This window comes from Rattus rattus, chromosome 16 (assembly GCF_011064425.1).
Source record: "Rattus rattus isolate New Zealand chromosome 16, Rrattus_CSIRO_v1, whole genome shotgun sequence".
Taxonomy (NCBI): Eukaryota; Metazoa; Chordata; class Mammalia; order Rodentia; family Muridae; genus Rattus; species Rattus rattus.
The window spans coordinates 26,229,725-26,373,362 of NC_046169.1; the positions used below are offsets into that span (position 1 = coordinate 26,229,725).

At 47.4% G+C, this 143,638-nt stretch overlaps 3 protein-coding genes across 3 annotated transcripts in view; 1 reads left to right on the plus strand and 2 right to left on the minus strand.

The window, feature by feature from the left end:
• Window positions 1–4,226: 4,226 nt before the first annotated feature.
• Glt1d1 (glycosyltransferase 1 domain containing 1) lies at window positions 4,227–76,878 on the minus strand. Its single transcript, XM_032886359.1, has 12 exons — window positions 76,622–76,878; window positions 64,411–64,559; window positions 58,546–58,651; window positions 55,618–55,669; window positions 47,733–47,769; window positions 45,895–45,951; window positions 35,101–35,196; window positions 34,303–34,352; window positions 23,747–23,790; window positions 22,809–22,929; window positions 19,535–19,633; window positions 4,227–6,098 (listed from the first exon to the last, which is right to left on the minus strand). Exons 1-12 carry the CDS (start codon window positions 76,687–76,689, stop codon window positions 5,937–5,939), a joined length of 1,041 nt encoding a protein of 346 aa, XP_032742250.1. The 5' UTR covers window positions 76,690–76,878; the 3' UTR covers window positions 4,227–5,936.
• Window positions 76,879–90,154: 13,276 nt separating this feature from the next.
• Slc15a4 (solute carrier family 15 member 4) lies at window positions 90,155–109,936 on the plus strand. The gene is made up of 8 exons (XM_032886358.1): window positions 90,155–90,783; window positions 98,402–98,691; window positions 101,644–101,812; window positions 102,177–102,254; window positions 102,515–102,683; window positions 104,402–104,557; window positions 105,740–105,898; window positions 108,810–109,936. Exons 1-8 carry the CDS (start codon window positions 90,235–90,237, stop codon window positions 108,956–108,958), a joined length of 1,719 nt encoding a protein of 572 aa, XP_032742249.1. The 5' UTR covers window positions 90,155–90,234; the 3' UTR covers window positions 108,959–109,936.
• Window positions 109,937–143,155: 33,219 nt separating this feature from the next.
• Window positions 143,156–143,638, minus strand: part of Tmem132c (transmembrane protein 132C) — a 107,188-nt gene continuing 106,705 nt past the window's right edge. The window contains exon 8 of the mRNA XM_032886493.1: window positions 143,156–143,638. This exon is cut by the window's right edge and continues 1,083 nt beyond it. Coding sequence (XP_032742384.1) covers window positions 143,534–143,638 — 105 coding nt within the window. The 3' untranslated portion in view covers window positions 143,156–143,533.

The following is a 143,638-nucleotide window of genomic DNA, read 5'->3' on the forward strand; positions in this document are numbered from 1 at the left end:
AAGAGGAAACTTTGACCTCTGAAGCTGCTTACACCTGGTGCAGAGGTACCCAGGCTGGCCTTTGCAGCAAGTCATCTATGCTCCTGAGTAGCTCTTCACCCACACTCCTCTTAGAAATCCCAACAAACTCACTGATTCACCAAGTTGGAATTTGTACATTAGTCAGGCATCAGTTCCCTATCTGGGGTGAGTACTTTGTTTTCTAGGAAAAGTCACATAACAGTGGTCACACCTGGCTCCTTACCTAGGTACCCAGATCTAAATTTAGGGCCTTATGCTCACTTAGCAAGTGTTCTTACATACTGAGCCATTTGTTTGGTTTTGGTTTTCATTTTTTTTTTTTCTGGTGTCAAACACAATGTCCTCAGAGTCTTCTTCCATACCCCTGTTAAGTGGGTCCCTCTGGTGAGTGTTTAGAATGTTTAAAACATTTTAAATACTCCCATAGGGGCTGGAGAGATGGCTCTGCAGTTAAGAGTACTTATTGCAGGGATTGGGGATTTAGCTCAGTGGTAGAGCGCTTGCCTAGGAAGCGCAAGGCCCTGGGTTCTGTCCCCAGCTCCGGAAAAAAAAAAGAACAAAAAAAAAAAGAGTACTTATTGCTCTTGCAGAGGACTGGGGTTCAGTTCCCAGTAGCTATATCAGACAGCTCAAGGACTCTAATGTCCTCTACTGGTCTCTGCAGGCTTCTGAACACACATTGACCTATGCAGGTTCACATATAGGCACACAAATAAAAAGAAATCTAAATAAATGAAACGGTGTGTTGTTTGCATTATAAGGCAGAATCGAAGATGTTAGGAATCAGGAAGGGCTAGACTTGAAAACATGGAGGTGGGGTGGGGGTTTACTGCAGTTGGCTGAAAGCCATCCACGTTGATTTGTGCGGTGGACAATGTTGGCATTTTGTCTGTGCTCCGCCCTACAGTTACCTAACAGCCAGGTGTGTCTGACTCACTATAAAAAGGGCTGCTTGCCCCCTCCTCACTCTGTTGCTCTCTTCTCTTCTCTTGCTCTTGCTCCATTACCCTCTTCCCCCTCTCTCTCTACATGCTCATGGCCTTTACTCCTCCTCCTCCTCTTCTTCCTCCTCCTCCCCCTTTCCCCCTCTGCCTTTCTGACTCTCCTACCTCAACTTCCCTCCCATGCCCTAAATAAACCGTATTCTATCCAGAGGCACCCCCTTCTCCCACACTATACCACACTTCCACCAAACATATCCCTGGCCTTTCTTCTCTTTCCTTTTATAAAACACAACAGACAACCCAGCTGATGGCACTTTCTGGAGAGGCTGTGAAACCTTAGTGTTGGAGTCATGGCCAATGCAGCGGATCCCTGGCAGTGTGCCTCTGAGGATAATGGTCTGGCTTACCTTTCCCACGCCAGCTCTCTGATCAGCCAAAGTGTGAACAAGGGAGGCCAAAGCCCCTACTGCCACAGATAGAACCACCCAGTTTCCCTGGTGGACTGAATGCCTTGGCAACATGAGCCGAAGGAAACTTGACCTCCCTTTGGTTCCTTCTATGAGGGATTCTATCATGGTGACTAGAGAGAGAATGGGTATGAGGGGCTGTGAGGACCTAATAAGGCTAGCAAGAGGCGGGCCATTAAGGGAACTGGGTATGCCCAAGCAGAAGCACTCTGGAGCACATCCTGTGGTCAGGTCGCATGGTTATTTCTTGTTTACCTGTTTGTACAAAGTATTTTTTGATTCTGTTTTCATGGTTTTAACTACAGACACATAAACCGAGTTTGTTCCATATAAGAGACTTAGCCTCTCATCAATTTGGAGACTCGCCCTGCAGTGCCAATTGCAGCCCAGCTTTTCTCAGAATGGCCTCACTTTCTATAAGACACTGGTCTCTGGGCCAGCAACAACACTCAACAGGTAAAAGTGCTTCTTCTCATGCAAGCCTGCCGACATGAGTTCAATCCCCAGAACCAACTCCCAAAAGTCATCCTCTGACCTCCATACACACAGAGTGGCATGTCAGCCCACACTCAACACAACCACACATCACACACAACGACAATAAATAAAGTTAAGTCTTTAAAAGATCCTGGCCCTTTGCTGGACACAGTAGTATATGCAAGTGGATCTCTGAGTTCAAGGCCTGCCTGGTCTACATAGCAAGTTCCAGCCTAGCCAGGACCATATAGTAAGCCCCCCCCCCCAATCTAAAAACAGATCCTGTGTCCTGTTGAGACAGTGTGGGCTGGCAGTGGTCATCTCGGCTGTTCTGTGGATCTTTAAAGATCTTTAAGCTCTGGGTTTCTGCAGTACCCACCATGAGAAGCCAGTTAAGAACATAAAGTGTATGAAGTCAGGCAGGGTTGGGGGCTATTGTTTTGAGTGGCTGTCACTGGATAGAGTGCTTTCCCAGTATTTTAGTCCCTCTTGGGGACTCGAAAGCAGTAGTTCTCAACCAGTAGGTCTTGACCTCCTTTGGGGGTTGAATGATCCTTTCATAGGGTTAGCATACCGGATAGCCTGCATATCAGATGTTTACATTACGATTTTTAACAGTAGCAAAATTGCAGGTACGAAGTAGCAATGAAAAGAATTTTATGGTCGGAGGTCACCAGGACAAGAACTGTATGTATTAAAGGGTCACAGCAGTAGGAAGGTTGAGGACCACTGCTCTAAAGGGGTGCAAGAATGGGACTGGCGATTTAATGACAGAGTGGAAGAGTGGAGGACGGGAGGTGTTGCCAAGGTGTTCACTGGAAATGTGCCCCCACAGTTTGAATATTTTGCGGAATGGGATGGGGGTGCTTTTTGAGAAAGACTCATATATCCCATGCTGGCACTGAACCTTACACTGTAGCCAAGTTTGACCTTGAATCCCTGACCCCAACCCCCTTCCCACCTACCCTCCCACTTCCTCCAAGTGCTGGAATTACGGTTGTGATCCACTTGTTGGAATCCCAGTTCTCAGTGGTGATGGGAGGTGGGGCCAAAGGAGAAGCACTTTGGGCCATCCCTTAAGATGATGCCAGACCTAGGAAAAGGGGGTCCTCTCAGAAGTGGGTTTCTTACAAAAGCTTTAGTTTAACTCCCCTCATATATTGTTTTCTGTGTCTCCAGCTCAGTTCTACTTTTCCATCACGAGCCCATTCATTTCTGTGCCTCATGCATTAACTGACCTGCTGTGCTCGGATAGGGAGCTGTGGATAAATGAGAGGGAGGCAAATCCAGTCACAAGGAGCCTTTCCAGGGAGGTCATGTAGCAACCCCAAGCATTTCTGTTAAAGGTAAGATACTTCCCTATGTATCTTACCTCCCTCCTGGGCCCACGTGGAGAAAGTGTCCCCCATACAGAGAGGCCTTCAGCAGTCTACCCTATAGGCTCACTTGAAAGGACAGCTGTAGTGTGCCGCTCTGAGGAGGTGTAATCTTTAACAGATTGGTCTTTGGGTCATTATCTGCACTTGAGGTGGCTTCCGGGATGACTGCCTCCTCTTTCACTTTTAGTTCCCAGACGTGAAGGGAGCGGTTTTACTCTGCCAAACAGTCCTGTAGAAATGCTTCTTTGCACGGGCTCAGAGCAATGGAGCCTGATAGCTTATTTCTCCGCCGCCGGTGAAATGAGCCAATTCAAGCTACATTAGGTTATATTAAAGGCAGGTTTATTGGGAAGCTGCTCTCCCTGGTGGGCTAGTTCACTGGCCCCAAGAATCAAGGCCAGGGAAGATGCAATGGGAAAAGGAGTGGGGGGTGGGGCAGGGAAGGAGAGAGAAAGAGAGAAGGGGGTGGGCGTGAGGAGAGAGGAGAGACTAAGTTGCCTGGTATAAGGAGGAGTCTCTGAGGGGAAGGGCAGCACCCCATTCCCTCACCGTGGGCTGGAAAGTTCAGGGTTGGGGGCGGGGTGTGCCAGGTAGGGACTGAGGGATGCTGGGAGAACCTGGAGGCCAGGTCTGCTTTGATATGTAAAATATGCACCTCAGTCCCTTGCCCTGGGGTTGGATACCAAACAGAGCCAATCAGTATAGACTAGAACTTCCAAACTGTCGAGTCTGCTGAAACTGCTGCTCTTTATCTGTTCCTCAAGTGTCTAGTATGGAAAAGGAAAGGTGTCACACTTCAATATAAATTCCTGTTGAACCCCACTGATCAGACATTCAAGTACTGTATTTATTTTCTTAAGGGACCATGTTGGGGGAGTGGCTTCTCCTCACAAGAGGTTATTCTGGGATAAATAAACAGCTTTAAAAATATATATATATATGGCAGATGGTAACGTGCTTTATTAGTTAAGAACCCCTGCTTCCCCAAAGTGCATTTGCAGATGTAGCTTAGTGATGCTGGCAGAGTAGTTAGGCAGTGATGTCATCCCCAGGCAAAGGAGGGGCAAGCATTTCAGAGCATCCCGCTCTTGTAAACAAATGTGACTCCTGACCTTTGAATCCTCTACACACCTCTCCGGAGGTGGGTTTGAACTCTGGGCTCAGAAGAGCTGCTCTGGAGATTCAGGCCTCCTTACTCAACCTCCCCTCCCACCTACTTCCCCTTCTTGTGCCCAGAGAGGTAAGACCCCAGCTCAGTTCGGGCTAAGGAAATGGACACATTTCTCAGTGCGCCCCCAAATGCTTGAAGCTCACGCAATGCGGATTGCTGCGGCCTCCGCTGGAGCCTTCATGAAAGTGACGGTGCTGGATGTGAGGTACAGACTAGAAAGCCGAGAATTGCATCTTATAGAATCGAGCTCTGATTTCATCCCTGAAGTTCTGGTTTACAAAGTTTGCCTCCTTCCAGCCTGCTTCTCTTAAAAGGAGATGCTTGCTATTGCTAAGAAAAGCAAAAGGCCCAGATGTGCCTCTGAGTTGGAGCAAATATGATCTGGATTCGGACTCCTCCTCCGTTTCCTCCAGAGCCTGATACTTTCTATGCACGTGTAGCTCTTGGCTGCATTCTTCTTCCCTCCTCCTTCAAGCTGCTTGCTTTAGCACAGGTGGCTATTCCGCCTCCTGCCCACAGTAGCACAGCCTTGTTGAAATTCAACGAAGGGGCCACTGGAGGTACGGAGCGCTGTTGTAGGGAGATCTCATCCCCTAAAGCTGACCTCCCATACCCCAGTGACCTCCTGTCACAGTCTTGGGTACCACCGTTGCCTGGAGTCTTCAGTCAAAACTCATCCTCAATTCCCTAGCAGTCAGAGGGAAAAACGCCTACACTGAATTCAAGGTTCCAGCCTCCATTGTGGGGGCCATCCAATCATCGTCCAGGCTCCTTGTGATGTCATACTGGTGGGCAGGGCCTATTTTGGAAAGCTTGCGAGGTTCTTCTGTGCACCAGTGAAAAGCAAGGCAACGGGATACAACCTAGCTACAGCCTGTCCAGAGCTTGTTAGCGTGCCAGCCACAGCTTGTCTCCCCTCCCCTCACCCCTGCCGCCGCTCTCGTGCCCATCAGGATCCCGCGATGGCCTGCAGATCAAGATCCTATCAAAACTGCTGCCGGTTCCACTCCATTGACAATCCTGGCCTTTTTGTTTCTTCTTTGTGAAGGCAGGGGAAGGGTCTGCTCTGCGGTTGCTTATAAATAAGCCTCCACAAGGTGTAAAAGCAGTTCTTGGAACACTCCTCCTAAGGCCCCTGAGATACACCTCCATCTCCTGCACTGAGCTGCAAACACTTCTGGGACTGAGCCATAAGAACTTTCAGCAGTGAGCCTACAAGTCCACTGAGGACTGATCTGTAAGCACCTCTGGGACTGAGCCACAAGCACTCTCAGAAGTGAGCTATAAGTCCGTCCAGAACTGAGCTGTAAGCACAGCAGAACTGTCTGCCACACAGGAGGAGAGTTGGGGGTGGATGTGTTCCTGCAGACTCTAGGGTCCCAGTGGTCCAGGACTGGGTCCCATTTCGTGGCGTCTACCCAGAGCTGAGCACCTGACAGTTTCTGGGACAGATGTGGCGAGCACAGACTTCCATCACTTAATCCTCCGAGCACGCCTCCAGCTTCCCAATGAGGCGCTGGTAGGTGTCTCTTTCCACCTGCCAGGAGTGATGTGTCCTCACGTATTCCCTTCCGTTGGTCACGATTTCCTTCTCCAGTGCGGGATCGCTAACCAGTCTCTTTGCCAACTGAATGAACTCCTGAAAAACAGGAAGTGGATGAGAAACACATGAGTGATGGGTGGCAGGGGGAACCCTGGAGAAACACACTTTTGGGGGGCGGGGATCAGAGTAATGCAAGCATTGGGATGAAGAAACACTGTATATGTCAGTCAGGTGGCAAGATGGCTCAGTGGGTAAAAGTGCTTGCCACCGTGCTTAACGATCTGAGTTGGATCCCCAGGACCCACATGGCGGAAAGTTGGGTCCTACAAGTTGTCATTTGACCTCCATGTGTGGTACGTTCACATACACACACACACCAGGGCACGACATGTCCACAACCATGTATTCACACTATTTTTGTCACAGCTTTGCAGTGACCTGTACTTACAACGTGCACAAACACCCATCCCCTCAGATCTGTGCCCATAGCCACCTGCTGAGAACGTCCACCGGAAACCCCGGAGCTGTCGATCATGCCCCTCCCCAGTCTTCCCTAGTCCAACGAGAGTCATCTCTTGGCCTCTCTCTGCAGTGGGCGGTGGTTCCGCAGAGACTGGCACATTGGTCAGAGTGAAGATATAAGTGATTCAGCCTTCTGTGGGATGTGTTCACCACACCCTCCGGGCTCAGGGAACACCATGTGGGCTGTTAAGATGGGAATAGCTGGAGGAAGGGGTACAGGGCTGTGGAAGGGTGCAGCTGTGGTCCACCTGCAGAAGACTGGGCCCAGTGATATCCTGCCATGGATTAAGGAGCCAATCACTGCCCCCCTAGTCCGGCAGTCCGGTCCCTGACAGATCACCCCTTCCTGACAATCTAACTGGCTCATGGTTGATAGGGGATAGAGTGTCCCGATTAGATAGATCTGTATCGATCAACATCACATCTTTTTGGGTGAGACCCTCAGTTGAGAAAATGCCTCCATAGCTCGAGGGCAAGTTTATCAAGCATCTTATAATAGTAATGATAATATTACTATTAAGAACAAAAACTTGATGTGAGAAGGCCCAGCCCATTGTTGGGTGGTCCACCCCTGGGCAGGTAGTCCTGAATGTTATAAGAAAGCAGACTGAGCGAGCCGTGGAGATCAAACCTGGAAGCAGCTTATATCCGTGGTCTCCGGTCTCCGCTTCAGTTCTCATCCCCAAGTTCCCGCCCTGTTTGAGTTCCTGGCTTCCCTGACAATAAACTGTTGTTTGGTTGGGAGTCCCTGGCTTGTCCTGCTCCCAGACTTGGTCCAGCAAGCTTCATCCCTCCCTCTTGATCCAACCCTGCCCACTTGAGAACCTGGGAGTGGAAAGGGCCACAAAAAGCTGCATTCCTGACAGCTGTCCCAACCCCCCTCACATAAAGTCACCAGCTATCAACATCCCCCATCCCCGACAGACAGGAGTTCAGCATGTGGCAGACATCATTTTCCCTCCCCAGCGACACCCCTCCAATCCCAATCCCAACATCCCCCTCCTCCACGCTCACCCCCTGGGACTGGTGAACTCACCCAGGAGCCGATTCCCAAATACCCACCCCCCTTTTTGCTTTTAATTTGGCTGAATTAGCTTCTTCAGGGGAGCAAAAAAGCCTATCAACTGTGATCAGGATTTAGAAGCCAAATGAATCCTTCCTTTCTTCCCCAAGTTGGTTTTGGTTCTGATGTTACTATTTTTTTTTTTTTTTTTTTTTTGGTTTTTTTTTTTGGTGCTGGGGACCGAACCCAGGGCCTTGGGCTTCCTAGGCAAGCGCTCTACCACTGAGCTAAATCCCCAACCCCACTATTATTTTTTTTAATCAGGGCAATGAAAGTTGAAGTAAGAAAGATACTTTCTTTCAGTAGTGTAGCCACCTGTAACCAAGTCACAGGGAGAAGAAGCAGATGGAGGAGCGGGTGGGGGAGGGGCGGGAGAGCAAGAGAAAACCGATTCAATGGGAAGAGAATGAACAGGAGAGACTAGAGAGGGTAAGAGGGGAAGCAGGATGGTCCAAATACATTAAATATGTATAAAATGCCATAACAAAACACGTTATTATAAATAATATACTGTAAGAGGAGGTTCTGTCACTAACCTCATTTCCCCAATTGGCTCTTGATTTGTCAGTAAAGAAGGCCAGGGGCCAATTGCTAGGTGGAGGGAGTTTATAGGTGGGACTTCCAGGTCCTAGCGGAGAAGCAGCGACCAGGGGGCGGGGATGGGGGAGGGGCAGCAAGGCCTGCGACCTCCGCTATGGGCAGGTGGCCAAAGATGTTAGGCAGGGACTGAGTGGAACAAGCCACTAAGAATAGGTCAGGAAGAGAAACAGAGATAAATTGGTAAGGGCACACCTTTTAGGACAGGAGTTATCTGAGCCCAGCAATTGTGCCAGGGAAGGCAAGCTACAAAGTTACAAGTTGTGTGTGTGTGTGTGTGTGTGTGTGTGTCTTTTATCGGCGGATTCAAGGGTCTTGGGTTAGGGCTGGAAGTGGCTGATTTAGTGGAGCTAAGCTTTGAAAAACTACATGCAACAATATATGAATTATTATATTTAATATTATACATTTGATGTAGAATATTTAATATTACATGTAACATAAATATAACATTAACATTATACTTGATATTAATAATCACTTTCTTTGCAGTGACCCAGCAGTTACGATTTCTTCCATCTTTTATCGCCACAGGTAGAGACCCTCAGCTCACACACTGGGTCCAGATAAGCTCTTTACACCACAGGCAATGAATGCCTGGTGCAGAAGGAAGCTTTGGGACTCGGGGTCAATTCTGTGTTCCAGTTCTGCACCACTTCTCTCTGCTGCGTGGTTTCCATAATGCTAGTTACCACCTCTGAGTTCACACTGACCACCTGTTGTAAGGGTCCATGATTCACTGAAGAATGATACCCCTGACTCGAATAGTATGTAAACACAAAGAGTGTTTTATTCTGCAGAAGTCCAGCGTGCTGGGGTCTCCCATTACTAAGATAGAAACAACTTTGCAGTACCGATTTAAAACACATTAGGGGGATTCTGGGGTCCAGAACCGTTACCAGGATGTGGGGCCTGGAAACTGTTGCCAAGGAATCCGGGATTAGGTGAGCTTTATGTTACTCTATCTCTACGCATTCCAGAACAATTAGGTGGGGTGGGGGGAGGGGAGAGAACTGTTGCTGAGGAAGTCTGGAAACTGTTGCTGACCCCATTGTCCTTGCCTTGTATCAGGTGGTGGGGCAGCTTCTGAGGCCTGGACTTGCCTGAAATTACCCAGTTCTTGGAAACAGAGATTTAGGCCTAGTCTCCTTAACTGCCAATTTGAAGCCTGTCATGGAGTCAGCCTAGCCCTCTCACTGTGAATGAGCAAAGGCCGCTGCCCCCTCAGGTCATATGCACCGGGCAGGAGAAGGTCCTGGGTTTTGTTTTCTTGCCTCTGCTTCTGTAGCTTCCCTTCAGACCACGTGCGTGTTATTAATTGGTGCGTCGGGAGCCTCCTGCTGACCAGTACTTAATTTCAAAGCCTCTCATAATTAGAAAAATTAAGATGTATTCTGACATCAAAGCTTGTTTAGGGAGAGAGGAGAGCATTCATTTTTCATTAAGCTTGCAAGGAATGCTGAGCCAGGAGGCCTGGGTTTAAGTTCACACACTCTCCCCTTCCTCAGGGAGACAATGAGGCTTGCAGATGGGGACTCAACTGTCAGCCAGAACAGTGGTGGCAGCTACTACAGAATCTCATGCTGACAGGGCTGGGGCAATGGCTTCCGTCAGGGAAAGGCTTGCCTTGCAAACCTGAGGCCCTGAATTCCATCCCCTAGCACCCACTGGAAAGAGCTTCCATGTGGCTGCATACATGTGTAGTCTCTTGGCACCAGGGAGGCAGAGACAGGGGGATTTCTGGGACTAAATGGCTAGCCAGCCTAGCTTCCTTGTGAATTCCAAGCCCATGAGAGACTCTGTCATAACAAAACAAACAAGGGGAAGAGCGGCTAATGTCCTCTGTCCTCTACAGGGCACCCCACCCCCCACATGTGTACCTGTGTCCACAACATCTGAAAACATATACACGTGCACACGCACTCACACACAGACTCTGACTCTCGTGCACGAACTCATACACAATTACCATTATAACCTTACTCCGTCAGGTTGAGTAAATGCCAACCAGGAAACAGCACCTGAGATTAACACAACCCACAGCACTTTCCCATCAAGAGAGAACAGCCACATATCCTCAAAATTATTGTTAATTAAATGCTGAATGCCTTTTATAGCTGGCAGTATAAATAGCAACATTTATGTGGGCGGGATTTTATTTTTATGTATTATGTACACATTTTCTAGTAAACCGCTGTTCTTTTCACCGTAAAAACGTAACATATTTATTCCCACCACGTGGCAGAACAGCATTCATATTAAAATTGTTCGACGAGGGGTTGGGGATTTAGCTCAGCGGTAGAGCGCTTGCCTAGCATGCACAAGGCCCTGGGTTCGGTCCCCAGCTCCGAAAAAAAAAAAAAAAAAAAATTGTTCGACGAGCTAAGCACTCGAGAATATTACTTTACGATGCTGTCCGTATCTGTGATTTATCTGATGTGGAAGACTGGGCTAAAGCCAGGGTCCTTGCTTACTATCACCGCAGGACTCAGGATAATTTTAGAACAAAATCCTGAGTGATGGTGGATAGGCTCTGATAAAGCACCCAACTTATTTATTTATTCATTTATTTATTTTCTTAGCTGTGAAATCTTGAAGAAGAGGATTTGAAGCAAGAAAGATCCGAGTTAGATATCAGATGTACCTTATGGCTGGCTTAATGAATGACCACTGGGAAAGAGGGGAAAGGAAAGAAGAGAAATAGCCTGACACCCCCCACATACACATGAAAGAAAGGAAGGAAGGAAGGAAGGATGGAAGGAAGGAAGGAAGAAGGGGGAAGAGAAAGGGGGAAGAGGGAAGAGGGAAAGGGAAGGAAGAAATTCCGTGGTTCTGCAGTGACTATCTACTGAGTCTGGATACTGTCCCCGTGAGTGGCTAAGACACTTGCCACCCACTTGTTCCTGGTCAAGGACTGTCTATAAAGTCAACAGCCACCCGTTCCTCGTCCTCTTATACAAGGGTCTTTGCTATGTAGCTCCTGTTAGAGTCGAGGCTCACTCCCCAGACCCCAAAACTGCAGGTAGACACATGGTCTTGCTTTCCTCAGTGTGGTATGTCAGGTGGGGTGTTGTTTTGATTTGTAGGCAAAGCTTTGAAGAAGGAAACTTCAGTAAATTTTAGAAGTAAAGTCTAAGGTTTCTTTGGGCTCTTCTCTCTACAAGTCACCTTGAAAAATGACACGAAAACTTACTTGGGGCAGCCTCACTGAGGATGAGACTCCAAGAACAGAATTGTAAGGCCACTGTAAGAGGAAGGCCATCCTGGACGACCTAGCCCCAGCTTGGCTATAACACAACCATTGTTGGGCTGGCCCCAGCTAAGCCAGCAGAAGTGCCCACATGGGAATCCGCCATGAATACCCAGGACTGAAGACTAGAACTTACTTCTTCCTCTTTGATGAAAGAACCAGCTTTTAATGTAATGTGGTCTGAGGAAAAGATTTCAATGAATGACCCTGTTTGTCCATATTGACTGTTGGTATTCTAAGCTCCACCCCCACAGCTACCTGGCAACAGCCAGATATGCTCCGCCCCACAGTTGCCTGGCAACAGCCAGTTGTGCCTGACTATAAAGGGAGCTGCTTGCTCCCTCCTCTCCCTCTTCTCTCTTACTCCTCTCTTCCCCTTATTCTTCTCTGCTCTTGTGCCCTCTTTGTCCCTGTTCCTTCTCTCCCCATCTCACCTCCCCCCTCTTTTCCCCCCATGTGCCCATGTCTGGCCTTTCCTCTTTCCTACTCTTCTTCTCTCATTAAACCTTTCCGCATGGAACCATGTTGGCTTGGTGTACATTGTCCAGGTGCGGGCAGAGATTTTCTACCCCAACACTGACTATGGTGTTGTGGGGCGAGCCCAACATAGTCCCTTGACTGAAGAACAGAGAAAACCCAAGACTTACTCCCAGCCAACAACTGGCAGAGGTCAGGAGCCATGACAAAGATTAGGGGTTATGGCAGGGGTCAGAAGCTATGATGTCTGCGATTGGCCCATACTCCCTGGCTTCACATGAGTCCAGACTATTCGTGTAACATCAGAATGCATGTCTGTAACCTACCACAGGCCACTACACCAGACAGACCAAAGAACTAGAGAGTAAAGGTTTCAGGGAGATGTCTGTGGAATGCACACACTAAATGGGGGGCAGAGGTTGATTTACGGTCAGCCAGCCTGGAACAATCACAGGCCACACAGAGCTGTCACTACAGAGCATGCCAGAGTGCTGACTTCTGCAGTCAAGTGGCCTTGAGGGAGGGGCTTTCTCTAGGACGAGTGATTCCCCCCTTGAAAGCCACTGACAGAGATCAGTAAAAGGCAGAGAAGGTACACACAGGAAGGCAATGAGAATAAAAACCATGCACGGAAACACGGGTCTTCAGAGAGCTCAGAAGTCAATAAGCATGGATACGTATAAGTCAGCCTTACGAAAGCCACATGCCTCCCATCCCACAGTGAGTAGCCAGTGGGGAAGGGGCGTACTCAGTAAGTCCCTCAGAAACACAAAGGCACAGCCAACTAACAAAATGAAGGTGCAGACCAAAGCTACCTCCTGGGCTGCAGGTGTGCAGAGCCTTGCTCAGACAACTGCAAAAAGTTGTTTGTCTTTTTTTAAAGTGATACAAACGACCATTGTTTTCAGACAAGTAAGGAACTGTTCCCAGAGTTCACTCTCTTTCTTTGTCATCCTCTATTTTGTTGGAGACTATAGCCTTTCTTTCTTAAAAAAAAGAAAAAAGTAACATTTAAAATGTATTCTTTGAAAGTCTTCTATCTGTATACAAAGTAACAATCCTATATATTCCCCACCCTCCAGCCCTCAACACATCTTCCCAGCTTCATCTCCTTCTGAAAGAAAGAAAGGAAAAAAGGAAGGAAGGAAGAGAGGGAGGGAGGAAGGAAGGAAGGAAGTAGGAAGGAAGAGAGGGAGGGAGGGAGGGAGGGAGGAAGGAAGGAAGGAAGGAAGGAAGGAAGAAAGAAAGAAAGAAAGAAAGAAAGAAAGAAAGAAAGAAAGAAAAAAAGAAAGAAAGAACTCACTGAAATTATTAGCAAATGAGTTAGGGTCATCCCCTGGGTTATGACCAACCCTACCGATAGCCACACACTCCTAAGAGTGCATTACTCTCCCCCACCCCCACAACCATCAACTGCCGATAGATTCTCAGCCAGAGTTGCAGCCCTTGGAGCCCCTGCCCCTCTTGATCTTGTGTGGGTCTTTAGGTCACCAAGTGTGGTGGCTTGAATGAGAAATGTCCCCGGCATTGTCTTAGACCTTGGAACACACGGTCCCCAGTTGGTGGCGCTGTTTGGGGGAGGTTTAGGTGGTACAGCCTTGCTGGAGAAAGCAGACTTCTGGGAGGCGGCTTTGAGATGAAAAGGACTCTACAGCCACTTTTAATTTGCCTTCTGCTTTGTGACTGCAGCCAAGGATGTAAGCTCTCAGCTTCCTGCTTCTGCCCTGTGTGCCGGCGCTATCTATACCATTATGGACACTAAGCCTTTAGAACTGTGAGCACGTCGATAAGTAAGTAAATAATTGGTCGCGGTGTTTTAGCACAGCAACGGGAACGCAACTAAGATGTATATATCTGTTGCAAGCTCCTGGGCAAAGACCATGTCCTGCCCAGCAGACAGCGTTCCACAGCGCCGCTCCTCATCTTCCGGCCCTGTATCCGGAAGCTTGGGACTGAGGAGGAGGCCGCTTGGCTCATTCCCAGATGATTAAAAGAAGACATGAAGACCACAGCTCAGCTGCTATGGCGGGAACCCAGCTGTTAACCTGGGCCAAGGAGAGAGCTCTCCGGCAGAGGAGCTAGCCTGGGAATGGCGCTCTGCCCAGAGACCAGCCCCTGTGGGCCACAACCCGCGAGTCTGGAAAAAGGAGGACATGGTGGGTGCTATGCAGGGGCCCCAGCACGACCTAGCACATATATCACTCCTTATCCAAGATGGGAAGCACGGAGGGTTCTCAGTCGTGTGACTAATCTCCATTACTTCAAACGGGTTCCTTTGCTTGGGACCAAGAAAGGCATGGAGTAGCTGCTGAGATAAATAGCCCTAGGAGGACCAGGGGCTGCCTTGCAGAGACAGACACGGTAGGTACTGAGCTCAGCTCTGTCATCAAGACAGTACCTATAGTAAGTGGGGACAGCCGGAAACACAAAGAGAGGCACCAGGCAGGTAACCGAGCCTGCTTGCAGCTCCCACCTTCTCCCCCAGCATTACCCTTCCAGGGACAGCCCAAGGGCATCCTCTAAGGGACACCTGAGACACCGGATGACTTCAAGGGTGCTGACCAGCCAGCACCTTCTTTACAGTGAACTCCCACGGAGCAGCACTGTTCCCCTCTGATTCAGCCCAGGGCAAGGATGCCATTAGATCTGCTACACACCTGGGTACCAAAGCTGTCCATACACCTTTGTGCTTGCAGAGGGATCCTACAGTGGGATTGGTTGAGCCCTCATAGGGTACAGGTAGATGTAAATGCAAGGTCCTGAAAGGATTAGGGAAGGAAGGAAAAAGAACCCTTCCCTTTCTGTCCCTCTGGGCCACAGTTGGCCCCTTCCCTGGGTCGCAGGCCCATCCCTAACCCATCTTTGTTTCTGCAACAATGAAGAGGCAAGTTTTCAAGTCAGCAGGCGACTGTGCAGAAGATACCGGGGACACCATGGAGGTCACTAAAGACACCATGCACCTTCTCCCCCTTGGGTTTTGGGAGAATTCTTGGCAAGCAGGATTCTCCTGATGTGGCCCTCAATGCCTTGGTATTCTGGCCTGTACCAAGCCCAGGAGATGCTGAGGTCCAGGCTGGAGCTCACCCCAGGTGCAGCGTCCATGTTTCCTGAGGCATGAGCCCCATCTGGTGGCCCTTTCTATCCAGCCACATTCATCAAGCCCAGGTTCCATGGGTCACTAGGGGCTTCGCCTCTGCCAGGCTGTGCCATCTGTCTCCAGCAAAGGGCGGCTGTGGGCCTCAGACAGGAAAGGTCCCTTCTCCTGATGAACCAGGATGAATAAAGGCTGAGAGAATTCACGTTGGGGTGGGGTGTTAGGTGAGAAAGTACCAGAAATCCTCCCAAAAGGAGAGCAGAGGGAGGGAAGAAAGGAAGGAGAGTAGGAGGGAGGGGGAAGGGAGAGGGGACAGAGTCACAGAGACAGGAGGTGAGTGCAGCTATCAATATCTGTGTGTGTGGGGGAGGGGCATATTTGCATAAGTGAATGCCTACATGCATGATAGCTTGTGTGCATGTATGCATACATGTGTGGGTGCATGTATGTACATGTACATGTATGTGTGCATGTATACATGTGTGTGCCTATGCATGTGCATAGCCATTTCTGCAACTCTCACTTGGGCTGGACCTTGCAGGTCCTCGGACCAAGGAGCACAGACCCACTCTCTCAATCCTCTCATGGTAATGTGACAACCAGGACCCATGGGGCTAACTCTGCATGGTGCCTGTACACCGCACAGACAGACTGGGCCGGATTCTTCTGAGGAACCCAGCCGAGGTCCAGGAGCTCTCTGTCCAGCCCTACAGTCCTGGCCTACTCTCCTGGGGCCTGTGGACATCCAAATGCACAAGGACAGGGAACTGGATGCTTGGTGATTGTTAAACTAACTTGTGGGATTATTTTGACACTTTTTTTTTTTAAAAAAACATAAAGAAGTCAGAGAAGTTGTAGAAGTTGGTTCTCTCCTCCCACCGTTTAGGTCCCAGGAGATAATATTCAAATCTTCAGGCTCAGCCCTAAGTGCCTTTACCATTGAGCGATCTTCTTGCTGGCTCTAAATTTAAATGTGAAATCTCTTTAGATTCTCTAGATTTAAAATCTTCTTCAAAGCAATTGGCATGGCATCTGCTACTTCCAAAAGGAAGAGCCTTACCTCCATCTTCTGGATGAAGGAGCAGCGGACAACAGAGAGTGCCTACAAGCCACTGTGGATTTCAAATGGGAACAAGACCACCACCACCTTCCAGGTGGGACGTAAGTCTGAGTATGGCATTTCCCAGAGTATCTTGCTTTCTCCAGACACAATCAAAGCCATCCCTGACCAAAGAAAAAGATGTCTTTAAGGAAGCCCTAAGCCTTGAGAAGGGGATGCAGCTCAGTAAATAGATGGCCTGATTGGACTAAGTCTGATCCTCAGTACCGCGTTCACTCAGTGTGTCAGTGGCCATCAGTAATCACAGCATTCGGAAGATGGGGGTGGGGTGGGCAGGAGGATGAGGCATTCAAGGTCATGCTTGGCTATATAGTGAGTTTGAAGACAGTCTGGACTACATAGACATTGTGCAGACAGACAGACAGGTCTTTTTAAAAACATAAGCTGAGGATCTCACACACTTGGGGGTGGGGGAGTGGGCAGAGGCAGGAGGATCTCTGAGTTTGAGGCCAGCCTGGTCTACAGAGTTCCAAGGTAGCCAGGGCTACACAAGAAAACCCTATCTCAGAGAGAGAAGAAGAAGAAGAAGAAGAAGAAGAAGAAGAAGAAGAAGAAGAAGAAGAAGAAGAAGAAGAAGAAGAAGAAGAAGAAGAAGAAGAAGAATATGTCATATTGTCATTTTTGCTAAGGATAGGAGCTCGAATACAGCATGTCCTTCATAAACATTAGCGACCTCTACCATTAGCATCCCCCTGTTTATTTCTCTACAGTTGTTTAAAGAACAAAAAGAAAACCTTCTGGCAGAGCAGCTTGAGCCGCCCTTGAAGAACCCAACCCGGGCAGCATATGAATTCTCGGTTTCTATTAAATGTCATATAGATCTTAATTTCGAAGCTATAAAACTAAGCTATAAAAACACCTAGGAAAGTCACTGGACTCCTTCCCCTTTCTTAAATGGAGAAATAACCAGATTGTTGAGGTAATGAGAAATCAATGCCGAGCTGGTTCGGGAAGCTTTGTTTAAATAGAAATTTCCCAGAAGCGAAGTGTACAAAACCCGAGATTATTCTGTCCCTACAGTGAAATATGTTTAGTCATCAACTCTCTACATAAAAAAAAAATAATAGACATAGGCATAGATATGGGATATAAAATATAGAGATAATATTGGATAGATATACCTCTCCACTAGATATAGAGAGATATTACATATCAGACAGATGGAGACATGTATATAGATATATAGATATAGACTTGGAGAGAGAGGGAGAGGGAGAGGTAACTGGAGATGATTCTGCTGACTCTCCTTTTAAGACCCCCCAAATAAACGCCCCATGCTTCTTAGTTTTTGTCACCTGCGAAGAGGCAACCCTCAACAAAGGAACTGTCGCCATCTGATTGTCCTGTGGGCATCTCTGTAAACATTTTTCTTGGTTGTTGATTGATGTGGAGGGCACAGCCCACTCTGGGTGGTGCCACTCCTAGGCAAAGGAGTTCTGGGTTGTATAAGAAAGCAGGCTGAGCAAGCCAGCAAGCATTGCTCCTGCCCTGAATTCCCTCAGTGATGAACTATGACCCGGATGTGTAAGCCTCATAAAACCTTTTCCTCCCCAAGTTGCTTTTGGTCATGGCGTTTACCACAGTAATAGAAAATGAATACAGCCCTTTCCTTCCAGATTATTTTCTATGTTCTTGTCATGGGGGTGAATGGCTTTCACCATTCATTGTCAAAGAACAAACACTAGAGAACCACGGAATGCAGAGGCCCAAGTCCTGAAAGTGGGCGGGCACCAAATCTCCATTTCTCAGTAGCAGACTTCACTTTAAAGGGTTGAGCCCTCGAAAGGGGACCTGAGGAGAAGGTTGGAGACAGACAAGTGGCAACCAATAAGCAAATAAAGGTTGAGCAATCCGTACCACTCGGCTGTCACCAAGGAAGAACTTGAACTCCTCATCCTCCCGAGTGCCAGATTTATAGTCACACGGTTTCATCTCCAGCTTCAGGCAACGCCGGTGCCTGAATCCAGAGCTTCATGCATGCCAGGCTGGCACTCTGCCAACCTAGCCTCCTCCCAGCATCTAAAATGGTCCTCTTTCTGATGGCCAACACGGCCATGTTCTTCAGTCTCCACACCCAGGCATGTTGCAGGACCCACAGGTTTCCCTCATCATCGTCCTCCTCCTCCCTTACATGGTCCTGGGACGAATTCAATTTTTATAGTCTGCAAACCAAGACCCCCCTTTCTTTGCTGACCATCCACCGAGCTCCCAGACTCTGCCCAAGGTTCCTGGCCATGCACCCCCAGCCCCTTGTACAGGTCCTACCCTCCCAATCTCTCTGAACACTTCGGTCTTTTATCTCCAGCCCTACATGGGAAAACCAGGTTTCTTTATGTTCTCAATTAAGGAATAACAGCGAACGCAAAATGAGTAACTATATTTAGCCCGACTTCAAAGAGCATTTATGCTTACACATTATTTATGTGCTATGCATCGCATATGCATATTTTAACCCCCAAAGCTGGTGGTCTGACAGGACAGTTCTTCTTAATAAATGAAGTGCTGGTTCTCATACATATTTGAATGTGTATTTGAAATCGCTCTTGCTTTCCCTGCATCCAAATCTAAGCGCCGTGGTTGATTAAAACAATGCCAGCCCGGAGTTCCTTAAAGCTTGCATTATTTGTTTTTAGAGCAACGCCTCCCAGCATACACTGGGTACGTGCGACATCCGTGTCTCGCGCGCTGTTTCGGAGTGCGAAGAATCGCAACTCTGCCCCCACAGAACCAGGAAGGGCTGCTGTTCTAAACATCCTTCGGTAAAGCCAATGTGAAGATGGTGGGTCGACACGCATCTTCGAGTAAGTTCTAAGTTCTGTAGTGTGGGGGCAGGGGGTGGGGGAGAGTTGAGGCTGTCTCTCAGGGGCTCGGACTCACCTGAGAGGACCTGAACATGAGAGAGGCAGGGAGCTATGCCTCCAATCCCCAGAATACACCATGTCACAAGGCATCAGGTGGCTAAAGGACCCTTCTCTTCTGCTCCAACCTGCCCCCAGACAACTACTTAGGAGAATACTAATCGGCAAAGTCCTTGTGTGTTTTTTGTTTGTTTGTTTCCGTGGGGTTAGTTATGCTTTGTTTTGTTCTAGACAAGGTCTCAAGTAGCTCAGGCTAGTCTCGAACTAGCTATATGGCAGAAGTTGATCTTAAACTTTGATCCTCCTGAATGCTCTGTGACAGGTGTACACCACCATGCACGCCAAGTAAATTTTTATCCAGCTGAGCTAAAATCCTCAGGTCAGAAGTTTCCTGAAAATTCTAGATGCTGCATGTCCCTTCAGGGTGAGAACAGAATCCACAGAGCATGCTGGACAGCTCTACTTCCACCAGGAACCCCAAATTCACGAACGTTCTTAAACAGACAGAACTCACGCCAATGAGGCAAACACGGGGAAAGGACTCTCTTTACCTGAGGGTTTGAAAACAGCAGTCCTGTGACTCCGTGCTCTACCACAGCCGAGTTCCCAGGGATGTTCCTGGCTAGCACCGGAACTTCTAAATCCATTGCCTGTGAAGACGGGAGGAGTGAGGGTGAGAGTAAAACCAGGCGAGGGGGCCGGAAGACAGCTTAGGTGATAAAGTGCTTGCTCTGCAAACATCAGGAAGGACCTGAGTACAGTCTCCTGGGACTCAAATTAAAAGCAAAAACATAACCAGACATGGTGATACATACCTGTCATCTCAATACTGGGGATGTGGTGGGGGACACCAAGTCAGGGGGATCCCTGGGACTTACTGGCTAGCCAGTCTAGCCTTCTTGTCAGGCTCCAGGTTATGAAAGACCCTATCTCAAAAACTAAGGTGGACAGGGCCCAAGAGATGGCTCAGGGGTCTTGTAGAGAATTAGGGTTTGGTTTCCAGCAACCAAGCAGAATGACAGTTCACAATCACCTGTGACTCTAGATCCGGGGCGCCAGCGCCCTCTCCAGGTCACCATAGACACCGCCACACACATGCACATACCCTGACACATGTGCACATTCCCCCATATAGACACACACAAAAGCGTTCATACTTTAAAATAAAAATAAATCTCTTTTTAAAAAATGGCAAATCCGGAGCACAGACAAGCTCTGAGAACATGAACACATTGAGAAGTTGGTCCTGATAACGCTGTAGCTGGCAAAGTCTCGCGCTAGACAGTGTTTGGAAATAGACGCGCTTGCGTTCAGAGCAAATTCACAGAGCAAGCGGGGAAAGACGGAGGAGGGGCTGAGCCTGGCGCTGGGGGACAGACACATGAAATGTCAGGACACGAGACACATAGCTTCCCTTTACCAAAACAGACTCACCTGGCCTCCCTAGTCTAAATCAACCTCCTCTTATGGGGCGGACAGAACCTCTCTCTCATGCTCCTTAATATCCCCGTGGCCTGCCCCCCACCCTTATTAGAGCTGCCTGGGGTTTATAGAAACAGTCTGATGGGGGGGGTGGAGGTTGGGAGGAGGCAGTGAAATAAAGTTTCTCTGTGCTTTAGCTGTCCTGGAACTCTCTCTGTAGACCAGGGTGGCCTCGAACTCAGAGCTCCACCTGCCCCTGCCTCCACAGTGCTGGGGTTAAAGCTGTGTGCCACATTTCACCTGCCTGAACAGTCTTTATCTTCCGTGGCACAAAGAACACAGCTGCTGGAACCCGCACCCCATAAAACAAAAGAATAGCCAGGCTTTACAGATGCATAGGTTACCTGCGGGTGTGGCTTGTAAAGCTTGCAGCCTGAGGGCCCTGGGTCAGACTGCCCTATCTCTATTCTCAGAGGAGGATTGGCTGCGACTTTGTGGCATAGGTGACCCCTGAGTGATCACTGCTAGTATGGAGGAACGACTTGACCTGAAGGTGTTCGTACAGACTCACAGGAACTGAGCAGAGAGGTTTGGGTGAGTTCGGTCGGTTCTATGCAAAGACCACCCAGCCCCTTGCAAAATTCCTCATGTCCATCCGGCAGCTTCCACATCCCAAACAAATGCCCTTAGCAAGTCTTTCCAGTTCTGACACTTGAAAAACAGCTTTGGCTTTGCCAAAGAATAAGCAATGGTCCTGCCCCATGTCCCCACACAAAATCAATCTATCTCGCCATCCCCACACACACACACACACACACACACACACACACACACACACACACACACACACACACACACATGCATACACACACTTTGGCACCCAAACAGCACAAGTGTTTTAAAACTCTCTTACAGGGTCCTTCAGGGTTCTCCGATCACTGGAGCTAGCGTGACTGGCTATGGTCATGCAATTCTCCTTCTTGCTTTTAGCTTTATTTAGATCATAGCCCTTCTTCCACCCAGGTCCCAAAACCTAACCCAGAGGTTTTGTCTGCGTGTTGACTACACTGGGAAAGTGAAGGCAGCCCTTTAGACCCTTTGTGTGTGGAGAGGTATGTGCGGATGTGTAGAAGACAGGGGATAACTTGGAGTGGCCATCCTCAAACTGTCCACCTTGTTTTTTGAGACTAGGTCTCTCACTGGCCTCGGGCTCCCAGACCCGGGGGATCAGCCGTGTCCCCTCTCGGCCTTCCCCATCCCTGAGATTACACTCATAAAGCAATCATGCCTGGATGTTCCTGAGGGTCCTGGGCATTGGACTCAGCACAGCAAGCAGTGAACTGACTGAGCCATCTCTCCATCACCCTCCTTTACGGCAATTCCATTGGGTGGGGATGGGGGGGCGTGGTTCAAATCCACCGTATGCTTGAATGGGAGAGGCCCGTCAGATCTTTAGCAATAAGCACCCGGTTGCTGTGCGTCCAGCTGACACTTGCTCCTGACACGTTTTCGGTGAGAAGTGTGTATCTTAGCCAATGGGCTTTTGTACTTGCCTGCTCAAGAAAAGCGGATTCAGAAAGGCCAAAAGTTCACTTCCTGGACCAGCGATGGGCCTGTGTTCTGTGATTAACAGGCTGGCCATCTGACAGGATTCTGAAAAGGCGCGCTTACCACTCCTCCTAAAATCAACTTCATTCAGAGCCGGCTCCCAAAGGTTATTTTGCCTTCTCAAAGGCAGGCCACATGGACACTTCAAGAATTGCTAACAGCTGCCTTTCCTCTGAGGCAAGCCGAGTTCCGCAGCAGTTACTCCACAGAAAAAGCTGGGTGTGCTGCTCAGAAAACCACTCAGCAGACTTCAGGCCCTTGACCTTTTCTTAAGAAATAGGAGTGGGGGAAGGAAATGTGTGTTTACACATAGAAGAACAACTGGGCACCTTCTCTACACTGGTTTGAAAGTTAGTCGCTGGGGAGCAACGAACTTCCCCAGTAGTTGGGACTGAACACCCAACCGAGGCTGACAGTTATCACAGAGTAGAGCTGGCTTCTTTGAGGGACACGAAGATGACACAAGGCCATGTCATGCATTTTCAGAGCGATTGATGAAAATTCACACTCGCAACAGGGTATCTAGATGTCCTCTTCTGGTATCCACTGACAACTGCACTCACTTATATGTACTCCCACACAGACACATGTGCACACGCGCAACTTAAAATTTTGAAATAATTCTTTTTTAAAAAAAAATGGGGGTTGGGGATTTAGCTCAGTGGTAGAGCGCTTGCCTAGCAAGCGCAAGGCCCTGGGTTCGGTCCCCAGCTCCGGGAAAAAAAGAAAAGAAAAAAAATGGAGAAGAGCAAGAGAAATCTGGTACCACATCCTGGGCATTCGAGCTGCAGTTACCTCCAAGATGGCGGCTGACATACCCTCGGAGACTGAACTGTTGACCAGCGCAAAGCAGCTCTTCACCACTGCATGCAGATCCTCCTGGCACATCTCTCGGATCAGTCGCACCCCTGACGCCCTGAAAAGAGCAGAGGTAGCAAGCACGGCTGCTTCAGCCCTCCTCATAGTCTCCCACGATTTTATGTGACCAATTAAGACCTAACTTGTATATCGACTGAAACTGGGACCCTTGGAGACTATAGCAGTCTGCACCTTCATCAGCCAGACACGAGTAAGTCCCTTCGTTCTTCCAAATCCTTGTTAAGATTTATTTAGGTGTATCCGTGTTTGGCTAAACAGGCGTATGTGTACTGTATGACTGCATTGCACGAGGCATGCAGATCCCCTGGAACTGGAATTACAGGTGACTGAGAGCCATCCTGTGGGTGCTGGGAATTGAACCCGGGCCCTCCACAAGAGCAGTCAATGCTCTTAACCAACTGAGCCATCTCTCCAGTCCCCAAACCTTCGTTATTTCAAACAATTACATTTTTTCCCAGTGTCATCAGCTAAAAAAATAATCGTCTTCAAGTGATCATCACTAAGTCAGGTATGGAGGCAAGCCCCTAGGGACTGTCACATAAGAGGCTTCCAGTTCCACTCCAGCCTGGGATATGCGGCAAGACCCTTACCTAGAAACAAAGTGCTTTGCTCTGGCCTTTCCCCCAGATGACTAGGGAGGTAAGAGTGTCTTACACTTCGAGCGCTGCCATTTATTCACCTCTATCTTGGAGCCCAAAGCATGACCTTGCAAGGTCACAGAGAACATTCTAGGAGGCTGCACTTGCAACCTGCTTAGAGCAGCATCTGGGATCGGTAAGCTGGGACTCCTGAACTGCTCGCTGTGCCATGCAGGATTCCTAGTGTGCAAGATACCGCCTGCCCGTTACTCTTACCTCTTCACCCGGTCTTTTACTTCCCTTGTAAATACTGGATCCACCTGGAAAAAAGAGGGACAAGAAACACTTAAAATGTCTGACCCTCGGGCTGGCACATGGCTCAGCTTGCTACAAAAGTGTGAGAGGACCTAGACTCGACCCCAGAAACTCAATGGTTGAAGAAGCAAACTGACTCCCAAATGCATTGTCCTCTGCCTTCATATATGCACCATGGCTTGTACACACAAACACACACCACACCACACACTCACATGCACACACAATTTTAAAAAAAAAAAATCCGACTCTCCAGCTGGAATGGGTTGGGAGTGGGGTGGGGTAGAGCAACTGTTATGCACAAAGCCCTAGGTTCAGTCCCCCAACACTGCATAAACCAGATGTGATAATGCAAGCCTCAACATTTGGACGGAGACAAAAGAATCATGAGTTCAAGGTCATCTTCTGCTGTGTGGCAAGCTCCAGGTCAGCCTGGGATATTTGAAAGACTTTGTCTGGGGCTGGGGTAAACCTGACCTAAATCTAAGATCTCAAAATGGGAATCAATACGAGGATCAGAGCCCACCCAGTAGTTCGGAAAGGAAGAATAGATGAGAAACAGAGGAACAGCCTAAGTCCAGCCCTTATACAAGGAAGATAAGAGAAGGGGGTGTGGTCTGTGTATGCCACGCCTTGTGGGCGTTGAGCCCAGGCAAACCCCAGGGCTTCAAAGAACAGTGGAGAGTGCCTACAGACAGGACAAGTTAACTGTCCAATCCTTCAGGGAAAGACTTGCTTTCTTTAACGATGCCGATGGAATCTGTCATAAAAAGCAATCAAAGGAGTGAGTGGGAAGCCTTTTCGTCACAGCAGCCCGTGGAACTGAAGCTGGTTTTTAGGAGCCTTCTCAGAAGCACAGTTTTAAAACGAAGGGCATGCCCTTCAGCTGATGAATAATGAAACGTGTTTATCCATGTGAGTATTATTCAGACACAAAGAGAAAGGACTACATTATGGAGTAACATAGGCGGATCCAGAAAACATTCTGCTAGGCTAGGCTTGACGATGCACACCTGTGATACGGCACTGGGGGTGGAGGTAAGTGGATCGGAAGTTCAAGGTCATGCTTGGCTACATACAGAGTTCAAGGTCAGTTCCCTTCCTTGAGGCGGAAGATTCCTTCATCAATCTCCTTTGAACTCACCACAAACACTTCCCCGAGATGAGGGAAGAGGCTATCCAACAGGCTACCTCTGACTGACTAAAACTCTGTCAGATTGGTCCCTGGGTGTCTCTCCAGCCTGACTACTATTATCAGTCGTGAATACGATTTTCAAACAATTGGAAAACGCTTTCTTCAACACAAAACTCTAGCGTTAGCAAGATAAATATGGCTCAGTGGGTAAAGAGGCTTGCTGTCAAGCTTGACCCAAGTTGCAGCTCCAGGACTCACATGCACTGTGGCACACTTGCCTCCTCCAAAATAAATAAGTAAGTAATTGTAATTAAAATCAGGGGCCAGGAATGATGGGTGGCATTCACCTTTAATCCCAATACCTTGGGGGGGGGTGATAGGCAGGTGGATCTCTTGTAAGATTGAGGCCAGCCTGGTCTACGTAGCGAGTCATCTGGAGATGCACAATGAGATCGTGATTCAAGAAAAAAAGAAAGAAAAGAAAACTTGTTTTAGGAGGAATGGAGAGAGGGCTCAATGCCATCTGCATGCACACACACACAAATAAAAATATAAATACATCTTTAAAATGTAATTTTTTTTTAAAGCCTAGACCTTGCTTCAAGACACAGCAAGGGTGTGAACCAAGCTCAGGAATTCCGGAGGCTAGCCGCCCCTCCTGACTGTGGCTCCAGTCAGGCTGCAAAGAAAGTAGAATCAATTCCTGTTCTCATTTACGCGTTGCCAATAGCCATCATGAATTACAAGCTCGCTGGCTAGCTGAAAGCAAGTGCGGAACCGCTAGCTTTGTAATGCCAGGTGATATAAGGCTTTGTCTAGAAACTCTGTTTCTCTTTCTTCTGACAGGAAGCCTCTGTGCTGGGCCTTGAATCCTTCAGACTGCTTGGATGCCTGCTCAAGGACTGATGGTGTTGGGCTTGCTGGCATCCCTGGGACCACTATGTGGCTGGAAATTTGTGGGGCTATGTTATATCAAACATGAATGCATAAGAATTTGTAATTCTCCCTAGAAAGATCTATGCAAAGAGGAGCTCATAGCTGTGAACAACGAAATGCTACTGTTGTAACTGTTTTTAATTAATACTCAGTAGCCACCTAAGCCAGAAGAACCTGTGCTAAGCCTTTCAAAGCCTTTAACTTAGTACTAGCAACAATGTCCTTACTAAACACTTCTATACAGGAAGACTCAAAGAGGTTGTACAACTTCACCAGAGTCCCAGTGTTCTAGTCTGGGCAGGCTGGAAGGCAAGCTCTCTTGGTTCTTAGTTTCATCAGATAACTCCTAGAAAGCTCAAGGGACAGAGGTTGAAGAGATGGCCCAGTTGGTAAAGTGTTTGCCTTGTAAGCATAAAGACCGGAGTTCAATCCCCAGAGCCCACATTTTAAAAATCTAGGTATCAGAGCTGCAGAGATGGCTCAGGGGTTTAATAGAACTTGATGCTCTTGCAGAGGACCAGGTTCCCAACATCTATGCTGGGCAACTCAAAACCATCATTTGTAACTGCAGCTGCATGGGATCTGACACCATCTTCTGGCCTCCAGGAGCACCTACACTCAAGTGGGGTGTGTGTGTGTGTGTGTGTGTGTGTGTGTGTGTGTGTGTGTAAGTATAAACATGAATATATATATATATATATATATATATTCAGGCACACACACATACATGTAAAATAAATAATTTAAACAAGGTATTACAGTGCATGCTCATATTTCCAGCTTGAAGGAAAGGAGTTGAACCTTCCTGGAGTTAGCAGCCCTGGAACAATGACAGACCCCATCTCAAATCAACGAGGACAAAAACAGTAGATGGTCCTCCACAGGAAACCTCACCCATATGCAGTGAGCACATGTGCACAAAACGCATACACAGACACGCATGTCCATATGCATGCAGACTATAAAAGCCCTTCCTGCCACCCTTCCTCGCTCTTCTCCCTCTGGCCATCCTGTGTCCCAGTCTCTAGGAGTGATCATCCTCCAGGATGCAGCTGGTGTCCTACTTTTCAGTCTCCCAGACTGTCCTGGCCAGAAGCAGCACCCCCCCACCCAACTCTCCTGCCTGCTACCTGCCACACCATCTATGAGAGATAACTCTGCTTTTCTTTCCACTGTGCCGTGGTCTCCTTCCCTGCCTCCCATGCAGTGACTAGAACAGTCCTGTGCATGACAACTCTCTTTTTACTTCCCACCCTGAGGCCTCGTGCTCAAAATATTAAGCAACCAGGTCCCAGCACAACCCTAGCATATTACAATGTTAAAGTCAGCCCTCCAGTGGAAGCTCCATTCTGGGCTGGCAAGATGGCTCAGTGGGCAAAGGTGCTTGCCACCAAGCACAATGACTTAAGTTTGTTCCTGGGGATACACCTCCCACCCCAACCTGGGATGCTGTAGGAAAGAACCATTTCCTGCAAGTTGTCCTTTGATCTCTAGACACATGCATCATGTCTTGTGCGAGCACACACACACACACACACACACACACACAGATTTTCAAAATGGAAAGCCTTTCACTCTACATGTTAATTTTCACCTTAAAATTTTCCATGGGTTTGTTTCTGCCAGCCCATCCTCTTTTTGTCTTTATTAGCATGCACTGGCTCTCAAGATGAACTATCTGGGGAAAGATAATTTGTCAAGGATCCAAGTCGAGTTCCGAGACGGCTGGAATACAAAGCCAGAATGTAGTAGCTAAGGAATGAAGAGCGAGTCTTAAGATGAAGCTACAGTTGACGCTGGCTTTCTCTGGTTTTCCTTTCCACATCAGTTCATTTCAAATCTCTTAGTGAAGCCGAGTGGAACAAAACACAAGATAAAGAGGAAAGGAGGAGTGGATGTTTTTATTTAATGAAATTTTTAAGGGTGGGGGGGAAAGCTTTGAAAACAACAAGAGAAAAATTCTCATTTCCTCCTTCCAAGCTTGTTTATTTCCTAACAAAAGATATTGTTTCAACTCGAGGGCTTAGGGGAAATAATCTTTACTATAAGAAGGTGCTGGGGAAGTCATTAGGCTGTCATGCCCAAAGCAAACGTTCCCCTTCCCCGCCTCCAGCACGCCTCATCAAAGTGCTGGGAAAGATACTGTACGAGAAGCCCTGTGAGCGGGAACAAGTGCTTCTCTCAAACAGAGGAACTGAGAGATCAAAGGAGCAGTGATAATAACAACAATAATAAAAAAAAAAAACCAAGCTGAATTCAGAGCATCCTGTAGCTAGATAGAACAGGATCTGGGCAGTCAAGAGCAGAAGGGAACATTGGCTTTAATGGCCCCTATGCTTTCAGTATTCCCAGGACACTCCCCCAAGGACAGGAAGTGCTCGCTTTCACTAATAGCAAACCAGGAAGCTGGTACTCCTGTCTTAATCATTCCTACTTTGCGGATGGGGAAGCTGAGGCATGTGGTTACGTCAAGAGCAGTCAGGTAACTATCACCAAAGTCAATGAAGGGTATACTACCCTTCAGACAAGTCTCACGATCCAGCTTTTCTCACAACACAGAGGCAGGTCTGGCCCAGAGAGGGGGCAGAGTTAACCGACAGGTAATGGTAGTGAGACCTCAGCAGGCACCAGGCACCCATGTACTGCACATCCATAACTCAGGTCAAAGACTCATATATATATATATATATATATATATATATATATATATATATAAAATAAACCTTAAAAACAAAATGTGTGTATACATAGCCACTTAGGGATTTTGTTCTATTTTGTGACTATTGCTGTTCAGCCTCCCCATCTCATCCTGCTCCTCCTTTCTCCCTACTGAACAGGGTCAGGTGAGTGGCCTCACAGGACAGTCCTTTCCCTATTTAGAGGACACCCTAACACCGTCTTCCTGAACCTGGAACAACAGCAGGTCATAGAGGCAAAGTGACAGGGACTCTTTTTTATCTCAGGCACCCTGTCTTGAGTGACAGTTGTCCCAATGAGCTGTCTCGTGCTCATTTCCAGGCACTTCAATGTTCCCAGTAATTCCTCGTTGAGCTCTTAAGATGTCCTCTCACACAGGCTTTGGGCTAGGAACCTTTTTGTTTGTTTGTTCTGATGTTCTCTCACTGGCATGTCAGTGACTCTACGCAGTGTCTTCACCAGAGACTAACACTACTAACACTCCTTCCAGTAGTCCTACAGGTACCTGAGGAGAGGTTGAGAGTCTCTCAGAAACTCTAGCAGAAGGACCATTCCTTCCTGTGAGGTTTTAAAATGGCAGGTCTCTGGTGTCTGGTTTTCTGGGACAGAAAAGTCAGCAGCGATTCATTCTGGCAACGCTGACACCTTCTAGAAGGTGGGGTCAGCACTCGGAAACTTCCTACCGGAAGGAGTCAGAGGTAGTCGCTGCTGAACACCGCAGTGACTCCGCAGTAACCGGCAGGCTGGACTCTGCTTCACACGGTCTTGATCTAGCCAAGTTGATACAATTTTGCAACAAGCCATAGGACATGACCCGGAAGAGCTAAGTAAGCTTGCGGAGCATCCCACTTGAGTACTCTTTGAGCCTCGAGCTCTGCAGAAAGTAAGAAATGGACTAGAAGAAAAGTACAGTCATATTAGGATCTAGACAGGAAGATTCAGGAGGGTGGGGGTAGGCATTGATGCGCTGTATGCTTTGGCCATTAAAATAAGAATTTTAATGTGTCCTGACACATGGGCCTGGGAGCCCTTGATACCACGGAAAACACTCAAAGTCAAGTATAAAGTGTCTTAAAGCTCCTCCTGTTCCAGACTCAGGACAACGATAAACTGAGCACAGGGGGCACAAGCGTTACAGATGTGTAGAGGTTTGGGAATGGCAAAGAATGAGTTTGGGGGCTGGAGAGATAACTCAGTGGTTAAGAGCACTGACTACTCTTCCAGAGGTCCTGAGTTCAATTCCCAGCAACCGCATAGTGGCTCACAACTATCTGTATGTAATGAGATCTGATGCTCTCTTCTGGTGTGTCTGAAGACAGCTACGGTATGCTTATATAGAATAAATGAATAAATCTTTAAAAAAATATGCTTTTTATTGAGAGGTCAGAAAAGCGTATCTGAGGACCCTGACCCAAGCCAGTAACATCATCACTGCAGAATCTCATCTCAAGTGAAGCAACCAACCAGGCAGGCCTCGGGAGGAAGAGCCACTGACCTGCCTCCATCAGACTGACATCTGGACACGTCTGTGTGGCATTTTCCTGATTGTTGATTCACGTGGGGGAGGCCTTGCCCACTGTGGGCGGCGTCATCCCTAGGTGGGCAGTCCTGGGTTGTATAAGAAAACAAACTGAGCAAACCCGGAAGTGGGAAACTGCGGTCCTCCATGGCTGCTGGTCCTACTTCAGTTTCTGCAGCGTTAGAGTTCCTGCCCTGGCTCCCCTTCATGATGGACTGTGTGAACTGTAAGTCAAATGATCCCTTTCCCCCTCTAAATTGATTTTGGTTATGGTGTTCATCTCAGCAACAGAAAACAAACAAGGGCTGGAATCAGAGAGCTGCATCTTACTGGCCTTTTTTTTTTTTTCCTTTGGTGGGAGGATTGTAGAAGGATTTGGGAGCTTTGGGCTGAAGGAGCCATTGAGTACTGAGGATTTGCTGGGCTGCCATTGTGGGAGGTTGGAGGATAAGGCTGAGAAGAGCATAGATGATGGAGACCCGGCTTCCAGGTACCTGAGGAGAGGTTGAGAGTCTCTCAGAAACTCTAGCAGAAGGACCATTCCTTCCTGTGAGGTTTTAAAATGGCAGGTCTCTGGTGTCTGGTTTTCTGGGACAGAAAAGTCAGCAGCGATTCATTCTGGCAACGCTGACACCTTCTAGAAGGTGGGGTCGGCACTCGGAAACTGTGATCCCGGAGGCCGCGGCTGCAGCTTGAGCTGGCAGTCAAACTGAGTAAGGTGTGGAGAGCTTCCCCTATGGTCCTGGTTTGAGGGTGTAGGGGACTTATGAGGACAACCTGTGGCAGGGCTGGAGTCCCTTCGGAGAGTCAGGAGGCCATTGGTGGAGGTATAGCCTCAGCTATTGAGGCTTTAGGCTTGAAGGGTCATGGAGAGAATCTGAGGTTTGATACCATAAGGCAGGGTCAGAATCCCCAAAACAGCGTTCCTCATCCTGTGGGTTGAGACCACTAGGGGGTGGGAGGCGTCAAATGACTCTTTCATAGGGGTCCCTTATAACCATTGGAAAATACAGATTTTACATTATGGTTCGTAACAGTAGCAAAATTAGTTATGAAGTAGCAATGAAGAGAATGTTATGGCTGGGGGTCACCATGGCAGGAGGAACTGTATTAACCCGTCACAGCATTAGGAAGGATGAGAACCACAGTCCTAAAACAGAGACCAGGAAGAAAGGATTGGTGAAGCCGCAGTGGTGACCTCAGGACTGAGGGATCTATGGAGAGAGAGGGGGGTGGAAGGAAGAGGAGGGGAATGGAGGTGGGGGGAGCTTGGCAATGAGAGAGACCACCAGTAAGGGTGAATGAAGCCTTAGATGCAGGAGAGACCCCAGAATATGGAAGATGCCAGACAACAGACTGACCACGTAGGGACAGTGGCAGGTATGGAGGGGTGTGGCTCACCCGAGTATGCAGGTCAGGCTGTATGGCTGCCCTGACAGAACCTAGAGCTGGGACTGCCTGAACACGTTAGAGCCTGTTTCCATGAGGGTCCTGGGTGCTGGACAATGAATGAACTGGAGCTGGAGTTTGATTTCGCTCTGCTCTGATACTAACTGTGCCCTGGTTCCTCCCGCCTAAAATGACAAGTGTGTAACTTGTTTGGAATTTAGCAGGAAGCCACAGCTAAGAGGCTTAGATATTTTAAAGAGACTTTGAACTTTTAAAGTGTTGGAAATTTTTTTTAAAGACTGTGTTTAAGACATTTTTCTAATGTCTGTCATATTATGCATTATATCATGGGATTAATACAAGATCTCGTGACACTGTGGCCTCTGACATGATTGCACAGGTTTTGTATGTGTGTATAATGTATATTTTAAATCCGTTCTATATGTCTGGCTGCACACGTATTGTGGGGCAACGTTTGGGAATTGGTTCTTTCCTTCCATTATGTGGATCCCTGGGATTGAACTCGGGCCATCAGGCTTGACAGCAAGCACCTTTACCCACTGAGCCCTTTTACCAGCCCCTCCCCTCTTGGTTGTCTTTATTAGCAGCAGCTTGCCCTCATTCAAGGAGGTAAACATGATTATTTCCGAAGTCTGGGAGAATGCCGAGAACAGCTGTGCATGCTGGGAAGGCCCATAGGGAACTAAAACAAGACAAATAGATGAGACTCTGAGAAACTAAAAAGCAGTCACTAGACTGTGGGACGTGTTTCCGAAGGAGCGAGTGAACACTACAAGGCCAGCCGCTCGATGAATGGGATGATGGGGAATCTGGTTGCTTCCGATTAAAGCATTTCCTCCTGGGTAGAGGCTTGGGGGAGACACAAGAAAGCCACTAGACTCACTGGGCCTCCTGAGGTTGCAGAAGCAGGGAAGCACTTGCTAGGGGAAGAGGGGACTCTTCAATGGAGCTGCCTGCAAGTTGGGCAGGAGGCCCCAGGGGTGTATCATCACCCAGGCTTGGGGGTGGGGAGGTGGATGACGTATCTGGCTACCTTTGAGACCTCCATGCTATCGTCACCAATAATCTCATTGGTTCACCAAGATGGACTCATATACATTAGTTTCCTTGGTCTCCGTCAGGATGTCTGTTAGCAAACACTCCCAGCTTGCCTGTTACCATCTGGCCAAACAAACCAAAGTGAGGGTGGGGCGGTGGCTCATACTGCACAGGTGAGAATTCCATTCAGCACCACAGATGATGCATCTGTCTCTGCTTACCCGGGCCCTCCTTCGATGTGCTATCATATCACTTGGGTGACCTACAAACTTAGCAGGGAGTTGCAGAGGTAAGAGGTCAGGACCAGGGCATTAGCAGGCTGGGTGTCCCCTGAGGTGTGCTTCCTGGTTCATAGGTGGTGGCTTCTTGCTGTGTCCATTCACAAGGAAAAAGGGAAGGTAGCTCCCTGGGGCTTTTATTTGGACTCTGATCACATTGATGAGGGCTCCCTTCATCCCCTGGATCCAGTCCCCTCCCAGAGGCCTCATCTCGTCTCATTGCAAGAAAGGGTTTTAGCAGAGGAGTTTAGAGGGTACAGACACAGAGCGAAAATCCTGGAACAGAAGCCACATGAAGCCTGCAGCTAGAAGCACAGAGGACACTTTGTTTTCCAAACCACTTGGGGCAAAGGAAATCATTATTTTTGGACCATTCATAGAGTGTGACTTATGTCCCGACTTAGATAAACTTTTGTCTTTTACATTTTAAAATGAGTTCCTCTTTACACGACCCACTGGTTTTCCCATAAGAATTATCTAGTTATCCTTTGCAGTAGTAAATTAGTTTGAATTAATTGTAATCTTTACAGTAAATCAACCATGTAAGAGATCAGCAGATATAATCTTTAACTGTGGCCTGAACTCATTCTCCATTCCCCTCCCCCTCCCACTCCCCTCACCCCTATCTGCCAACATACATGTGAGCACATGTCACCCACATGGTTTTGGGAACTGAATCCAAGGCCCTGCACATATGAGTTTGGGAAGTGCTGCACCACTGAGATATAACCCAGACAGTTTTCATTTGTTAAACATATTTTACATGCATACACGTTTTGCACGCATGTTTGCATGTGCACCACACGTACACATTGCCTAAAGAACCTGAGGGCATTGGACGACCCCTTGGAACTGGAGTTATAAGTGGTTGCAAGCTGCCATTTGGGTGCAGGGAACCAAACCCAGGTAGCTAGTGCTTTTTAACAGCTGGGCCATCTCTCCGACCCCTTACTTTTTTTCAGACTTTTCATTTTCTAAAAAAGGCAAATTATCCGCCAAAGGAAAGAGCTTAGCAATAGCGGTGCTTACCACCATGCCTGACACCCGAGTTTAATCCCTGGGACCCACCCAACAGAAAGAGTCCTGAAGGTTGTTCTCTGACTTCCATGTGTGTATGATACATGAACACATACACACGCACACCCTGCCGTGTGCACATAGCACAAAAGAGCAAACTTACTTTTAGTTTCTTAAAGAGAAAGAGAATATACTCCAGGTTTAGAACATGCTTTATATGTCAACAGTAGAGATGCTAGAGAGATGGCTCTGCGGTTAGAGTGCAGATTGCTCTTGCAAAGAACCTGAGCTCCATTCTGAGCACCCACATTTGGCACCTGACAACCACTTGTGAATCCAGGTGTAGGAGATCAGTGCCCTCTGCTGATCCAAGTAGAAACTGCATATGCGCGCAGGCATTCTCTCATATTCATTCCCCCCCCCTCTCTCTCTAGCAAAGTCAAGATAAAACAGCCATCAGATAGGCATTTGCGGCCCATGAACTCACCTCAGGACCTACAATCACCATGTAAACATTGGGTGTTTCTTGATGCCATTCTTGGGAAGGAAAAGAAAAGAAGAAGAAAAAAAAATACTTAGAATGGAGCGAGCGTGGCTTCAAGCCACAGCTGGGAAAACAGTTCAGCTTAACTACAAATTACTCCACGGTGAGTTTTGTCCTCTTGGCTCATTTAGCATTCATTCACGCTAGCCAGGATGCGTTTCATTTATTTAGAGCGCCTCTATGTGGCATTGTACGCTTTTACTTAAAGCATTGTTTCTTGTTGGACTGAAGCGATGGCTCAGTGGTTAAAAACACTTGCTGCTCTTGCAGAGGATCAGAATTTAGGTCCCCCCAACCACATGACCGCTCACATTTGCCCTCAACTTTAATTCTGAGGGATCTGATGCCCTCTTCTGGTATCCACAGGTACTGCATACACATATAACACTGGCAAGATTTTTTTTTTCAAAATTAATTTAGACTCATAATTATTTCCAATTTGTCTGACATTCTTCACACCTGAAGCTGCTAGTCTACACAGAGATATTAAACCCATAAGTTACCAAACCGTTACTGGCTGTTTCCAAAGCGATCACCTCGGAACAGTCTGCTTATAAGCAGTGAACAAAGTGGGGGAAAGTTCCCATTGGGCAAGACGGCTCAAGCTATAACTCCTGCACTTGGGGAGCTGAAGCAGGAGAATTGAGAGTTGGAGGCCAGCTGGGAGCACCCAGTAGGAAGAGAAAGCCAAGGCACTTCTCTACTTGCAAATCCACACACCAGGGAGGGCCTAACACATACCTGAGAAGGCATCCACCAGGTACAAAGGATCCTTCACTGGTCTGAGTCCACATATGACAAGGAATATGTGCAGGTCGTCAGCGCTTTGGTCGATCTCTGTAAGAGATAAGAGCGTGGGTCACTTCCGTAGGCACGGAGGATACAGCGAAGTTACCTGGCAACAGTGACGACACTGAGGCAAGCAGACCAGAGGTCAGCAGCTCACACTGGCCTTCCTGTGCCTAGCATGTTCTCTAAATGCTTTGCTGTGCACATTGGCTTCTCCAAGCCTAGGTAAACCTGAGCTTTACTCATGCTATGAAATGCAAGGTCTCTGCCATAGAGAGGGAAGGATGGGGGTGGGACTGACCCATCCAGTACTGATAGGAATCAGCGGGCCTGGGAAGGACTTGGACAGTTTCAGTTGATGCAACTAGAAAAGAGGCTTATGCATGACTCGGGAATTCACAGATGCACGGTAGGTATGAGCATATGTCCCCGGGAATAGGAAATGCACACATACGTCTCTCCGTCCTGTTGTTTTTTTTTCTACACTTGCCAGTTGGATTTGTCAGCTTTACCTCAAAAAACTGTAACAGTTCTAAAAGTAGGCATGTATGTTTAGCGAGTGGTTTTTCTTCCCCCCCTCTCATTTGTTTATATTTTGTTTCTTGTGGGTAGTACACAAGATAGTGTCTCATAATAGCCCAGGCTGGCTTCAAACTCGCCTCGTAGCTGAGGAGAGGGCCTTGAATTTCTGATCCTCCTGACTCTACCTCCCAAGTCTAGGACTCTAGGCGGATAGCACCCTGCCCAGTTCATGCAGTGCCGGGATCGAACCCAGGGCTTCCTGCAAGCTAGACAAGCACTCCTCCAACTGAGCTATCCGTATAGCTTTTAGAAAGACAGAGAGGGAAAATGGCTGGGGCCATGGCTCAGTAGTTGAGAGCACTGGCCGTCCTGGCAGAGGACCCAGGTTTAATTCTAAGCACCCATATAGTAGCCCCCAACCATCTGTAACTCCAGTTTCTGGGATGTGATGCCCTCTTCAGGCTTCTGTGGATACACACAGACTAAACACTCATACACATGTTGTAGTAGTAGTAGTAGTAGTAGTAATAGTAGTAATAGTAGTAGTAGTAGTAATTAATAATAATAATTATAATAATTAGCAACAACAACAATAATAATAATACAGAGAAGGCTTAGAAATGCCATATCTATAAAGCAGGACAGCAGTAGGCACCAGTCTTGGTGACTCTTCTCATGACAAGTGAAGCTGATTGTTTTACTCCTGGCTTCTAAGAGATAGTGGGAACTTTCCTGACCAACCAAATGCAAGGAAAGTGGCTATCTATGACCTTTAAGCGTTGGTTGTGAAAGGCCTTGATACTCCTTGGTCATCCAGCCACACAACCTTCTTGGGAAAAGTCTTGGTAAAGAGACTCATCCTGGCAAAGTGAGGTCCCAGCCCTGAGGTGGGCCTCCAGCACATGTGAGCATTTCGGGAACAGCATCGGGCAGGCCTGGAACAGGCAGAGGGTGCCCAGCTGAGCCACGAAACCACAATAGCTCATACCCACAAAAATCATGAGAAGCAGCCACAGTGGTCTGAGGCCAGGACGTCTTGAGGTGTTTTATGGCAACCGGTAGATAATTGATTTAATGGCAATTGTTAATAGACTCAGCACAAAGGCTAGTCTAAAGTACCAGCATTTACAGCCTGTGTAATTGGCCATAAAACCATGCACATGCAAGGCCGTCTTTTCCAGGATGTGCAGTGTGCGTGTGTGTGTGTGTGTGTGTGTGTGTGTGTGTGTATGTGTGTATGTGTGTGTGTGTGTACACACATAAACCATTTTCTGAGCTTACCTAAGTCTTGAAACTTTAAGTGGCATATGGCATGTGTCAGACATGCACATGAGGGACATTGTGATGGTTTGCATACACTCTCAGCCCAGAATGGCAATATTAGAAGATGTGGCCCTGTTGGAGGAGGTGTGTCACTGTGGGCGTGGGCTTTAAGGCCCTCCTCCTAGCTGCCTGGAAGTCAGTATTTTGCTAGCAGCCTTCAGATGAAGATGTAGAACTCTCAGCTCCTCCTGCACCATGCCTGCCTGGATGCTGCCATGCTCATGCCTTGATGATACTGGACTGAACCTCTGAACCTGTGAGCCAGCCCCAATTAAATGCTCTCCTTTTTAAGAGTTGCCTTGGTCATGGTGTCTGTTTACAGCAGTAAAACCCTGACTGAGACATGATCTGCGCAGATAATAGAGTAACCAGAGTGACTCTGGACAGAATCACACTGACAGCAAAGAGTGACGGTCTTGTCCTAGGAAAGCCTTAAGCACAATCATAGGAGCTGGGGGTTGTACCTCGGTGAACATCTTGGTTTGATCCCCAGCACTACCCACACACTCAACTTGCGAACATGTACACACACACACACACACACACGTACGTGTGTGTACATGAGGCATGTACTTTCAATCTTAGTAAATAGTAGGCTAAAGCAGAAGGAGATAGCATCAAGGTTGGGGCCAGCTGGGCTACACAGTGAGTTCAAGACCAGCATGTACTATACAACAAAAGCCTATCTCAGAAGGAAGGAAGGAAGGAGAGGAGGAGAGGAGAGGTGAAGCGAGAAGAAAGGAAGGGAAAGGGAGGGGAAAAGAGAAAAGAAAAGAAAATTCCAGGGGGAATCTGATCAAGCTACTTATATGTTGGGGCAGGAGAGAGGGCATGGTGGTTAAGAGTGCTTACTGCTTTTGCACAGGACCTAAGTTTAGTTACACGCACCCATGATGTGGCAGCTCTCAAGGGTCTGCAACTCTAGCCCCAGATGATCCGATGCCCCCTGCTGCCCTTTTTGAGCGTTGCACCCAAAAATATCCACATACATAATTTAAAATAAAATAAAATAAAACATCATATACGTGCGTGAAACTGTTATAATGGGTAATGTCACATATATGTATTTTTCATGTATAATGAATATAAAGTTACTACGGTGTCTGAATTAACTTCTGACAGTATCACTAAGCTGTGTTGAGGGTTCTATATGCCCTCCCCAGTCCTTTGAATCTTGTGAGCTAACCCCAGCAGACAAACCTTAGTGAGTATGTATTTGACTAAAGTCTGAGCCGGAAGCTACAGATGTGGTCTCAAGGTCAGAGAATTGGAATTCAGGCACCGGAATCCAAGGTCAGGAGTCAAGCGATTGTCATTAATAAATGATAAAGCTCTTCTCCTTAATAAAATCTAAGGGGAGGCAGGGTCGGAAAGAGAAGGCAGCCTAAGCCTTCGTTCCCGGAGAAGAGCGGCTAATGTTTATCTGATCCTCAGACTGTAGGTCTGCTGGGGACGGCCATCAAAATTACCTTCCCTGACTCGTGTATTAATTTCAAAGGAAATACAATTCTGTACACAGGGGAAAACAGGGAGGAGGCCCCTTAGCTGAAGCAGGAGGCCACAGTCCCCCACACAGGACCCGTGTGTTCATATGTATGACCCACACGCTGTCTACATACATCCCACACTGCCCCATAAATGTATGTACAACAACATGTTTAGGTACAAGAGTCTGTGTACTCAAGATTTACTGTCAGCAGCAGGACAATCTAACCAGGTCCAGAGCGAAACACAGCTCTGATCTACTCACACCTTAGATGTAGGGAGCTCAGGAGCTTTTTTTTTTTTTAAAGATTTTATTTATTCATTTTATATATGATGAGTACACTGTCACTGTCTTCAGACACACCAGAAGAGAGCATCAGATCTCGTTACAGATGGTTGTGAGCCACCATGTGGTTGCTGGGATTTGAACTCAGGACCTCTGGAAGAGCAGTCAGTGCTCTTAACCGCTGAGCCATCTCCAGCCCAAGGGGTCACCTGCTTTCAACAACTACTTGAACATCTGTTTGGCCCAGTTTTAGGGTTGTGCACCTGTTGCCAGGTGGGAGGTACTGGGAGAATCTAACCTTGTACCTCCTGGGACCCGGAGGGTTCGGAAAGATGGAGACTGGTCCCTGAACCTCAGCTGCCTCTAACTCACAGGAAGATAGGCCCCGTATGGCAGCCGAGAAGCCAGGACGGCTGGGTGTCACACACAGTGGTTACACAATGAAAAACCTACTCCAGGGGCTGGAGAGACTCCAGCGGTTAATAAGGGCTGCTTCTGCAGAGGACATGGGATCAGTTCCGCCATCCACATAGCAAACCACTACCACGGGAAACTCCCAGTTCTGGGGATCTGATGTCTTCTCCTGGCCTCTCTGTGAGCACCAGGCATAGATATGTGACCATACTCACACACAAAAAAAACATACACAAGTAAATAAAAAATAATAAGCTTAAATTCTCTCTGTGTTTGTCTCTCTCTCTCTCTCTCTCTCGCTCTCTCTCGCTCTCTCTCTGAATTTCAGGTGTCTGGTGATAGAATACCTCACCCTTGAAACAGGATTTCTACAGGTTATAGACAACCTTGCTGCTCAGTCATGCTGGGAGAGCCTGTCTCGCTTTGAGGGGGCAACTCTGGAAGGCAGGGGCTGCAGAAAGGAAATCCGAGCTACACAGTGCAATTCTTTCTGTCTTTTATCCCCTGAGGGAAAGAGTTTGTCCCCTCACTGTGTGCAGCAACAGCACAAGGGCATTTATCGGGAGGTTAGAATCCTGTCTCCTCCTATCTCCTGTCTCTTTAAGCTGCCTCAGATAGCTACAAAATGGAACAATTCGCAGAGGTCTTGTCTAGCTTGGAGGAAGGCCCTAGATTCACTCTCCAGCGAGGCCTAAACCAGGGATGATGATGCATGCCCACAATGCTAGCAGCTCAGGGTGGAGGCAGGGGATTTACACGTTCAAGGTCATCCTCAGTTACACAGCAAATGCAGCAGGGCTGTCCTGGGCTACATGAGACCCTCTCTGAAAAATAAGTTATTTAAATGAAAATCAATAAAAAAAATGCATGCTTCAAACTGACCACGTGCAAGGTGCCCTGATATTTCCTATCCAACTTTTTAAAGTGCACTCCCCTGACACTGCCCCCACCAACTCTCTAAATTGATTTTGATCCTTCTGACCCAGAAGACCCTAGAGGGAAAGACGGAGTTAATCCTATCTCCGTTGTGCCGTTCAAATCTTCCTGCTGGGCTGGAGATTAAATGCAATGAGAATTCAGGAAACTAAATTAGAGAAAATGACAGACAGGGGCATCCCATGCCTCATCGTCTTCTAGAGAAAAAAAAGAAGAAAGAAAATTCAGAGAAGAACGTGGCGCGTCCTGCCCGTAGATAGAAGGCTTATTTTCAGACAGCTGAACTCTCAGAAACCCTAGCCAGAGAACCAAGGGCTTGAGTCCAGCAGCAGAGTAGGGATTGGACCCTGACTAGTTCAGGGGTTCTCAATCAGTGGGTCGAGACCCCTTTGACAACCCTCGATTTCCAAACATATTTATAATACCATTCATGACGATAAAATAATTAGTTATGAAGTAATGACGAAAATACTTTATAGTTGGTCACCACAGCATAAGGTCTGTTTTAAATAGTTGCAGGAGTGGGAAGATCGAGACCCACTAGTGTGTGCGTGACCTGGTTGGTACCCTCCGGCCCTTGGTGGCTTATGGGAAAGTGTTGTTGTTTGTTCTTTGTTCTTCAAAGGTTAACCACGAGAGATGGGGCCCGCCAAGACTTGAAACACACAAAACCTTTATATTTACAGTAAGTTTTCATTAGCACAAGAGCTGGACAGATATCTACCCTCTATGCTTTTAGAATCTACTTCCCTATCGATAACCCCGAGTTATTACTATGTTTCACCTGCGCTGCTCTTAACTCCAATTGGTCAGTCCTCGGGGCTATGTTTTCTTGACTCCTTAACCTGTGGTGGCTTCTTCTTCCTTCTCCTGCCTTCTTCTTGTCCTCCCTCTCCAACCCCAAGTCTGGGAAACCTAAACCCCACCTATCTCTTTTACCCAGCCATTGGCTGTTGACATTTTTATTTACCAATCAGAAATAACTTGGGGGCAGGGTCACTGGTTTACAGGCAGAGTCCAGGTCTTGGGGGGGCCCACACTCAGCATTACAATACACAGTAAATGACAAAATCTCAGCATAGGTATGCACGCATTTAATATAGATCAGTGTATTTGTAATTGTGTGTGTGTGTGTGTGTGTGTGTGTGTGTGTGTGTGTTGGCATCCAGTGCCAGCAAGAAACTAAATGGGGCTGTCTGATCACACGTGAGGACGGGCGGGGGAATTGCTCACTACCCGGTGCTGTGGCTTCCTGCCCTGTCCTCAGTACCAGCATTTGACATAACCCTTGCTGGCCTGCATTAGACTTGAATTTTTGATAACCCTTTCCCCATGTTTCTGGAATACTGACGTCATAGATGTGGCCATCATACCCTTCCCTGGCACCTCTCCTACCCCTCAACTATAGGAAAAGAAGAGGCTTGAAAAACTTGAGCTGAGGGTATTATGCTGACCAGAGTCTAGATTTTAGAAAAAGTATCTAACTTGTGTCTGAATAAAACTGGGTAGCCAGCTGGACAGTGGTGGTATGCATTTAATCCCAGCACTCGGGAGGAAGAGGCAAGTGCATCTCTGAGTGAGTTCGAGGCCAGCCTGGTCTACAGAGTAAGTTCTAGGACAGCCAGGGCTAGGACAGAGAAACCTAGTCTTGGGGACTTAAAAAAAAAGGAATGAAGATCCAGTAGCACCCTCACCTCATAGTAAAACCAAATGGGTTTTCTTAAGAATAAACAAGGAAGGGGAGTGGGTTGGGATGTTAGGGTGTCCACCACATAGAAACCCCACATAGTGGGGTTAAGAGAGCTGAGAGAAGATGGGAGGAAAATGAGGCATGATGGCACATGTCTGTAATCCCAGCACTTGGGAAGGATCAGCCTCTACTGCATAGCAAGTTAAAGAACAAACTGGACTACCTGTGACCTTGTTTCAAGGGAGAGGAATGGGGAGTGGGAAGAGAAAGATAGGCAGAGACAAGTGTAGCAATTTGTAGAGAGCGTGAGAGAGAGAAAAGGAGGAGGGATAAATAAGCAATATAAATAAAGTAAAATGGTTAGTTTAATTGTCAACTTGGCACATTGCAGTCTACCTTGAGAAGCATCTCAGCAAGGGATGGTAAAGGCTGGCCTGTGCAAATACCTATGGGGAACTGTGTTGATGACATTAACCCAAGTAGGAAGACCCAGCCCACTGTGGGCAGCACCATTCCCTGCGCTTAGTCCTAGATTGTAGGAAGAGGAGAAAGTAAACAGAATGTAAGTGCATGCGTTCTCCACTCTGCTTTTGACTGTGGTATGACCAGCTGCTTCATGTTCTTGTCACGGCGCCCCACCTCATTGATGGGTATAACCTGGACCTGTGAGCTGCAATGAGTCCTTTCTCGCCTAAGCTGCTTTTTTGTTCAGGGTGTTAGATCACAGCAACAGGAAATGAAGGGAGTGGAAAACGGAAAAATTGAAGAGGGTAAACTTCATGGATCTAAGCCTTCCTCTTTCTGGGGTTCTGGGTTTGGGGGCCCATGAGTTCCTTTGCTTTAGATATGTGGGTTGTAAGCGATGGTATGCCATAACAACACTGGCCATAGAAGAGACTAGGAACCTCACTGACCATGTGAGGGGCTTGGTAGACACTCGTATCCTCACTAGAGGAACGAGCATGTGGAGGACTGGAGAGATGGTTAAGTGGTTAAAAGCACCAACTGCTTTTCTAGAGGTCCTGAGTTCAAATCCCAGCACATGGTGGCTCGCAACCATCTGGAATGGAATCTGATGCCCTCTTCTGGCATGTCTGAAGACAGCTATAGTGTACTCATATAAATAAAGTAAATACATCCTTACTATGTAACCACTGGTACTCACTTGCTCTGTTAGAATATGGAATCTTGATGGCACAGAGCTGGTTTGCTGCTTTAAATGGATACAACAGTCATTTGTGAGCCAGGGCGGGGAGATGCATGACTGAGCAGCATCAGAAACTCTGCGACATCCTGGGTGAGGCAGGGCACTGTAAAAATACTATCAGGAGATGGAGAGATGGCCCAATGGTTAGGAACATAGCTGTTCTTCCTAAGACCCATCTTCAACTCCCAGCACCCACAAGGTGGCTCAAAAAAACCTATAACTCCAGTTCCAGGAGATCTGATGCTCTCTGCCCTGACTCCTATGTGATCTGTATGCATAAGGTTCCCAGACATGTATGCAAGCGAAACATTCATACACGTAAAAATAAAAATAAATATATCTTCTTTTAAAATAGCATCAGGGGTTTAAGGTGACTTGTTGGAGAACCCTGTTATTAAGGTCGTGGTCCACCTCTCCAAACTCAACGTAAAATGGACGACTTCCTTGCTCAGCGTAACTTCTCTTTCTCTGCCTAACCTTATTTGGAGGGTGTCTCTGAGCAGAGATGCCTGACCATATATGAAGAATGAGTTATGTGTGTGCATACCTCAGCACACACGTCCTGCTCTAGCTTCCCGCCCATATGATAATTAGGTGCTGTGTTATGACCAATCAACCTGTCTTAGTTAGGGTTTTACTGCTGTGAAGAGACACCATGACCAAGGCAACTCTTAGAAGGACAACATTTAGTTGGGGCTGGCTTACAGGTTCAGAGGTTCAGTCCATTAGCATCAAGGTGAGAACATGGCAGCATCCAGACAGGCCTGGTGCAGGTAGAACTGAGAGTTCTAAAGGCTGCTAGCAGAATAGTGGCTTCCAGGCAGCTAGGATGAGGGTCTGAAACCCCATCCCCACAGTGACACACCTACTTCAACAGGGCCACACCTTCTAATAGTGCCACTCCCTGGGCCAAGCATATACAAACCATCATACAATCCTTTCTGTCTGTACCCCTAAGAGCCCTTATATACCCTACCCCTGGAACAATAAAATGGAATGGCCTCACTGAAGCTGTCTCCAGAAGTCCTTCGGTCATACTCACAGCCAACTGAACCCTCTACTCTACTTCTGCTTCTTCATGGGTGGGTGGCCAGTGACCCCAAGGAGAAAGGAGACCTACTGTGACTCACCAATATAGATTGTCACATGAAGTCCTGCTCTACCTACCTACCTACCCACCTTCCAATCTCAAGTGACTATAAGAACTGTAAGATTATAAGGGGACATTTGTTCACCAAGAACGTTATCAGATCCTAATCAGTGGTTCTCACCCTGTGGACCAAGACCCCCTTGCAGGTCGCAGATATCCCACATATCACATATTACATTATGTTTCACGAGGGTAGCAAAATTAGTTACGAGGTAGCAGTGAAATCATTTGATGGGTGAAGGTCACCACAGCACAAGGAATGGAGTTAAAGAGTCTCAGTGTTAGGAAAGCTGAGAGCCACTGTTCTGTATCTTCTGTTCTCATCACCTGAGGGTCAAAGAAGTATCTAGTTACAATCTTGGGTCCCCAAAACTCCAGAAGCCTAGGTGAGCCAGAGAAGAGGTGATAGGCCATCGCCCAAGATCCAAACCCAATAGGGATAATCAACCGTATAACTGTTAAACTCTCAGAAAAATCCTGGCGATTCCTCTTGCTTTACCGTCTTCCTCCTGTAATCGGCTACCCTAGCTGCAGCCAAGGTCTCCCCGCACCCACGGATACTGAACAGACTGGATTTCTAACTGTCCACGGTGATACGCAACAGTAGCCAAGTCAGCCCCATAGGGAAAAATGCCTTTGGTGGAGTATTTTAAATCTCTTGGCTGTCCTGTTACTCACTCGACTACAAGCCCAAACATCAGTCCTGAGCTGAGGGGTTTGATGAAAGGCCAGTCGGCTTTCAGGAATTATGAGTCTCAGGTATGCCTCCGTCATGCCCTGTAATATATTGAAACTGAAATAACCTTAAGGCAGGCAATTTAAAGGGCCCCCACCCCGGTCCTGAAGAATTGTACCCACATGCTGACATGAAGAAGCAGTGGGGTCTCAGGGGTTCATTTGTAAAGCCGAGAACAGCCACGTTGCTGCCACTGGGGATTGATGAATGTGCTACTGAAATTTTTTTTTCTGCGAAAATGCTGGGATTTTTCTTTTCAACTGAAACTGAGGCTGACACACAGTGTGTGGTGGAGATTTCCCGGTAAGGCTTTTAGAGTGAAAACGAATTTGGGGTGCCCTCACAGCAGCTGGGGAGGGGGAGCTGATTTCCGATTTTGAGTCTTGGAAGTTTATAGCGAAGCCCATATAGCTTTGGGGTGTCGAAGCACCCCACAATTTGGACCTGTAAAAACTACTAAATACAGGGCTTGGGAGATAGCTTAGTCAGTAAGGAGAGGGACCTGAGTTCTATCCCCAGAACCCACTGGAAAATTAAAAAAAAAAAAAACCCATATACACCATATACTGTTGGTCTTGTGTATGGACAGCCTATATTTAAAAGACTTTTCAAGTTAAAACCTTTGTCCAACCAACATCATTGAGCTCATTTTACGAAATGGTTACGTTTCTCTGAATTCCACCACAGACTGGAAACAGCCCCTCCCCTGCACCACCTATAGATTGTGTGCTGACGCCAACTTGCGAGAGACAACAATCCCACAAGATGCATGGAGCTCCAATTAAGTGTACAGTCTCACACAAACCCACCCTTTGGAATGCCTCCTAAGAAAACATCTAGGCAAATGCATGAAAAGTGGAGGTCATACCACTCCGTTATTGCAGATTGGAACATTGTAGAAAGAGAAGAACCGGATCCAGCAGGATGCTTTGAAACATCTGACCAAAGATGGCGACCTATTCTCCCACAAAGGCTCAGGAAGGGAGCCATGCCTTACCTGATTGCTGGAGGAAGGTGTTCCAGTTAAAGTCAGCATTTGGTATTGTTGCAATTCCTGGTGGACCGAGTAGGAAAGGGAAAAAAAGGAAGTTTTAGCCCTCACAAATCCATTCAACTTCTTAGGCACTGCAGTGGAGTTTCCTAGGCCCCTGGGCTCAGAGGTTGAATGCACCCTTGATTCCAGGGAAGTAACATCCCAATCAACCACCATCCCAACAGACCACCTTGGTTGGTACAGACCTTGAGCTCTTTAAAGAGACTCTGAAAGTCTTCTAAAACATTGGCATTTGATTTCTACCACTCTCTGCCATTTCCTCAGATAGATTTTTTTTTTAAAGTTAAACTTATTTTTATTAAAAAAAAAAATTCATCCCCGAGTGATGGCTGCCTCAAGTTCTAAGGAAAGCCGGGTATGTACAGAAAAGGGCTCTGAAGAAAGAGAGGAAGAAAGAGGAGGGTTGAACTCATAAGTTACATCATCTACCCACTTCTAACGTTGCTTCAAGGTCATCAACACTTGCCCAAAAAGTGCTGCTTGGGCATCTTCTGCATAGGACCTATAGCCCTATAAGACCTGTGAGGTAGGTGCTTCCTCCATTGCAGACAGTGTCCAGACAAAGAGGTCAAGCCAGTTCACCAGGAGCCCAGTTTCTTTGGACCAGGAACAAAACAAAGGAGCACCAGGCTCTGCCTACATGGACTCCACAACACTTTACCAGCCCTTTGAGCATATCCATTTTGCAATGGAGACTCCTATGACTAGTGTTTGAAAAGTAAGGTAGGGTCTCATGTAACCCAGGCTGGTCTTGAACTTACTCACTTTTGACCTTTACCTGCCAAGTGCTGGGGTCTCAGAGGCCCAGTGGAACCCTAGTGACATGATGAAGTCAAGAAGGGTCTGTGGGGCTGACACATTTCAGTGTTTCCTACCTCAGCCACTACACCTGAAATCAGTCCCAGGTCCTTCTTTGGATCCCTCTGTCCATTCTCTGTCACTGTCTTGAGGACAGTGGTTTATAAGGGTCAGTGGAGCCAGATAAGAGAGCTGTGTGTCACTGTCACTAAGTACTGTTGGGAGGGGAAGAAAATAGTATGGGGTAGAAGAGTCCACAGCCCCCAAATCAAGGCAAAGATTTGCCTTAGTTGTTATACAAGCTTAGTCCTGTAAATCCAGCTAAGGCTGGAGATAGCATGGCCAGGAGTTCAAGGCCAACCTGGGTTAGAGAGTCTATAGAAAGAAAAACCAAATAAAACACACAGGGAGGGACAGTGGAATCTATTGTCACTGGTAGAATATATGGTCATCTGCAGTTTACTGTTTTATAATTTTTTCCCAGCTCTCTTTTAGTCTAATGTTAGAAAGCAATAGAAATGTATCCTCTCTACTTATTCTAAGTACCACTCAGAAGCTGTATTATCTCAGCAGCCAACCTTCTCTTAAAATGTAGAATATCCAGGGGGCCAGCAAAATGGCTCAGTAGGTGAAGGTGCTTGCCACCAAGCCTAACTTCAATCTTTGGGATTCGTATGGTGAAAAGAGAGAGCCAGTCAGGCGGTGGTAACTCCCAGCTTAATCCTAACCCTCAGGATGGAGGCAGGCAAATCTCTTGAGTTCAAGGTCAGCCTGGTCTATGGAGTGAGTTCCAAGAGAAAACCAAGTCCTGAAAGCTGTCTTCTAACTTTCATGTGTGTCCAATGGTGTGTACATGAACACAAATGAGTAAAGCAAATGCAATACGTTGTATAGGTATTATATATACTTTAAATTATATATACTATATGTTCTATATTAAAATATACTAAATATATACTATATGTATATTTAAAAGTTCTTACCTTGACTCTGGACAAAGATCTTTCCAGTTGCATGTGGCTTTTGAAAGGGGAAGAAAAGGGGAAGTTAATTTGATGGTCTGACCATTCTATACTCTCAGAAACCAAGATAATTAAATTACCCTTTTATAAACATCTCTAAGTCACCCACAAATGGCGTGTTAGGAGCATAGAGTTACTTCATTCCTAAAGGGTTTTGCCGTTAACAGAGTCTCTAAAAAGAACAAGGAAAGAGATCTGGCTTAATGCAGGGGAGTTCCCAAAGCCCAGAAGTGTACCTGTTGCTGAAGGAGAGGTGGATGGACAAGTGCCATTTAGGGGTACTTTGTCACCAGTGGAAAGGGTATTGCCCATCCCTTGGGACAAAGGAAGAAGGAAAGAAGAGAGGACAAAGAGAGAATGGGGAGAGAGGAGGAAAGGGGGAGAAGGAGGTGGAGAAAAAGGAGGAAGGGGGAGATCCAAAAGGCACAAGTGGCTGCCAGTGGGAAGGACAGATTGACCACAAGACAAAGCAGTGCCCTCAATGTTCCCGGAATCCCAGCAGAGGCAGCTGTCTCCTCTTCTGCCTCCTCCCTCCTTCTCTCCTTCCTCCTCTCTCTGTCCTCTCCTTCACTCTTATCCTTCCTCCTCTTCCTTCTCCCTTTGTACCAAGATCCCAATTTCTTATTCTTTGTGGTGTTTTCTAGTGAGAGCGCACAAGTGCCCCTAGATGGCAAAAAGCCCATTTCTCCAGATTCCAGAGACAAGGGTCTAGTGCTCACTAAATGTCACAGAGCTGGAGAGGGGCAGAGAAGACTCTCAAATGCTGATGGTTGTGGTAAAAAGAGAGACCTCTGGACATGAACAGTGGAGACCATCACTGAGTATATTTTTATCTTGTGACCTAAATATTCTAATGAAGGCAGGAAGTGACACCTGAAGCCAGAGGCAATCATTCTGTTATGTGTATACATACTCTACATACACTTATATGTGGGGCACAGCACGACCACTAACAAAGCAAGACATTGTAAGGGACACACATACTGGTCCTCAAACTTATCTGTCAGGTTGGGGAACAAGCTGTGGTGACAAAGCCTAGGCAGGCAGACACTCCGTGGGAGGACAGGGAACCAGCCAAGGGTATGGGAAGAGCAGCTTCCACTCCAGAACAGAGCTGTTCACTTCCATTTGGGTTTTGCCTCAGCATCGCCATTTTAATTGAACCCTTTTAACCGCTGGCCCACCAAAGCTTTCACTGTCCTACTCAAGGTTCCATTCAGCTAATACAGGTGTCCCCAAGGGGATCCCTTGTCCTCAAAAGCCCTTAATAAGAAGGTATTTCAAAAATCACTTCTCAGCTAGGCACAGTAGTGTGTGTCTATAGTTTCATCACTTTGGAGAGTAAAGCAGGAGGATTGCCTTGAGTTTGAGGCCAGCATGAGATACATCAAGAGCCTACCTCAAAACAAAACAAAATCTCCTGTTTGGATAATAGAGACTGTCTACAAAACCAAATGTAAAATGAGGAGTGGAGAGAGACAAGCTATCCCGTAGCATCCTAGACCTCACCAGCACATAAATAAGAGAAAAATAAGTTTAAATACGTGCTAGGTGAACCCTCAACATGGGTTGTGGTCTTCAGGGACTCAGTACTTCAGAGCAAGAACTCTCTCCGGACCTTCCAGTACATACCCCTTGTACCTACAATGTCATGTCTCCATAGAACTTGTGCCATTGCCCTGAGTCTAGCTTTTGCCAGGGTTCCAGACCTCTCATCTTCAGGTTCGAAGCCTCTCATGCTAGATTCCATACTCAGGACCATATACCTACCCATCTCAACCTTTCTGTTTGTTTGTTTAAAAGGGAGCTTCCGGGCTGGACAGATGACTCAGCGGTTAAGAACACTGACTGCTCTCCCAGAAGTCCTGAGTTCAAATCCCAGCAACCACATGGTGGCTCACAACCATCTGTAATGAGACCTGATGCCCTCTTCTGGTGTGTCTGAAGACAGCTATAGTGTAATATATAACAAATAAATAAATAAATCTTTAAAAGGGGGCCTCTGGTAGCTGGGGCTGGCCTCAAGCTAGGTAGCTGAGGATGACCTTGAGTATTGGATTCTCCACTTCTGCGTACTTGCATTACAGAGGCAGAGCACCAAGGTTTTGTGGGGCTGGAGGATGGAACTGAAGGTTTCCCATGTGCTAAGGGGACCATGATCTACTGAACTATAGCCAAACCCAGTTATAAATGCCTTCCGCTCACAGCCATGTATGTTTTCAAAGTGACACCCCGCCTTATTTTACTATGTTATTTTTCTCTCCTTGCTTGATAAGAGATTTATAGGAAAAAGAACAGGAGGGTAAAGGAGGTCCTTTAGAAGCGCCAATCTGTGTGTAATCTGCATGGATACAAAGTATTGTGTAATCTTCATTGTTACAATGTGTGAGCCTCGCGTGTAGGGGTGGTGATTTCCTCTAAGCAATTTGTAACCATTATATATGTTTTTTGAAGAAAGCTACAATCGGAAGTCATTTTTGTAATTTCAAATCAAAGTCATTATTTTTTTGCTGCCCCCGCTGAGCCTTAGACTCTGCATCTATTACAAGAACTCTTAATGTACTTTCCGCTTGCAGAAAGTTTAATATCAGAAGGTTAGCCTTTTATATTAACCCGAGAGTGAGAGGTCTTTGTGTAACTGTGGTCTGATCTTTCTTTTCTTTCGTCTTTTCCCTTATCTTGTGGTGCTCCCGGGTCAGAGACAACTGCTGTACTATTGAGCCACACCCCGGCCCTCCATCCAAGGGCTGTACGTCTCCAAAGCCTCCAAGCTAGGCCCTAGCCCCTCCCTGGTTGGTTTTAGGCAGGTGCTTTACAGTTGAGCCCATTCCTAACCTTATTGTGCCCTCTCCTACCCCATTTTATAAAATGGGCCTCTTACAAAGCCGTGCTTATTCCAGAACATGTACTTACAGGATGCTGGCTTTTCCCATTAAATAATTAGTCAAATTAAGTAATAAGTTCTCACGAGCATTAAAATGGAGTCTTAATACTCTCCCCCTTCCTCTTAAAATATCACACACACACACACACACACACACACACACACACACACACACACACACCAAAAAAATCAAAAAAACAAAAAACAAGCTTCAGTTCTCAGTCTTTTAGGTTTTCATTAGAGCCCAGAGAAATAGCCACGAGAGATGAATGAACAGAGAAATTCACAAGTCTCCAGGCACGGCCATTTCTTCCCGTGACAGAGTTCAGTTGCCAGCTTAATTAATTTTACGTAGAAAAGGGAACTGAAAGGGACATCTTGACTTTTTCTACTCATAGTAGAAAGTATATTTATTATGAGAATAGTAGCAAGGCCACTCTGGGATTAGCATTGTCACCACACCCAACTTAATTACCTTTCTAAATGAAGCTGGAGGGGGAAAAATGCAAGTTTTAAGTTTTGAACTGGATTCTTTCCTTAAAAACACATTGACACACATGATATCTATCTATCTATCTATCTATCTATCTATCTATCTATCTACCTACCTACCTACCTATCTATCTATCTATCTATCTATCTATCTATCTATCTATCTATCTATCTATCTATCTATCTATCTATCTACAGTCTCTCCTTTTTATAAATGTCTCTGGGAGTGGGGGGGCCCACAGGAAGGGTATGCATGCAGTACCTACAGTGACCACTAGAGGGCATAGGATCTCCTGGGACTAGATGATTATAAGTTGCCCTACGGATACTGGGAATTGAACTTGAGTCCTCTGAAAGAGCAGTTAGTGCTCTTAACCACTGAGCCATCTCTGCCGCTTTCATATTCTCTCTTTAGAAGTCACAAAGTGTCAGGCACAGTGGTGACTTCAAAACGTTTACTCCCAAGCACTCAGGAGGCAAAGACGACAGGCCCACCTCTTAGGGTTCAAGTTCAGCCTGGTGGACATAGTAAGTTCCGGAGGAGGAAGAGGAGGAAAGAAAGCCCAAGAGAAGTAGAAGCACCTACCTGTAATCTTCTTTCTAAACTAGGATTACTGATATCTGATCACCCTTTGGAATACTTAGGGAAGATTACTACCAAACTACAGCCTGAGTCAAGCCTGCTGCCAAAACAAAGCACAGAAAATAAAAAAACCAAAGCTGGCTTTTCCTCCAACAAGATTAAGACTGCGTTGCTCAAAGCACATCATCTGCCATTCACGGTACACGAATCGAAGTCTCTCCTCAAAAAATCTACCTAAAAGAATTCCACAAACACAGCTCAGCAAGCCGCCTTTATATTATTTATACATATTTGTATTAGAAAAGAAATCGAATCGCATAAAGGCATTGGGCTGAACCTTATTGGGAAATCCACCCACCACCCTGTACAAAAATGCATATTAAAAACAGCTTCACTTTCAAATTTAATAACTGTCCCCCAGCCTTTAAACTATGAAAATGAGTTAGTCTCATCTTTTATTAGGTTTAATGTCAGCATCTCCTATATGCTCATCTGGCAGGGACCAAGCCATCTTAGCTACTTCACGAGTCGTGTTTTTCTTTCTTATGTTTACTATTTTTAAAAAATATTTTTAATTATATGCACATGTGTCAGTAGCTGTCTAAGTGCACATGAGTGCAGGTACCCACAGAGGCCAGAAGAGGGCGACAGAGGTCCGATATCTGGACTTAACAGGCAGTTGCGAGCTACTTGCTGCTGTTGCTAGGGCCTGAGCTCAGGTCCTCTGTGAGAGAACTATCCGCTCTTAATTTCTGAGCCATCTTTGCAGCCCTCATTTTTTAAATAGTAATATAAAAAAAAAAAGCCAGTTGTTTTAGATTGATTTATTTTATGTGCATTTATGTTTTGCTTGTACATATACGTATGTACATCCCCTGTACACTTGAGGGCTGCAGATGTCATAAGAGGGGCACTAAACCCTCCCAAAACCGGAGTTAAAGATGGCTGCTGAGCTGCTGCGTGGGTGCTGGGAACAGGAACTGGGTTCTCTGGAAGTGGAACCAGTGCTTTGACGGATGAGCTGTCTCCCCGTCCCTCGGTGTTGGTTTGTTTCAAGTGCCTAGTGGCTCTTCCTGGAAGAGGACTGTCTGAGCACAGATCTGGCTGACCAAGGGTAGTGTGAGAACCTGAGCTGCTACCCTGCCTACCTCACTCTCAGATGATTGCCCTCCCCCCACCCCGGCTCCCCACCCTCCCAACCCTCACCCCTCACCCCCTACCCCACGGCACTGAAGCTTTTTGCTTCAGAATTGGAGTTCATTGCTGATAGTCAATACGTTGTTTCAGGCGCTATTCAAACAACTTATTGGTTTGGGGTTTTGTTTATCATATGCCTTTATTTGTTTGGGGGATGGGTGTGTACACACATACTATGATACAGCCATGTATATTTGTTTTGGGGTGTGTTTGTGTGTGCACATACTGCGGGCCATGTGCATTTATTTGTTTGGAGTGTGTGCATATATTATGGGCCATGTGTATGTGTTTGGGGTGAGAGAGAATGGAGGTATTCAATTCTCTCCTTGCCCTATGTGGGACTTAGGGATTGAACTCAGGTTATTAATCTTAGACAGACATCAACAACCCACTGAGCGATGCATCTTACCAGCCTCCACTGGGGTTAAGTAAAAGCGTAATAAACAGCTGAACAGGCAATATGTCTGCCACTTTCCACCAGAAAAAAAAATGGTGTTATAAAAGGGAGGGGCAGCCAGGCGGTCATAACATATGCCTTTAATCCCAACATTTGAGAGGCAGAGGCAGGTGGATCTCTGTGTTCAAGCTCCAGGACAGCCAGAACTGCACAGAGAAGAAAGCTGTCTGGAAAAAGCGGTGTGGGAAAGGGGGGGGGGTTGACTTTACTTACAAGATTTAAAAACTATGTTATTAAAAGGGAGAGGCCTTGTTTTGCACACTTGTGACCCAAGTACTTGGGACGCAGAAGCAGAACAATCAGGATTTTAGGCCTTACTCCATAACAGGAGTCTGTTTCAAAAACTATTGCTAATATGGCTTGTTGAAAGCCGAGGACAGAACTCGGAGGTAAGCATTTGTCGGTTCTGCTCAACAGCACAAAGGAGGCGCAGGTTTACGTGTATTCCAAGCTGGGTAGACGGCGCATGCCTGTAATCCCAGCATTTGGGAGGGAGAGGCACAAGGAGAGCTGCAAGGTCAAGGCCAGCCAAAGCAATGCAGAGAAAACTAGTTCCAGGCCAACCCGGGTTGGGGGTTTAGCTCAGTGTTAAAGTGCTTGCCTATTGGCTAGAGAGATGGCTCAGAGGTTAAGAGCACTGGCTGCTCTTCCAGAGGTCCTGAGTTCAATTCCTAGCAACCACATGGTGGCTCACAACCATCTGTCATGGGGATCTGGTGCCCTCTTCTGGTGTGTCTGAAGACAGCAACAATGTATTCACATAAATAAATATAGAAAGAAAGAAACAAACAAACAAATCATTTTTTTTAAAGGGCTTGCTTATCAAGCATAAGGGGTGGAAGGTCAATCCCCCGGTCCAGTGTAGTAGGAAGGGAGGAGTAGGAGGGTGGGTGACAAAAATTATAAGATGATAAAGACATTAACTACAAAAAGAGAGAAGGAAAGGGAAAAAAAGTGACTTAGGGACTAGAGAGATGGCTCAGTTGTTTAGGAGCCCTGGCCTCTGCTCCAGTGGATCTTGGTTTAGTTCCCAACACCCACAGAGTGGCTTCCAACCATCTGTAACTCCAGTCCCAGAGGATGTAAAACCCTCTTCTCTCCGCCACTAGCACCAGGCACATATGTGGCGCACAGACATACACACAGGCAAAACACCTACACACATCAAATAAATTGCTTTTAAAATGTGACCTGGTCAATGTGCCATTCACATTTCATTCCAGGATACCCTAGAGATATCCCTGGTATTTTATTCAAGAAGCACAGAAGTGCTTTCCACCTGTATAAATGTAACATTCCTACATATAACATTTCAAAGTTGTATTAAGAGACTAGAGAGGTGACTTAGTGGCACTTTCTGCCCTTTCAGAGGACCCAGTTCAACTCCCAGCAACCACATGGTAGCTCACAGCCATCTGTAATTCCAGGTCCAGTGGATCTGACACCCTCAGACATACATGCAGGCAAAACACAATGCACTTCAAACAAAAATAAACCGTGGAGAAAAAGATCTCAGCATGGAGTGGGAGCCACATGAAAGGGTGTGTGGTCAGCCAACTGGATTCAAGGGACTTAAAAAGCAAAAGAAAATACAGAGTTGCGTGCGTAGGGAAGCAAGGTAGAGCTGGAAAGAAGAGGAATTGGGAGGGATGAACACGGTCAATTTACATTGTATGGGGCTGAGCCGGGTATGGTGATGCACACCTTTAATCCCAGCGCTCGGGAGGCAGAGGCGGGCAGATCTCTGTGAGTTCGAGGCCAGCCTGGTCTACAAAGTGAGTTCTAGGACAGCCAGAGCTTGTTACTCAGAGAAACCCTGTCTCAAAACACCAAAACCAGAAAAACATTGTATGGGGCTGGAGAGATGACTCACTGGCTAAGAACACAGACAGTTCTCGCAGAGGACCTGGGTTCGATTCCCAGCACCAAGCCGGCTCGCAGCTGTCTCTAACTCCAGCTCCAGGAAGCTTAAGCACCTGACAAGCGTGTGGTATTACACAGAAACACACGCAGGCAAAAATACCCGTATACATTTTCTTTTTAATTTTAAAAAGGTTTTATACATTGTATCAAATTCTCAAAGAATTTTTTTTTTAAGTCTTTTTAAGCAGCACTGAACTTTTTCAGGTATCCATGCTGGAGAAATGCAGTATACAACTGTGCCACACCATGGTCTAACGGACTTCTTTCCTGTCCCCAAGCCCCACTGAAAGGACTACGGAGGAATACATACCCACTGCACCTCTGCCGTATCCTTCATTGCCTCTGTGAAAGCCACGGCAAACCTAGTCAATGGATAGAGATAACAGCCAATTAGGTTGCAACGCAATTAACACTACTGAGACACAGCTCCTCCCAACAGCCCAGGAGAGGCGGAGAGGACCCAGCTCTAAGTCCTATCCGTTGTCATGACTCCCAGTCACTGCCCATTAGGCTTCATCTTCACCCACACCAGGAAAAGTTGCACGTGGGAAATAAACTCAACGATACTCAAACCCTTTCTTTGCTCTTGTTCCTTTCAAATCATGCAGGGGAAGCGGAGATTAAAACTCAAAGCCAGGCCTGGGAGATGGCTCAGTTGTTAAGGTATATTTACTGGGGGTTGGGGATTTAGCTCAGTGGTAGAGCGCTTGCCTAGAAAGCGCAAGGCCCTGGGTTCGGTCCCCAGCTCCGAAAAAAAGAAAAGAAAAAAGAAAAAAGGAATATTTACTGTTCTTCCAGAGGACCAGGATTCAGTTCCCAGAACCCACGTGAGGCAGCTCACAAGTACATGTAACTTTAACTCCGGGGGATCTGACATCTTCTTTGACCCTTGTATGCATGTGGCATGCACGCTAACATACATTTACTTGGTTTTTGTGTTTGTTTGTTCTTTGGGGGTTTTGTTTATTTGTTTGTTTTTTTTTATTTGTTGAGACAGGGTTTCTCTGGGTATCCTTGGCTGTCCTGGACCTCACTCTGTAGACCAGACTGGCCTCTAACTCAGTGATAACCTGCCTCTCTCTCCCAAGTGCTGGGATTAAAGGCATACACCACCATCACCCTGCTGCATTTACGTGTTTAAGAAATAAAAAAGCCAGGGCTGGAGAGATGGCTCAGTGGTTAGGGGCACTGCTCTTTCAGAGGTCCCGAGTTCAATTCCCAGCAACCACATGGTGGCTCACAACCAACTGTAATGAGTTCTGATGCCCTCTTCTGGTGTCTGAAGACAGCTACAGTGTACTTATATATAATAAATAAATAAATCTTAGAAAATTAAAAAAAAGATTTAATACTATACTGTATGGGATAAAAGTTTAAATTCCTGAAAAAAAAATTTACACAGCCCCCAATAGGGAAAAAAATACACCAATTTAAAAGTGTTTGATTAGGGGCTGGAGAGATGGCTCAGTGGATAAGAGCAACCGACTACTCTTCCAGAGGTCCTGAGTTCAATTCCCAGCAACCACATGGTGGCTCACAACCATCTGTAATGGGATCCGATGCCCTCTTCTGGTGTATCTGAAGACAGCTACAGTGTACTTATATATAATAAATGAATAAATCTTAAAAAAAAAAAAGTGTTTGATTAAAAATGCAATGCACATTCAGAGCCAGACAAGCTCAATAGCCTCATTTATAGAAGCATGAGCTGCATGGTGTCAGACAAGGAATGCATGACTCGCGCGTCTCTCCTGCCTACTGGCCTCAATCAATACCCCCCCAATAAAAAAATCAATATTTGCTTTAATAACAATGCGATAAACAACCCTAATGATAATACCGTAAGATGGATTTGTTCAATAATGTTTCCAGTAAACAGAATTACTTTCCTTCCATAGGACAGCGTAGCACGAGCTACGTTAAACGGAAAGGCAGTATGTTTTCAGGATGTGCAAGCAATAGTAAGGAATTTGTACTAATAGGCCACCTTTTTAAAAAGACGATTTGTGTGCGCATGCGTGCATGTGTCTGTAACGTGCAGTGCCTATGGAGGCCAGAAGGGGGAGCTTGTCCTCTAGAGCTGGAGTTGCACTTCGGTTATAACAGGAACCACTTTGATGGGGAGAGAGGGAAGGGAACTCTGGTCCTCTGCAAAAGCAGTAAGTGATCTTTTCGTTGGTGTTGTTAAAAGACTTATTCATTTTGATTTTCTTATGTGAGTGTTTTTTTTCTGCGTTGTATGTGTGCAGGAGTGTGTTCGCGCGCGCGCGCGCGTGTGTGTGCCACACTCACAAAGTGCCCATGCAGCTCAAGAGGTGCTTGGCCACAGCTAGTGTCTGGAACAGGGTTTCCTTCCCACACTATCTTCACAGAACGAATGCATGTATCATCATCAAGAAGCACCAGCCGCAGCCAACAGAGCCATGCTCTGGGAGGCTCTCGGGTCCTGGATGGCTTGGGAGTACTGGATACACAGAGGACTAAGCCAGGGTACAGAATCCTCAGTGGTGGCCATCTCTCCAATAGTTTACAGGACTCACAAAGGAACAGAGGCAGGAGCCATCTTGCATACTGAACAGCCATGCTGACGAATAGCTACAAGGATGGCCCTTGGGCTGGGAAACCTAACTTAGGCCCGCTTTGCTCTTAAATCATCTACTCAGTCCTGCACTGTGGTACATTTCTATAGTCCCGGTGCTCAGAAGCCAGAGGCAGGAGCAGAGTTCAGGGTCATCCTCAGCTATCCAGAGGTCAAGGCTAGCCTAGGCTACCAAAGACCCTGTTTCAGCGCATGCACTCATGTGCACGCGCACACACGCACACACACACACACACACACACACACACACACACACACACACACACCCCAAAAGCACATGCTAGGGCTTTCTTCCTGCCACCCAGAGTCTTCCAGAACGTTCCTGGGATAATACAGTAAGCCAGGTGCATTGTAACCCTGCTTGATTATGATGAGAATTTATAACAAAATAAAACTATGCTGAGGGCCTGTTGCTGCTGTTTTGAGACAGGGTCTCTCTATGTAGCCCTGGCTATCCAGGAACTTAGTATTGTAGATCAGGCTGGTCTTAAGTCTCAGATAGCTACCTACCTGTCTCCCAAGTTTTGGAATTAAAAGCATGCACCACCGAGCCTGGAAGGGCCTTATTATTGGTGAGGTGACTTGGTTTCCCTGGTAAGAAGAAAGAAAGGCTTCCCACTGGGCGAGCCACAGCCTTACCTGGCTTCCTCCAGAACTTTTCCCATGACTTCCTTTTTTTCTTTGTGATTGGCGTCTTCATTTAAATCAGTTCCACCAAAGATGACCCCGAAAGGAATGCCGTGACCTGCAAAATGATGACAAAAGGAACAGACTGGGCGTCAGGAGGCACCCCCACGACTGGCCCTCATCCGCGGAGCAAAAGCACAAGTTCCCATAGCACTGGGCTGTGAGGCTTGTTTTGAAAGAGCTCGGTAGCCCAGGTCGTCTCTGGACTGTCAATTCTCCTGCCTCAGCATACTCAGGGCTGCTGCAATTTTTTTTTTCTTTTCTTTTTTTTTGGAGCTGGGGACCGAACCCAGGGCCTTGTGCTTGCTAGGCAAACACTCTACCACTGAGCTAAATCCCCAACCCCAGGGCTGCTGCAATTATAGGTGTGCACCACCACTCCTAGATGTGGGGTGTGTGAGTCTGTGCGTGGGGGGGGGGGGCAGAGAGGCAGAGAGACAGAGAGGGAGGGAGGAAAAGAGAGGTGTATGTGTGAGAGGCATTTGTGTGTGTATGATGAGAGGGAGGGATGCATTTGCCACAGTGCTGGTGTGGAGGTCATAGGACAACTTTGTGGAGTCAGTTCTCTCTTTCCACCTTCGTGTGTTCAGAAACTTTGAGGGGCCAGGCTTGTAGAGAAATTGCCTTCACCCGTTGGGTCATTTCATTGGCCCAACCTTGTTTTTGAGGCAGGGTGGCTGTGAGCTTGTTAGTACCCTGAGGGTGACGTTGAACTCTTTTTTTTTTTTAATATTTTATTTATTTATTATATATTATGATTACACTGTCACTCTCTTCAGACACACCAGAAGAGGGCATCAGATCTCATTTCAGATGGTTGTGAGCCACCATGTGGTTGCTGGGATTTGAACTCAGGACCTCGGGAAGAGTAGTCGGTGCTCTTAACCACTGAGCCATCTCTCCAGCCCTTTTTTTAAGTGTATTTCTTTTTTCTTTTTTCTTTTTTTTTTTCCCCCAGAGCTGGGGACCGAACCCAGGACCTTGCGCTTGCTAGGTAAGCGCTCTATCACTGAGCTAAATCCCCAACCCCGACCTTGAACTCTTAATTCTCAGGAGTCCGTTAGGATAAGCTGGGGGGGGGGCTGAGATTTCCCCCAAGCACTGCCACACCCAGTTGATATCTCTCTGGAAATTGAAGGCAAGACTTTGCATGTTCTAGAGAAACACTCTGCCAGGAGTATAGCCCCAGGTCCTAGGTATGATGTATTTTGTATCAGTTTCATTCTGGAGTAGCACAACAGGTAACACTGTTAAAAACCTGGGGCCATTGAGATGGCTTAGCAAATAAAGGAAATTGCCACCAAGCCTGATGACCTAAGTCCCATCTCTGAGACCCACACAGTGGAAGGAGAGAATCATTTCCTTGTGCGTTATCTTTTGGCTTCCACAAAGATCTCTCCCTACCACCACCACCTCCACCATCATCACCACCACTCCATACACACAAATAAATATATATACAAAGAAAAACTCACTCTAAGATTAATCATGTCAAGTTCCGCCCATGATAGTCTGGACTATTTTGCAAATTAACTTTCCTCAATTTTAAGCACTAAAGAAAAAGATTGTTCACCACAATCTATCAGAGCCAAGCTCACCAGCCCTGGGATGTGATTGAAGAGCTCATCACAGGAAGCTGAGGATGAGGAGAGGGCCCTGTTTGTCTCTCTCTAACCTGCAGGGGCAGCACTGTGTAGCCCAGGCTGTTAGACATCGGCACCTGGAGGTCACCAGGCACAGCCCCTCCCTCATGATCACCAGCTTCTAAAGCCAATCTTCAGGTTGGCCTCAAACTCAGAGTTCCTCCTGCCTCAGCCTCCAGACTCCCCCATCCTGTTCAGCCTTAAAGTATCTTTGAATTCAGTTCCACGCACACCCAGAGTGTGGTGGCACAAGTCTTTAATCTCAGCATTCTCTATGTGTCTTGGGCTAACCTGATCTACATAGCAATTAAGTTCCAGGTTAGCCAAGGCTCTGTGGTGAGATTCCGTCTCAAAAACAAAATAGTTTATCCCACACTATATGTGGAAAAAAAAAAGTGGAAATAAGATGTCATTATTCGGGGCTGGAGAGATGGGTCAGTTGTTAAGAGCATCAGTCATTCTTCTAGAGGACCAAGCGTTCCTAGCACCTATATGGACTCAACTGTCTGTAGCTCCTGGCCCAGGCTCTCTGATGCCCTCTTCTGGCAACTGCAGGCATGACACTCACATAAAACTAACAGGGCTGGACGTACATAGCAAAGCTGTAAACAGCACAGGCTGCTCTTGCAGAGGACGTGGGTTCAATTCCCAGCCCCTACGTGACAGCTCACAGCTGTATGAAACTCCATTTCCAGGAGATCTAATACCTTCTTATAGATTCTGTGGGCACCTGGAACACGTCTGTGTGTGCCTGCAGGCAAAATATCCTTACAGGTGAAATTGTTTAGTTGAAAAAAAAAATGTCGTCACTCGAACCTGATTTTGTGGGAGACCTGGCAAAGATAGAAGATGGTTTTACTTTATTTTAGGTAAGATATCTGAAGCTGGGTAGGCTAGTTCATACTTGCAAACCAAGGCAGGAGGATTGTCAGGATCTCCAGGCCAGCTTGTACTGTAAAGCCTTGCCTCAAAAGCCTGAGTGTGGGGGTGCTTCCAATAACCCCAGCATTTGAGAAGAGCAGGGGTTCAAGGTCAACCTTACCTACATCCTGAGTTCAAGGCCAGCCTGGGCTACATGAGACCCTGTCTCAAAAACTCAAACCAAGCCTGGCAGAGGTGGTGCACACCTTTAATTCTAGTACTTGGGAGGCAGAGGCAGGTGGATCTCTGAGTTTGAAGCCAGCTTGGTTTACAAAGGGCGTTCCAGGACATCCAGGGTTACACAGAGAAACCCTGTCTCTCGAAAAACCAAAACCAAAATAAGAAAACAAAAAACAAAACACACAACAGAAATCACAGATAACTGGGGGCCAGGGAGAAGGCTCATCGGGTAAAGGTGCTTGCCCCCAAGCCTGATGACCTGAGTTCGATTCCTGGGACTAACATGTAGAAGGTGAGGACACTATAACGTTATCCTCTGACCCCCACATGCACACATCATGCTGTGATGCACACACACCCTACTAAACACATCAATTTAATTTAAAAATTAAAGACCACCAAACTGTAAGCCATACATGATCTCAGCTTTAAAAACATGCAATGTGGGTGGTGGGAAGGGGCAGGGGGATCGGTGGGGGAACACCCTCATAGAGGAAGGGGGAGGGGAGAATGGGATAGGGGATTTATGGATGGGAAACCAGGAAAGGGGATAACATTTGAAATGTAAATTTAGGGCTGGGGATTTAGCTCAGTGGTAGCGCTTACCTAGGAAGCGCAGGCCCTGGGTTGGTCCCCAGCTCAAAAAAAGAACCAAAAAAAAAAAAAAAAAAAACTTGAAATGTAAATTTAAAAATCCAATTAAAAAAAAAAAGGAAACTACAGAACAATTATATGGGGTGGGGCATTTGAATTGGATTCCTATCCAGTCATGGGCTACCCTCCCAGGCTGGTGAATGTTCTTAAATGCATGACCCCATCTGCTTCCTTATTGGGCATTAGCCTAGGTCATAGTCTTTTAACTTCATTAAAGCACTGTAGCCTGCACCGAATTAACTCCCAAGTTGTATGTTTTATAGACTAGTTAAAGCACAGGAGAGAGTTCCCAGAATGCACTTTGCACAGCGCCCTGACTCTATTCTATCTCAGGAAAGACAACTCTAATATTCTGTCATTAAACAGTTGAAAAATTCATGATGTGCACAGGGGGAAAAAATCTTTTACATACAACCCCAGGAGGGAGGAACGAATCCCTTGGGTTAGTTCAGGGTCCTTACGGTATGAACCATAAAGAAAAGCAGGAATTGACCCAGTTTATTTTCTCAAGAGTTATTTATGTAATTTATGTGCATAAATGTTTTTTGCCTAAATTATGCCTGTACATTAGAAGAGGGGCCCCTGATCCCACAGGACTACAGGAATAGATGTAGATAGTTGTGAGCCGCCATGTGAGTGCTGGGAATCGAACTTAGGTCTTCGGGAAGAGTAGCCACCGCTCCTGACTGCTGAGCCATCGTGCCAGCCTTGAACCAGTTACTGACACATTGGCCCTGTAGCCAGGGCGCGTGTGCACTGAGGCTGCCTTGGTGTTCTTCCCTGTAGTCTGCATATTCTACTGAGAAAATGTGATTCACCTGGTGGCTCCCTTGGCAAACCTTTGCTTTTTAAAAAGGGCTGCTGAGACGGCCCAGCACGTCAAGGCATGTGTCCACTGACGTGTGCATGGAAGCAAACTTGCATGGGAGCCCGCGCAGATGCACCCCAGATTAAAGAGGAAAAGGGGGGTTGCAGAGATGGCTGTGTGGTTAAAAGCACTGGCTGATTTAGCCGAGGACCTAGATTTGATTCCCAGTACCTCACTAGCTCACAACAGGACACCCTCTTCTGGCCTCTGGGACTACAAAGCACATATATACATATGTATATGTGTCTACATCTTGATCAAACCCCACAATGGTCACCCTCTCATGTTGATGCTCAGCTCAGAGTTTAGTAACTACTGACACCAGGATGTTGAAAAGACACTATGGATTTACTGAAAGACTATTATTTTTCATTTTTTTGAGATAAGGTGTTACTGCTGGGTAGTGGTGGCCCAGGCCTTCAAGTCCAGCATTCGGGAGTCAGAATCAGTCAGAACTCTGAATTTGAGCCAGCCTGGTCTACAGAGCAAGTTCTTGGATCAGAGCTACACAGAGAAACTTTGTCTTGAAAACGCCATCCCCATCCCCAAGAAAAGATACCATTGGATTATCCTAAAGCTTACTTTATACTTCCTAAGTTGGACTCAAAATTGGAATCCTCTTGTGTTTTACTTCCGGAGTTCTGGGAGCTATAGGCACATGCCTCTATGCCTGGCATGTTAGGTGACTTTAGAGGCTGAGTTTATGACTCTAGAATATTCTTTATAAGAGAAGCTAACCACTGTGTCAACAGCTATTCAGTCTACCTATGACTTCATTTTCATGGTCAACTTGACACAGCCTAGAATGACCATGGAGAATCTCACCGAGGGTTTGTCTAGGTTAGGGTGACCTATGGGTGTGTCCGTGTGGAGACCTGCTTAGTTTAATTGCTGTGGGAAGACCCAGCCCACTGTGGGTGTTACCATTCCCTAGGCAGTGAGTCCTGAACTGCCTTACTGTAGAAGGGGCCATTTGTAGGAAACATGCCTTGCATGCATTCATTTCTCCTGAGGTCAGATGTGATGTGACTGGCTTCTTCAAGTTCCGCTCAAGGATAGACTGTACCAGGAACTGTAAACCTTTTTCTCTGAAGCTTGCATCTGTCAGAGCATTTTATCAGAGCAACAGGAAACTAAACTGAAACACCACCCATGGAGAAACACCAGTAGGGAGGAAAGAGGCCTCTTGGCCACAGCAGAGTAAATGGACCACCAGAGAGACATCCTCAATGCTCTGACCCAGGGCTTTCACAGCTCCGTGAGACCCTCTCCTGTGAGTACAGGCATGTGCCACACCAGGCCTGGCCTCAGGACAACACTTCAGTAAATATTTACATAGCGAAGACATCACCACTCACCACTATCTGTTCTGAACTGGCAGGCAAGGTTACCAAATTTAGATGATCGTTTAATAGAAAGGGACAGAGACCTTGTATAATCCTTTGGTTTGTCTTTGGGTAACGGGGCACCGTTCTTGGCATCTGGCATTTTTTTAAGCACTCCCCTCCACCCCCTCCCCTTGTGTGACTTGGGAAGCATGAGAGGGGATACCTTGGAGAAGTCTGCCTCCTCGGTAGAGGTGAAGGGCTAGTGCTGCTTCCAGATTCTCGTCCACGATCAGGTTGGCGATTTCAGATGGGCTTTCAAAGTCAAAGGCATCTCTCAGAACGCACATGTGGCCTGCAGCTTCTAGGTGATCCCTTCATTGAGAGAGAGAGAGAGAGAGAGAGAGAGAGAGAGAGAGAGAGAGAGAGAGAGAGAGAGAGAGAGAGAGAGAGAGAGAGAGATATTGAGATTGGTTGGAGTTGCCAACTTGGTTAAGGCTTGTGATGGTTTATATATGCTGGCCCAGGGAGTGGCACTATTAGGAGGTGTGGCCTTGCTGGAGGAAGTGAATCACTATGGGGATGGGCACTGAGACCCTCCTCCTAACCCTGTGAGAGCCAGTCTTGTCCTAGCAGCCTATAGATGAAGATGTAGATAGAACTCTTGGCTCCTCTTGCACCATGCCTGCCCATTGCTACGCCTTGATGATAATGGACTGAACCTCTGAACCTGTAAGGCAGCCCCAATTCAATGTTGTCCTTATCAGCGTTGCCTCGGTCACGGTGTCTGTTCACAGCAGTGAAACCCTAACTAAGACGAGGCTCCATTAGCAACACCTATTGTCCGAGCTGCTTGTTTGGAGGCAGTGTGTACTGAAACACAGATGGAGGCTTGAAGGTGACAGTAGTCATTCATTCCTCAGCCTGCAGGACCAGGGATCAAGGTCAGTGCAACCCCAGCTTTGAGAGACAAAAGCTTCCTGCCCCATTCAGCGGCATTGGTCTACCGCAGGCTCCATCTGCACCACTCTGAGTCCACTGTTGCCTTTGTCCACTGTCCCTCCGCTCTAGATGGTGCCTGATGGGCATCTTATAGTAGCTGTCACTCATTTTTCTTTTTACGTTTCTTTTAGGTTTCTTTTATGCTTATGGCCGTTTTGCCTACATGTGTGTCTGTGTACCACATACAATGCTGGTACCTACAGAAGTCAGAAGGTGTCAGATCCACCAATACTGGAGTTCTAGATGATGGTGAGCTGCCATGTGGGTATTGGGGACCAAACCCACATCCTCCATAACAGCCGCCAGTGCTGTTATCCACGGAGCCATCTCTCCAGCCCCATCATTCATTTCTTTTAATGATTTCAAAGGGCGAGCATAATGGCTTCGTGGTATAAAGGTACTTGATGCTCGCCTGACTTGGTTCTAACCATCGGAATCTGATCCTATTGGGACCCACATGATGGAAGGAGAGAACCAACTGTCCCAAGTTGTCCTCTGACCTCACAGGTATGCTGTGGCGTATGACATGTGAGGTCACCCCCCAGCCCCATGCTTCCTGCTCCACGGTAAATGAACAAATGTAATCTTAAGCATTTTAAAGACTGTCCCGCCAGTCTGTGTCCCCACCTTGAATCTCCAGAAGTAGGAACTCAATAAACCTCGGTCTCTGTATGACGTTACCCAGCCTCAGGTTATTTTGTTACTGTGAGCAAGACTGGGCTAGCCTGGGTCATCTGGTATCCAATGTGCTGTGTAAACGAAAAGACCTTAGGAGGAAGCATCAGGCTGAGTGAGTACCATGTTCACTCCGGGACATAGGGTGGGACCCGTCCCCCGCACGGAGATGCAGATGCTAATATCTCTTTGTATGAGGTAAAGATATATATTACAGAACATGCTAATGGCACTGTGTAAAATAAGCAAAACCTGCAGCTGGAGGAATGGCTCAGAGGTTAGAACATTAGCTGCCCTTGCAAAGGACCCAGGGTTCAAATCCCAGCACCTGTCTGTGCTTTACCACCATATGGAACTCCAGTTCCAGGGGAGTCTGTCGCCCTCTTCTGGCCTATGTGGGAACCTGGCACATATCGTGTGTGTGTGTGTGTGTGTGTGTGTGTGTGTGTGTGTGTGTGTGTAAAACTTTTAATTTTTTAAAAAAGAGTGCTTTTAAAATAAAACAATAGGGCTGGAGAGATGGCTCAGCGGTTAAAAGCACTGACTGCTCTCCCAGAGGTCCTGAGTTCAAATCCCAGCAACCACATGGTGGCTCACAACCATCTGTAATGAGATCTGATGCCCTCTTCTGATGTGCCTGAACAGCTACAGTGTGTACTTATATATAATAAATACATCTTTAAAAAAATAAAATAAAATAAAATAAAACAATAAAAGCAAACCTTGGGTCTAAAGACTTAAATGGTTTACGCCACTGTAGTATGTCTTTATTTTATACTTTTTTTGACTTAAGTTCTTTTTTTAAAGATGTATTTATTTTATGTATATGAGTATACTGTTGCTCTCTTAATACGTACCGGAAAGGGGCATCAAATCCCACTACAGATGGCTGTGAGTCACCATGTGGTTGCTGGGAATTGAACTCAGGAGGAAGAGTAGTTGGTGCTCTTAACCACTGAGCCAACCCTCCAGCCCTTGACTGAAGTTTTTACTTCTTTTACTTATTGTTCAGTATAGGGCTTGACACAAGATAAGCAAGATTTTATCACTGAATTACATTCCCAGGGCTCACCGGGTCACCAGGCTGTCCTTGAACTCACTCTGTAGGCCAGGCAAACCTTGAACCTGCAATCCTCCCACCCCAGCCTCCCAAGTAACTAGGATACCAAACCTGTGTCACTAGGCCTAGCCCTCAGTTGCATAACTTGGCTGTGCCATTCTCATTGTTAACTGATCAGTCAGCGGAGGTCAATAACCCTGCCCTCCCCACATTTAACATTCCTCCCTCCCCTCCCCTCTCTCTCCCTCTCTCCCTCTCCTTCTCCCTCTCTCTGGAAATACTGGTGGTGCCTGCGTAGCACCCACCAAGGAGCCTATCAACCCTACAGCTATTGCTTCTCTCAGCCTGAAACTCACATCATGCGAGAGTCAGAATTCTATGTGTTCTGGGCAGACACGGGTAACTGCTATTCCATCTCCAGAAAGCTCTATGAAATGAGAAGCTGTTGGCAGATGGCAGCGACTCTGAATTCTACTAAGGAATGGATGCCCAAGAGATCCATGACCTCCGCTGAATCCCTACAGAAGGAAGGGAAAGGGGGCCGTTGCCGTGGATAACGAGAGTCATAATTACGAGTTGCTCTTCGTCTACTGAACGCCTTTTAAACAGCACTGTGACACTCCTTGCACGGTCTCATAAACATTCTAAATAAAAAATAACTTTAATCTTAATACCCAGCGGACTGAAATCTTACTCCTGTGCCTGGCTGACTTATAACACTTTCCAATCATTTTGTCCCCCTTCCCTCTCTCACAGGATAACTCAATTCAATAACAAACTCACAAAGTACTTATTAATGCCAAGAAAAGTATGGTTTTTTTTCTTTCCTTGCAAAAGGGTTTTAAAGAAAGGAGCTGAGCTGGGTGTGGTGACCCATACCTTTGATCCCACTGCTCAAGGGACAGAAGAAGGTAGATCTTTGTGAGTTTGAGACCAGCCTTCTCAAAAGAACAAAAGAGCTGATAATACACACACACACACACACACACACACACACACACACACACACACACCCTCCCAGAGAGAAAGCGAGAGCGAGAGCGAGAGCGAGAGCGAGAGCGAGAGCGAGAGAGAGAGAGAGAGAGAGAGAGAGAGAGAGAAGGGCTTTAATAATTGGTTCTCATCATTTCCAGGAAAAGGGAACCAATTTGCATATTCATGACTTAAGATTAGAAATCGCTTCACCCATCTCCATCCAGCAACAACCCTGTTCTTTTTTATTTTTATTGTTGTTTAAATTATGTCTCTATGCCTGAATGTGTACTGTGTGCATGCAGTACCGAGAGTGGCTAGAAGAGGGCATCAGACCCACTGGAACCATAGTGACGGGTAGTGTGAGCCACCACGTGGGTGCTGGAAACTGAACCTGGGTTCTCCACAAGAGCAACAAGCGCTCTTAGCCTCTGAGCCACCTCTCCAGTGCCATGAGTCATGTGTTGAATGTGTCTCAGATGGGAAAGGAAGAGGCATTTCTGCAGGAATCCTTTCAGATGTTGTAGCGCAGGTTAAGTCCCTTTCCCAGGCTGTCATCTCTATGCACGTGGAGACCAGAGGGCTTTCACACTCTAACTGGGTAATAATGCTTTGTGCATTTGCATGCTGGAACCTTTGTCCAAATGGTCATGCTTGGCTCTAACACATGCTCAGCTCTGGTTGCCTGGCTCCTGGCTTCAGGTATAGCAGGTGGCGCTGTGCTGGGTGAGGACCCACCTAGCCTTTAGTATTCATTTGCTAACTGTTTAAATGTTAACTGACCTCCAACACCTGCTGCTTATGCTAATTCCAGACAAATGGCTGAGGTGTCTTCCTCAGCTGTGTGCCTTGTTTGCTGCTGCGATTTCCCGAGTGCCACCTGCAAGTCGCTCACGGGAGGCAGAACACAGTCTGTAATAGGGGTTCCAGCCAGTGTTTTTCCCGGGCAACAGTGTGGTCTGAGGCGGATGCTGTGGTCCCAGCCTCCTGTGTACCTAGACTCCACTTTCCCTACACTCCAGGTAGGAAGGAGATAGCTGAGCCTAGGACTGGTAGGGTTGGGGGTGCGGGAACCCCATTTGGTTCGAGTGAGTACAGAGCCCTTCTCCGGGAGATTTAGGCGCATCTCTTTACAATAAAGGTCTGAAGGTCTCCCCCTAAAGTGACCCTTGATGAAGGAGACGGTCCTTGCTTGTCCAAACTGTCTTATTTGATTTTGGATGTGCATGCATATGTCTTAGTCTTATTCGGTGATGCCCAGGAAGGGAAGCTCATGGGCTAAATGCTCAGGTCCTATCTAGCTACCTCATTAACATTGAGAACTCCAGGTTTTGATGCTATGTAACCAATTGTCGTGGTCCTCTCAGTGGGGTGTCAGGGTTGCGTGTTCCAGATCAGGTAATTTTGACCGGGAGCTGGCCTTACACCTACCATTCTCAATCCTGAGATTTCCCGGGGTTTAGGCTGGCTCAACCTTACCATTTCCTCTGTTGGGTGGCACAGTCCACTTGCCCCACAGTGCCTATTTAGCATATCAAAGCTGACCTGGCTGCCACATTCTCCCATTCTCCAGTCCCAGCCTGTTACAGGATATGGAGGGCATACCCCCCTCCTCCCTCGAGGCACCCCCCACTATGCAGCCCCGCTGGTCTGCCCTTCCCCCAGGAGGCTCTTCCCTATATAATTCAGACATTTTGGTTACCTAACCCTTTTGTTCCTTTAGCCTCTCGGCTGCTGCACCTGGTTCCCCTCTCTCTCCTCTCCCTTCCTTTCCCTACTCCTCACATGGCCCAGCTCAGTTTGGCCCTGTCCACTCCGGATTCTCCCAGATGTCTCTGCCTCTAGCTATGCTCTCCCACATATCTATAATAAACCTTCCCCGCCATCCTACCTAGGAGCACTCACATCCTTTCCTTCCCTCTTCCTTCCCTCCTCCTCTTCCTCTTCTTCCTCCTCCTCTTCTTCCTCCTGCTCCTCCTCCTTCTTCTTCTTCTCCTCTCTCTCTCTCTCTCTCTCTCTCTCTCTCTCTCTCTCTCTCTCTCTTCTATTCAACTTATGCAGAAAGAAAAATAGTCAGGGCTGGAGAGGTGGCTCAGAGGTTAAGAGCACTGACTGCTCTCCCAGAGGTCCTGAGTTCAATTCCCAGCAACCACATGGTGGCTCACAACCATCTGTAATGGGATCTGATGCCCTCTTCTGGTGTGTCTGAAGAGAGTGACAGTGTACTTATATATAAAATAAATAAATCTCTTTAAAAAAAAAAAAAAAGAAAAATAGTCATTTTCCCTTCACTTTCCAGGCACCCATGATGTTCTCTGAGTCCTTGGTATGGTTTGCATGTGAGATGTCCCCCAAGAAGTTCATGTGTCGAAGTTTTGTGTGTGCATAGCGGTGTTGTATAGTCTGTGAGTGTCGACTGACTCCTGAAAGCCTCAGTGATACTGATGGATCATTCAATGGATCAATTCCTAGCTGAATGGGTTTGGAGGAGGGCCAAGCCCTCCACACTCAGAAATCTGAAAACGTCAAACAAAATTCTGCTTTCCTTCTCTGATCTCTCTCAGGTATTTTGTGACAGGGAATTTAGGTGTGTGTGTGTGTGTTTGTGTGTATGTGTGTGTGTATGTATCCTTGGCTGTCTTAGAACTAACTCTGTAGACCAGGCTAACCTGGAACTCATAGAGATCCACCTGCCACTACCTCCAGGAGTTCTGGGATTAAAGATGTGCACCACCGTGGCCAGCTTGTCACAGTTGCCTAATTTGTCGGTTAGCTAGTTGGTTCCTATAAAACATCAGTTCTGAACCTGTGGGTCATGACCCCTTTGGGAGTTGAACAACCCTTTCACAGGGGTCTCCCAAGACCATTGAAAAACACAGATATTTTTCCATTACCACTCATCAGAGTAGCAAAATCACAGTTACGAAGTAGCAATGAAGAACGTTTTTTCTGGTTGGGGGATCAGCACAACATTTGGAACTGTATTAAAGGGTCACAGCATTGGGAGGTTGCGACCCACTGCTCTAACAACAAAACCCAGAAAACTTGAATTCTCCCCTAATTGATTCTCCAAAAAGCTTTCCCACCTACAGCCTGGTAACTGCAGCAGAACTCAGGAGGGGGGCGTCACAGACAGGGTGAAGGGGAAAGTGAGTCCGGCTGTTAAGGACCTTTCCCCTGGCAGTTCCAGATTGCTCACTTTCCCTGAGGTACCGTCTCTCAAGGTTCAGCCGTAAACATGTTTGTTCACTAACCCTCTGTGGATGAAGCGAGCACAGCTGCCACCCACTGCGCAAAGTCCAGCTCGCCTGGGACAATTCTGGTTCAACACTCTCTGCCCTAAACCAACTTAACCCTGACCGCGTGTGTTCTCCTGAGAGCCCAGGGTTACACAGCACTTGGCAGCATTTTCCAGTCACCCTCGGGAGCGCCACAGACACTGTGTTCCCTGGGGAGCTCAGCTATGGCACCGGACCATAGGATTTGAAACAAACATCAGCGGGAAACTTTGTGGAGGGCGTGGTGGTGCACACGCCCAATCCAAGTGCTCAGGGGGTAGGGAGGGTCAGAAGTTCAAGGTCTTCTCTGGCGAGGGCCAGACCTATTCCCGCTATGGGGTGGTGGTGGTGGGGTTCAAGAGCATCCTCAGCTTATGGCCAACTGTTTCACTGACTGATGGTGGTGGCAATGGCTGCTGCGGAAATGGCTTAGTGGTTAAGAGCACTGGATGCCCTTCTGGGACACATTGCACCCACACTGTGATTCCCAATCATCTGTAGCTCCAGGGGAATCTGATGCCCTCTTCCAGCCTCCGGGAACAGCGGGGACAGATGTAGTTCGTGTGCAGACATACGTGCACATAGACACATTCCGACAAAAACCCCCAGACCCAAAAGAGAAAAGCTAAAAGTCGCAATACATTTTAAAAATACTAGAAAAGCCAATTTGAGAGTGGAAAGCAACATGTCCTTGGGTTTCTGGAGGATGGTTTCTTCAACCACTGTCGTGAAGAAGCCACTCCCAGACAGTGGAAGACACTTTGGGGTTTCATTATAAAAGCAGGGGTTAGCGGGGGTGTGGGATGTAGCCCAGTGATTGACTGTGGGGCGTGCTGTCACACAGTGTGTGTTCCCTGTCCCCCAGGTCTGTTGGAGAAGGGGGACAGGGTGAAAAGGGAGTCAGAGAATCCAGCTATCCACAAAAGCAAGAATTGACCCACAAGGCTGTTTTAAATTTAACTTGAATTACTGAAAGGTTTTTGAGGATCAGCCTCCTTTCCATGAAAGGACTCTCTGAGCCCAGTACTAGCTGGACAGAGCTACCGAGGTTACTCCTCATGTCTACTTCCGGTGTCCTTTTTCTCCCACCAAGACACAGTGAAGTTTGTTCTCTGGGTTATTTTTATTTTGAGACAGGTTCATGAAACCTGTCTAACCTTGAACTCACGGAAATCCTCCTGCTTCTGTCTTCTAAATGCCGTGATCAGGGGGCATGAGCCACCACACCTGCCTGTGTTCCAGACTTCAGATTACGTTTTTCTTGTAAAGTTGTGTTTTAGCCAGGCCAGGCAGTGGTGGTGCAGCACTTTAATGCCAGCACTCGGGAGGCAGAGGCCAGCCTGGTCTACAGATAAAGTTCTAGGATAGCCAAGGCTACAGAGAGAAACACTGTCTCAAACAAACAAACAAACAAACAAAAAGTCGTGGTGTTATCTTTTATGTGTATGTCTTGTTCATGTATGTGCACAAGTGGGTAGACACCCAAGGAGACTAAAATCCCTGTCAGATCTCCTGGAGCTGGGGTTACAGCTGATTGCGAGCTGTCTGCTGGAATGGGACCTCAGCCCTCTGAAGAGAGAAGCAAGTACTATTAATTGCTAACCCATCTCTCCATCTTTTCTTTCTTTCTTTTTCCTTCCTTCCTTCCTTCTTTCTTGACAGACTCTCATTATTTAGCTCCTAGCTGGCCTGAAGCTCCCTTTAAGTAAATAAAGCTGGTCTCAAACTCACAAAGAGCTGCCTTCTTCCATACTCTGTTTGCTTGCTCACTTATTTACTTGCTTCCATTTATTTATTTATTATTTATAGGCAGGGTCTCGTGTGAACTCTTTGCTTAGTAGAGAATTGCCTTAAACTTCTGACCCTTAGGCTTCCACATTCAAAGTGCTGAGATCACAGATAACGTACCACCATACCCATTTCGCACAATGCTGGCCAAATGTCTGCTAAGCTAGCACTCTACCTACTGAACCACAAGTACTCTGCCTACTGAGTTACAAGCACTCTGCCTACTGAGCCACAAGCACTCTACCTACTGAGCTATAAGCACTCTACCTACTGAGCTACAAGCGCTCTGCCTACTGAGCCACAAGCACTCTACCTGCTAGGCAACAAGTACTCTTAAGCCACAAGCACTCTACCAACTGAGCCACAAGCACTCTACCTACTGAGCCACAAGCACTCTACCAACTGAGCCACAAACACTCTGCCTACTGACCCACAAGCACTCTGCCTACTGAGCTACAAGCACTCTGCCTACTGAGCTACAAGCACTCTACCTACTGAGCCACAAGCACCCTACCAACTGAGCCACAGAACTCACTCTACCAACAGCCCTCCTTGCTTCTTAAACGCATGAGACACAGATTCAGTCCTTCTTACCTGCCATCCTACAGCTATCACTACCTTCATTTTATGACAGTTCTTGGCCTCTTGTGACAAAAATCTTGCTCCTATTTCCAGCCTCGTGCCCAGCCCTGACTCTAGCAGGTTAGCTGCCTTGGCTCACACTCTGATCCTCTGATTAATGACCACCAGTCCTCACCAAGCCAATTAAAGGAACCAGAATCACCACGTTCTATTTACTCAGCCTCATAGAAACTTTAAGACAAGTGTTTTGTTTTTCAAGACATATATGTGTATGTGTGTATATGTTAATATTTTAAATTGTGTGTACTTGTGTCTATGTGGGGATCTGTGTGAGCATAGATTCCCAAAGAGGTCAGAAGGGAGCATTGGGTCTCCTGGATCGGGTTTACAGAGGGCTGTGAGCCTCTAGACGGTAGCTTCTGCAAAAACTGTGTGCTTTGCTCTTAATCCTCTCTTCTCTGCTCTCAAGCCCTCTTTGTCCCTGTCCCTTCTCTCCCCCTTCCCCTCCCATTTCCCTCCACTGCCCACTGCCGGCCTTTGTTCCTCCCCTCTTCTACTCTTCTTCTCTCATTAAACCTCTCCCCGTGGAGGGAAAAACCTGTGTGCTTTGAACCTTTGAGCCTTCCTTTTCTCTACACCTGAACCCCTCTTTTTAACATGGGCGGTGGGGATTTGAACTCAGATCCATATGCTTTTGCAACAAGCTCTCTTATCCACTGAGCTATCCTCCCAGACCTGAAGATGTGACCCGGAGATGTGACGTTTGTCTAGGCACTTCAGTTCATATGCTGCAAGCAGAGAGTTTCTTTATGGCCAGTTCCAAAAGAATCGGGGTAGAATTTTCAGGTTTTATGGTGGTTTTCTGGGAAAGAGGGCTCAGATGTCTATGACTACTTTGGGGAAGAGAAATTCTCTCAGTATTTTGTTGTTGTCCTTTGCTTGCTCTGTGTAAGGAAGGGTTGGAGAGATGGCTCAGTGGGTAAGAGCACCGACTGCTCGTCCAGAGAACCCGGGTTCGATTCCCAGCACTACATGGCAGTTCACAACTGGGACTCCAAGATCCGACACTCTCACACAGACATACATGCAGGCAAAACAACAATGCACATAAAAAAATAGAAATAAATTGTTTAGAAAAGAAAGGGAACAGGAGGTGGGAGCCTAGGTCAGTTTCAGAATCCTCACATGGACACATCATTTTTTTTTTTTTACCTCCCCCCCCACCCGACACATCATTTTCTGAGCCCATAACATCATGAGGGATGGACAGATCTTTGTCATATCTCACCGTAGCTTTTTGATACCACCCAATAAATATTCCGTAGGGATCATTTACAGCCAACCACTGTTTTGTGAGTCTACAACTTCATTCTTGGGCAATGCAAACTTCTCTAAGCCCCCCCACCCACCAAGGCTTTCCCTAACCACATACTATCCCCCTAAGAATGGCATGCATCCTCTAAGCCCTCTTCCCCCATGGGAAGGGACATAGAAACGTCTGGGTTAGCGGAGGATTCTCCTTTGTGACAGCCTCCTTGCACATAAGACATTTGGGTATGTTTTCTACTATTTAATTCATCCATGATCAGGTCATTCCAGAGAATCTTGGACCTTTCCCACCCACACAGTCAAATGTTAGCTAAAGGTTCTTGATGTTTAAATGGTAATCTTGAATACAATCTCTTCCTCTTGCCAAGTGCCCACGACAGCTTAAAGACTGTCTTACCAACCTTCTGTATCTTGTATCTCAAATTTACCTTGACCTCAGGACCGGTGTATTATTAGCTCTTCCAAACCTGTGGGTGCTTCCCCTCCGGCCTTAGCTTATATGCTACTACTTCAGCTCAGAGCACAGCCTGGACCTTATCACTTGAAGGAAGATAAGATCTCAGGTAGATGGAACTTGACAGTAGCAGAGGATGACCCTGAACTTCTGATCGCCTGGCCTTCCGCTCCCAAACGCTGGGGTTATCGGTATGTGCAATCACACCTGGGTTTACGCAGTGCTGGGAATGGAACTCAGGGATTCACATATGCTTCCTTGGCAAACACTCTTATCAGATTGGCCACACTCCTAGCAAGGTTTTATTTGTTCCATAGTACCAGTCACTCTGGAATGATTATTTACCCCTGTGTTTACTCTCCTTGTAAACGACTTGCACTTTTCTACTGCAGAGAGCCCAGTGAGTGGCTGAATTAGAGGAAAGGGAAACTCACGCAATCAAAACCCCATCTCCTCCCTGGGAAACTTCAGGAGAGCATTTGCCTTCCTTCGGTTGTTCACCGTGATCTTGAGAGGAACTGTAACATTTTCTAGCCTAAAGCCTCAACGGCTCTTTCCCGTGTTGAGAAAATAGACCCACCGAGGGGGGAAACCATTGGGAAATTTCGTGAAGCAAGTGGAGGGGGAGGGAGAGATAGCGGTGGTGGGGGCGGAGAGACGAGCACGCGAGCGCAGGGCACACAAGCATCTGCCTCCCACTGATTCAGACCAGCCCTGCTCGATCCAGGCAACCAGATGGCCAGAGGTGAGTGGACCCGCCTTCCCTGGCTTGTCCTGGCTTCAGGCTTCCGTCCCAGGTAAACATACAGAGCGAAAAAGGTCTAATTAGATAAAAAATAAGCGGAGCGTTCCGAAGAGAACCCGGTGGGAGGTGCGGGCGTGCGGCGGGGGTGGGGGCGGGGCGGGGGGCAGTAGCCACAGAACTCGGACCCTGAATTTCCGCACGTGCTGGACCATCGGATGCACCCAGACTCTTTGCCTCTTTCCAGCCACGTGGGTCCCCGCTCCGCATCCCAGGCCACTCTGCCCAAAGCCCATGACTGCAGCGAGGCCTTTGCTGAGCCTCTTGGTTCCCCACCACCACCACCCCGCGTCCCAGCGCTGGCTCAGGCGGCCTCTTTGCGCCATCCTAGGGCACTCACAATACCAGACAGGGCAGCAGGCAGCTGAGCTCAGAGCTGCAGCCCCTCGCGCCGGCACCTGCGCCCACGACCCGGCCGTTTGTGCACGCGCGGCTCCGGTGCCCGGCCCAGCCCGGCATCCCCAGGCGAGGGATGCTCAGGTCCCCGCAACATACCGCAGGCGCCCAGCCGTGATCGCGTTGCCAGTGTGAGGCCTCAGTACTGCCAGGAACAGGAGCCGCATGTCGCTACAGCCAGGGACTGGGCCACCAGGCCCGGGCGGCGGGGTAGAGGTGGATTCGGTCCCGCCCGCTGCTCCAAGGCGGAGCCCGCAGGTTCAGGGGTAGGGAGGGGAAGAGGGGAGAGATAGGGAAGGAAGGGGAAAGGCACGGAGGAGAGGGGAGGCGAAGAGAAGGGAGGGGAAGGGAAGGGGAGGAGAGGGAAGGGAGAAGGGAGAGCTGGGGGCAGGAGAGGACCTGAGGAGACTGGCGGGTGGGGAGAGGGTCACGAGACCAGGTGTCAGGCAGCCACGAGCTCAGGAAGATGGGGGCAGGGTGTCCACTGTTCCGGGGACCAAGAACACAGGTGACCCTGTGTCTCCCCACATTATGATTGTGTGTTGGGCTCCTACATGCAACCTGGTGGCTGATACTGAGCTGCTCCCCCAGACACCAGGACCTGGTGAAGTGTGGGTACAAGACCACACGTGGAGAGGGGATTTGAGTCTCACTCTGCACGATCTTATTTTTGAGAGGACCCTGGAGCTTAGGGTACCCTGGACTCTGAAGCCTTAGGAGGGCATAGGTCAGGCGGTCGGTCTTTTTTTTTTTTTTTTTTTTTTTTTTTAAGACCCTGGCATCCCTGAAACAAGTTCTGTGAACTTCCAGGGAAGAGAGTGGAGAACCATAATAGAGAAGGCTGTTATGGGGCTGGCTTCAGGGATATGGGTTTGCAATTAAGGCCAGCAACGCAAAGACGGAGGCAGGAGGATTGCTGTAAGTTGTAAGATTCTAAGGAAGGGGGAGGCAGAGGGGGCACCCAGCACTCTAGGATTTCTTGCTTGCTAGACTCTTACCCCAGGCGCTGAGACACATCTGAAGCCTCAGAAAGACAGTTTTAGAGGACTATAGTGTGCGGCTAGGAAGTCAGGTTTGTGGGGAGCCCAGGGCCCAGAGCCTCTTGCATTAAATGCACCTGAGCAGGAAGGGTGGGAAGAGACAGAGCCTAGTGACAACATGACATTTGGGTGACTTCATGGTGTTTTAGGAAGTCATGTGTGGTATTTAAAGCCCATCAATATTATAGAACCAATATTCTAAGCATAATAGCCCCTGAAATTAATGTCTCCCCATCCCTAAAAACTCGCTAACAGCTTCAAAGAGGAGGAAGTAGATGCCTGGGTCCCTTGAGTAGCCTTCTCCCAGTCCAGCTCTGCAACACACTGGCCTCCGATTGTCAATGGACGAAGCCTGCTCTGCAGGGGGACACTGGACCAACCGTCCTACCTATTCACAGGGAGGAAGCAAGGGAAAGTTTGTTTTGTTTTGTTTTTTATTTATCATAGTATTACTGGAATCTTCCCTCTTCAGTCAAGGCTAATAGGACTTGCTTTTTCTTTTGTTTCTCATTTCTCTTTTTAAGTATTACTGGTGTGTGTGTGTGTGAGAGAGAGAGAGAGAGAGAGTGTGTGTGTGTGTGTGTGTGTGTGTTTGTGTGTGTGTGTGTGTTTAGGTGCCTATGGAGGTCAGAAGAGGGGAGGGTATTGGATCTTATAGAGCTGGAGTTATGAGTAGTTGGGAGCTGTCTGATTTAGGTTCTGAAGTTCAAACATCCTGAGCAGGGGTGGCTCTCTTCTGCTCTAGCCTCCCAGAATTTATCTTTGAATCTGGAGATCTCTTTAAGGTGTCTTTCGACTGCCATAGCTCAATCCATCACATTCACATTCCGGGAGAAAGGAAGGAAAGAAGGAAACAGAAGAGGGAAAAATGATGCCCTCGGAATAGCACATTTCATTTTTAAAGCATATTCCTGGAAATTCACAGGAATGAATAGTGTTTTCTTCATGACTACATGAGTGCTTTGAGGTGACAAGGAAGCTGGCAAATGCTGTGTGGTGCCCAGTGTCACCCTCAGCAAAGCTTATTTATCAGGAAAAAAAAATGGAAGAGGAAGTCTGAGGTCACCCCTGGGATCTTAATCTAAGTCTATAGGGCAACAGAAGAAAATGTGTAATGACCTCACTTGGTGAAGTTGCATATGGTGACACACACACTTAAAAACCCACTTGCTGATCAAGACACAAAAGCAGGAGGGTAGAAAGTTCAAGGCCAGCTTAGGTAACTTCCCTGAGACTCTTGTCATTTTGAGTTTGGTTTGGTTTGGTTTGGTTGAGACAGGGTATCACTATGTAGTACTTCTGTCATGGAGCATACTCTATAGACCAGGTTGGCCTCAAACTCAAGGTATCTGCCTGCCTCTGCCTCTCCAGTGCTGGGATTCAAGGTGTGGCTAAGGAGCTGAGCTCATTTTTCACGGGGTCTCAAGTAGGTAACAGAAAAGGGCCCAGGGGCAAATATGTTATGACGGGAACTGCAGAAATTATTGTGGGGGAGGGGAGGCTGTTGATACTTTTCCAGCTGCTTTTAACCTAAGGCTTTTCAAATGTACGCATAGGGGAAAAATGTTTCTCTTTGATTGTAATGTTTGCTGAGATCACTTCCTAGTTCCTAGCACTGGGGAGAAACAAAAGTTTTATCATCAACCCTGAAAAGAAGATAGACTGTCGTAAGGAGAGCTCTGAGGGTCTGTGTGTCTTCAGACATGACTCTTGTCATCAAAAATCAACACTTGATTTTTTTTTTTTTTTTTGTGCTCGTTATGGGCCAGGAAGCCGCAAGGCTGTTGGTATCGAGAGTTTTGAGCTTTTCTGCCACTGTTCTTCCCCGTGATGCTGCAAGCTGTGGGTCACTGTGTGCGTGCACGCATGAGTGTGCAGTAATGCGTGACAGAAAAGGGAAGGGGGACAGACACAGAGAAAGGATGAGGGAGAAGAGGCGGAAGAGCGGAGGGTGGTGGATATTTCTGAACACATTCACACTCGTCTCGCGTAAGTCAAAAATCATGTGTAATCCCATTGCCCTGAGAAAACCACTGTTGTGGGTGTGAGAGAGGCTGGCGGTGTAGAACCCTTGACCCTCAGCTGGTGGCGCTGTTGCTGTTCTGAAGGGTTGGGGAATGTTTAGGAAGTGCAGTCTCTGTGGAGGACGTGGGTGGCTGGAGGGTTGCTTGTGGGGGAGGGGCTGGGCGGGCCTTGAGTTTTATAACCTGATCTTATTTCCTGTCAGTCTGTGCTTCCTGTCCTGTCCGGGGATCGTCAGGCTTCCACTGCTATTCCTCCCCTGCCATACACCTTCCTGGTCAATGATCGGTTCTCCTGCCTTCGTGTTTTTAAGCTTTTCAGATCGTAGAACTCGTTCGTAGGGTGATGATTGGCTGGACCTTGTTTCAGGCTCTGAACTACACTCAGTCCATCCCTCCAGAGCCCTGAGCTGCAGGCTCTACTGCTTCTATCATCTACACAGGAATCTAAGAATCAGGAAGCCCCGAAGCCTTCCGTTTACACATCCGGTCAACTTATATACTCGTTTCTTTGGCTTCTCTATAAAAACATGTATTTGTGTATATATTTTGTAGACAAGGTTCGTGGAATCCAGGCTGACTTCAAACTCAGTGCGGTGGTTAGTTTTTTTGTTGTTTTTAGTTTGCTTTTGCCAACTTTGAGTGCATAAGCTAGGGTCATCTAGGAAGAGGAGCCTCACCTGAGAGAAAGCTTTCATCAGATTAGCTAGTGGGCAAGTGTTTCAGGGTGCTTTCTTGATTGATGTGGGAGGGTCTAGCCCCTGTGGGGGGTGTCACCCCCGTGCAGGTGACCCTGGGTTATATGAGAAAGCAGGCTGAGCAAGCCATGAGGAGCAAGCCACATTCCTTTATGGCCTCTGCTTCAGTTCCTGCCTCCAGGTTCCTGCCCTTAGTTCCCTGCAGGATAGACTGTGATGTGGAAGTGTAAGCCAAATACATTCTTTCCTCGACAGCTGTAGTCATCGTTATCATCATCACCATCATCGGTTATGAATTTTCAAGACAACGGTCTCTGGGCTATCTGGAACTCTGTAGACCAGGCTGGCCTCAAACGAACAGAGATAGGCCCACCACCTGACCTTTGTCAGTGTTTTAAAACAGCACTAGAAAGCAAATGTCTTAGTTTCTGTTTGTTTCTCTTTCTGTGATTAGACACCATAGCCAAAAGCAAGTTGGGGAGGACAGGATTTGGCTCATACTTCCACATTGTAGCCCATCATGGGAAGAAGCCAGTGCAGAAACTCAAACAGGGCAGGAACCCGGAGGCAGGAGCTGATGAAGAAGCCACGGAGGGGTGCTGCTTACTGGCTTGCTCCTCAAGGATTGCTCAGGCTGCTTATGAAACCTAGGTCCACCTGCCCAGGGGTGGCACCACCCACAATGGGCTGGGCCCTCCCACATCAACCACTAATTAAGAAAACATGCCATAGGCTTTGAAAAAAAAAAAAGGAGTGGCTCAGGACCCCCAAGACCAACCAAGTTGGAGATGTACTTGTTGGGGGTGGGGGTGGGAGGAGTCGGAAGGAGGGCAGGGAATAAGAGACAAAGACAGGAGGTAGAGTATGAGAGAGAGGGGAGAGGAACAAGGGAGAGGGGGAAGGGATATTTGTCCCTGAAGGACAAAGGATGGACTCTGGAGAGAGAGGAGACAGGAGTGGCCCATAGGCAAGTGTTGGTTTATAAAGGTAAAGGGGAAACCCCGAGTTAGGATGAGGTATTTAATTTTAATTGGGCACGTTGATTAGGTGAGCCACAGGGAGCTTCTGTTGCTGGTCTTCAATACTTTGATAGCTGGACCTTGGAAGTCAGCCTCAGGATGGGGAAGCGGCCACATAAGGGAATAGACCTTGGTGGTTAGTTTTGAATGTAAGCTAATGGCTTTTAGCAAGGCAGAGAGAATGAGGATGGGGAAGAAGGGCCAGGCCTGTCAGAGCCACACTCCAGCTGGCCAGAGTCCCTTCAGGCCTGCCCAACAGCCTAATCTTAGGGAGGCATTTTCTCAACTGAGGCTTCCTCCTCTCCAATGATTTTAGCTGTGTCAAGTTGACATAAAGCTCGCCAATTACATCGAATAAGGACACTTTACTATGTATCCAAGGATGGCCTTGAACTTGAGATTCTCCTGCCTATACCTTCAAAGCACTCATGATTTTCTGTGGCGCTGTGGCTAGAACCCACGACTTTGAGCATTGTAGGCCAGTGCGCTACCCACTGAACCACCCTGCCCCCAGCCCCAGCCCCAAGGATAGAACACCTTTGTTGATGATCATTGCTCTGCTTTGGTTGGCATTTGTCCTTGCTACAAAAGGAGGAGGATGTTCTGTTTGTATTTAGTAACCACAGTAGCTGGCTTGACTGGGATGCCTCAGTGTGTAAAAGCACCTGCCTCCAAGTCTGAGGACCTGAATTCAATCCCTAGGACACATGACAGAGAGCACTGACTCCTATGAGTTGTCCTTTCACCTCCTTATGTATGTCCTGGTACAAGTAATGCTTCCCTACACACCCTAAACTAAATAAATAAATGTAATTTTATGTAGGGGCTGGAGAGAAGGCTCAGTGATTGAGTGCTTCCTGCTCTTACAGAGAACCTGAGTTTAGTTCCCAGCACTCACCATAGGTGGCTCACAAACTCCTGTAAACCCAGCTTAAGGGGATATGTGACGCCCTCTAGGTACACCTACACTTAGTGTACATACCCACAGACAGACACATATTTAAATGTAATATAATTTTTTTTAATGTCTGGGAAGCTGACTCAGTAGTTAAGAGTATGTACTGCTCTTCCACAGGACCTGAGTTCAATTCCCAGCCCCCCTATCACATTAACATTTTTTTTTAAGATTTGTTTTCTTTTCTTTTTTCTTTCTTTCTTTTTTTTTTTTTGGAGCTGGGGACCAAACCCAGGGCCTTGCGCTTGCTAGGCAAGCGCTCTACCACTGAGCTAAATCCCCAACCCCTATTTTTTTTACGTATGTGAGAACACTGTTGTTCTCTTCAGACACACCAGAAGAGGGCATCAGATCCCCTTACAGATGGTTGTGAGCCACCATGTGGTTGCTGGGATTTGAACTCAGAACCTCTGGAAGAGCAGTCAGTGCTCTTAACCGCTGAGCCATCTCTCCAGTCCTCACAACTACATTTAACTCCAGTTGCAAGGGATTTGATACCTCTGGCCTCTGCAGGCACCTGTTTACCTATGTGTACAAGCTTACACACCAATAACAATAAAATTAAAAATTTAAAATGATTTTGGTAGGCAAAATTATCCAGCAAGTCCAAATAGGGACATGCCTTCACCTGGTGGCTCAGGCAAGATCTATTGCACAAATTCTCAAGGACAGAAGGTATAGCTGTGTAGTTTCTTCACTTAAAATAGGAAGACAATTCTCTGGTGAAAACAGTAAGCCCAAAGCTGGTGTGTGTATGTGTTGGGGAGAGGCGGTATTTATCAGACCAGAATTAGTATAAAAGTTGTAATAAAGGGTTAGAGAGCTAGCTCAGCGGGAAAGAGCCCTTACTACTTTTACAGACGTTCTATCTGTGTTCTCTTCTCGGCACCCATGTTTGTGCCTCACAACACTAGTAACTCCATCCCCAAGAGAGCCAATGTCTATGGTTTCCTCCATAGGGGACTGCATTTCATATGCACATAACCTCACATTAATTAAACATAAAGATAAATCTGTAAGGTTATAATAAAAAATAGACAAGGTGGGCTGAAACTGTAACTTTTCTTTAAGATTTATTTGTTTATTATATGTAAGTACATTATAGCTGTCTTCAGACACACCAGAAGATGGTTGTGAGCCACCATGTGGTTGTGGGATTTGAACTCAGGACCTCTGGGAGAGCAGTCAGTGCTCTTAACTGCTGAGCCATCTTTCTAGTCTGAGCCATCTCTCTAGTCGCTGAAACTGTAACTTTATTTATTTATTTTTTTTTTCTTTTTTTTCCCCGGAGTTGGTGGGGACCGAACCCAGGGCCTTGCGCTTGCTAGGCAAGCGCTCTACCACTGGGCTAAATCCCCAACCCCAAAACTGTAACTTTAAATGGTGTTCTATCACAGCGATGCCCAGACTTCTGACCTGCAGGGCTGTTTGTTGATTCATCCCATTGTTCTCAGCATCTGGAGTTCCTCAACTTGTTACATAGTGATACAAACATAAAAGCACGTATATCACCAAGATTATTCGGCTACAAGGCATCCCAGCCATACACATTGCTAGAATTCATTGTGTCAGTATGTAGTTGTACCCAACGCTTTTTCAAAGCCTTGGGGCTGCTTTTAGCAACACTGTAATGAAACAGGTCAGAGCCAAGTCTTTGATCCAGGTCTGCAGTTTGCAACCTGCAACTGGGCAGAGAGGGGCTGATCTCAAATTCTCCCTAGCAGGGGTCCATCCTTAAGTTGGCCCAATCAACACACCAGCTGCCACAGTGTCACCAACACCTGGCTCTTTCCAGGTGAAATTACAAAAAAGTACAAAAAAATTACAAAAAAACTTTGAATTGTTAATTTACTGTTGTGTTTGACTTAATTTTTCATGAAAGGCTTATTGTTTTTGCCCCCTCTGTGTACACTGTACCTGAATTACTTGTATCAATTGGAAGGTTTGTTTTTATTAGTTTTCTTGAGACAGGGTTTCCTTTTGTAGACCAGGCTGGCCTGGAACTCAAAGATCCACTTGCCTCTGTCTCCTGAGTGTTGGGATTAAAGGTGTGCACCACTACCAGAATTTTTTTTTTTTTTTTTTTCAGAGCTGGGGACCGAACCCAGGGCCTTGTGCTTGCTAGGCAAGCGCCTACCACTGAGCTAAATCCCCAACCCCTCAGAATTTTTTTTTTAAATCTCGGATAAATAGATACCTGTTTATTGTCTCCTCAGAAGTTTCTATGGGCATCAGGCTTAAAAAAGAATCACCCACCTCTTTTGCCACCCCCCTCCCCATTTTACTATTTCTTCTACTAAGAATTTAGTGGCGGGCTGGAGAGATGGCTCAGTGGTTAAGAGCACTGGCTGCTCTTCTAGATGTCCTGAGTTCAAATCCCAGCAACCACATGGTGGCTCACGACCATCTGTAATGGGATGCCCTCTTCTGGTGTGTTTGAAGATAGCTACAGTGTACTTATATATAATAAATAAATAAATCTTTAAAAAAAGATTATAATATTAAAAAAAAAAAAAGAATTTAGTGGTCCAGAATGTGAAGTTGCCTTTTTCATGTTTAGTAGCTTTTCCCAGGAGAATTAAACAATCGTCCCTTTCCTCCTGGGTTGTAAATCCCTTTATAATTGTGGGCTTGGTTTTCTTTCACTTTTAAACCTTTTAGTTATTCTGTGTGTGTGTGTGTGCGCGCGCACGCGCATGCATATGACACAGCTCATGTGTGCAGATCAGAGGCCAACTCGTGAGAGTCAGTTCTCTCCTTCCACCACATGGGGTCCTGGGGTCCACGCAGATGGTCAGGCTTGGTGGCAGGTGCTTTTACCCTCTGAGTCATCATGCTAGCCTTGGGCTCACTTATTGTTACATCTATACTTCAAGTCTGACTCATTGTCTTTGTCCCCATTAACCTTTCCTAGCAGTCTTAACCTAAAACACCCATATATTATAGCTGCAAATGATGTCACCTTTATGCTAATACAGAAATAAGGTAAACAAAAACATTTGAGACCGTATCTCATGTGGCCTAGCATGACCGAAAACCCTCTCTGGAGCTGAGAATCCCCTTCACTTTTCTGCCTCTAACCTCCCAGTGCTAGATTTACTTAGCATATGCCACCACAGCAAGGCTAAGATTATGCTTAAGGAATTATAAAGTCATAATGAGGGAGCTAGAGAGATGACTCAGGAACGAGACCACTTGCTATTCTATCAGAAGACCCGAGTTCGGATCCCAGCCCCTATGGCTGCCTGTGACTCCAAGTCTAGAAGAGGCAACACCCTCTTCTGGCCTTCAAGGGTGCTCGAGCACGTGCGCGCACACACACAGAGAGTGAGTCCAGATGTAGTGGAATTAAAGAGCCCCTTTGATCCCGGCCCTGGGAGGCAAAGGTAGGTGGATCTCTGTGAGGTTGATGCCAGCCTGACCTTCCTGGCGATGAGAAGTGATCATTGGCAGAGGGCGGGTAGGCATGACTGCACACCCCTCGGCATCTTGAACATCTTGCGATACCCAGAAATGGAAGTTTCTTTTCTTTCGCTCCGCCCTTCCTGCCCTCCCCTCTCTAATGATTGACATTCACAGACATTTTGTGTGGTTTAAAGTGCAGGAGGGAGAGTGCCAAAGGAGCACTGATCTTTTTCCCCAGAGTTAAATAAAATGGGAGCTGAAAAAGACTCCTCTCTCTCTTAGCAGACAGTCTTACACCCTCTACTAATGTGTGTGTGTGTGTGTGTGTGTGTGTGTGTGTGTGTGTGTGTGTGTCTTATCCTTCTGTTCAAGTTTTCCCAAATCTTAGTTGTTCCTTCCACTCTGGAAGAAACAGAATTCATGACAGCTGTCCACACCTAAGTGGAGTCAGAGGACAGAAAACACAACCCGAGATGGCAATGTGGCCCCGTGTAGAGGATGAGCAGAGGCCCTGCCAGCATTACTCCCTGGGGAAGTAGACGAGTCTAGAAAAGCAGAAGTGGCTTGCGTGCCTAGGCTGAGCAGCTGGGACATGCTATTTCTGGAACTCTACCTGACGGGACTTAAATACCCACCCCCTTCCTTTTACAGGGCAGCGTTGACAAACCAATGAATGATTCCATCAAAGTCCAACTTGGGGAACCAATGAGATTTGGGCTTGCTTACCGAACATTCGTAAGGGGTTATTGACAGGAGTGTGGCTGACCCAAATCGGCCATGTGAGAAAGTCTTACCCCAGCATGGACGACAACTTCTCACAGTGTAGATGGGGGTGTTCTAAAGTCTGTACACTTAAGTGGCTCCTGAGACCACACAACCACACACAGCTAGGCCGGAAATGCACACCACTACCTGGGAGGTGTAGAGGGGAGTCTTTGGGGAGGGTTCAGTGACTCTTCCCACCCACTTCTACTGTGAGGGACATCAACAACCAACCCCTCCTCTGTGCACGCCCCTCCAATCTTGCTCTTTCAAATTCATGGCCTCTCTGTTGTACATTGATTATTGAAGTCATTAAAAAACATTCTAAATTATGAGTACTGTGTGGGTCAGTGGGCTTCCCTTTGCAGTATGACAGCTACGCTCCTAACAATAGCTCAGGGATCTGAAGCAAGTGGAGGCTGACTGAACCTCTAAGGTCTTAGTCTTTTAGGGTTTTACTGCTGTGAACAGACACCATGACCAAGGCAAGTCTTATAAAAGACAACATTTAATTTCATCTGGCTTACAGGTTCAGAGGTTCAGTCCATTATCATCAAGGCAGGAACAGGGCAGCATCCAGGCAGGCATGGTGCAGGAGGAGCTGAGAGTTCTATATCTTCATCTGGAGGCTGCTAGGAGAAGACTTAACTTCCAGACATTTGGGATAGATCTTAAAGCCACACCTACAGTGACACACCTACTCCAATAAGGCCACGCCTTTAAATAGTGCCACTCCCTTGGCCAAGCATATTCAAACCATGACAGGGCCCAAGACTCTAGGATTCTTAGTCAAAATGTGTTTCAGAGGGGTTGGGGATTTAGCTCAGTGTTAGAGCACTTGCCTAGCAAGTGCAAGGCCCTGGGTTCGGTCCCCAGCTCCGGGGGAAAAAAAAAATGTGTTTCAGGGCCAGCCCTGTGGCAATAGCATCTGGGAAGACTACACCGTGACTCAATCAGGGGATTGACTGGAAGGACTGCCCGAGTTTCTATTTCACTCACCTTTGTACAACAAGACGTCTAGGTTTGCCTGTGAAACCTCCCCAATTTTAAAACTTAGTTTTAATTGTATGTATAAGTCTGAGTGTGGGTTTGTATACCTGAGTGCCGTGTCTTCAAAAGCCAGAACGGGGTATACCAGATGTCCTGGAACTGGAGTTCTGAGTGTTTGTGAGCCACCCTACATGGGTGCTGGGAACCTAATTCCTCTTCCTTGCAAGACCAGTATGTATGCTTAACTGCTGAACCATCTCTGCAATGTCAGCCTCCTCGTTTTTAATCACTGGCTCACTTCCAACTGCTAACAGCTCTACCAAGACACAGCCAACAGAGCATACAATTTGCCTACTCCAGGTGAATAAAAAGAGGGCTTTATTTTATTCATAGATCCTAAAGTCTTAGTTAGGATGTCAGTGCTACAAAGAGACACCATGACCAAGGCAACTTTTATAAAAGAAAACATTTCATTGGGGCTGGCTTACAGTTTCAGAGGATTAGTCTAGCCTATTACCATCATAGTAGCAGCCTGCAAGCAGACATGGAGCTGAGAGTTCTACGTCTTGATCCTAAGGGAACTTAAGCATAAAAGACCTCAAAGCTCGCCCCTCAGTGCCACATCTCTTCCAACAAGGCCACACCTCTTAATAGTGCCATTCCTCATGGGCCAAGCCTTCAAACCCATGAGTATGTGAGGGCCAAACCTATTCAAACCACACCATACAACTAATTTGAAGACATGCCTCTTCCCCCAAACCTTACATTCTGGCAGTCATATTCTGGTTGTACAGTGCCCTGGCCTTGACTGGGAACCCTAGCCTAACACGCACTGATATTTACCTATTTCAGATATTTCAAAGAAAATAGGATCAGGCTGAGGGCTGTAAGGTGGCTCAGCTGTTAAGATCATTTGTTGCTCTTCCAGAGAACCTAACTTCAGCTCTTAAGACCCGCATCAATGGCTCACAGCCACCAGTAACTCCAGCTTCAAGGGCTCTGATGTCCTCTTCTTGCCTTTGATGGCTCTGCGCGAATGCATGTACGCACGAATAATTTAACCAAATATTTATAAAAGAAGTAGGAGTTTATGATTTGTGTTATTTGTTACTAATTTGATTTATGGTGTTGTGACTCACCAAAAACAACTTAGGGAGCAAAGGGTTCCTTTCAGGTTATAAATCCATCAAAAAGAGAAGTCAGGATGGGAACTCAGGACAGGAAGTTGGAGACCGGAAGCTGAAGGCAGGAACTGAATGAGGCAGAAGCCATAGAGGAATGCTACTTATTTGCTCAGCTACTTTCATTTTACAACGCAGGATCCCCTGCCCAGAATTGGCATCACCCACAGTGGGGCCGGGCCCTCCCACATCTGTCACCAAGCAAGAAAATGCCCCCACAGACTTGCCCACAAGCCAATCTGTTGGGGGCAATTTCTCAGCTGGTATTTCCTCTTTCCTTGTCTGTAAACTTGACAATCGAAGCTAACTATGCCATTGGGTCACTCCCTACCCCACCATCTCCAACACTGATCGCACTAGAATATTCTGCATGCTGGGTTTGTCTCCATCCTCGAAGTATCAAATTCAGGGACTGCCTAAAATTCCTCCACACACACACTTAACTCTAAGGCCCCTCCAACCCGCCAATTAGCTTTGCATTTCCCTAAAGAGACTCTCCCATCCCATTAGTACTATTCAAACTGCACATCTGCACTGTACAGTGAGTCACCAGCTCAATCAGTTCAAATGGTTTTAAAATCCTTACCATCTCATTACAGATTTTGCTCAAGTATGTTATGCTTAGCCTAGCAGTCCTTTCTTTTCTTTTAAATTGCCTGTGTGTTTATGTGTGGACATACATGCAGAGTCTACTCTTTATCCATTATGTGGGGCTCCTTATAATGGATAACATAATGGACTAAGAAACAGTTATAAGCTTTAAATAAAGGCTTTACTTTTAGTCTTTTTTTTTTTTTTTTTTTTTTTTTTTTTTTGTAGCCTGGTGGAACTCACTGTGTCACTTAGACTGGCTTCAAACACATTGAGATTCTCTTGTCTCTGCCTCCCAAGAGCTGCGACTAGTGATATGTGGCATTAAAGATTTGTTTAGTTTTCTGTGTATGGATGTTTTGCTTCTTTTTTTTTTTTTTTTTCCGGAGCTGGGGACCGAACCCAGGGCCTCAAGCGCTCTACCACTGAGCTAAATCCCCAACCGGATGTTTTGCTTTTATGCAGGTTTGTGTACCATGTGTTTGCAGTACCCGTGGAGGCCAGATGAATGTGTCGGATCCCAGAGAAACTGAAGTAACAGATTGTTGGGAGACACCAAATGGGTACTGGGAATCGAACCCAGAACCTCTGACGAGCAGCTAGTGCTCTTAACTGTGAAGTTATCTCTCCAGTCCTTAAAATAAAAATAATACATAATTTTAAGTAATTTTTGTTTAAGCGGAGATAGAAAGGTGAGAGAAGAGGGAGAGAATGCCTAGACTGTCAGAGGAATAAGGCTTATTTATACTTGATTCCGGAATCTTGAGAAGATGGTAGGAGGGAGGGTAGAGTTAGACCCGGGTGACCTGGATTAGGACACCAGAATGGATCCGGAACCTCGGAGCATAGGGCTCGAGTTTCCCCGTGGAACTCCTCCAGCAATCGGAACCACAATACCTCCACGGATCTCAACAAGCCACTGTCAAGTGAAAGGACCGCTTCGTTGTATTTCCGGGGCGGAGCCGGAAGCCCCCAGTTTGTCCAATAGACTAGCGGCGGGGAATCGCAGTCTCGCGAGAGCTCAGCAACCGGGTCCTTAGGGAACCAGCCATGGAGGGCGAGCGGGCGCCGCTGTTAGGTTCGCGGCGTGCGGCGGCGGCAGCTGGGGTGTTTGCGGGTCGTCGCGCGGCGTGCGGGGCGGTACTGTTGGCCGAACTGCTGGAGCGCGCGGCCTTCTACGGCGTCACGGCCAACCTAGTGTTATTCTTGAATGGCGCGCCGTTCAACTGGGAGGGCGCGCAGGCCAGCCAGGCACTGCTGCTCTTCATGGGCCTCACCTACCTGGGATCCCCGTTCGGGGGCTGGCTCGCTGACGCGCGGCTCGGCCGGGCGCGGGCCATCCTGCTCAGCCTGGCGCTCTACCTGCTGGGCATGCTGGCCTTCCCGCTGCTGGCCGCGCCCCGCTCGCGCTCTTTTCTCTGCGGGGACCCGCACCCGGAGCTGGTGCGCAACTGCTCCGCTCCCTTCCCTAACGGAACGGCGGTCTGTCCCGATGCTGCCGCGCGCCGCTGTGCTCCCGCCACCTTCGCGGGTCTAGTGCTCGTGGGACTCGGTGTGGCCACGGTCAAGGCCAACATCACACCCTTTGGAGCGGATCAGGTGAGCCGGACCCGCCCAGGTCCTCCCCGTTTTGTGTCTGCACCTCCTGCGCACCACACCTACCCGAACCTAAGCCATGACTTTGCTGCGTGTCCGCCACGCACGGACACGGGGACTGTCCCGGTACCCTGCATACCTGCACCTGTCCCTACGGTTCTCTACTGATGGAAAGAAGGACCCATCCCAAACACCCAAACCTCCATCCCCGCTTGACTGCACCTCACATCACTTCACATGTAGAGAAGGGTTAAGGCGAGGGAGAGGAGCCCCCAGCCCAGGTAGTGCAGAGAAGAAGGCCACTTGCCTAGGTTCTCTCCTCGTTAGTGGAGGTGAGGAAGGAGACCTATTCTGTAGTGATTTAAAGAGTGGGGAGGAAACCCATCTGCCCCAGCACCTGAATGGGTAGGAGGAAGAGCAAGGCTCCCTCTAATCCATGTGAGGAGGAAGCTCATGAGTAGAGCCCATTCCACACCTGGCACTTGGTTCATGACTTAGTAAGGAGTGCACCTCCAACTCTACGCGCACCCCTGTCCACATCTGCTTTTGCATCTGGTAGGGGACTGTAAGAGAGGGGAGAACCACACCCACCCAGTGCTCTCGGGGAGGGGTGGAGGGGTGTGTGTGTGTAAGTCCTCGAATAGACTGGAGAGAGCTGTACAAGCAGGTGTGATTTGGGTAGTAAGGAAGGGCTGTGCCTTCACTGTGGTGGGATTTATTCGTAATGAAATGGCCATTGTGGTTATAAGAAGAAGGGACGTTCTGTTGGTGGAGTCCTTTGAGTTGAAAGCTGCAAGAGAAAAGGTTGACGTTGTGATTTGGAGGATAGGCTGGTACAAAGGCTCTGTCCCTGCCCTAGCTTCCCTTTTACAGTTACGGGCAAGCACTTAGTTTCCATTTTCATTGCTTTAAGTAAGGGGTGGGGTGGGGTGGGTGGATGGGAAAGACCCGCATCATGCGGCTGCTCTGACATCCAGGAACAAGAGATGCGGAGGGAGGCAACACTTTGGAGAGCAGAAGTGATCTGCCAGTGTCTGGGAGCCACATCTGTTCTGCTTCCCTTTTTTAGGGGACTCCCATGCTAAGAATGGTTCTAGTGGTCAAATGCAAATGAGTATTTTGTAAGCAGTGGAAATTAAGTGGGGTTTGAGTGTCAGGCTCTCTGGATAAAGCTTTTTAAGGTCCTGCTTACTCATTCCCTGCCCCTGCTTCCCATGCAGTTATGAAACTGAGTGATCGCAGAGGCTAGATAACTCCTAAAACCTAACACATGCTGTCCTGTTTCGGAAAGATTGCAAGCAGCCTTCAGTGTGTACTGTGTGGCAGGTGGGTGAGAGCACAGCCTGGGCTGCCACTGGGCTGAGGAGAGAGGTGTGGCCTAGAGTGGAGGCAGTGGCCTGGACTGAGGGGTTGTACTTAGATGTGGGAAGGAGGCTGAAGGGGGAGGGCTGGAGGGTTATTTGTGAGCAGCAGGGAAGGTGAGCCCTGGGTCTTAGTACAAAACTGATCCTTGAGTGACTGAAGTTGAAGTAAGCGGAGTGAAGTCATCTGCTCAGAGTAGCACCGTAAATGTAGGACTGGGCAGTGTTTATATGGTGCCTGTAAGGCTGGCCATTTCAGGGAGGACACTCAACTGTATCAGGGGTATTTAAAAAGAGTTTGAGGCGGGAAGGTTGCCACCCGTATTAGGAGCTACAGAGCAAGACTGGGGGTCATATAAGTAAAATGTAAAGGAAAGTAGTTGCTACCTGAGAGTTCTGGAGTTCTGAAAGGTGTTCCTCACACTTCCAAGTCCAGACTCCTGGCCTTTGCCTCTGTTCCAATAGTGCCATATGATGCCACAGGCCAAAAGCACATTAGCTGTGTCCTTTAAGCCTAGGTGTGGTGGTTTGCATGAAATGGCCCTCATAAGCCTCATATATTTGGATAGTTGGCCCGTAGTTGGTGACTGGAGGAAGTATGGGGTGGGCATTTTATTGAGAGTGGAACTGCTGCTCTAGTCAGCAGTCTGCCTGCCATAATGGACTGGAACTATGAACCCAAGTAAACCCCCCCTTCCTCAAGTTGCCCTGGTCATAGTGTTTATCACAGCAATGGGAAAGTAAGAGACACACTGGGCCATACTACATAAGGTATACATGCTACATAAGGTGTACAAGCTACATAAGTACATACTACATAAGGTATACATGCTACATAAGGTGTACATGCTACATAAGTACATACTACATAAGGTATACATGCTACAGAAGGTGTGGACTGTGCCTCATATTTGAGTGGCTTGAGCTTCATGATGTATACTGGGCTCCTTAGACTTCTGAGAACTTATATAACTGAGTAGATTGCTAAACAAATATTAACTGATATCAACCAAGTCAGATTTATTTAAAAACAGTTCTTTTTACCACTTATTAAAGATGAAATCTAATTTGTGTAGTAATAAGGTGCATGTTTATATAATTTGATAACAATCCAGACATAGTGACTTCATCTTTGAAAGCTCAAGTGTGATGTCTGGTAGGGAACTATTCTAAGTCTTGGCTCTTTGGAATTAAGTCCTTATGCTTCAGTAAGAACAGAAAAACATTCTCTGTGCAGTGGAAACAGTCCAGCTCATAGCATGGTGGCATCAGATGAAGCCAGGGTGTGCCAGGCAGCATTTGTTGGCATCATGAAGCGTGTCAGTGTGTGGTACTTGCACAGACTCAGGACTGTCCATTGCACATTTGATTCTGAATTAAGTTTTGGTCCTTGTGCACTCAGAAGCCTGTCACTGTTGGCAAGTTTTACACACATACAGTTGGAGAAGCTCTGGTTGTAGTGTGCATGGGTGACTGTTAAGAGCCCAGCTGCTCAGCAGGTGCTGAGGAAACAGACGAGATGCTGTGTGCTCTCCAACAGATGCTAGATCGATGATTTACACTTCTGACAGACACACTGAGTGGCTCCCGTGAGGGTCCCTGAGAGGGTGCAGTGTGCACATTTCATCATAGGTAAGAGCAGGTGCTCTTGCACAGCCTAAGTGCTATTGTTTCAGGTGTCTCCACACATCTTCCTGGGAAGAGACCCTTCTGGGGGCCAGGACCTGAGAGAAACTCGGCAGCCACTTTGGGTGTGGTCAGCGACTTGCTCTGTAGTGGTTTAGTTTTCTGTTTATGGGGTTTTGTTTCGTTAATATTTTTGAGACAGGGTCTCAGTGTAGCTCAGGCCAGCCTCTAATTCTTCACTAGTTGAAGATGACTTTGAACTCCTGATGCTTCTGCCCAAGTCCTGTCCATCCCCCATCATCCTTGGTCATTTTGTTTATTTTGACCCGGGTTTTTCCTGTGTAGCCCATGCTGTCTCCAAACTCACTAAGTAGCCCAGTCGCTTCTTCCAACTTGTAATAGCCTCTGACTTCTGCGTTGAGAAGTGTGTGCCACCAGGCCTGGCCTCCAGTGTTTTTTGGTTTAGTTTGGTTTTTGAGTTCTGTTCTTGCTCTGTAAACCAGCTGGCCTGGAATTCCATGCATATGCAAAGTTGGTATCAGACTTATTGTGATCCTCCTGCTTCTGCTTCTGGAGTGCTGGAAGTTTGGGTGTGTGTAACCCACTCATTTGTCTCTTTTAAAGTCCTTGTTTTGGTTGCTTGGGATATTTGTACTATGGCCTTGACATCAGATGTAGGGTGATGTTCTGAGGTGTGGTAGTGCCTTTGTGACATCATTGAAAAGTGGTGGTATTTTTAGGAGATTCTCAGAGAGGGGGTGGGGAGAAGGAGGGAGGGAGGGAGGGAGAGAGAATGAGAATGAGTGTGTGTGTAAGTGTAAACTCCCTCATTTTACACATTTATTTGTTTAGCTGGACTGGAACTTTGCTATACAGATCAGTTTGACCTGGACCTCACAGAGATTTACCTGCCTCTGCCTCTGCCTCTGCCTCTGCCTCTGCCTCTGCCTCTGCCTCTGCCTCTGCCTCTGCCTCTGCCTCTGCCTCTGCCTCTGCCTCTGCCTCTGCCTCTGCCTCTGCCTCTGCCTCTGCCTCTGCCATACATTTTTGTGTATGTGTCCACCCATGGCTGTGGTGTTCATGTTGAGGTTAGAGCAACCTGCAAGAGTGAGTTCCCCCCTATCATTCAGATTCTGGGGATGGAGTTTGGATTTTCAAGCTTGTTGAGAATGCCTTTAACCTGCCGAGCCATCTCATCATGTTGGTCTAGGGTGTTATATTTTTAATAGGAAAGAAAAAGCTAAAGAGAAGGGTACATTCCTATTTTTTTCAACTTTTATGTAATTTTGAAATATTTAAATGAAAAGGTGTGGTCCCTCTGCTGATGAACAGCTGACCTAGTGCAGTCTGTTCGTTCATCTGTAACAATGCTGTTCACCCACAGCAGAGTTAGGTTCCCCTGGGGACTGAGCACCACAGAATGTGAAGGATGCTCACACATCCGGTGAGCTGACACTGTCTGCAGGGCAGAGCAGTGGTGGGTGGCTTTACAACTCTGAACATACAAGATGGTTGTCCACACTTAGGTTCAGTTTGTGGTGTGTAAATGATATCTTTAGTAAGTAGCTGGGATCTTTATGGAGGCACTTGCTCTCTGCTGCCTCAGAACTGCTCCTTGAGAGAGGTTTCAAGACCTCCCTTGTACTTAACATGTCTGCTGCTTTGCAGGAGAAGCCAAATGGCTGGGAGGTGCTATGACTATGTTTTCTGCATGGGGTGGGTTCTTGCTGGCCTTTCCCTGTGAGAGCAGTGAGTGTGCTGCTGTTTTTACGGTGCTTCTGCTTTTCTGACTGGTGCTGCCTCTTGTTTCTGGATTTAGCCCCATAGTGGCTTTCTCATGTGGGAGGTGGGCCTGACTGGCTGTGAGCAGGAGTACTAGGTCAGTTCACACTGAGTGTAGAAATCGTAGAGTCGCTCTGAAAGCGGTTTGTTTTAAGGCAGAATTCATCTGCTCTTTACTTTTCACAGTGCTTACAAAATGCCAAAGGTCATTGTCATTCTTGATTGGCGATTATTCTAAAAAAGTAAGCTGAATGCTAGGGGCTTGCCTATGATTCCAGTACTTGGAAGGCAAGATCAGGGGTTTGAAGCCAGCCTCAGCTACCCAGGAAGTTGGAGCTCAGCCTGGATTACTCGAGACCCTAAACCAAGAAGCACTGAAAACAAGATTAAAAATAGCTGAGAGGAAGAAGCTCCTAGGCGGCAGGCAGTGCTGCCTCCGTGGTTTGGTCTGACTCTGTAGATGGCAGGCATTCTTTGCTTCAGCGGAGATTCTTAGTCCTGGGGGATTATCTGGTAACCTTTCTCTGTTTAAACCCATTCTCCCTTCTGCCCTGCCGGCCTCTCTTCTCCTTTTGGCTTTGGTGAGGTGTTGGCCGGGGCATATGAAGAGTTTGATTAGTCTTGGCAGGTCATGTGGTGATGTCATGGGACTGGTACATGGGGAAGCTGTGGCTTTTTGCCAAGGGCAGAGAGAGGCATGTGACAATCCAGTTAGCCGTCCTGTGGCTACTGAAGCACTGGGAGTAGGCCTCTGTTTATAAAGCAGCTGTGTCTGTAGCCCTTGGACAGTAAAGTTAGTAGACCAAGTTCTCAAAGGACGTAAGGACTTTAAGGGTCCATATGTCAGGTCAATTGAATGGGTATTCCCTTACTGTTTGGAGAGTGAGCTGTTTCTGTGAATGTGGGAAGATGTGTGTGGTTCTGTTAGAGTAATGGGAAGGGCCTGGGACATTTCAGTTAGTATCTGTAATGTTTCCTGTAATGTGCTGAGCATTGTGGTGCATATCTGTAGTTCTAGCTGCTCCAGAGGTTGCGGCAAGGGGATCATACAAGCTGGGGAGTTTGAGACCAGCCTAGGCAACTGATCCCATGTCCAAAGAGGTGTGCTTTTGTTTTTGTTTCTTGTGTAAAGTGTCCTTTTTTCTCTCAAGGTTGTGAAAACAGTGACATATGTTTGTGTATATGGCATTTATACATTCAATGTATGAAGTATATAAATAATAAAGTATACGTACTTTGGTTTTATCTTCTCTATTGCTCATGGTTTTTCTTTCTTTTGGCCTGCCTCCACTGGTCATGGACATTGATATCCACCATTGGGTAACATTTAAAGACATCGTGTCCCAGCCGTAAACTAAATATAAACTGTTCTTAGTGATGTCCACCTTTAGAATGGGGCCTTTGTTCAGAACTGATTGTAGGCCAACAAAGTGCTTGTGGTTGTTGGTCAGTTTGGGGGCTGGAAATGGCACTTAGTGGTAAAGGACTAAACATTGCAAGGACCTGTGTTCAATTGCTAACCCTGAAAAAAGAAAAGAACAAACCAACAACTTGGATTTTTTCAATTTAATGTGATTGTAACCATCTAACTGAATTCAAACACTGGGCTTGCCAATGTAGTAGCTGTCATTTGGAGTTTAATAATTGTCAGGGGATACTCAGTTTTGACTCAGTTTGCACCCTCACCTTAATCTTAAAATACTCTGTGGGGAGCCATGAATGCCAAGCAGAAGCCTTAATACTTGGTAGCTTTGTTACTGTTTAAAGCTTGTTTCTAGGCAAGAGGCACTTGCTCTGTGGACCAGAAGATAGATGTAGAGCCAGTTTTTAACCCTTTCCATCCATTAAGGATGTATGTGCTCCGGGCAGTCTTTGGCTGTGGGTTTGCTCAAGACAATTTGTGAAATGAGACTGCCCAGAACCATGTTGAGTTGGATTGGGGCCATTCTCATAGTGTTCATGGTAGATGTAAACAGTATAGGTGGGAGAAGTAAGGTTAGGGCTGCCTCTGCCCAGATACCACCAAGTGGGGTCTTCAATGTGTTGATGAGATTCTCTGTGCAGCTCAGCCAGGCTCCAGCTCATGAGTCCCCTGTTTTTTGTCTCTTTAATGCTGGGTGTGCACCGTTGGGTAACCTTTCTAATCTAATGCTAGCTTGTGCTTCTCTTACTGTGCTTACAGCTTAGTTGTAGGCTTGCCAAGGACTCTGGTGCTTGGGTACCATGCAGGAGTAGTGCCTTGCCTCCGAGCAAGCCTTACTATGCATGGGGCCAGAGCCTGCGTGGCAGGTTCTCATAAGTGCAGTAAGGTCTGGAGCTCAGGATTGCATGATGATTCTGCAGGACTGGACCTGGCCTGGCTGTGGTTTCTGGACCCTATTTCAGGGATTATTCCTGGTGGCCTCATGGTAGATGGTCAGCTTTCTTTGAGCACTAGGACTTGCTGGCATTTGGAGAGGCACCCAACTTCTCTGAAGGATTGAATGTGAGATGACTTGTCAGGAGACTGGGTGAATCTGTAAACAGCATTTTGACTGTGTGCTATAATCAGCTGAGAGCAGGAACTTGAGATCCTGTGTATCTGCTCTCAATTTATAGATGATCAGGTGCTAGGTAGGTGTGGTGACAGGGCTTATAGCTACTGTGGGTGGTTGGGAGGTCATTACATATGAAAACAGTACAGGGCTTGGGGATTTAGCTCAGTGGTAGAGCGTTTGAAACACAAGGCCCTGGGTTCGGTCCCCAGCTTGGGGGGGGGGGAGAAAACACTACAGCTTGTCATGTTTAAAGAGTAAACAGAAAGTGTAGAAGATCACATTTTTTTCATGCATTTCTCTTCTCTCTTACTTTAGGTCAAAGATCGAGGTCCAGAGGCCACTCGGAGATTTTTCAATTGGTTTTACTGGAGCATTAATTTGGGAGCAATCCTGTCATTAGGAGGTATTGCCTATATTCAGCAGAATGTGAGCTTTCTCACAGGCTACCTGATTCCTACAGTCTGCGTGGCCATTGCTTTCCTGGTCTTCCTCTGTGGCCAGAGTGTCTTCATCACCAAGCCTCCTGATGGCAGTGCCTTCACTGACATGTTCAGGATTCTGACCTACAGCTGCTGCTCCCAGAGAGGAGGGCAGCGGAGAAGTGGGTGAGTGACACAACTTCTTGCTCCCTGCAGAGAAAGTCCCAGCTGAGGGCTAGGCTGTGTGTGGTTTGTGTTTGGTCTTTAAGCTGGCTTCACTGAGGAAGTGTGTGGCATAAACCCCTCCATTAGAATAGCAGAGTCCTGAGTTCAATACTCTGCCCAACTCCTTCACTGCCAACATGGGTAAGGGTACCTTGCTGCTGGGTAGCAGATCGTGAAGGTAGGGATCTGCAGAGGATATCATGGAGACATTGTGTGCTTTAGACACAGAAATGTGTTAATGAGAACTTAGGCTGTTATGTATGTTGTAGGTACTTGTCTCAAAAGGAAGCTGTTGTCTCTCACATTGGTTAGCACAGAGCCATGCCATCTACTGTGTAATAGAGGGGCACATAATCATAGCTTGAGATGCACTTGGGAGCCCATTTACCACTACTTGAATGGGGCTTGTATAGCCTCAGTGCCAGAGGTCCCAACCTGGAACTTTCAGAAATACCCATGTTCTGAGATCTGCCCCCTTTTTCTGCTGATGGTGATCCATGGTCCTGCCCAATGTAGGTTAATGACGTCCAGAAATCAGCCTTCGAAGGACTTAGATGCTTCTGTGTTATGTATAGTACAATGGTTACTTGACTGTGGTTGTGACGTAAGAGATGTAGTATTGTAGCCACCAGAGCAATCAAGGCATAGAAAACTAAAGTCCAGGGGCCTTGGTGGTCAACTTCTTCCCTGTGATTTGCTGAACCTAAGGATTCCTGGTAGTTACTGAGAAACGTAGATTCCTTATTCTTAGGGCTTCCTGTGGGGTGGCCTTGTTAGCAGAAGTACTCTGCAGGGCAGTGTGCACACCTCCTTGTGTGCTTGTCATTGCCGTACTGGAAGCCGTTTTGTGGCAGACCTGAAGCTGCACAGTGTGACTCCTGTGGCTCTGCTGATGACACATGAGTCCCTTGGGTGAAATCTGACTTTCCCAACTTCCTTCGTGGACCTACTGGGAAGTCTGTGTGCTCTGGCAGCTTTCAGACCCTGGAGGGGAACTAGCACTTGAGGAACTTGCAAAGCTGGACACCACCCAGTTCCAGCAAACCCTGGTTTTTGCTAGGGCCTTACTTTGTCAGACAGAAGCTTTTGTTGCGGACCTTAACTGTTTCTAATCTAGATTGATCTCTGTGGGGACAGGACAGCCTTTAGCAGATATCCCTGATGAGAGCCTTTCAGTCAGGGGCCAGCATTGCTCCGGGACCTGTGGGGTTTTGGTGTGCATATGGCATAAAAGTAATGAGACTGAACGGCTTGGCTTCCTCTGAGCTTCAGCATTGGAAATCTCTGGGACAAACTAAGCAACAAGAGTGGGAAAGGTGGCAGCTAAGTTGTATGAACTTGCTGTGGGCCCTGGCTATTCAGAGACTATTAGAGTGTCTGACTTCGATATTTGCTGGGCTGCTCTTAGGATTATTGTGAGGCCTCAGTACAGTGAGGTGAGCAGCCTAGTACCTGATGAGGCCTGCCACATCCTAGGTAAGTAGGAATTTGAAGAAGTTAGAGATGTTCTCAAATGAAGAGAAGTAAGTACAGGAACCCGGGACCCAGCATCCCTCTCACCTAGTCCCTGTGATACTGTGCAGGCAGCAGGGATTCACCTCATCAGATTTTGCTAAAATACTAAATAAGTTACGGTTTTTAATTTTTCGATCTTCTCTGACTTGGAATACAGAGATTAAGAGCATCTGCTTTATAGAACAAAAATAAGGGACTGGAGAGACAGCTCAGTGGTTAAGAGCACCTGCTGGTTTTCCAAAAGACCTGGGTTTGGTTCCCACCACCTATAGTCTTCCACAGCTCTGGTTCCTTGGGATCCATGGTGGTCCTCTGGACTCTGAGGGCACCAGGCACGTCTGCAGTATACTTGACATATATGCAGGCAAGCTGGGTGTGTTGGCACATGCTCTTAATTACAGAAAGGCTGGCAGATCTCTGAGTTTGAGGCCAGCTTGGTGTATATTGAAGCAAGTTGCAGGACAGTGAGGGCTCCATAGTGAGGAAGACAAAACATACATCTACGCCAACCATACGTGCTAAATAGGAAAAAAATCAAATAATCTAAAATGTGACAATTCAGGGAAATCAGGCCTAGGATTATAAACTTGGATGCAAACAACTGCCATTCCAAGGTCTAGAGATGGGAGGCTCTCAGCGGGGTTGAGTGTCTTATATTGGTTTTGGTTTTGCAGGGAACAGTGCAGTTTCCTACAGTTTCTGTTGGAATTGTGCAGCTGGGGAAGACCGTGTCGCTGCCTGGAGGGTCTCATTAATTTCTTTTAAAGACTGCAGATGGAGAGGCAGGGATGTTCATGGTGTGATGTGAATGAGGTGTGGTTGTCCAGGCATACACCTGTAAGCCAAGATGGCCTCACTCCAGTGCTGATCCCAACCCTGAGGCACTGGGATCTTGACACAGCTCTTGTCTAATCTGTGTCCTAACTTCCTCTTTGAAATGGGTCAATAAGAGCCTTGCAGGACTTCCAGGCGTATGAGAAAGATGAATGAGTTCCCCTTCCCCTCACCCTAGTGTAGTGCCCATCATGGGTCTCTTCATCCCAGAGGCAGATGTTGCTTTTCCAGCCATCAGAGCACCCTCTAGTCCCTTGAGTGTCTACCTGTTTGATAAGCCAGTATAGTCACAAGAGAAATTGGGATTGCTCAGATTGCTGTCGGCTGGCTAGAAGTCCAGGTGACACTGCTGCTTTGTGGAGCTGCGTGAGGTTGACATGCCCTCCTTGTGGGTACAGTGGACACAGCTATCTTTTCCAAGGGCCCGTGCGGAGTACAGTTAGTCGGAGGAGGACTTAAAGCAGGCAGTGCAGAGAGCCGCTTTCCCACCCCAGACGTGATTTGTTACCGGGCATTGTCGCTGGGGATGGAAGTAAACTAATTCCTTCATTTTGTTTCCCAAAGTGAAGGCCTTGGAGTCTTTCAGCAATCTTCTAAACACAGTCTGTTTGATTCATGTAAGATGTCGCGTGGAGGGCCGTTCACAGAGGACAAAGTGGAAGACGTGAAAGCCCTGGTCAAGATTGTGCCCGTGTTCTTGGCTCTGATTCCTTACTGGACAGTGTATTTCCAAGTGAGTGCTGACCCAGCCTTGTGGCTGATGTCACAGTGCAGGGCTCAGGGTTGTCCATCAGTTGCCATAGTTTCCAGTCATGAACTCAGATTGGCTGCTTTGTATGGGAAAACCGTTTTGAAGAAGCAGCAGAGAATGGGTGTACTTCTGGTTTCCCGGCCCCTCCAGCTTCTCATTTGGTTGCCTGGAAGCTCTTCTCAAAGAGGCTGTGTGGTGACTCAATAAATTCCATGTCTGATTCCAAACTGCAGCCGCCATCTGATTCTAAGAGGAGTTGCCACACCTCAGCTAGAGGAGGGAGGGTGTGTGACGGACTTGGAGAGGCCCTGCTGGCTCACCTGCAGCATCTGCTTTCTTTATCCAGATGCAGACCACATACGTTTTACAGAGTCTTCATTTGAAGATTCCAGAAATCTCAAGTATCACCACCACCCATCACACGGTAAGAGACCTGGAGGTGGCAGGAGTTGTTTCTGCAACTGCAGCAGGTCGCTGCAACTCTGTCACTAGAACTGGTTCCTACTTAGTTACAACCTGCTGAGAGTGGGTTGTCCAGTGCCATTAAACACTAGCACTGTTAGATTTAGCCCTCCGCCAGCTCAGAGCACGCTTGCGGCCAGTCTCTAGTTGAAGCATCTCGGAGGCCGTGCATGGGTGGTGTGGGGAACCACTGTACTGAAGCTAATGCCGCGCTCTGTGCAGCTGCCTGCAGCTTGGCTCACCATGTTTGATGCGGTGCTCATCCTCCTGCTCATCCCACTGAAGGACAAGCTAGTGGACCCGGTGCTGAGGAGACACGGCCTGCTCCCATCCTCCCTGAAGAGGATTGCCGTGGGGATGTTCTTCGTCACGTGCTCTGCCTTTGCTGCAGGTGAGCCAGCATTTCTCTTGGCCTCTCCTCCCCTCCGTCTCCCAGTATGGCTTCTGTATCATGCAGAAGCTGGTGTACTGTGCTGAAGACACTGGGTAGCCAGTGACTTCATCTTTTGATGAAGAGTGTTTTACAAGTGTCATTTTCTTCTCAAGGATAAATCCTCATCCTAGGACTGAGTAGACTTACCCTGCACTGCCCTAGCCTGCAGGCCAACACTTGGTGTGGAGTGGGAATGAGAGGAGGAGATTCTGTGCAGGCTTCTGACTTCACAGTTGGTGAATCCACCACTGTCCCAGCATGGAGAAAAGGGGTTTATGGGATTGGTCCAGGCTCCTCGCACACTCCCAACAAAAGTCTCAATAGCTGAAGAGCTAAACTAGTCAGTCACTCAGGTCCTACACCACAGTCTAGCATGGGACAGTGTCCTAAGACACTCCCATTCTTTGTTTGCTGATGAGGCTGGGGTCTGCTAACCTTTTCAGGAACAGCAGGTGCTCTGAACTGCTGAGCCATCTTCCCAGCCCCTCTTTCTTGTTTAATGGTAAAAAATAACAAGGCCAAGGTTTGCCTGTGGTTACGGCTATACCATGTTTATTGTGCTTAGTGTAGGGTTTTCCGCTTTTTATTACTTCACATTTTATTTTGTGCATGTGGGGGAGGAGGAGTCAGACCACAGCACATGTGTGGAGATCAGAGGTGAACTTGCCCGAGTTCTCCCCTTCCACCGTGGGGGTTAGAGAGAAAACCCAGGTCATCAGATGTTGGCAGGGCCTTCACTCACTGAATTGTCTGGCCCAGAACTTTGATTTCCACTTGATCTGAAAGTCACTTGGGCCTTTTTAGCATTTCACTCTGGTACTGAGGTTTGTTTTGTAGAGTTGAGGGAGATTGTTAGTCCTGTGGTGGGGGCATGGAGGTTTGTTACCATGGCCCAGTGGTGCCAGCTTGTTCCTGAGGGTTCCAGGTCTCCCTTTCATGTTCCTGCCATGTTCCTGCTGTGCTGTCCTTCTCCTGGATCTCAGCATTCTGTGCTTTATTTTAGTTCTGCCCACAGCCTTGGTTTTATTTTCTTGGACTGAGGCAGGTTTTGGAGCTTTGTCTAGAGAACTGGGCCCATTTATTTCAAGGGCTGCACATTGGATAATTCAGCATTTTCTTTTCATGTGTGTACCCATGGTAGTGTCTTTGAGACTTTGGTTGCTTACAGGAGCATGGGTAACTTCGCACTGTCTGCACTCATTCTCCTGGTTATACAGTTATACAGAGTCTCACGCATCCTCCCAGTTTTAAAAAGACAGGAGGCTGGGGCTGGAGAGACGGCTCTGCGGTTAAGAGCACCTACCCGCTGCTCTTGCTGAGGTCCTAGGTTCAATTCCCGACAACCTGTGGTGGCTTCCAGCCATCTGTAATGAGATCTGATCCTCTTCTGGTGTGCAGGTGTTCATGCAGATAGAGCACTACTGCTTAAACTAGATACATACATCTTAAAAAGATGAGCAGAATGAATACTTGAGGGTAAAACTGATCATAGTGAGTATCTATAAAATGCTCTAGTGAAGAAGAGGTGGATGGCATGACTGGGACCTGCCTAGGAAGCTGTCACGGTCACCTTCCTTGCTTTCTTGCACCTTTCAGGATTGTTGATAAACTCCTGTAATACACTGCAGACTTAGATTAATGTATTAAGTGCTACACTAACTTGATTCTTTATTCAGGAATCCTGGAGAGTAAAAGGCTGGACCTGGTGAAGGAGAAGACCATCAACCAGACCATTGGTGGTGTGGTCTACCATGCTGCTGACCTGCCCATCTGGTGGCAGATCCCACAGTATGTGCTCATTGGCATCAGTGAGATATTTGCAAGTATAGCAGGTGAGACTGTGTGAGGTGGCATCTGGGCCTGTCTGTGTCATACCCTGCACCATGCCGAGCAGAACCATGGTGCTCTGGTGGGGAGAGTTGTCTCTTAGAGCATGACCCAGTAGGTGGTATCCCTAGTCCTCAGGCTTAGGCTGCCCTTCCTCATGCAAAACCAGTGTTCTTAAGATATTTTCACAAGTCCATCATGGCCTGCCCTTTGTGTCACTATGGATGGCTCCTGCTAGACCTTTTTGTCCCCAAACTTTGCAGAGCACAGCTGTGCTGCTGGTGCAGGCTTACATATGTGAAGAAGCATACAGAGCTTTTCCTCATGGGCCTCTGTTGCTAGTGATACCCTGCAGGAACAAGGCTTGGGGCAGGTTGGCTCTTGGCAGCAGTGGGAAGAGAGGAGCTGGTGACTCCCAGGAAGGGGAGGGGGAAAAGGGAGGGGGAGGAGGAGGAGGAGGAGGCTTCCACCTTTTCTTTCAAACCCTGGCAGCTTTCTGTGACTACCAACATGGGCTTTGCTTTCTCTTTGCCCAGCCTGGTCCCTGGGAATATAAGTTTATAGGTACTTGAACCTATTATGCTGTGTTGGCTGTGAAGTAGGGTCCTTATAGAGACCTCCCCTTAACCCCATTCAAGTCTTGACTTTTTAAGATTTGTTCATTTTATGTGTTGCCTACATGTATGTATTTATACTGCATGCATACAAGTACCCATGGAGGGTAGAAAAGGGAATCAGATCCCTTAGACCTGATTGTGAGTCTCCATGAGGGCTCTAGGACTAGAACCCTGGTCCTTTGCAAGAACATCCAGTGCTCTTAAATACTGACCATCTCCCCAGCCCCCTAACTCTTGAGCTTTTGAGAAAGGAGCTAACACTGCAGTCTCACTGACTTCAAACTTGTAGCAATCCTCTGGCTGCAGCCTGTTGAATGCTAGGACTTCAGGTATGAGACACCATGTTCATCTTGTGACAAAACTTGCGAATATCTGACAAGTAAGAGTGCCTCTCTTCCCTGATGGGGTTGAGTGGCTGCATCTAGTGTTGACTTCTCCAACCCCATGTTTCCAACGACAGTTCTGAGAGTGCTCACATCCCAGTCAGACCCATGTGTACTGGGAAGCAGGGCACTGGGACACAGGCTCAGGGTGACCCAGGTGATCTAAGTGTGACCTCCTTTTCTCTAGGTCTGGAGTTTGCGTACTCGGCTGCCCCCAAGTCCATGCAGAGTGCCATCATGGGACTCTTCTTCTTCTTCTCTGGCATTGGGTCCTTCGTGGGCTCAGGACTGCTGGCCCTGGTGTCTCTCAAGGCCATCGGGTGGATGAGCAGTCATACAGACTTTGGTGAGAATTGACTTGTGGAGGGGAGGAAGCCAGAGTGCTTGCTGTTGCTGTGGGTTGTGTGAAGATTCAGTCTGTCCCAGAGGCCACTAGCCCAAACCCTGTTGAAGTTTGTGTTGAATAGCCCTGCCTTGTCAGCAGCTGCTATATCTAGCTTAGCACTTTCTGGAGAGCTGGGTGAGTGGTCAGCCTGCTGTTTGTTTTGGGTTTCAGATGTTAGAAGGTGGGTAGTGCTTTGTCAGTGAACACTGTCCTTGGTCAGTTTGCTGCTCCTGGTGGTGGCTTCTGGCTGTTTATCTGGGCAGCTCTGCAGTGCTGTGTGTGAACCAGGGGCTACAACATCCTTTGCTGTTTAGATAAGCACAAGTTCCCTATGCAAAAGTCTGTACCCTGAGCATTTGCCCAGCTTTGTAGCATTTAATCCATCTTTATTGTATAACTTCAGGAAAGTCTGGAATTTTTGTCTAGAAGTTGTGGGATTCCCAGCACCTTAGTTGGATTCCTTTAAATCTTGGGGTAATGCCCAGAAACCCAAAACCCCCTTCCCCAACTTCCCTGGGTGCCTGTAACTGACTCTATAGCTGTGTGAGGCCAGTTGTAAAAATCACCCAGCCCCCTGGGAGAGTGCCATCCCTGGAGTAGAGTCTGTCTGCTTGGTGCAGACTTTCCCAAGTGGTCATCACAGTCTAGTTATTGTTTAAAGCATTTACTGTTATATGTGCACATGGTACAGGCATGTGTGGAGGACAGCTTTCAGGAGCCATTTGTCTCTGGGCCATCAGGCTTGCGTGGCATGTGTCTTTAATGCTGAGCCCTCTACCAGTCCACAGTGAGGCTCACTCTGTAGCCCAGGGTTGCCTTAGAGCGCAGGAGTGCCATTCCTCCTTAGACAGTGGTGAGACAGTCGTTGGGAAGGGGTTGCAACCTCATGTGGACTCTCTAACTTACCTAAGGGATACTGTACCGACCCTGACCACCTCATCTGCAGAGAGCACTGGCTCTGGGATTGTGGGTGTGAACGGCTTCAGCTCTAGACTCTCTGCTTTTGCTTATTCCCACTTCCGGTCCACTCTCTATGTACCTTTTGCTGTCCTGGATCTCATTCTTTAGACCAGGCTGGCCTTGAACTCAGAGGTCCACCTGCCTCCACCTCCCAGTGCTGGGATAAAAGGCATGAGCTGCCGCCACCACCCCCAGGTATAATTTAGTGTCTTAATGTCCCCAGCTGTTTCCGATAGCCTGCACCTAATCCTCCGCATAGTTCCTTTGATCGCTGTATAGCCAGTGTGAAAGGTAGCACTTAGCCGTGCCCAGCAGCCTCTCACTTTTAGTAGGGACTGGAGTCAGGCTGTGCAAAGGCCTTGGTAGAACCTGGTCTCTCCAGAAGAACACCTTCTGCAGAAGGGACAGAAGCTCCAAGCCAGCACCCCTTCCTCCCGCCAGGTGCACAGCCACTGGACCTTCCCCTCCCCTTCCATGTCCGCATTCTTGCAGAAGAGGAGGTGACTAGAGCTTAGCCTGGTGGACTAGGGAATCCTTATGAGGTTTCAAGGCTCCCTAGGCTTCCATTGTACACTTTATGACACTCACCACTGTTCCCTAAGTGGGAATGACATTCCTGCAGCCCAGTGCTGGCCAAGCACAGTCTCCATGTACAGGTCAGTGCAGAATCCTGTCATGTCTCCTCTCTCTGACCACCTTGCCCCTGCCCAAGACACATTCTGTTCCTATTGAGTCACCATGGGGTTCTCATCTGAGAGGCCCCCTGTTGACTCTGAGTGTCATTCTCTCACAGAATTATGTTGCAGTGTCTCTTGGGTAGTGGGTACATATTTGAATTCTCGGCACACTCACAAATGAGACTAGAGCTGGCAAGCTGTGGTGTGCTTTCTGCTCTGGGGGCCAGTGGTGTGGACATAACCACACAGCCCACTTGTCTTGCCAGCTTCAACACTGCACATAAGATTACACCATTGGTACCTTGTCACAGTGGTGGACAGGTTCTGGAAGATGGGTGTGTCACTGACCATGAGGGAGCAGGACAGAGCTGGGAACAGAACAAAGGCAAAGTTATTTTCCATTTGCTGACTGAATCAGTGAAGTTCAGGATAACAGGGCTCTTCCCCTTTGGAGCCGACTTCCGGCTTTTGTCCATGTACTGTGCTTCTTGTAGGACCATGCATTGTGCTTGCCCATGTTGCTTGAAACATTTGCTCCTTGTGAGTATCTGCATAGGTACTAAAGGGTGTTACAGTAACCCAGCATTAAAAGCCATCAGGAGGAAGAAGTCTCACCTTCTCAGTAGAACATGCTTTGGAAGTGTCAGGAAGTGCATGAGTCGTGTGATGAGTCACCCAGAGTACGGCTGACGAGTTCCTTGGCAGCCACTAGGAGCTATGAATGATACCCATGGAGACTCACGGGGACAGGAGGCAGGCCCACTCGGCATGATCACTTCTGTAAACCGCTTGTCCTCAAGGATTACTCCAAAGATCACCACTGGTGAGAGGAATGTGGTATGGACTTAGTCCATCCTCAGAAGTGTCACTCAGTGATGTGGACAATGGCTTTAATTGGTGTGACAGAAGAGCACCTCAGAAAGGCAGAGGTGAGTCCCCCAGACGCAGAACAGAAAGCAACACAGGAAGCTTCTCTCATACTGTTTGTGTGGAGGACACGGTGCAAGTCATGAACATCTCTGAGAGACCTGAGGTGACAGCCAAGCTCACAAGCCTTCCTCAGTGTCAGAGTTAGGGCCGGGACACCTGCTCCCCCTCCCTCCCTCCTTTCACTGAGGATGGGAGAGCCCTGGAGGCAGGTGGCTAGTGCTCATTGCCTTCTCGGGTGGCCAAGAGCCAGTAAGAAGGCGCCCTGTTTGGAGTATCCTCACCAGGAGTTGTCTGCTCTTTCCTAGGGAACATCAACAGCTGCCACCTGCATTACTACTTCTTCCTGCTGGCCGCCATCCAGGGAGCTACACTGCTGCTCTTCCTCATTGTGTCTGTGAAGTACGACCGCCAGCGAGCCAGGACAGATGGGGGGACAGCCAGCACGAGGACCTGATGCAGCTAGCCAGCATGCTCACAGGTTCTGCAGACTATAAGGCCTCAGGGCTTGCTAACTACCAGGGCACTGCCAGCAAGCAGGTTGAGGCTAGATGGTTGGTGTCCCAACTTCTGAACTTGCATGTTGTCTGGACTGGCTTCTCCCTCCCTGTGCCCAGATGATGGTGGTGAGTGCCTTACTGTGGCCTGTCTCATGTGCACTGGGCCTACCAGGAGATGAGAATGTGGCTTCTCTCACTGAAGGTCTCTGCCCGTTCTGAGCCAGCCATGCTTTCTCTTTTAGAATCCTGAGCAGCCCCTGTCCTGCTGCTGGGCATCCTTATTCCTTACAAACACTGTTAGTTTCATAGCATCTCCTGTAAGATTAGCAAGCATTTCCATCAAGCGGTAGGAGGATTCTCTTCAAAGTGTGGTTGATGGCGAGAGAGCCCCATGAGCTGTTTCTGCTCCATTAATGGTCTCTTGTCACAGATCTTGCTGATGCCAAGGCCTTTGTGGGTCAGTAGTGTAGACTCATCTGCTCAAAAAGTAGTTTTGTTGGCTAAGGTGAGGAAGTGTTTATTACACTAGGCTGGCCTCACTAGGCTGACCTCAAACTTGGTGCTGCCTCCTGTCTGCTTCTCAAGTGCTAAGATCTCAGATGTCCATCACCATGGTCAGCAGGACTTAGGTCATGAACTACTGATCTGCTTTAAGCACATGCATCAGTGGTGAGTGAGGACACCATGTTCTCACTGAGACCAGACAGCAGCTGGCAGGAGATTGGCATTTACACCTGGCAGATCTTTTCGAGAACTTGACTTTGTGTAGCAGTAAGATTGGAGGCAGGTGGTGAGTGGGGAAAACACGGGAGCTGTTGGGCTGGTCGCCCACCTTTGTATTGTTACTGACATATCTGGGGTTCTGAGTGTGTCAACTAAACCGTTTTATGTGCTGCTGTGTTTTGTATAATTTGATAAAAGCTTCTCAGACATGATATGAAGAGCTTCCTGGATGATTTCTCCTACTCTGCATTTGTTCAGCGCCCCCTACAGGTTTCTTTTCATGGCAGAAGCTGCTGCCAGCTCAGCCTTTCATTCCTCTGGCGGAGCGTTAGAGCCACAGTGCTCAAGTACACTTCTGCCAGAACCTGACTCTGCCTCTCTCACACGCCAGGTAGAAAGGCTTCAGGATAGAAACCATCCGCTGTACCCCGTTCTTGGCTTTAAAGGGAGGTAGTTCTGCAGAGGTTTGCTTATAGCTTAAAAAGAGAAGGTGGGTACTGAAGTCATTAACTTTCTGCTGTCATGCTGTAGGCTTTCTTGGCTTGGTGAGAGGGCCCAGCAGGTGAAGGTGCCTGCCACCAAGCCTGAGACCTGCAGACATTATGGATGGAAGGAAGGAACCAGTTGTCCTGAGTGTCCCCTGACCTCTACACACCATTAGGGTGTGCAGCCCTCGACCTCATGTAAAAAAGTAGGTTTTCTTCACGGGATCTTCTGTATTTGCATGAGAGCAGGAACTCTGCCTCCCCTGTGTGTGCTCCGGACACCAGGGTGTGTGCTGGCCATAGGCACCTCGGCTTTGACAGCGCACAGAGCACCCTGGGTGTGATGGAAAGGGCCTACAGGAACTGTCTCCAGGCTCCTGGGGGTGAGAGCATCCATCATCCAAATGAGACTACATCCAATGGGCTGGCTTCAGTTCCAGCCACACTCAGGGATGGCACCTCCACCTGGAGAAATGCAGCCGCTGTTGATGGAATCCCACTGTACTGATGTCTCCATAGCATCCGCAGGATGTGCCAGGTGCTGAGCAGACTGAGTGGCTTTCTCTCGCCGTGTCTTCCATGTCTGCTGCCTCTCACTTAGCTGCCCAAGTTTGAGAATGATCCTGCATGTTTGTCAAAACCCAGGGAAGACTGGTGGGTACCAGATTTACCTCCTCCAGTCCTGTGTGTCTGCAGATCGACTTGTAGTTGGATCCCGTGGGAGCACACTGTGGAGGAGCTGGTGTTAGTCCAAAGCCTTAACATTTGCATTTGGACAGACCACAGGCGGTCAGTTTGAGCTACAGTTCTAAACAGGGAGGTGAATGAAAAACACACACTGAGATGTTCTGTTTGGGGTGTTTAAAGCTGTTGTGTGTCTTGGCTGTGTTAACTGATCTCCGTGGCCTGAGGCAGAAGAAGAGATTTTTTCCTTCAAGACATGGATTTTCTGTGTAGCTGTAGGCCTCGCTGTCCTGGGACTTGATTGGTAGACCGGGCTTGTCTTGAACTCCGATCCACCGGCCTCTGCTTCTCAATTGCTGGAATTAAAGGCCTGCGCCATCACTACCTGGCAACAGAGATTTTTATAAAACCAACTTCTTCTAAGGTACTTGGTCCCCCAGTGCTGCAGGTGGGGATACTTGAGCAGGTCATGGCCCTCTGTCGGATTTCAGTTTGCTAGAAAGTTCCACAAATAAAAGGCTCCAAAGCATGTCCTAGTTTAATGTCCATAGGTTGCTGTTGCCTCTTGGGGTTACGGGTGGGGAGCAGATAACCATTGGCTTCTGCAGGGTTTAAAGACCCTTCCTTCCAACACATCAGTCCCTTCTTAGTATGAGGCAACAAAATGCCTCAGTCATACTGCAGCTTGTTCCACTCAGTGCCAAGTGTGCTCTCCATGTTACTCGTGGTGAGGTGTCTGTGCTATTGATACTGTAAGTATCTTTCGTGGATTCTCACAAACTACTTGTGTGGCTGTTTGGTTTTTTTTTTGTTTGTTTGTTTTTTTTTTTTTTTGGTTTTTTTTTTTTTTGGGTTTGGGACCGAACCCAGGGCCTTGCGCTTCCTAGGCAACCCCCTTGTGTGGCTGTTTTAGTGTTACGATCTAACACCTTTTTCTTTGCAAGTAGGGTCTTTTAAAGGGAATATTAGACATAGGTGGTGTGCTGAATAAGAATAAATCAGATATACAAAAGAGAAAGCAGATACCAAGCTGGGTCTGTAGCATGTACCATAAGTTTGCCCATCTCCAAGTCACTGCACAGTCAGGGTCTGAGAGGGGCCAGGAGCACATCTCATCTGTTTTACTGACTCTCCAAACCAATTGGACCTGAAAGACAGCTCTGCTCTAATGCCTGTAGCCCCTGTGGTAACTGTCTGTGCCATAGCCCCAAAGGCTAAGGTCCATGGAAGCCACATTTGCCTTTTTGTGTCTACTGTCTGGCCACGAGAACACTGAAGGGAGTAGAGGGCAGCTGCTAGACCCTTCTCTAGACCTTGTCTCTAGCTCTGCCCTCACTGATCATGCCCACACTGTACATGTTAACCACCCCCCACCCCCACCCCTTGGGTCATTTGTTTCTAATTTTTCTTCTAGAACTCAGACCTGAACTTCTCCCAGATATTTCACAGGGCTAAAAGAGAGGTCTCCTACCTGGTCATAACGATGTATGAGTAAGTGCATTTAGTGTCTTTGGGCCCGGATGCCCAACCTTCATCGGTCTTTCAGTATCCAGCACATGTCACTGCTGGCATGTAGGGTCCTGGGCAGAGGTTGCAGCAGCTAGAGGAGAGCAGAAAAAGCACTGTGGTAGTTTGAATGAGAATGGTTCCATAGGGCCTCCTGCAAGAAATGCTTTTCGAATTTGTTTTAGGAACAGAGAATGGGGGCCATTGAAATGACTCACACATCCTATACCACCATACCACTAAGTGGGAATTCCACTTTTTGCATCCCAAGTAAAAGGATTGGATCCTGTGGGTTCCTAGCAACAATATGGTGGGCTCTCAACCATCTGTAACGTCCAGGGGATCCGACTCCCTCTTCTGGCCTCCTTGGATACTGCATGCATGTGATGCACAGACATGCAGGCAAACTATCTGCATTCTACATGCAAGTTTGAAAAGACAGATCTTGGCATCAGGACCATCTAGGCAAAATGGAGTCTTGGGGCACAGCTTGCTCTTCTAACACTAACACTGTGTAGGGGCCGGACAGCACCCACCGGTTCTCTTTCTAAGCAAGGTCATTCTGAGGTTCCATTTGTACTTCAACTTCCAAGGTTGAAGGATTTTACATTTAAAAACCTTCTGAGGACTTTGGGAAATTGATCAAGGTGGCTTCCAGAGGCCAGAAAGAAAGAAGCTGGGTTGGATTGCAACCCTACCTTTCATGGGTGTCTCATGTGCCTTGCTTGCTGTTTAACTCTTGAACATGTCTGTCACTTGCTGCAGCCGGTGACAGGTGTCAGTAGTTGACCGAATAGTGAGTAGTGGCCCCCGAATAGACACTCAGTGTAGAGCAGAACTGGCTGGCAGCAGGAAGAACCTTTGCTCATCTCCCTCCAGAGCCTGCCGAATGAAAGGCCTCAGCTCAGCATATACCACCACCATGATGTTTTGGGCAAACAACTCACATTATAGTAATTTATGTCACTCCAACCAAGTAAAAATGGCATCCCACTGTTATTAGCAATGACTGGAAAGTTCATCCAGAAGCCTCCATTTTGTGTGGTTTCATTTTGTCTGTTCCTGTCCCCTGTGAATGATGCGATCCAAGGGCTGAGATCAGAGCCAGCTCAATGACCTTAACAGTAGGGATGAAATGCCATGAGCATGGATACTAAACACACCTTTTACCCCAAGTGCTGGCATAGGCTGCACCATGGCTACCAGCTGTGCACAAGACAGGAGCTCAGACTGCCTGCGTGGCTGCAACAGAAAGCTAAAGAGAGACTGAAGGAAGCTGGCTCACCAGGGTCTGGTTCTAGAGCATTCCAAGTTAGCCAGGACCCCTAGGTGGCTTTGACCAGACTAGTTTGATCTGGCTGAGGCTAGACTACCCCTATGGGCCCAAAGGGGAATCTAAAGTGTGGGGATAGACTGCAGAGTGAAGGGGAGCCTGCACCCTCCAGTATACAGCCGTGGAAGCAAAGGCCAGCTTACCACACTGGACAGCTCAGGAAGAACTCAGTGGAATGGGTCAGGGACACAGTGCTTAGCAATCTAGTCTGAGGAGGTGGGGCTTTCTAACCCTTGTTTTGACTGTCCAAAGGAAGAAGCCTTCTCAAGGAAGAGCTTTGAAAATAAGAACAATCGCAGAAACTGGTTTTTTTTGGGTGGGTGGGGGGGTCCCTCTGTAGCCCAGGCTGGCTTGTAACTTTGTAGCGATTCTGCTTCTGCCTTCAAGAACCATACTCAATCTATATTTTTATTGGTTATTTTACTTATATTTCAAATGCTGTCTCCCTTCCTGGTATCCCCTTCGCAAGCCCCCCTCCCATTTGTCTCTATGAGGGCGCTCCTTCACCCATTTTAAATCAGAATTATTCTAGTCCACACTGTCCAGGAGAGCTTGCTAGGTAGGTAACCTAGGATGGCCTCTAGTGGCAGCCCTATTCTTTCACACATCCCAACTTCAGGGTTACAGGCAAGAGCAGTTATGTCCTGCCTATACCTGCTGTGTGTGTGTCTGTGTGTGTGTGTGTGTGTGTGTGTGTGTTTTATTTTTTTTTTTTCTTTTTTTTCGGAGCTGAGGACTGAACCCAGGGCCTTGTGCTTGCTAGGCAAGCGCTCTACCACTGAGGTAAATCCCCAACCCTTTTATTTATTTTCTAAGTCTTACTATGTAGCTTTGGGTTGCCTGGAGCTTCTATGTAGACTGGCCTCAAATACATGTGTATCTGTGCAACACATGTGCAGTGCCCATGGATCCTCTGGACCGAGTCCCGGGTGGTTGCGAGCCACCTTGTGGATACTGAGAACCCAGGTCCTCTGCAAGAGCAGCCAGCGCTCGTAACTGCTGAGCTTCTCTCCGGACCCCCCACCTCTCAGTTTTATGTGTATGGGTGTTTTTCCTGCATGCCTGTCTGTATACATGTGCATGCGGTGCCCTAGGGCAGAAGACGGTGTCACGTGCACTTGTAAGCTGTCACGTGAGTGCTCTGGCAGTGTGCTTCACCACTGAGCCATCTCTCCAGCCCCATACCTGGTAATGTAAGAGGTAGAACCCATTCAAAGGGCGTTTTCAAAACTAAACATTTGAATCAAATCTTATTTGTACACATTATACTGATGCTATTTTGTCATCAAAATGTTAATGTTTATATTGATGTCATATTTATGTAAATTTATATAAACTTTTACAGAACCCAAGCAGGCTAACTTACCCTTGGTGTACATGTGTGTCCTCTCATTATTTCCACAGTTGTCTGACTATAACAGTGCACCACGCTGTTTGTATAAAGAGCAGTATGGACAAGCCTCTGATGCCCTCACTCAGGATCTCTGAGTCTGAGTCTGCCTGGTCTGCAGAATTCCAGGACAGCCAGGGCTACACAGAGAATTCCTGACTTCAAAGTTTGGGGCACTGGAGAGATTACTCAGAGATGAAGCGTGTGGTTTTTTTTCTTCAGGGGACCTAAGTTGTTCCCAACACCCACATTTGGTGGCTCACAGCTGCCTGTAATACCCACTGGTGCAGGTTCCTGTCACACACTCACACTCACACACACAGTATTTATATGTAAATTCCTTTTTCTTGTTTTTTCACAAATCACTTTTAACTGAGCAAAGCCCATCAGGCTCATTGCCTCTCTGTGAGCAGATTGAGATACAGCAAAATTAGAAGCCATCTTAAATGTAGGAACTCAGCCCAAGCCTCTTGCTGGAGGACTCAGAGTAGGACCCTGTGATGTCAAAAATAAATCTCACCCATTGCTTTGCTGGAGTGCTGTGCTTAGCCCCATCTCATTCTGTGTGCCCATGTGGAGAAGTTTTAGTACTACCCGCTTTCCAATCCCCCCCCCACACACACACTCTTACACTTTAACCATTACTATCTGCTAAAAGCTGCTGAAGCCCAGGGTTCCTGAAGATCCATTGTCTGGATAACCTGATTAAAATTCTCATCTGACTGAGCAGAAACAGTATGATCTCCATTTTCAAAAACTCATTCAGTCCCATATAGGGCACTTAGAGTCACACAATAGTTCTTCAAAGACTCTACAGTTCTGAAATCTGATTGCATAAAGGCACCAAACAAAAGGAGCCAAGGCTTTTTAAAAGTTTTGACATATAGCCAAAAATCTGTGGTGGAACTAGCAGGCGTTCTGCATGTATGGGAACACCGAAGGTTCTGGGCTGGGTTGCTGTCTGCTCACTGCCATGTGATGGATACCCAGGTAGTTCAGCACCTTACAGGACAAACAGAACCGCTTCTGTGGGCTGGAGACACTGAGTAGCCTTGGGAGTTAGGTCGCATTGCCCACTGTGTCTGGTTTCCCTGCAGAGAGGTTGTTCTCCAGGCTTCCTCAGGGAGTGACTGAAGAGCCTCAGAGCCGCCTTGGATTGGAAAGACAGAGCAAGAAGAGGAGAAACAGACAGCAGTGAGAGGCAGAGCCCCTGTATCACCCATGTTAATTAGAATTTGTATGGGGGACAGAGAAGGGGCCCAGAGGTTAACAGTACCCCTTCTCTTGTAGAGGGTCAAGGTTTCATTCTCAGCATCCACATGGTGGCTCACAATCATCTCTAAGTCCAGACGCAGGGGATCTGATGCCCTCTCCTGGATTGTGTGGGTATCTGCCCAAGTGACATACACGCATACATGCTTATATGTAAAAATAACTCGTTACTTTAAAAAAGTTGTGTTGGAACTGGAGAGATGGCTCATCTGTTGAGAGCACAGGCTGCTCTTCCATTCCCAGAACCCACTCGGCAGCTCACCTCTGTCTCTACTTCAGTTCCAGGGGATCCGACGTCCTCACAGAGGTATATGCAGGCAAAACGCCAATGTACATCAGTAAAAATAAATCATTTTTAAAAGATAAAAAATTGTGTTCGTGTGACTGAAAAACCAAAATAAGTATCTTTAGTATTGATTTTAAAAAATAAACAACTTGCAGTCATATTTACAACAGTGCCAGCGATTTCAAATTCAATCGAACAGCCTTTCAAAAGTCACATTTCGATTTCATGAATTGAGTAAATCATAACTCTATAATACCTGGTGCTGTATCTAAAGCACGAGTCTAAAAGCCAGTGTGCTAACAAAGGCAGTGCTTCTCTCTCCCCTCAAGATGATAAGGACTCAGCTGGCTGCGGTGAGCACACCTGTGGTTCCATCACTCAGCCGGAGGCAAGGCAGGAGGACTGCAGTAAGTTCATGGTTAATTTGGACCACAGTGAGTTCCAAACCAGAGTGGACTATCGTGTGAGGTCCTGTCATAAAACTCTAAATAGGGGCTGGACAGGTGGCTTGGCAGTTCGGAGCTTGCTGCTCTTGCAGAGAATCTTGAGTTCAGTTCCCAGCACCTGCATGACAGCGCACAGCCTCCTGTAACTCTACCTACCAGGAATCAGATGCCCTCTTCTGGCCCTTTTGAGTACACACAAATATACTATAAAATAAAACTTAGAAGAAGATGTGATCCAAAGACCCCATGATGCCCATAATGACTTCTGGAATAATCCATGCTAGGCCCCCAGTGCCATTAAAAGAAAGAGGGTTGGGGATTTAGCTCAGTGGTAGAGTGCTTGCCTAGGAAGCGCAAGGCCCTGGGTTCGGTCCCCAGCTCCGAAAAAAAAAAGAACAAAAAAAAAAAAAAAAACCCAACCCACTGACTATCCCAGTTTGCAATTGACTCAAATATTTTGTGTAGGTTTTTCTTCTTTGAGACAGGATCATATGTGGTAGCCAAGGCTGGCCTCAAACTGACTGAGGATGACCCTGAACTCCTGATTCCCTTAACTTCATGTCCTGAGTGTTGGGATCACAAGCACCTATCAACACACCGTGTTCATGCAGTGGTGGGGATAGAACCCCTAACCTTGTGTATCCCAGGCAACTTCTCTGTCAACTGAGCCACAGCTCCTAACTTCCTTTCCTTTGTACTGTCTTTGTTTCTGCCAAGACACCTATAAGCCCCACATTGAGACCGAGAGCTGTATCTAGCTTTCTATCCCTAGATCTGTTTTCTGTGGCTCTCTGGGTTAAGGCCACACAGACATGGCATTCACTGGCTGACACTGACTCAAGCTTTCAGGACATACGAGATACTTCTCATGGCCCAGTTTTCTGTTCCCCTCTACTAGTGTGTTCTCTCTTAGCATCTTCGAAGAGTTGTCAAGGTAATCACCCAGTGCCTTGGTTTAGGATCTCGATGGCCCCTCAAAAGTGTGTATGGGTGTCAGCCTCTATTTTTCTTGGGTGGTGGTGAAATCCTCAGGAGGTAAGGCCTAGAGACAGAAAGCTATGTCACTGGGGTACACCCTCAAAGAGGTACTGGAATCTGAGTTCTCTCTCTGCTTCCCAGAAATGATCTGAGCAATTTCCCCAAAGGGACCTAAAGGAAACCTCCTTCAGACATCACATGCTTTGTCCCAGTGACAGCAAACCGACAAACAGCTGGGGTTTCTCATATCCTGTTCCATATTTGGTAGAAAAGCCAGCACGTTTCATTGAGGGGCTTCTGCAAAGGCCTAGAGTTTGATGGGGTGGCTCTCTGAGTCACTGGTTCTCATCCAGCCCTCTGCTGCCTGGCTTGTGCTGGGATCTCGCAGCCCCTAAGCTTGAAGGTCCTGCTAATTTATTTCACCACCCACTCCCATCAGGGGATGCACGATCCTGTGCTATTTGTGTTTTGCTTTACTACCGTCAAAATATTGACTTCCGGAAGCGGCAGACACTGGTACGTCCTTCAGAGGTTTCTTTGTTTGTTTTAAAATTACTTCGGTTGAAGAGAGCCCCAAAGGAGAGTGAATGTTTTGTTGGAAATAATAGAGATTGAAGACAGAGAGAGATGGACATTGAGGGACAGGTTCCTTTGACTACTGGGCATTTCTCAGGGGACTGAGGAGAGGGACACTAGACTAATTTTGAGTATACACAAAGGGTCTGCACAAGAGGCAGCATGGCTCGCTGGCCCTTCCCATTCAAGTGGGTTTTAATGAATAAGAGAAGATGGATTCATAATGGAAAAAGTTTTCTTTCAGAGAGATTAGAAAATGGTAGCCCCGGTGCTGAGGAAGAAGGGCGGCTGATGGGACACAAGCTTCACCTGCTCCTCATATGCACCAGGCTTGGCACTGACTGAAATCACAACAGCCGCCATTTTTGCCCAGTGACAGTGGGTGGGAATTATTACCCCAGGAAGCAGCAGAAGGTGGTGGGTATAGACTCATTTGCATATTGTTATGGTTCAAATATGAAGTGTCCCCAGCTGATGGCACCTTTTGGGGGAGCCTGCAGAACTTTTGGAGTGTTGGGGTGGGGCTCGAGGGCGATAGCTGGGTTCTACCTTCAGTCCCTCCGTCCACGCCTGGTGTGGCCATGTATCAGGTAGCTGCCACACACCCACCCCGTGCCATAAAGCTGCCCGTCTTCAGGCCCTCTGTGATAGCATGAATTATCTACTTGACAGGATCTAGAATCATCTAACAAATAAACCCAGGATTGTGACAGATTATTTAGCCTCTGGCATGTCTATTGGGGACTATCTTGATTAGGCTAATTTAGGTGTGAAGACCCATCCACTTTGGGTGGTACCAATCCCTAGGCTGAGAGCTTGGATTTTACAGAAAGAAGAAAGATAGCGGGTGGGGGATAAGATGGCCCAGTAGGAAGAGGACCCAGATTTGGCTCTCCACACCCACATGTAGGCTAACAACCACCTGTAACTCCAGTTTCAGGGAATCTGATGCCCTCTTGTGGTCTTCATGGGTACCAGGCACACGCCTGTCGCAAATACATCCAGGGAAACACTGACACAAAAGTAAACCTTTAAGGCAAGTAGCTAGCTGAGCACAGGCATTCGGCATTCTCTGCCTCTCAGTCTGACCAGCTTTTTGAACTCCCGCGACATGACTTCCCTGCCATTATGGACTGCAATCTAGAACTATGAACCACAATAAACTCTCCCCACTCCCTGAATTACTTGGGTTATTTTCTCACAGCACCTGGAAGAAAAATCAAGACACCTTTCCCACTGTGAAGTAGAGCCAAGCAGATGACACATGGGGACTTTGTGACGGCAAAGTCACGCAAATGTTCTTTTGATGCCCTTGTTCCAGCCATAAGCAAATCCACAGTGAGATCCCATCTCACCCTAGCTGGAAGGGCTAAGGGCTATCAAGAAAACAATCACTGCTGGTGAGTATGTGGAGACAACCCTTGTATACTGCCCAGGGGGACCTGCTGGGGGAGTCATTCTGGAACTCTTTGCAAACAACTGTAAGCAGATTTGGACTTTGCTGATGGGCTAGCTTCAAGTGCTTGAGGCGGGACACTCTGCCCTTTGAGGGATGGGCTCCTGGGTTGAGGTGACCCTAGTAAGGAACCCTAAAGCCTCAAACTTCTGGAGTTCTGAGTCCACTACAAGGATTCCACACTGCCCTTGACGGCCACGTGTCTATCTGCCTGACGGTGGTCTTTTCAAATAAAGGGACAGAGGGGTTCCCATCCAAGCAATGAATGCACAGAGCTACCCCTCGCCCATAACTGGGGCCCTAGCAAAGACTATTTACTTCACTCTTGACTGTACAGCTGCAGTTCAGTAGGGAGAACACATACTGAACGGCAGTCAGCACTGCCTGAGTCTGGGTGCTCTGCTGAGGAAGTTATACCTGGAGGTTCTGAGAACGAGACAGCTCCCAGACAGGTGCTGGGTCTGCCCTCTGCATCCCGGCATCTAATTCCACGGATCACCATATCAACAGCCCTCCTCCTCCCTGTAAAGGAAGCCCCGGGCCTCTTTAGCTGATGAATCACCCCTTTGCCTACGGAAACTTCTGAGAACTGCTTTCTGAGGTTCTCCCTCCACAACTGTGTCCTCAGTACTACACAGTCTGTAATTACTTTCCCATTGATTTCTCTTCCCCGGGAGCTGGTTGCAGCTAAGGTGAAATCTCAAGGCTGATGGAAAATTCGATGCGTTTCGAATGCTCCCTATCCCAACTAAGGACTCAAATAGATAAGAAAGTGCTGCCTTCTGGGTACTTAAGCTAAGTAATGGAGAAGTCTGGACATCCCATCAAAGTCAAGAAGTGCTGATCACAGCCAAACATTTTGCGATATTGGTCAGGGAATGCAACCAGAGCCTTCAAGTTGAGAAGGCTATAAAAAAAATCTCAGCCCACGGCTGGCATGGTGGTGTGCACCCAGGGTAGAGGCAGGTGGAGCTTGGTGAGTTCCAGGCCAGCCTGGTCTATACACATCGTGTTCTAAGCCAGGCAGGGTTATACAGTGAGACCCTGTCTCACAAACCAAGTCTCACCACGAGCTCATTGTCCGAGAATGCTGGCTCCATGGTGGGCTTATTCTGTGGGGTGGGATCAACTGCACATCCTCACCTCCCGAGTCCTGAGGGAACTTAGTTCAAAATCATCCTGAAAGGCCTGCTCTGGGCCTTCCCATTCCCTAGAGAGTGTGTATATGGCTTGGCCCCCAGAGATGCATTTGTTGAAGGCTTAGTCCCCAGCAGATGGCGCTGCAGAGAGGCGATCGCACCGTGAAAGTGCTAACTAACATCATGAGGGGTTAGCCCAGTGAGCTCAGAGCTGAATGGGATGGAAGTAGGGATCTTCATACTGCTAGTATCTCTGAGAAACATCTTAACCGTGGACCCTGCCTCTTTGCCTTTGCCTGCTGTCTACCACAGGTTGACAGGCTGTCACAAGCACCCGCTGCTATGATGTTGAGCGTCACCATAGGCCCCTAGCACTGGAGTCCACTGACCTTGGAATAAAACCTCTAAGACCAAGAGCCCAAACACACACATTTTCTCCCTTGTTTTCCTCGGGTACTTTTTTTCATGGCAGTGAAAGAGGACCCCCAGAATAAGTTGAACCTCAAGCTTTTTCCCTAGAGGCATGGAATTCCCTGGATGGCCAAGAAAGCCTATTTTTAAAAAAGATTTATTTTTATTTCTAAGTATTTGTGATGTGTGTATGTAGAAATCTCAGGGTATAGTCATTCATTTAAAATCTCATTCAGCTCCTACCCAGAGTATCCCAAAAGCCTCAACTATGGTAATTGAATGACTCCCTGTGATCTAACAAGACTCTGTTGTCCTTGACTAAAGGCATTAAACCCTTTCCCCTAGTATTAACACCCTTTTTTTTTGTAACCTCAAACCAAACTGCTCCATAATAAAAAAAAAATGAAAATTACTTTATTGCAGTCGGCTCTCAAGTTATTCACTTCCATCCCTGAAAAATTTTTATATGCTCTTAACGTATGGAAAGCAGGCATCGATGGCCCATTATCCCTTAAAATGAGAAATCATATATTTTCTTCCTCACGATAAAAGGGCTTGGCTCTGCAAGGAGAGGGGAGAGTGATGGCCGCTTTCCTTCAGCCATTTCAGTGAAGGTCACTTCCCTTCAGGGAGGGGGAGCCCGGGAAGGGTGGAGCCTGGAGACTGGGACGGTGATTGTGAGGTTCAGGGCTTTGAGCATGGGCCTGTGCTCCTGTTTTATATGTTTGTAATCTTTCTTTACCTTTGCGAACCTAAAACAGGCCTGGCCAGGGAAGTAAATGTCTCAGGAAACTAAGAGTCATGATTAAGACCCAGGGGAAGGCTGTCCCAGGAGTCCGGGAGGAGAGGATTTCTTTCTTTCTTTCTTTCTTTCTTTCTTTCTTTCTTTCTTTTTTTTGCTGGTTAGTTTTATGTCACCTTGACACAAGCTAGAGGGAACCTCCGTTAAGAAAAATGCCTAAGATAACGACCAGCTGTGGAGAATTTTCTTACTGTTCGATGGGAAGGACCCAGCCCATTGTGGGTAGAGCCATCCCTGGGCTGGTGGTCCTGAGTTCTGTAAACTTGGCTGAACAACCCATGAGGAGCAAACCAGTAAGCAGCACCCCCCACCCCCACCCCATGGCCTCTGCATCAGTTCCTGCCTCCAGGTTCTTGTCCTGTTTGAGTTCCTGCCCTGACCCCCTTCAATCATGGACTATGATGTGGAAGTATAAGCAGGATGAACGTCCCCAAGTTGCTCTGGTCAACACAACAACCAGGGTTGCTACAAAGAGTGGCTTTCATTGGATGAGCAGAAATCTTCAGTTACAAACCTGCTGTGATTGGTTGAGCAATTGGTTAAGTTCCTAGCTGGAAACTGCTGACTTCGGAGATTTGTCCCTGGGATAAATATTCAAAGTCCCTGGGAACTTGCAGGGCCTTGACCTGCAGTGGGTCAGAGCCTAAGGTCTTACAATCGACTTTCCAGCTTCATTTGGAAAGTGAGGCCTGAATTACTACATTTCGTTCACATTTGCTCCACCAACCTTAATGTTTCCCCACACTGGTTCTCAGGAAGGCTGAGGGCAATGTTCTCCCCTCACCCCCAAACTGGTTTCTTTTACAAGGCCTGATTATATTTTACACGGCGAAACAATGCATCAAGAGAAAGGACCAGAAACAGTATAAGACAGCAGAAATACACTCTCAATTCTGGAGGCTAAGAATCAGAAGCCAGTATTCAGGCAGCATTCTTCGGCTTACGGACAAAGCACTCAAATCTCCACTTCTGCTTTCTCGTGCATTTCTCTCTCTATTGGAACCCTCTGTTGTGAGAGGGGCATTGGTTAGCAGATCAAGGGGATCCATAGTCAAGGGTGAGTCTGTCTGCATGTTACCCAAATCTGGAAGGACCCTGACTCAGGTTCGTATCCTAGGATTATAAATGGATGTGAGATTTGAGTCACTGTCTAACTCAATACGGATGGAGATGGTGGTGTGGATTAAACCACATACCATTGAAGAGACAAAAGATCTCTGCGTACAGTACTTATGAGTGAAGAACCCTTCAGGTACGCCCCCAAACAGGATATCTTTATTGTCTTTGGCTAAAATGGTGCTGCCTCCCTATTGTGAACCAGTCATCTGCTCTCGGAAGGGGACAGTCTTCCTTGTTCATCCCCTGGGGTACGGGACACATTGTCACACGTGTAGAATTGCTTAGCGTACATTGCTAGGTGGCTTGTTCGCAAAACCTGCCTCAGTCCCTACTTCCTATATCCCTGCTCCTGACAAGATGACCCTGAAACCCCTCCACAGGAGGTGGGCTGTGCCTTCAGAGTACACCCTTCCCAAGCATGGACATTATGCAGTGGGGAATGATGTGGCGATCGAAAAGAATGACGGGCCGTCCATGCTACAATAAGGGATAAAGGGGTTTCTAAGCCAAGGCCAGCACAAGTCCCCAGTCTATGTGATCCCATTTATATGAAATCCATGGACTTGGTAAATCTGTAGAGACAGTAAGGGAGGAAGTACTGAGGAGTCAGCCAATGGAGAAGCGTTTCTAACGGGGTAATGAGAAAGCACTAAAGTCAGCTGTAATGGGGGCTGAGGATGTGGCTCAGTGGTTAGGGTGCTTCCGTAAAGCCCTCTGTTTAATACCCAACGGGGCATAAATTGAGCCTGGTGACCATGCCTGTTCTTAGCACAGGGGAAGTGAAAACAGTCCTGAAAGTTGGAAGTTGAAGCCTTAGCTATGTAGCAAATTCAGGGTCACCCCGGACTACATGAGACTCGGTCTCAAAAAATTAATCTACCATTGTGCATGGATCATACAAGCAATAACTCCTAACAGTTCAAATATACACTTCAAGTCAACCAACCAGGTACTGTATGAACTGCATCTTGATAAGGAGATTAAGAATGATCAACACTGGTGGCTGGGCATGGTGGTGCGCACCTTTAATCCCAGCACTCTGGAGGCAGAGGCGGGCTGATGTATCTATGAGTTTGAAGCCAGCCTGATCTACAGCGTGAGTTCTAGGGACAGCCAAGGGCTGTAACACAGAGAAACCCTGTCTCGAAAAACCAAACCAAACCAAACCAAAACAACAGCAGTAGCAGCAGCAACAACAACAAACACACCCTGTTTTATTCAGAGCTTTGGTTGTCACTTGCTTTTGTCTAAAGAAAGGACTGGCTTTCAGCACCAGCCTGATGAAAGAGGGCTGGGAGAGATTACTATGCTTTTCCCAGAGGGCATCGAGCCACCACAATACATGTGTCGTCACTGTATTATCAGTCCTCGGAGCCATCCCTCCAGATGCTCAGACACAGGAACCCTCAGCCAAGACCAGTCAGCCACTCAAGCCATCTGATCCTTGATCAGTCGTTAACACCATTTGCTAAGTCATTGGGGCCACTAAGGACGGACCTCAATTGTCTGCTCACAACTCTGGAAGCTACCTTTGGGAATCAAACTCAGAGGCTCTCGGTGTATTCATAGGTGGGTGGCCATCACCACTGACAACTTTAGGACCCTCTCCTCAGCTACCAGCTCCTGATTCTACCCCTGGCACCCCCCAATCCCTGAGTTCACCCACCTGGCTTCTCTCTGTGTCTATCACAGGCATTTCATAGAAATAGAATCATTCCGTGTATTATCATGTGAGTTTGGGGGCCATTTTCACGGTCCTGTTGCCATGCCTTCCCCGCCATGATTGCAGCCTCGACACACCCCTCTTTCCTTAACGTGGTTTTTGTCAGATGTTTTGGCAATGAGAAAAGTGACAGATATAGGTACCGAGTCCCAAGTTGACCTGAGCCAGGGTGTCTCAGGACTTCTAAGTCACATGGCCTTTCAGCCATCTCCTCTTGCTGCTGTGAGACTTCCCTCAAATGGAGCTGTGACGTGTTCCAGCCCTGTGTGTGGCGTGGGGTGGGGTGGTGTGGTGGAATCCAGGGCTCCCTCTCTCCTCCTCTATACCTCCCCACTTCCCTCTCCTCCCTCACTCTGTCGTTGCATACGGACACAAGCATGTCCCCCTTTTGCATCTATCAAAACTGACAACTCTGATAAGAGAAGACAAGGGAAATTTTCTTACCTGGAACCACATAGGTGACCGTTTTTCGCAGACTCCCCTACCACCTTCCATCTAAGGAAGCCCGAGCAGTATCAGAGGAAGAGGGGAGGCCGAGTTTCTCCTGCCCTGTCTTAATCTTCCAGTCTGCTTTAATCCCCAGGTTCCGAGGAACAAGTGACAACGAGTCCCAAGGTCGTTTGAAACCAATTTCACCATAAACAGAGTCTTCTGTTGAAAATAAAACAACGGCAAACCAAAAACGAGACGCCCTTCATTTCTGAAGCTCGCTGTGGGCGCTGGCGGGCCCACTCTGCAATCAGCTTTCACCTCAGCGTTCTGTTCCCGTGAGACTGAAAACGTGGTTTTCGGCATTGGTTTGTTGGGCAGGGGCAAGAGAGCTTGAAACAAATCACCTGGATGAGTCCTTGGTTGCAGGGTGTAATCACGTCAGAGGTAGACTTGGGGCCTGCGGAACGTTTCAGAACTCCTGGAAGGTTCCAAACTTTTGGAAGTCAGAGCCTGCCAGCTGAGGAGTGTTTGCCCCGGCAAAGGGTGTGCGCGCATTTGGGGAGATTAATACTTTTCAGACCCCAGGAGATCCATTTAAAAGCCCGGACCTATCTTCCTGCTGGGGCTTGCAGACAGGATTTGTTACCCATGCGCCTCACACAGCCTTCTGAGGAAGTCTCAGCGGCCAGGCAAAAGGCACAGGTGCGAGATGTGTGGACCAGAAGCTGATAATTCACCTTAATGGTGTCAGCCCCAGCTGCAGAAGACCTTTGAAGGAGAAGCAAAGGGGGGGTTGAAGGTGAGGGGCCACCTTCTGGTCCAGAGTCGGTGCCAGTATCCTTCAGCCCACCCTATAGCATCTTCTGGGTTGGAGAGTGCAGGTACATGAGATCCAGCCGACGACATTGGCCAGAAGAATGCCCCTCAAGGGCTCCTCCTTATTTATAGGACTGTTTTGGGTGGGGTTGGGGATTTAGCTCAGCGGTAGAGCGCTTGCCTAGCATGCGCAAGGCCCTGGGTTCGGTCCCCAGCTCCGAAAAAAAGAAAAAAGAAAAAAAAAAAAGAAAGAAAAAGGACTGTTTTGGGTGGTGGGGGCTTTCCTTAAACTCACTATGTAGTAAGGCTGACCTTAAACACCTGATTCTTGTTCCGCATCCCAGCGCTGTTTCGCGTACCGCTACTCCGGGCAGAATTACTACTGCGTTTTGTTGGAACATGACATCTGCTTACTGTGAGATTCAAACAATTCAGAGATATGTAAAGGGGAATTCATCCACACTTCAACAGATCTAGGGAGACCGGAGGGCGGCTGTCTGGGGTTCCTCTGGGTTTGTTTCTGTCAGTGGATGAGTGGACTGCTGTTTGTGTAGTACTCGTTCCTGCTCAATAAAAATGAGGTTATAATCTCCATATTGTTATTGTTGTTGTTACATTGCATTGTATTATATTTCAATGTATCATTATATCACATTGTATTATTATATTGCATTGAACTTTTTTATTCCATGGATGAATATTTTGCCTTCTCCACGTGCGTGCGGTGCCCTCGGAATTCTAAAGAGGGCGAGTCAGACACACGTGAGTGCCGAGACTAGAACTCAGGTCCCTCTGTAAGAGTAGGAGATGGTCTCATCCTCCAAGCCATTTCTCCACTGGCCTTGCTTTTAAACACCCTGCTTCTCGTCAGAGTTTTCTCACAGGAAGTAGGACAAGAGACAGGACGGGTACCCTTGGTCATTCAGCCTCCTCCACATTTGCTGGCACTGTGTACTTGTGATCTTCTGGGCCTCACATTTTAGAAATTCTGTATTTCAGACACATTGGTATACACAGGTGGAGAGAGCTGCCTTCTGAGCTCTCAGAGTTTCCCACCAAGTATCAGTAGTCTTTGTCCTGAGCCACTGAAAGCCCTGCTACTTACACGGCACCAAGAACCTCGGTAAAACAAGTGTTAGTCCATTTTTTCCACCTCACTCTCTCCAGGCTATCTATCTATCTATCTATCTATCTATCTATCTATCTATCTATCTATCCATCCATCCGCACATTCATTTGTCTATCTTTTAGGCCCTGGTTCTTCCTCCTAGCCCCGTGCTCACAGAAATAAGACTCACACTCAAAATGTAAAAATACTTTGCCATATAGCTAGGCTCTTCTCTAAGTAGTTATAATTTAAAATATCCCATTATTCTAGTCTGCATTGGGCTACGTGGCTGGTTACCTGTACGCAGGTACCAAGCGTCTGGCTAGTCACATCTTCCTCCCGCCTTCTTTTCCAGAATTCCTTCTTCTCTTCATGTCCCGCCTTCTATTTCTTGCCTAAACTATAGGCCACATGCTTTTTAATTGACAGGTGATGCATCCATACAATACACAAGATATTCTCTCTACATCGACCTATCTACCTATCTCTTTATCTATCCATCCATCCATCTATCTATCTATCTATCTCTCTATCTATTCATTTATCTACATATCTATATTATTTACCTGTCTATCATCTATCATCCATCTATATAATCTATCAATCTTTTTACCCATTAATCTATTATCTATCCATTAATCTATATTATCTGCTTATCATTTATCCATCTATCTATATAATCTATCATCTATCCATCCATTGTATGTATGTATGAATGTATGTATGTATGTATGTATGTATGTATTGATCTATCTGCCTATTTATCTATGTACCAATCTATGATGATCTATCAATTGTCTGTCTATACTGGGGTGGAGCCCAGAGTCTTGCTAACACTAGTCAAACACTGTTCCACTGAACTTCATGCCCAATCCCCCCACCTCACAAATCGGCTTAACCACACCTGCCTCTGTGGGGCAGGTTTGGCTTCTCTCCAAAACCCAGCGTCTCCCATGCTAGCTCTCATAACCCTGTGTCTGCAGCAATGTACAAGGGTTTGAGAGTAGCTGTGTTAACAGCCGCTGTTTCTGAGCCAAGGGAGACCCCACATCACCTCTATTGATCTGCTTTCTGTTTGGAGTGCTGTTATCCGCTTTGATGAGGGTGACAGAACACTACTTTATAAGATTCCTCAGTGCTCCAGGCCAGAGCACGCAGACCTTCCACCCCGACAATCTGACAATCCAATGACATCCTGGAAGTGTCCATCTCAATGTCCCATGGATTTACCGTTAAAAACCTTATCTGTTCCCAGCACCTGTGGCTGGCAAGGAAGTCAGGGGAAGGGAAGGGAAGACGAAAGAGGGATTTGGCAGCTTCGAAAAGACAAGATGTCACGACTGCAAAGATATCAACGAATGCCAAAACACGTAGCCTGCTCCATCCAGTGCTTTTGGACTCCCTTTCTAAACCCACTGGTCCTGTGTGCAGGGGACCAGCGGGTTGGGGGGGGCAGTGGTGAGCAAAGACGTTTAACCTTCCTTTCGCCCCAAGGGCAGCTGAAGCCAGTTTCAGAAAGGAGTGTGGGTTTACCTAGATGCACACTGGCTCTACAGGAGCTGAGTCATCTGGTAAAGGCCATACCGTCCTCCTTTCCCCCTTGTCAGAGTCCTGAATTCATTTTCTTTGATTAAGGGTGAAGAAAACATTAATGCTCAGGGAATGCGTTCGCGAGGCTGACTTTTGACCTAGGCAGTGATCCAGAGATTTGAGTGGGCAAAGTAGAACCTGGCTTTCTTTCTAGAAGGACTGAAAAGCTATGGTGTCTCTTTAGGGCCCCTCCCTGCCGCCTAGGGCACAGACAGGACAGAGAAAGGTAGAGTTAGCAGATACATAACCAAGACGGCACACGAACACCTGGAGCTAGTAACACCTGCAGCTTCAAGAACTCAGATGCGGCCCAGAGAGCTTGCTCAACAGCTAACAGTGTTGACGCCTTGCCTGGTGGCCTGAGATCAATCTCCGGGACCCAGATGGTGGAATGAGAGAACTGAGTCCTGTACGCTGTCTTCTGACCAGCCATATGCACCCCTGGCACAACACACACACACACACACACACACACACACACACACACACACACACACACCATAGTAGACATACTACCACCCCTCACCCATTCACACACACACACACACACACACACACACACACACACACACTAACTACACCCCGCACATACACAAACATACACATAACACACACATATACACAGGGACACACACACCACGTAGACACACACACACACACCTCATACATACACACATAAACACACACACATCTCACACATACACACACACATACCACATGCACACTAGACATACCACCATCCCCACCTTACAACCACATACACAGACATACACATATCATCACACATACACATACCACATACACACACACACACACACACACACACACATACACACACACACCCCACATACACACGCAGAGAAAGAGAGACTAAATAAATGTAATAAAACAGAACATGTGGGGGTTGGGGATTTAGCTCAGTGGTAGAGCGCTTGCCTAGAAAGCACAAGGCCCTGGGTTCGGTCCCCAGCTCCGAAAAAAAAAACAAAAAAAACAAAACAAAACAGAACATGTGTACATGTGTGTTTAAACACATGTGTGTGTTATGTACATGGGTGGAGGTTGGAGGACAGCTTTCAGGAGTTGGTTCTCTTCTCTCACCATGTAGGTTCCAGGAATTGAACTCAGGTTATCACAAGCACCTTTACCCCCTGAGCCATTTCCCCAGTCACAAGAGATACTAAAACCACTGAAAGATAGCATGGGTGGGTACTCCAAGGAGAGTTCAGGCTCCATATTGATTTCTTCTCTCTCCTCAGCTTCTTGGGTTCAAAACCCAGGAAGTGGTCCTGAGGCTACAACCTTGCTCCAAGCACCCAGGGGACAGCACGTGTCTACACCTCCTATGACTCCAGAAGAGGAGGAAGAACAACAACTTCCGCCTTCCAGTTGGGAGCCAAGCCACAAAGCTACCTGTGAGCTTGTCTTCGAGAAGGATGCCATGGTATTCTGGACAAAAACACAGAGAGAATTGTGTCCGTTTGTGTGATCCATGAATCACAAGGGCAGCGACTTGGCAATATTCAGAATACGTCACAGTTTTTATGGAGTACAGAAGTAGACGTCATTGGGTGAGAAGTGGCTGCGGTTTCTATGGCAACACCACTGGGATAATACCATAGCCTAACTGCTGCTGCTGCCATTGCCCATTGGATGTCCGCTCATTTAGGGCATCCCACCTCCGTGTCTGAAATCCCCTTTGGCTGGTTTGCTCCTGCATGGGCCATCTCCAAATACCTCTTCAGATTAATCTCCACAAACATAACTCGTGGTTCCTCACTTGGCATTCTTGTTTCAGCTCCTGTGAAAGAGTTGGCTGGTACAGACTCTGCAGCTCCCGTTTCTTGGCCAACGTTAGTAAAAATGAGCATACAGCCCCCCAAAGGCCAGGGGAGCCCCAAACTTTCATTCTCAGTTGTAACCTATTAGCCTTACCCTCAATCTTCGGGGCTCCAAGTTGAAGTGTGGAGGTTCCAATGCATATGGGCACATGCCTACTGCCCAGGCTAACAGAAGCACCCTGACCTTGACTCTTAGTTGCCACAACAACCCAAGAAGATGAGTTCTAGTGATGGAGACACTGTCCTCTTAGAGTTGTCCATGAGACACGGCAAGATAGGAAACATCAACCTCCTGTATCAGCTTGGCCAGATGTGCTCAGTTACTCTGCAAACATCCATGTCCCAGGCTCCTCTCTGGTCCTAGGCCAGGCACATGCATGGCCCTCATCTTCACTGTTGGGAGTCAGTCTCCAATAAGGGACCTCTGGTAGCCTGAGACTTGACCATGTGGTAATACTGTACAGAGGATTCTGGGAGGACGGGGCGAAAGGAAAATCAAAGGCTGGTGACATGTTCTGTTGGCTTCTGTTGGGGTTGTCATAATGGAACGCCACATGCTGGGCAGCCAAAATAAAAGAAAGGGCCTCTTCTACAGTCCTGGGGCTGAAGAATCCAAGCTCAAAGTGTGAGTGGGTTGGGCCTCACCCAAGACATCTTTCCTGGGAGTTCAGGTGTCAGATTTCTTGCTGTGTGCCCACCTGGCTGGTGTCAGATTCTGTGTTCACATTTTTTTAAAAAAATTAAAAATTAAAAAGTGTGTGTGCACATGCACACATGCACATATGTGTGTGTGCATGCGTGCATGTGTATTCGTCTGTGCATGTGAGCATGCGCACATGAGCATATGCGTGTGTATGTGCATGTGAGTGCAATACCCACCATGCCCAGAGAAGGCCATTATCCCTTCACATAAGAACATTGGCCACATTATGTGGAGGCCATGTTAACTATTCCTCTCATTGTTAGGACCAAATATCCGACAAGCAATAACTTAAAGGAGAAAGGGCTCACAGTTCAAGGGAAATTTCAAGGGGGACAGAGTCTATCATGGCACAGAAGGAATGACAGTGTGAGTGGAAGGTGACTGCTCGGTTGTGTCCCCAGTCCGGAAGCAGAGACGGATATGAAGCCAAGCTTTACAAACCTCAAGGCCCATCGTCTCAAGTGGCGGCTCACTTTCTCCAGTGAGGCTCCACCTTCTAAAGACTCCAGAGCCTTCCAACCTAGCACTGCTGTGGCTGTTTAAATGAGAAAAGACCCCAACAGACGGTCTTGGGTACTTGAGCACTTGGTGCCCAATCAATGCTGCTGTTTCGGGAGGTGTGGCCTTGATGGAGGAAGTACGTCACTGAGGGGGGTGGGCTTTGAGCTTAAAAGCCCTTCGAAGTTGAATAAGGCAAAAGACCAATTGTTAGATGCTGATCTAATGATTTATTTAGTGATTTAATTAAAGCTCTGCTTTTTCTACCTATTTGTCAAGCTCGACTTCACTTGCTACCCGGAACAGAATGACCCCAGGGAAACAGCCGAAAAATGGGTCATTGCCCTCCACAACCTGTTGCCGGCCACATAAGCTTCTGTAAAGTCTCCCTCGCTTGTCCACCCTACCTCGAGGTCTTAGCGTATAAAAGAGTGTAAACTGGACATGAGAGTGGAACCTTTCAGGAGCTGCCCTGGCTTTGTTCCCTGACTGCTGACATCTTCCTGTCACTGTCGATTGCCGCGAGCTTATATTCTGGAAAGATTTCCACAACACCTGCACCTCTGCCAGTTCGTGATTGGCTTTTCACTGGTGTTTTGAAGATGTGTTTGTTTTCTCAGCTTCCTGCTCCTGCCACCATGCCTGCCAGCTGCCACCCTTCCCCACCATGCTGGACTCTTATCCCTTTGGAAGTATAAGTCTAATATAAACTCTTGCTTCTACAGATCGCTTTGCTAGTGGCGTTTTATCATCGCAATAAAAAAGGAGTTAATATAACCACCATCAGGGGATTACGTGTACAGAAAGTGACCCAGTAGGAACATCTCACAGAATACTGCCAAAATTCCTTCCCAGGGGGAGACATCATCAATGGTAACCTCTTCTCCTAAGGTCCCAATATCAAACTGAGGCACGATTCTGCCACCATTCACTCCGAAACTGTGTCGGTTTGGATAGGAATTCCCTACACTCCCTCACAGTCTCACGTGTTTGAAAGCTTGGCCACAGGGAGTGGTACTACTAGGAGGTGTGGCCTTGATGGAGGAAGTACGTCACTGTGGAGGCGGGCTTTGAGGTTCTAGATGTTCAAGCTATACCCAGAGACATGGTTTCCTGTTGCCTGTGGATCCAGATGTAGAATTCTCAGCTCCCTCAAACCCACTTCTGCCTGCACACTGCCGTGCTTTCCACCATGATAATGGACCAAACCTCTGAAATGGTAAGCCAGCTCCAATTATATATTTCCCCTAATAATTTTCCTTTATTAGCATTGCTTTGGTCATGGCGTCTCCTCACAGCAATAAAACCCTAAGGCAAGAATCAATTTGTCTATTGAACTTCCTTACAGAGTGTGGGCGAAAGTTACTTATAGGGGTGTGGGTGTTCTGCCCTCAACAGGCTACAACTGGAAAACCTTACCTAGTAGGAATGAAGAATTTTCCCGACACACACACAGACACACACACAGACACACACACAGACACACACACTAGTCTTCCTTGGCTATATCTACCAGTCCCTTCCTGAGACAGCCTAGCATACAAGAGATGGTTAGGAACTGCCATATACTCTAGTGAGAGTCTCATATTCCTCTCCAGCCCTCCACGAAGGGATATAAACAGTCAGTGGATGGTTCTTCCGCAAAGGAGCACAGTCGAACTCTTTTTTTTTTCTTTTTTCTTTTTTTCGGAGCTGGGGACCGAATCCATGGCCTTGCGCTTGCTAGGCAAGTGCTCTACCACTGAGCTAAATCCCCAACCCCACAGCCGAACTCTTTTAAAAGTTCCATCCCTAGACACACTCCATGACAGGAAGTTCAGGGGAGGACCCAGGGAGGCAAGAATACATGTGGAGCAGAGCAGAGCCAGGCAGGCCTTCCGATGTGGGGGTCCAGGCAAGTGCCCGCCTTGCCCAGGTGGAGGGCACCGTGGAAGATAAGCTCTGACCTCTCCTGCTTTTGCAGACTTCTTTTTTTCTCATGATAGCTACGCCCCCAGATCCTCCATGACAGAACGTGGTCATACCTGCCTGGCACACAAATTCCACAATGAGCTTTGGTCTTTATAAAAAGGATATCGTCCTCTCCATGGGTTCCCCACCAAAGCCAAAGGCATTTTACTGACATTAATTGGATATAGGGGCATTTGTGGCTCTTAGAAAAATCACCATATCTCTTGCTCGATGAATCATTTTCAGAACTAAAGAAAAAGAAATTCTGCCTGTGACCTGAGTATGAAAGCAGAAAACTGTCTGTCTGTCTGTCTGGGTTTTTCGTTGTTGTTGTTGTTGTTTTGTTTTATTTAAGTGGAAAAGTCTTTCTATATTGATCAGTCAAGAGTTCACAGTTTGTTTCCAGGGTGCCTTGAATGAAGCTTGATATTTTTCCTCCCCTGGGGAGGGAGGGAGGGGTGGAGAGAGTGCAGATTGTGATCCTTCGCTGATACAAACCATTAAGAAGGAGTTGATTTCCTTAGAGGTGCTGGGTGGGCTCGACTCGGGTGTTCAGATCCTCTCTGGGTTTTGTCAGTCTGCCCTGGTCTTTTATGTACCTTGGAGTCACATCTCAATTCACCTCTCTTCCCAGGAACAAAGGCATAAGGAGACCTTGCTGATGGTGTTCCCCAGTCCCAGTGCTGGGGTCTCAGATCTCAACAGAACAAGGAAGGATGAGGGAGGGGTTCTTCACCATAGGAGTTAGCAATGAGACCAGAAACTCTACTTCCCCATGAGCAGATTTACAGAGCAGCATGCGACCTGGTGCGGTGTTTTGCTTCCACCAAATTAAAAAGTCTCAGTGGTATTTTAAATCGGGCATCATCACCAACTTGTAGAGAGCGGCGTGGCGAAACAAAGATGGCGCCGACATCCAGCCTTGTCTGGATGTCAACAACTTACTGCGCATGTGCAGGCTTGTCCCCTTGCTAGGGCAGCCATACTCCCTCCAGTGGTGAACAACGGTACTGCGCATGCGCAGGTTTTGCACCTGGTGTCAGTTGGCCGTTAATATGCTAATGAGGGGCGGTACCATGCTAGTGGGGTGATTCATTCTCCGCCAATCCCTGGAGGACAAGTAGTGGGGTGATAGTGGTTTGATCGCCCAACCAAGAAGATAATTAGACTTGTTGTGTATATAAAGCGAGCGACTTTGCCCTCGGGGTCCCTGTTCAAGAGAGCTGTCATCTGCAGTAAAATTAGCAATGATCGTTCTTGCTGGCGGGACATCCTAGCTGAATGGCTTTGCTGTTCCACAAGTACCTGAGCTAGCCAAGCTTTATTCTCAAATATATACTGTCAACTTGACATAGCATCTGCATTAAGCAAGATTACTTCTCATTTGAGAAGAGAGTCTCAGTTGAGGGATCGTCCAGGTCAGATTGGCCTGTATGCGTGTCTGGGGTTGGGGGAATTGTCTTGATAGACTCAGGAGGGCCTGGCCCACTGTGGGCAGCACCATTCCCTGGGCAGGTGCTCCTGTGCTATATTAAGAAAGCCAGCAAACTGAGTCTTCCATGGTTCCTGCTTTCCTTCCTTGACTGTGAGGGAGTTGCCTGCTTTCAAGTTCCTGCCCCAACTTGTCTTAATGATGGACTATATAATCTGAGTGTGGAAGACGAGAATTAACCCCTTCAGGTCATCCTCAAGCATCCACTCTACTGGATTGTCTTGCACCCAGCCGACATGCAAGTTTTTGTGCGAGCTTCTGGTCCCTCTTCTCCGGGGTAGCTATAGCTGGTTGTGGAAACTGGGCTGGGGTAAAAGCCAGGGATGTCTATCTGGAATGCCAATAGCCAAAAACACGGAGCAAAGTAAATCTCTCTATCATCCGAAAAGCAGTCATGGCGACCAGTCTCCTACATTTCTCCATCACTTCTAAGACTCTAGTGACATGTGAGCCACCTCTGGCCAGGTATGACCCTGAGGTGGGGGTTGACTCCCCTAGAGTATGTCCGTTGTGGCTTCTGCTACCACCATTTGTGATATCTTCAGGAGTGTGGTCTCCCTGGTTTCCCCAACCCTTCTGTTTCTCACTCTGCTCACCCTGTCTCTATCTTGCCCTGGAGGCCCTGACTGCCCAGATGTAGTCCATGATCCATGCCCTTCAATATCACCAGGGAGCTGATGAGAAAGGCAGAGTCTTTAAGCCTCAGCTTCCCCGGATGCTTCACCAGACTTCCGCTGGAGCTGTGCACAGATGGATACAGGGAAGCCAGTGCAAGCATCTAGGTCTTGATCTTTGTGCGTGTGACTCCCAAGACAGAGATGTGTTCAGAACAGAGAGTGGGGAGTTCACACGAAAAGCTCGCCTGCAGGCTGGGTGCAGTGTTCTCTTGGGACCTCTGTGTGAGAAGCCTCTGTGCTGCTGCTTCAGTCACAGAATCCCACCTTCCCTGCTGTGATGGACTGAACCCCAGAAGCCATGAACCAAAATAAATATCCCCTCCAGATTGCTTCTGACAGGTACTTTGGCGCAGTTGTGAGAGACATAGCTAACACAGATAGGAACAAGGCTCCCGTTTAAGCACGTTTGACAGCAATAGCTGTGGTCAGTGGGGACCGTTCCTGCTGGAGTCTCAGGGAGAAGGGAATCGTACTTGCAGGTTAATCTGCTAACACAGTCCTGCTGTGTACTCTACCTGGCTGGACATTGCCCTACCTCTAGTTCAGGTCCACCCAGAGCCTTGGCCTGTGACCCTATTTGGAATTTGGGGCAATGTAGGTATAGTGAACACGATTAATCCTGCTGGATTAAGGGAAGCCCTAGACCCATGGAATCTCATGTCTCTTGTTATTTGGGCTTTTTACACTGACATCATTGCCACAATATAGGTTCTGTATTTCACCATTTTTATGTCTTTGCTATGTCTGGACACACCCAATGTACCCCTACACCCTCACCATTGGTGTAGTGGCCCCTTCTCTCCATGGCTGAAGGGAGTCGAAGCTAGCCACACAGCCCTTTTCAGTGAGCCCATAGTTTCCAGAGCCTTCCAGAACATTCCAAGGTCAGCAGAACTGATAGAAGGGAAATCTTGACCCTCAGCTTAAACTGGGCTTAAAAAAAAATCAGTGAAATTTCAGAGTCAGGTCATTTCCTTCTTAGTGACTTTTTTGACAGGGGAAGAAAAAAGGCTTTTTGGAGAAAACTTTTTAGTTGGTAGGAAATAAACTGGAAAAAATATGCTATAAAGTGTCTCATTCTCTGAAACATAATCTAAGGTTTTTCCCTGAAAGCAAAGTGGTTCTGGGAGAAATTGGCCTCTGTCTCCTGATTCTTCAAATCTCTCTTGACACAGAGTTTCCAGTTAGCCTGTCGGCCTGTAAGCAGAATTCAGCCGTCAGAGCCTCGAGTTTCCCAGGTTTGCTTAAAGTTTTCACTGTCCAGAATTAACTAATAAGCCTCTTGAAGCGAACCCGTTGGAAGCTCAGTGTAGCATCCTCAGACTCAATGCGGGATGGCTGTCGCCAAATGGCTGGGCACTGTGCAACACGGGGCAAAGGTGCCCACTTTACAAGCTGCCACTCAGGTGCCGTCTGGCCTCTGTTCTCTTACAGCAGAGTTTTCCAAGGTTGCGCTGCAGGGAGGGAAAAATGGATGGTGTGTGTGACCCAGCTGTTTCTACTGTGCACAGGAAACTCACCTTCCTATCCCCCTTGTGTTTGTCCAGCGTGTCCTGGCCATTTCCCTTTCTATCGGTCTTCACGCCTAGACTTCCCTTTGAGTTTTATGTAGAGTGGCCCCTATCTCAGAGGCTCAGATTCAAAGGTGTGCCTCTGAGTGGCCTTCGTTAGCCTTCTTGATCAGCTCACAGCTTCATTAAAACTTCACTGAGTTTTAATAATAAATAATAAAAGTCATAGCTATAAATATAAAACATAAACATTATCTAAAGATTTAAATATAAAAGATAAAAGGTAAATTTAAAATAATAAATTTTAAATAATAAATCATAAAATTTGTTTTATTTACATATAAGTACACTGTAGCTCTCTTCAGACACCAGAAGAGGGCATCAGATCCCATTACAGATGGTTGTGAGCCACCATGTGGTTGCTGGGAATTGAACTCAGGACCTTTGGAAGAGCAGTCAGTGCTCCTAACCACTGAGCCATCTTTCCAGGTCCTCCTTAATATTTTAACATTAATTTTCACACATCCTTTGGAAACTTCAGACATGTATACACCTATCTTGATCAATTCACCCCTCACTCTGCATTTCAACTCTTCCCAAGATTACGCATAAGACCCCCTCTCTAACTTCATGCCTTCTGTTCATATTTGCTTATTTAACCCATGGAGTTAATTAGTGCTGCTTTTATGCTCATGGGTGTGGGGTCATCCACTGGGACATGGGGAACCTACTGGTGGCCATACTCCTAAAGAAAAGTGACCCTTTTCCCTGGGAAGCAATCAACTGTCAACATCTCGGCTAGGGCCCCTCCCCCTTCGTGCTGGGATTTTTAACTGGCTTGATCTTGTGCAGGTGACCAGAGCTGCTGTGTGCTCGTCATGTGTGCAACAGTCACATCATGACAGAGGACGGCATCTCACATCTTCCTCCCATCTTGTTTTTATATTCTTTCTGCTTACTTTTCCTCGGTGTTCCCTGAGCCTTGGGGGAGGGAGGGGCTGCTATAAATGTCCCGCCTATGGTTAAGGGCTCGCAATCTCTTATTCTCAGCACTTCGAACAGGACTGTGTCTCTGCCTTAACCACGACGCACTGCAGTAGGAAGCCGCTCTTTGCAAGGCTGGGAGCAGAACAAACCGAAGGGTGTAGCCATAACCATATAGAAGGAAGTCTGAAAACACGAACATTTAGTAAAGCGTCATCGGTAGGTCCTCCGTAGGACTTATGCCTTCCCAAGCCATGGTTTTGGAGCATCTTTACGGTGACCGATGCGAATTACCTTCTGTGGAGCAGGCTTCGATCCAGTCAAGAGAGTGTTTGGTAACCCCATTAACAATCTTGTCACCATTGCACCAGTGACTCGTCTTGCCTGGCAGTTCAGTCTTGTTGAGGATAAGACCTTTGGTGACCTTTGGTGACCTTGGTGACCTTTCTCCCTCAGCGTCTGCCTAGCACCTTCTCATAGTATGGAAACATGGCATGTTGATGGATGTTTGTCATCCCAGGCTTGGGTGGTAGGAGGATTGGTGCAAGTCTGAGGTCAGTCTGGGCTACATATTGAATTCCAGTCTAGCCTGAACCACAGATAAGACTTAGTTTCACACAGAATGTCTCTAATGAGCAATGTTTATGGGCTCCTTTAAATTTTTAAAGCAAGCTGAGGCTACCGTTTATAACAATTAGCTTTGGGAATTCAAACGCGCCCAAAGTTATGTACAAAACGGAAGATGAAAAATAACACCCTCATCCGGACGAGGTGGGTAATTCGTTTCTCTTTCTGAAAGGAGAAGGGGGGTTTCTATGATCTCTCTTTATTTCTTCGGCTTTTCTTTGTCTCCCAAAATGCCATGTAGTGGACCTGAATTTCTTTTCTATAGCTCCAATTCCATTTTTAACCCAGGATAATATATGTAAAGCTTGCATTCACATGGTAATTAAGACCATCTTCTTTGGATACTGAATCCTTGTCCTGTCACATTCTAGCTGTGATCTTAAAGAGGACGCTTTGAGCTGGACTCCTTGTCATAATAGGGTTCACTCCTCTGTGCTGCGGCCATAACTGGACAAGGTTTAACACAGGTCATGACATAGAATAAAATCCCATTGAACAGAGTCTCATTACTTCTGTAGTGAACACCGGTGTTAATAGAGATACGAAGGTCTCTGTGTTAACTTGAGAAGTATTCTCTTCCTTTATTTTGGTTATGAGAGAAAAGGGGGGAGGGGGAGAGGGAGGGGAAGGAGGAGAGAGAGAGGGAGAGGAGAGGGAGGAGATGGAAAGGGAGGGGAGGGGAGGAGGGAGGGGAGGGAGGGAGGAGGGAGGAGAGAGAGAGAGAGAGAGAGAGAGAGAGAGAGAGAGAGAGAGAGAGAGAGAGAGAGAGAGAGAGAGAGAGAGAGAGAGAGAGAGGCAAGCCTCAGTGTTGAGACAGAATCTCTCCCTGGCCTCCAATTTGCCCTCATGTCTGGCTATTTCTGCAGGGGCAGGGGTGTGGGGGAGACAAACACAGATCCTCATGTTTGTCTGACAAGTGCTCTTTACCAACTGAGTCATCACCCCAGCCCAGCTCATTTCTGAAAGACCATGAAAAGACCAGGTAAGTCTGTCAAGGAGTAAGAGGTGATACTGGAGTAGCTTTGTAGCTCACACCTGCCTACAGTTCCCCATTTCCGCCTTTGACAGACATCCTCCTAGTCTGGCTCATTACCTCACCTTTGTAAGCAAAGGTACAGCTAGTCAGCTGGTGCTAAGTAGATTGTTGGTCTAGCAACCTCGGGATTTTATGACTAGAACCAGATTTAAAAAAAAAAAAAAAAAGCTAGCTTCTGCAGGCTCCTGTCTGCATAAAGATACGTTTGCAAGATTAGCTGACACTCAGGTCCTTGGGATGTTAGGTGTCCTGTGCTTGCATGCAGTGATGATCTGAGTTCACCCCAAGGAGGAGGCTGGGCAGAGCTGGTGCTCAGAGAGAAGGGGGTGAATCCTTGAGGGCAGATCTGACTGATTGGAGGGTCTGATAATAGAAAACCCTACTGTTTAAGTGAGGCCATATTTGAGTCTTAAGTTTGCATTATAAGAAGTGTTTGGTATAGTGAAAGATCCCAATGACTGTAATAACCAAGAAATGTTGACCTCTTTGTATTTTCATGAGTGTGTGTGGTCCACATGGGTGTGCTTCTCTGCATGTATGTGGACGCTCTGGGATGATGTCAGGAATCATCCTCCATTACTCTTTCACCTTATTCAAAGAGGCAGGGTCTCTCAATCAAACCCAGGGCTCACTGATATGGTCTGGTATGGCTGTCCCCATAGCCAGCTTGCTCTAATGAATTATGTGTCTCAGCCCACCACCCAGCATTTACTTGGGCTCTGGGGATCCGAACTCTGATCCTTAGAGTTGTACTGCAGGTGTTTTAGCCACTATCTTCTAGAACGTTTTGACTGACAGTTGCCACTGACCTCAGTTCCCTTGCAGTGGTTTCTGGGATATGGACTGTTAATGGTGACTATTGATGACCCATTGGGCTCTAGTCACCTAGGGTGACTCTGGGTGTGTCTGTAAGAGTGTTTCTAGACGGGGTTAACTGAGGAGGGAAGACTCACCCTAAATGTGAGTAGCGCATGAATGTGGGCTGGGATGCTGGACTGTATACACAGGAGACAGTGAGCTGAGTACCAGCATCCGTCTCTCTCTGCTTCCTGACTGTGGATGGGACCTGTTGCCTCAAGCTGCCCTACTCTGACCCTGAGTGGGTAAGGTATGTGATCAAAACTGTCCATCATCTGAATAACTCCGGATCTGCCCAGAGCTGAAGCAGGGGAGAGGCAGGTGTTGTATTGCTTCTTCCTTAAAACGTGACCTCTTCCGCAGGTCTGTCCCTATCAGGATTGGAAGACAGGAAGTAGATAAAGTAAGAAAGTCCCAGGAGACACTGACTTGTGAAGCATGGCAAGTGTTTTAATGACAACTGCCACCACGGGTATAAATAAATAGCCTTTTTAAAATCTATTGTAAATGCTACAAATATATGTGTCAAAGGTCCAACCAAGGTCACTAGGGCTTCTGAGACCTTTTCTCAGCTACTGACTTTAGTAATAGAAAAAAAAAAATCAAAACAATGGCTATCCCCTGGTCTCTCCGTAAACGATCCCCTGAGGGTCACAGTACCCAAAGCCCTCTCCCTCAGCTGATGGATGGAGACCACCAGTCTCCGAACATCCTAGCTCATTTTCCCCTTCCTGCTTTTCATGCAAACACTCCGTTTTGAGTGGATATCCTACTGCATTGTGCTGTTACACAGCCACGCTGTTCAAAGCCACAGTTCGATGGACAATCTAACGTAGATTTTTTTAAAAAAAAAAATCATTTTGAGTGTATGCTGGTTCAACCTGCCCAATAATAAAAAAAATCAGATAACTCAATCCTGCCCCCAAATGTCTTTTCCGTACTGTGTTGGCTGTATCTTGTGGTAGACATGGCCCATTTGTCTGACTCTGCACATCTTGTGCTTGTGGACTTGGCTAACAGCTCTTCACATACAGAGATCCTTAGGCCCACACTGATGGAGACACTGATTGAGTCTCTGACTTTACAGGGCCTGGCCAGGTATCACAGGCTGCATTCTACTCTCTTGGCCACATTCTATTCAGACAGCTGTGAAAGCCGTTCCACTCACTGGCCTGACCCAGCTGACGATGGATTGTGGGGTGTACTCTCCCCATGGAAGGAACTGCATACTTGCTAGATTGTTAAAATAAAAAATTACAAACAAGCCAGAAAATATTGACAAAGCAGGGGATATATAATATTAAAAACAGGTTAATGTCACAACGTACAGACTGGGCTCATTGATGGTCTTCCGTAAAAGAGGGGACAAAAGCCTAGCTAGTGAATAGAAATATAATTTACATTTCATTTAGGAAAATATACCACTTGGTCCTCGGAACTAAACATGGCATTAAATCAGATGGAAGCCTAAGACCCTAGAAAGAAACACGGAAGCAAAGAGACAGATGGAATCCAATGTAAAATCCTCATTCTTCCTAAGAGGTGACCAGCGTTCAGATGTGCCTCTCCTTGGGCACCAGGCTGACAGACGCGGACTGTGTCCTCAGAAACATAAAGATTGAATTAAAATGGAGGCCTTCTCTTAGCAAGCCCTATTTTTTTTTTATACATTTTGTTCCTTTATTAGAAATATAAACCGACAGTCATTTGTGTGTTTTTTTATTTATCTTTTTGTATTTTTTTTAACAAATATTTTTGGTAGCTTGTCTGCAGTGTATTTTGATTCGTAAAATAACTCTCTCATGTCTGAGCAGTTCTCTCTCGGATCCACTCTGCCTCGCTGCAGGGTCAGAGACTCAAACTTCTGGAAACCTACCATCCTTAGCTGCTAAAAAAAAACCCAAAAAACCCACTTTAGTATAAAAACATTTTCCTTCTCAACTCCTAACCTGCTGCCTGGTATTTTGTGGAGCCCCAGCCTTCCTCATTCAGTCCACTGAGAGCTCCTTCCTTCCAGTTTCTCTGCTGATGGAGGGAGGAAAGGAGGCTACGGTCCCAAGTTGGCGAAGAGGCCAGGGCACTACACGCTGTCTTGGAATTTCTCCAGGTAGGTTCTGAGCTCCTTGGGTGCGCCCACGTCTAGGTCTTGACAAACCCACTTGATGTCGTCTTCCCCACTTAGGAT

Coding starts and splice junctions, on each gene's coding strand:
- Glt1d1 (XM_032886359.1), bottom strand. CDS start 76,689: ATGCGGCTCCTGTTCCTGGCAGTACTGAGGCCTCACACTGGCAACGCG. Junction 58,652..64,410: donor AGGAGGCAGACTTCTCCAAG/GTATCCCCTCTC, acceptor ATCATTTTGCAG/GTCACGGCATTCCTTTCGGG. Junction 55,670..58,545: donor AAAGTTCTGGAGGAAGCCAG/GTAAGGCTGTGG, acceptor TCCATTGACTAG/GTTTGCCGTGGCTTTCACAG.
- Slc15a4 (XM_032886358.1), top strand. CDS start 90,235: ATGGAGGGCGAGCGGGCGCCGCTGTTAGGTTCGCGGCGTGCGGCGGCG. Junction 104,558..105,739: donor GATATTTGCAAGTATAGCAG/GTGAGACTGTGT, acceptor CCTTTTCTCTAG/GTCTGGAGTTTGCGTACTCG. Junction 105,899..108,809: donor GAGCAGTCATACAGACTTTG/GTGAGAATTGAC, acceptor GCTCTTTCCTAG/GGAACATCAACAGCTGCCAC.